Below are 116454 nucleotides of genomic sequence, written 5' to 3'. Positions count from 1 at the left end.
ATATGGGTGTATCTTAAAATTGGTTATAGCAATCAGCCAATAGGAAATTCAAGCAGGCTGATTGAACAGAGGCAGCCACAGGAGGAGCAAAGGGGGCTGGATTAAGGAAATATAAGTGCTGGCCATAATGGCAGGAGGCCAGGCCAGAGCTTGGTAACCATATACCACTGTGCCTCTCATTTATTTGTCTGACAAATAAATTATTATTTTAATTTCTCTGTTGCTGCGTTGAATATTTCATTCCAGCTAAGTGTTAACCACAAGCAGGGTGCTACATTTTATGGTGCCGTGACTCGGATCAGTGGTCTGCTGGAACGCAGCCCCTTCGCCTTACTGGACGGGGTACAAGAGAGAAGACAACTGATTGCCTACCCAAGCGCGCACTGGAAAAATTTTTTCCAGGGGAACGCAGCAGTCTCGTCTGTCTGATACCCTGCCCACCGACGGTGACGGACCGGGGGGGACCAGAGAAATAAACAGGGAACCAGCTAAGGGTAAGTGCACTAAGGGGTTTTGGCCCTCCAATTAATTGGGAGGAAGAGAAGTCCTGATCAAACTTCTGCGTCTCAGTAAAGGGGAACTGAGTACGCTAGGTGGCTGGGTATATCAGATGATGGTCTGGTGGGGGAAAAGGGAAGAATGGGAGGTAGTGTGTGGTGAAGTATCTAGCGCATTGCATGTGTGAGAAAGTACAATGTGTAGCTGACCTAAGGGTGGAGTGAGTACTACTTCGTTTCCCAGTAAGGTGTGTGTGTGAGTGACTGAGTGGATACTTCACAGGGCCATACAATGGGAGTTGGGGGTTCAAAGGGGGGAAGTACACCTTTTGAATGTATGTTAAATAATTTTAAGAAAGCCTTCTCAGAGGCATTGGAGTCCTATAATGAAGCCCAAGCAGAAGTGGTTATTCCACCTGTGAGTCCCAGTAGAACTCCATCTACAGTCTCCTTTAGTGGAACAACTAATTGCCCACCCCAAACCCCTGTACATCCAAGTCCTAGAGAATTATTACAGAAGTTACAGGGAGACCTTGATCGGTCAGCAAGCAATACAGCCAGGCGTATAAAGCTGCTAAAAGAACGCCTTGGGACAAATACCATCCCCTATGATTTGAGGCCCCTAGAGCAAAGCGAAGAGAAAGATCACGTAGTAGCCCCTCTCAGAAGAGTATTTGATGCACTTGAGGAGCCTGTGCTGGTTAATGGGCCACCGGACCACGGCCACCTCGAACTTCGATCCTCCAGTACATTCTATTCACAACTACGGATCTGATGAATTGGAAAACACCCCATCTTCCGCAGAAAAACCTCAGGCTATGATGGACTTGGTGACTTCAATAGTAAATACTCATAGTCCTACTTAGACAGATTGTCGCCAGCTCCTGAATACTCTCTTCACCACTGAGGAAAGGAGAGACATAATTGAAAAGGCACAGATATATTTGCGTGAGCAGGCCAGAGTGGGAAATATTTATAATATTGACCGTCATCTCCAGGACAACTTTCCCTTGGAAGATCCTAATTGGGATCCAAACAATGCAATTCACCTGGCCAGGCTTACCACCTACCGCCAGACGCTTGTGCAAGGTATCTGCAGGGCATGCCAGAAGCCCACTAATATGTCTAAAGTCTCAGGAGGGTAGACGTGTTACCCATAACACTGTTTCGTGTTCGGTGCGCACCCACAAAAAGACTTAAGTTGTCACCTTTTGAGCTCCTGTATGGGAGGCCGCCCTCCTTTGTTCAGGATATTCCAACTGACCTCAAACAAATAGGAGACCATGCGACACAGGGACAAGTGCAATCTCTCTCCCGTGTTTTTGTCTCTCTCCCGTGTTTGTTTGTTTTTTTTATCTTAACAGGTGGGCCCTCGAGCGCACGCCGTGCAGCATTGCCGTGCCGATTCATCAGCTCCAGGCTGGCATAGCATATGGGTGAAAGAGTGGAAACGTGATCCACTTGCACCTAAGTGGCGTGGACCTTACACCGTCTTGCTCTCTACTCCAACAGCGGTGAAGGTAGCTGAGGTGACCCCCCTGGATTCATCACTCCCGTTTGAAGAAGTCCGAAGGCAGTTGGACGTGCAAAGGTGACCCCTCTAATCCTCTTAAACTGACTCTCTCCAAAAACCCCTGTATCTAGCCCTACCGGGAACGGGCTAGGTCACGGGCAACATTAGACGACCGGCCTGCTGCAGCCACACCCTGGAAGCTGGCTGACTTGCGCACGCCTGAAGCTTGAGGAGCGTCTGAACCAGCGACTGTGAAAGGGAAGATTCTCTTATACAATTGATTGACTGCCCCCTTGTGGAACAATTATCAGAGATATTACACATTGGGGATCCTTGGGATATATGTTTTGGTCTTGGTGGTTCCCCATTTCTGTCACTGGGGGAATTATATAGGGGCTAATATTTTTATGCTATCACAATAAGGTAATCTTTTGTGGAAGGAATGCATATGCTAGACATCAACATGATTTTATTATTAATCCTGACCCCTTGGGAAGGGGAAGGGTCCTTGAATCTGACCAAATTTGCTAAATATGGATTCCGCTATGACCACAATATGTGGGTAGGTTTAGCTGAAATGGTAGGCAATGTTGCAAATAGGACCAATTGCCTTGTTTGCTCTCTTGGGCCAGATGATTCAGAGGGAGGTATGCCCTTATTACCGATACCATTAGATGCCATTGGTATGGTAAGCGAAATGCCACACCAAGCAGAAGTACAGAATTTCCTCGGATGGAACTCAACTAAACATTACGAGTTATACCTGTACAAGGGGAATTCTGTGTACATAAATCATCAGATGCAGCTGATTCTACCATGATAGGCTCTTCTCATTGTCACTATACTTGGGATTATATTAAGAATAGTCATACCTGGGCAAACGGTACTACCTATCGAACTCGGAATACCTTGCCCTGTGCACCTCCTTTTATTCATGCATGGAAAGTGGTATGGAACATAACTGTGACAGAGAAAGGCAATCTAACATACTGCACTGTGAACTCTATACCCCTTTTGATATTTCGCCTTATGCACTCCACATACCAAAACCCTCAGACCCGATGGTTGTGGTGGATATGTGGAGAATGGGCATAAAAGAAACTCCCTTCCAAATGGAGTGGGACTTGTTTCCTGGGATGGGTATTACCACCAATGTGGATTATGCCCACTAGTTCAGCTAAGCGAACACGAAGAAACGCTGATATTTCTCATATAGCAGGAGGAAGTACCCAAAGTTGGAGCGGTACTGATGATTGGCCACCAGAGCGCATTATAGCCTATTATGATCCTGCCTCCTGGAATCCTGGTGAGCTCATACAAGGGGCACGGGATCCTATTTATAATCTAAACAGAATAATTCGATTGCAAGCAGTAGTGGAACTTGTAACCAATGTAACGGCCCAGAGTTTGAGACGTATTGCATAACAGCTGGATGAAAGTAGAGCCACCATTTTGCAGCTGAAAATGGGAATGGATTATGTATTTGCCAAGCAGGGAGGCCTATGTGGAGTCTTGAACTTGACAGGGAATGCCTGTTGCTTTAACATTTCTGATAATGGTGAGGCAATCCGTGTGTTGGCCACAAAGATGGAGAATATAGCACATGTCCCAGTACAAGCATGGGAAGGATGGGATATGGGATGGTTACCTAATGTCACAGGACTCAAAGGGATACTATTGTCTTGCTTGTTTTTCTTGACAGTAGTAGTGATGGTTTTATGTATGATGCCATGTATCATTTCATGTTTTAGAAGTACAATTAGCAAGATGATTTCGAATGAAACTCTACCTCATATCATGGCCCTATACACAGCTTTAACTCAGGAATATGATGCAGATCAAGCTATCAAGGACGCTTGGTAGCAAGGTCCTTGAGCTTGAAAGGGGGGAATGTGGCATCTGAATATAGACTGCATTTTTAATCAAGGCATATATTGGCTTATATCTTGATCAGGTTCCTAAATTAAATGGGCTTAGATTTTCAAAAGTTTCATGCCAGGCAGACCAGCTGTTCAGAGAGCCTTGACAGTGTTTTCCTCCTAGACAAGGGGCCCCTTGATTTATAGCAGAAAACAATTCTCAAAGTCGTAAAAAGAAACCGTTAAACTTGAGCCACAGGACAAAAGGCCAAGAGCACGGAGAAGGGGGGGAAGTGTAAACAGGGGAAGAGGTTTTTTTCCCCTATTTTATTTTGAGGCTGTAAACTGGTCCATCCTTTCCTTTGAGAAGGCTTATTCTTCTTAAAAGGCTACCTATGTTATGTACTAAATATATTTGCTTAAATGTAATTATACAAAGGATCTAGAAAGAAAGAAATGTTAAATTCTTATTTCATAGAGTCATATTGCTGTAGGAGACCAGGGGGGCAGATGAGCCTAGCCCCCCTGCCAGAAATGAGACGCCATCTGAGCTATCCTGATATATTAGTTGTCAGACATTTGTTTAGAAACCTTCAAATGAAGGAGATCTTTCAATGTTGATGTGAAACTCAAGATCCTTGACATATGTTTAAGATAAAAATTTAAGATTAACCATTTGTTTTAGAAGGCAATAGGGCAAGGAAGGCAAGAGGTGAGCTGGTAATTAAGATTCCTTGTTGAGACACATGTAAGATATATTACTACTTATTTGTCATTTATAGATGTAACAATATATAGCTCTTTGTGTTCCATATAAGGACAGGAGGATATGGGTGTATCTTTTAGGATTGGTTATAGCAATCAGCCAATAGGAAATCCAACCAGGCTGATTGGACAGAGGCAGCCACAGGAGGAGCAAAGGGGGCTGGATTAAGGGAATATAAGTGCTGGCCATAATGGCAGGAGGCAGGCCAGAGCTTGGTAACCATATACCACTGTGCCTCTCATTTATTTGTCTGACAAATAAATTATTATTTTAATTTCTCTGTTGCTGCGTTGAATATTTCATTCCAGCTAAGTGTTAACCACAAGCAGGGTGCTACAAGAATAGGTGGGAAACATTTTCTCTTTGGGGAAAATGGGCTGATGAATCCGTGCCTTAAATCAACTGATTGGGGAAGTGATGAATTCCTCCCCTTTCCTGATCTGTGGGAAGTACACACCCTCCCATCAGCTGCAAGCTGGCAATATTTGTAATTCAAACCTCTGTTAACTACTTTGCCCTGGAGCACTAAGTGTCTCAGAACACCCTGCATTGTCAGAGGACTTTAAAGACTTCTGAACAGCACCCTTAGCCAGTGATCATGTTTTTAACCAAACCCTAAAGGTACAAGGTTCCACCAGATCTGGAGGGACTCAGAGCAGAATGGAATGGCAAACATGAGCATCCAGTTCATAGGAGGCAATAGAGCAAAACATTGGCCTCGGTCATGCTGCTTTTGACAGACATTAGAATGTTTTTGCTACTATAAAATTATGTCCAGAGTTTATTTGACTCCATAATGCCTTTTGGGGGGGAGGGAATTATCTAGCACCCTAAATACAAGGCCCAGGGTTCATCTACACTTCCCATGTCCCATGGCTAGAAAGGTCCAAGATCTTTTCTGCTTTCTAGGCATGGGTCCAAGAGATTTTTCCTTTGCCCCGCTCCTTTCTTGGGGAAAATCCACTCTTTAATGCTAAATCAGAGCAAGCGTCAATCCGGAGAAAACCCTCGTTGCTGTTTGCGCTGATTGAGTGCTAAAAAGTGCTTTTCCCTGGGGGGAAGCAGTGGGACAGGAGGAAGAGTGGATAGCAAATAGAAGACAAGAATGCACAATCTCGGATACCAGCATATAAAATGATATGGGTAACGTAACTCCCCACCCCCCCTTTCCTCTTTATCTATACAGTATGGATCATCTGCCAAACCCCCCCCCCCCGAGCCTATTAGTTATTCTTAACATGGATATATTTTACTTAGTCTCAAACTTAGAGCCTTGCCTGTATCTGTCTTACGTGACACTTAGAATCATAGAATGGTAGAGTTGGAAGGGGGCATGAGGGTCATCTAGTCTAACCCCTTGCAAAGCAGGAATCTTTCACACCCTATGGGGCTCGAACCCACAACCCTGAGATTATGAATCTCATGCTCTGCCAACTGAGCTATCCAGCCTCAACTGGATTGTTCATTTTACTTACCTGTTTTATGCCTCTTTCTTGGTACGTAAGGTATACTGCATTTCATTTATAGTATAGTTGCCTTTTGTTTTTATTCTGTTGTTATGCCATTTTAAGGAAATATATTCTGTGACGGGCGGTCTTCTATTTGTGCCCACAGTATTCTTTTGTAAGAAAGAAAGAAAGAAAGAAAGAAAGAAAGAAAGAAAGAAAGAAAGAAAGAAAGAAAGAAAGAAAGAAAGAAAGAAAGAATACTGACTTAACTAGCATTCATAAGCAAAAGCTGGGTTGCAACAATCTGTTTGCTGGCATTTGAACACCAGGATACTGTTCCAACCAGTGAGAGTGGTGTGAGGAAGAGCCGTGCTTCTGCAACTCACCCTTAGGTGCTGGTGTGCCACTGCAGCATGAGCATAAAGGTCACTGCCCAAAACTGTGAACCCATTTGCATTCATCTGCCTGTGTGTTCAGACCTCACAAATGCCCATCCTTCTCTAGTGACTATAAAAGGGGGGGTGCGCACGCACACGCACACACACGGCAGTTTGGTGATCAGTGAATGAGAAGGTAGCCCTCTGGGTTTGCTTCCCCCGCAAAGGGTGTCCTGCTTAACACCAGAATGTCCCTGGTCCTCTCCTGCCTTGTGTATGTGGCACCTTTGAAATATTTAGGATTCTGATTGTGCCATTAAAGATTAAGTCAGTGCGCAGCAAGTCACATTCTGCCTTCTGGAATCAGCACAATAAATTCCAACTGTGGAGCTGCAGAGAGATGTATCTGCAGGCAAGATGTGGTCCTACATTTCCAGTGTTAGTTGAGGTGGCTACTGAAGCAGAATTCTGATCTGACACACAGCGATGTAAATCCAGAGCAATTTTTATGATTCCACTGGGGCTGCTTTCTTGTGGCATGGAAGTATCGCAGACCTGAATCTGTTTTCCCAGAAAAGGTGCTTAATTTTGCATTTCAGGTCTCTCAGATCTTAATCTTTGTAGTAAAACATAGAATCATCGATTCAATAATTGTGCCAGATGTACTGACTGCTGCTTGAAAATCTACACAGCCTGGTAATTGTTTGCCCTGGATGGCTGTCACTCTGCTGCTGAGTATTCTATCCATTTCCTATACAGGGCAAAAAGAGCATCTATCCATGTGCTAGTCTTAGAGGATTAGAGCGTAAAATCAAATGTTGAGATATATAATTTATTTAGCTAAGCCAGCAGTTCTCAACCTGTGGTTCCTCAGATATTGGACTACAATTCCCATCATCCCTGAGCTCTGTTCTTGCTAGCTAGGAGTGATGGGAGTTGTAGTTCAACAACATTTGGCGGCCCACAGGTTGAGAAAGGCTGATCTAAGCAATCAGCAGAAACATGTATCACTCAAGAGAGATACTAGCCAGATTTACACACCTGGATATGCCACAACATGGTTTATCATGACCATGCAGTTGTTCTGGATCCTAGAAAGGAGCTTGCCCAAACTTTGCTGCTCCCCAGGTTTCTTTTGGGCAGTGTAGGGTAGCAGCTTAGGGTGGTTTAGTACAGCATCCATCCAAACCCAGGGTGGTGGTTAAGGTCTCTTCTCCTTAATCACAACCTGTAACCATAGGACAAACATTGACTACAGATTGTAGCTAAGGAGGAGAAACCTTAACCATGATGCTGGATTCAGAAGACATGAATGTGGCAAACCTTGGTTTAGTTGCTGTGCCTCACTGGCCAGAAAAACTCAGCAGCTGCAATCTCCTCCTTGGGAGCCAGCACATCCTTGCTAAGCCATGGTTTAGCTTAGCATGACATGCAAGCAGTTAGAAAGGTCCTTCTGCAGTAGATGGAGAGAGTGGACCTCACCATTATCATCAAAAAGGAAATGATAATACATTTTGGATGGGGCTAGCTTTAAATTTAGCTTTCAGAATTTGTCCCCTAAGTATATTCAGCTATAAACTGGTGTGAGGTATAGGGGAGCAGGGGCAGGTTAAATTTAAATTAAGGGAAATTGTCTTCTCTTCCTGGTTAGAAATAATGGTGCAGTTCACAAAGTCTTGAGTCTTCCAGCTGTGTCCTGTGCTTCTATAATAATACAACAAGTGTGATTTAATGATTGTATTGTTTAAATTGGACCGCTGGGTTTCACTGTTGCATGTTGCCTAAGGTGACTTTGAGCAAAGAGATAACTCATGCATTTTGTTTTTAAAAAAGGTAGATTAAAGTGAAAACAATGTAATGTGAGACACCTACAAGGGAAAGGTGATTTCTGCCATAAGCCATGAACCAGGCAGGTGGTTCTTGTACAGCAAACAAGGCACAAGCAAGCAAGGCAAGAATCACGTTCCAATAAAGGGCCCCTTCAGATGATTTGTTTATTCAGCATTCATCCTGATTTCCTCACCCAAATTTTTGTAGTTGTTAGATAATTTATGGTCTTTAGTTGAGCCTTAATTCTGATTTGTTTATGGGACTATCATAAAACAAAATGAGCATTCATCCTGATTTGTTTGCAGGTATTTACCTGTCTTCGTATTAATTGCCCTTCCATCCCAGATTTCAGGGCATTTCCTATCACTTTCCTAACTGCAAAAAGTCTTTGTTACACTAGGGCGACAGAACACTTTAATCCACTTCAATTGCGCAAACCTAAATTTGCGGTGTGCGATTGATTCCCTTCCACAAATAGTGATAGTCTAGGGGTACCCAATGCAAGTCTGGCAAAGCAGAGACCATGAAAGGGCATTTATTGGGGTTGTTACATGCAAAAGGGAATCTCCTGACATCCTTTCAGTTGAGCATTTACCATCATTTACTGGGGTGGTTACATGCAATTCTGCTTTCAAGACCTTTGCCATCTGTAAAAGTTTCAGGGCGGTGACACTGCTTGGTTTGCAATAGGTGCATGCCCTATCATTTCCTGCTAAAATCCTGCAAACCTTCCATACCACAAATGTTTCATGGGAGGTGTGTTGTTCTGCTTTTATTGTGCCCCTCCAGGTGGCATTTGGAGGCATCGCAGAACAACTAGCATTACACCATGATGTGTGGACAGTTCAGTATAAACCCATCAATAATGTACTTTTATTGCATTAACAACAGGCTGCAGATTATACCCCCCACCGCCAAAAAACAACAACCTTGTCTGGAGGGGCCCTGGCAAAGCAATAGCATCCTAGATAGCTCCATATGGCCCGCTCAGGCAGAAGCATCCAATAATGTTGCTTCAACAGCAAGCAAAACCAGACTGAGCCTTAAATATAGTTGCAGCACCATCTGGGTGGCTCCATCCATCACCGCCATCCCATAAGCCGAGCCTCTTTGTTCGGAGGGCCTGAGCTGCTGTCTCAGTCATTGGCTGCAACATTAGCATGATGGCACTGGGACTTCTGAGCTGGAGTCCCCAGGGTTGAAGGACAGCTACTCAACTTTCTCCGGTCAGAGAGGTTCAAGCCAAATGGACTTCTTTTGTACTGAGGTTTCCAGGGCAAAGGAGAAAACTTTTAGGAGAAATCTCCTTTTGCCCTCTGATTCCTGGCCTGGCCACACTGTGTACGGGTGTGGGTGAAACTTGCCAGGCCATGCAAGTAAGAAACTGCCCTCCTACAAGGCTTGTTTTGCTGCAGCTCTAGGATGGGCTTGTGGCCCGTTTACACAGTCAGAACAGAAACAAGGCTTTCCCCAGAACTTTACCACATTAAGCTTTAGGTTGTAAGGAAGAGAATGCGGGTTGGGCTGTCTTGCGTACGCACACACTTTTCCTGCACATAAACGAACAGCATACAAGGAGAAGGTGAGGCTGACCCCTTCACCCTGACATGCTAAGTTTCTGTTTGCAGGGAGAGCTACCTCAACAACAGGGAAACTTGCAAACACACTCCTGTCACTCTGAAGCCTGGATGTGGGCAATATGTAAGAAAAATCTTACTCCCTGACTACTTGTACAAACTGAGGGCTCTTCTGGGCATAACTTGTTTTCTTTGTGATAGAAATGAAAAGCTATGCCAGGCACAAGCCAGCAATGCCATGGCAATGTCTCCACAGCACTGGTGAGAGCATGAGAGCCTCAGGAAGCCTCCCTTCTTGGGACGGGTCTAAACTGCAGGGGGGTTGCGCTGCGTTGGGGGAGGGAGGGTGAATTCTGCTCCTGCACACGGCAAACTGCTCTTTGTCTCTTTTGTACTTCACCCTCTTGTGAGCTTGCTATCTGCTTTTTCTGAATTGGCCTATGATGATGGGTTTTGCCTTAAAATATTGACTTCTTATAATACACTATTTGATAAATGAATGTTAATGTTCCTTTTAACAGCTGCCGACATTCAACTGAATTGGCAATTCACTTGCAGGAGTGGGGTTTAGTATAAGCGCTTGGCAGTGTGTGTGTGTGTGTGTGTGTGTGTGTGTGTGTGTGTGTGTGTTTGCGTGTCTGCACTTTTACTCAGCACTTTTCAGTGTCTAAAATATTGTTGGAATGGGAGACAAAGGATGAGCAAGTAAAATCCTCAATGACACGTTGGGCAATAGATCTTGGGCATAATGTAGAGATGAAAGCATGGGAACGATTGTGGAATATGGATATAAAACTTACAGCCTGTTATGGTCTAAGAGAAAATTATATGAAACTGATATATTGATGGTATCTAACACTGAGTAAATTGGCAAAAATGTTTAAATCTAAATCAAATAAGTGTTGGAAATGTTAAAAAAATAGATGGTTCTTTTCATCATATGTGGTGGTCTTGTAATAGGGTTAAAGCTTACTGGGAAATGATATATAATGAATTGAAAAGGGTGTATGTGTAAAAACTACTGTTTACAGTTGGAATTGAGGGTGTAATGAGAGATCTGGTTTTTATTTCTAATTAGCTTAAACTGGGAGGCGGCAGCCTGCCCAGGGTGTTCTAGACTCCAAGAGCTCTCCAGCTCATAGTGGGGGCGGGGCATATATTATTCCCTGTTTTCGCTCTGCTTGCAAACAGGGAAAATATTGCCAAGACACCATTAAGTCTCCAAGGTTATGTCAACCAAAATCTTTTGTGTTGCTCTTGGAATTTCTCACTTGTTTGGGGAAGTGGAGACTGTAACAACACAGTCTCTGCTGATATTCCTTCTCTCCTTTTCCCCATCTCATGTAAGAAAAAGAGGGGGTGCTTATTTATTTTGGGGGCTGCCAGGAAAAGGGGTATCTCAAAGGCATGCTATGTTGTCTTCTGTTGTTGATTTGTGTTCCTCAGCACAGCGGTGGCCCCCGGCCATTAAGTTGATGGTTGAAACAGGGACTCCTTGAGAGGTAGAAAAAGAGGGAGCAGTACCAGGTTCATAGCACTTGAGACACGCTGCACCATCTGACATGTGAGGATTCAATTCTGTTGCTTCCCCACTCTTTTCTGCTCACAAACATGGGCTGAGTGGAGAATTGAGGAGCAGATTTCAAATTCTCCTGCCAGATTATGGATAATTCATCACTTTTTGCTGGGGCTCCTAGGCATTCCTCTCCACATATCTGTGTAATATTCGACTTGGAAAATAGAGCTGCGAGTCAGGGACACAGAGCTATGCCAGCAGTCTTTGGAGAAGCCTTCTGGTTGTTCAGTCACTTGAGCTTGCAGCCCCAAGCGCCCATCTCCTCAGCACTATGATACTTCCGTGGCTGCTTCTTAGACCTTCCTGGAATTTTTGCTCCTCCCAAATGTCCAAGGGATGTGAGGTCTCTTGGGATCACCAGGAGATTCCACAACCATTGCAACCACTGAAAGAAGATTCTTTGTTCACCATGACAAACCATGGTTAGGAAGGAGCAAGTACTGTATTGGTACAGGTATGTCCTAGTAAGCAAGGAGGAGGAATACCAAAGGAGAACACCTCTCAGCAAGACATCAGAATAGATGGCCGGAGAGAACTCTTTAATTTTGGATTCAACAGTCAAATAAGATTTTCCTCAAAAAGTGGGGAAACCATTAAGTTAAGCATGGTGTCATGTAGACATTCCCCTAAACTTGCACATGTAAAGGCCACAGGCAAATAACTCTTAATAAAATATCTTATCGCTTAGAGGGCGAGTGGTACTGATGAGCAGGCTTTGAAAAGGGTTATCTCAAGGAAGAAGCCACTCTGGAGTTCAGAAGCTGGACAGTTCCCTTGTTAGGAAATCTGCCGCAGTTTTAGATTTGAAATTTTGCTGTCAAATGTGCTTCCCAGGTGCTGAATATTTGTTCACTCGGTCACTTCAGTTTAGGCTAGTTCTTTGATATTGATTTCTGTTATCCCCTGGGGAGGAAGGTGGATGGTGCCTGCTGCAGTCTCTTGAAGAACGGAAAATATTATCAAACCCTACATTTATGAAATCATTGAATTTTAATAAGCCGCCTTTGTTGGAAGGAGCCCAAGGCAATTTGCGGTTTTGAACGGTGAAAGCAATCAATGAAAAATATAGAACAGAGGGCAAACCATGGCTCCTTCATGAGCTAATGGCCTGTGTTTCTTCCTTCCAGGTATGTGGGTATGGGTGTACACACACACACACACACACACACACACACACACACCTTCCTTAAATGGCTCCAGGGGAGATTAGGGAAGTGACTGTCTCAACAGTTTTCTCAGCCTGATCCTACTCCTTGCCCTGGGTTCCTTCTTTTCGTTAAAAGGTAATGTGATATTACCACTAAAGTGAGTATTTTGCAAGCAGTCAGTCAATCTGGCTTCTCTTCCACGATAAAGAGGTTGTTTAGGGGGCATTTTCGCAGTTAAGCTTCCCACTGACGAAAAACAAGTGGAATTATTTTTAGCTGCATATTTTAACACTAGCTAAGGGCCTGTCAGTGTGACAGGCCAGGAGTGTAATTGAACCTCCCTCCTGATGGTCCTGCGTGCCTTTCCTAGAGCCATCACAACATCTTGTGGCAATTAATTGTGTAAGTTAATTATTTGTTGTGCGAATAAGTGTTTTCATCTTGTTTGCCCCGAGCCTTTGTTCCTGGTTCTAACTTGTCCTTCATTTTGTATGCAGGCACAGCTTCCTTTCTAAAATTAATAGGCAGTCTTGCCAAAATAAGTATGACAGTACAAAGCCCTGGACATTTCTCCTCAGACTTGGTTTATTTTTCTCTCAAGTGTCCTGGAAAAAGTTCTCTGGCTGAAAGAGAATAAGAGTAAGGATTAGCCTGTGCCCTTTCAGAAATACGATGAGCTTCTCCATGTATGTTTTTCTAGATTTGGACACCTCGAATCATTCCCTAAAGGCACAGAGGGGCTAGAATTTTCATCTCCCAATCTGAAAGAGTAGCTTTAATGCTGCTTTGAAGTTGGAAAAGTGGCCTAGAAATAATTTAAATTCATAGCTAAATGCTTTGGGGGAAAATTCAATAAAAGCAGCTCCTCCTGTCACAACATCAGCCTCTGCCACAGAGCTTTCCTATTTAAAAGCTGTACGCATAAACAGGTGGGGACTTGCATAAAGTTCACAAATGGAGAGGGGAGGGTGTGCCTGTCTCTGTGTGCATGTGATAACTTCTCTTTGTCCCTTCCCCTTTCGCTCTTTCACATATGTATTCATGCCGCTCATATCCATATACGCCCTTCTCTCGCACACCATTCAGCATAGCTCTCATAAACAAGTAGTATTTTGCACCGTCTGCTTACCAACACTTCGTTCTTGTTGCCTACACTCTTTTTCTGCCGAAACCCTTCCCACAAACAGCGCAGTGCCCCATCTGTCTCTAGACTCTGTGGGCTGACCAAGTAAACACATGAGTCGTGCGAATGTTCATAAACATTCCGTGACACTTCAGCCGCTGAGCCAATGACTAAGACTGGGGACTCATTTCAAGAACAGAAGCCAATGTCCTTACAGCCAATCACTGTAGAGGTTCTGCAGGCTGCAGCTTGTGTTTAGCTTTCTTTTGTCAGATTTGAAGGGGGGCAGAAAATTAGTAAAACAGCTATGTTTTCTGCAAGTGTTCATATTCTGTACCTCATTAGTCTCTTTGCCCCCCACCCAACCATAGCATGTGTCTTTAAAAGATATCCCAAGCTATGTTTGACCTCAAACAGATATCTAGACTGGGGCTGGTAGTAGCTGTAGTTGCTCTTGTTGTTGCTGTTGTTTTTACACAGCAGCAACAGCAACAACAATGCTCTATGACCATCATTTCACAGTCGTGCTCTCAAACATAACATTGCAGTTGTAATACTGCCAGACTGAAGTTATATCTGTCTGTGTGTGTTTGCTAAGAAGCAGCTCTAGTTCTCTGCAGAGCTGCACATGTGAAAAAGGAGAGCAAATAATCCAGCGCACATCCAATTTCCTCCTCTTCCTTGCAAGTAGCATGCTTGTTTCCCTCATGCCACTTGTGCAGGCGGCCCTGTGGACATGGTCAATAAGGAGCTGCTGGTGTCCTCTTGCATCCCCTCTGGCCTAATGACAACCTCTGGCAGCGAGCCAGGACTTTGCACAGAGGACACGGAGAGCGCATTGGAGGAGTTGGCGAAGCTTCTTCTCTGGTCTGCTTTGGAAACTGTCAGGCAATTGTGGATCTGGCTTTAAGAAGAAATAAGGACCACTCTCACTCCTCCTATGCTCCCTCTCCCTCCCTCCCCTTTTCTTTCTTTCCCTCCTGACAATCCCTCCCTTTCTCAGTGGTGCAAAGGATTTCTTTTTTTTTTTTCCAGAAAGCAGTGTCTCTGAGGAAGAGGGAGCGAAAGCGAGAGAGGGACAGGCTGCTTCCAGGATTCTGCTCGAGCCAAGATGGGAATGTAGTCTGTGGTATTTCACAGCGCAGCTTCTCAGACGAAACTAGAAGCGTAGAATATTTGCTACGAAAGAAGAAGAAAGAAGAGAATTGTACATCTCCCCACCTCCTGGGATCGCACAGGAAATTGTGAGGTTGTCTTTTCACTTAGTCAGTGCTGCACATTGTTTTGATATTTCTCCTTAGCCTCATCCCCCTCTCTCCCTCCCTTCTTTTAACTTCCAACTCCCATCTTTATTTCCACCCATCCCACACCCTTCTCTGGGCTAGAGGGTTTTGCTTTGACTGTGGGGTTTGCGCCGGAGAAAACTAGTGAGGAGGGGCTGAAGTATCTCTTCTCTGCTGGAAGTGGTAGACGACGATTTGTGCTGGTTACTTGAGCTTTTAACTGGGAATTTTTGAATTCCCTTCTTTGGATTGTCTGTCTGGACAAAAGAAGATTTTTCTCCTTTGGGGAAGTCAGTCAGAGAATAAGAGAGACGAGACCGTTTCCATGATGAGCTGGGGTGGATTGCAGATGGAACGGGGTTATATTTTTGGATTCTGTTGCCTAGTTCTTTTGGATCCAGGACAGGTTTGGACTGGGAATCCCAGTACCCAGAAACCTGAGCCAGAAGCGCAAATTGAAGTCAACAGCAACACCAGCTTTGGCCCCACTTTGGAGGACACTGCTGTGGCCACCACTGAGGCCATACTTGGGGGCGATCGGTGCCTTGGTTATTACGATGTCATGGGTCAGTGGGACCCACCCTTTAACTGCAATTCTGGGATCTACAAGTTTTGTTGCGGGACCTGTGGGTATCGCTTTTGTTGCCAGTTCACAACTGGGCGACTGGACCAAAGTGGCTGTACCAATTATGACAGGCCAGAATGGATCAACACAGGCCAACCACCACCTCAGGTGGACGAGACCCCCGAGAACCCCACACGGGACAAGACCAACATGATTGTATACATCATCTGTGGTGTGGTGGCCATCATGGTGCTGGTAGGCATCTTTACAAAGTTGGGACTGGAGAAATCACAGAGCCCTCAGGCAGAGATGACCATGTCCAGGTAAGACACCCCCAAAAAAAACACACCATATCTCTGTCTTTTATCCCTTCTGTGTCTCCTTTTGACTTTTTCTTTGCAGTGAATTTCGATAAAGAACATGTCCAACTGCCTCCTGTAGCTCTGTCACCTCCTTTGAGGCTGACACTGAGGTCTACAAAGTCAACCAACATCTTTTCCTCTTCTCATCTCCTCACTCTACAACCTTCTTTGTCTTTAGGTCTAAGTCCTCAGAAGACAAAGAGGGAATGATATGGCTCTGGTGAATCTTAAAGGAATTGTGCAAATGGGTGGGAATGAGAAGTTCAAGTAGGTGAAGCTTAGCAAAGAATGTTTCTTGAGAGTGGGAACTGTTAATTTTACTTAAGAGGCTGAAACCTAAGAGGCTAATTTCAAAAGAAAATGTAAGTTGTTATAAAATGTGGAGAGTGGGAGGGAGGGAGAGAGATATACTGTGAAGAGAATAATAAGAGTGTTAAGATTAGCCCGGGCAGGCAGGTACACTTCATGCTTGGCTGAAGCAAGGCTGAAAGTAAAGTTGGTGATATCTTCATGTGTTGAGAGAGAAAGAAAGAGAGGGCATAATGGACCCCAATACCTCAGAATATATTATTTCTTTTCCCCAGCGACCCTGTTTTTAAAGCAAGGCTGTGGAACTTTGTGGAACTTTATATGCAGTTTTCTGTTTGTGTTTGTGCGTGCGTTTGAGGAGGGGGTGATGAACACTGGTGCCTAGCAAGCAGACACATGCTTGCAGCTGCCCCTTGCACCCCTTGCCAGCACAGTGCAGAGGGATTAAAAGGCAAGTGGCGCGCAACACTGTAAAAAGCTAGGATATTCAAAGGCGACACCTCTCCAACTTTGCTACTGCTCAAGGAAAAGCAGCCCGGAATGCTGCTGCTGCTGCGGTATGTGCGATGAAAACAAGTTCAAAGCCATGCGGGGCGGGGGGGGGGAGGGGGGTCGGTGGAGATTGGAAGCGGGTATTGGCGGTTAAGCGTCTCCTGCTGGGACCAACCCTTTGCCTCCTCTCACTTTGCAGCTGCCATCTCTAAAGCAAAGCAACTGAACTCGGCAATTAATTGTAGGTTGTCTGGTGGCGTTTCCTATCTGCATCTCTTGCGCGCGCACACAAGCATTCTCCCATAGTGTGCATTCCATTGTTTTGCTCTCCTTCGCTTCTTTCTTTCGTTGAGCTTCCCTTCCTCCGGGTTCATTCTCTCCCTGTGTTACAAGCCCAGTTGTGAACTGTCCTCTTTTCCGTTCCCCTCAACTTCTGTGCCTCCCCGCTCCCTTGATTTCCCTGTCAGCCCTTTCTGCCAGGGGCCTCTCTCTCTCTCTCTCTCTCTCTCTCTCCCACCCACCCGTCCCCCAGAAGCAATAGGGGAAGAAGGATTAAGTCTCTTGTCAGAGGCGAAGTTGTTCCTCCCAAGGCTATGTAGCACTTGTAGGTCACGAGTCATGGCTCCTACAACACACATAGCAACATGCACGGTCGTTTTGTCAGTTGTTGTGGGAAGGGAATGTGGGGGCTCAGGGATGATGACATACAGCGTGGAAGAGCCGGGGAGGGGAGGAAGGGGGCAGGCAAGCAGTGCCACGCTGGGTGCCAGCTCTTTGTAATGCTAGCGCTTGATCTGCTTCTGTGCCAGGACTGCAATCTTTTTGCCTGATGTGTAGCAACAGGAAAGAAGATGGGCAGCCAAAGGGGCTATCTGCCCAGTCAGCGACTCTCTGCTTGTGCTTGGGATCGAGGGAGGTGTCGAGGCAACAGTGTGTCCCCTTCTCATGGGCATAATAAGCATCCCGGACAAATGGCCCTGGAGCATCTCTCTCAGCCCAAATCCACTGATCAGCTGCTCCTCTGACTCCCACTGGGCAGCAAGGAAGGCAAAGTCCAAGGCTGAGCACCGCACCAGAATCAAGGATCTGATGAAGGTCTCCACCTCTGTGTATGGGAGGCTGCCAGGGATGAATGCCCATCCAGTGTAGTGCCACAGAAACGGTCTCAGTTCAGGGGCACCCAACAGCCTGCATGAGGCACGATCACAAAAGTAGCCAAATGGACTTTTCTAATTGCCATGCTGTGAACTATTTCCAGGCAGCTATGTGACTCTGGTGGCAAGATCCCCCACCTGCTGTAGCCCATGGAAAGGATCAAGTTCTAGAATGATGTAGTCAAGGATCCAGGAAGCTGAACTTTGGGTTTCATGCCAGATTTGCAGAGCAGGGTGGGGATACCAAATTCTGTCACACAAATGTCATTTCCCCAGGCTTCTCTTTGTTTCTGGAAGTGCAAAATATTGAAGTGTTTCTAATGACACCAGAAGTATGTAAACAACCTAACAGGCCGACGGAATCAGACCCAAGTCTATCTGTTCTGTTTCCAGCAGTGGACAGCCAGACATTTCTGGGAAGCTTACAAGCAACTCCCCAAGGCAATGGCCTGCCCCCTTCTGTCCCTAGATTTTAGTATTGCCTCTGACCATGGAGGCTCCACCATACAATGTCTAACAGCCATAGAGAGATAGTTCCCTCCCTATTAACGTAGGGGTGTCCACATCCTCCTTATCTTTTCCATCACATATCACGTTTGAAACCATGGATGCCTTAACTTGCTATAACTTCAGCAAGACTGAAATTTGGTAATGCCGTCCCAAAGTTCAAGTGTTTCATAGGATGGTTATGTGACACATTTTATAGATCTAAAAAGAAGAAATAGGGGAGAGATTAAATTCTTCCCTGTTCTAACAATTTGACCCTTTAAATAAATATGGTTGTATGTGTGCGTGAACACATCCAAATACTTTATGCCCACTTTAAATCATCCCATCAATGCTCTTCTCTATGACAGCACAGTGACGTGGTTCCAAGTGGCATCATATACATGGCTGATCGGGCATAGCTGTGTTGTGATGCCTGTCAACTGCAATGCCAGCATAATGGCTTGCTTCAATAGGGTCTGGGGTTTTGCTAGCAGTGGTTGGTTCTGTGGTGGCCAAAGTGCCTTTATGGTTGTAAGTGTGTTGTCTCCCCGATTCACCTCCCTCTGACCACTGCCATGCTCCTCTCCTATTGCTACGCTGCGCAACAGCTTTGAAACTCACCAACATACCACATCTGGTAATGACGCACATTACTGGCACAATAGCACAAACCCATCTGCTACATGAATAAGCAGCTTTGGGAAATGTGGTTAATAAAGCAGTACTAAGTAAATAAAAGAAAATAAAATTTCATTAAGAAAATAAAATAAAAACAGGATCTGCAATGCAGGGTACAACTGCAGCATCCTTGTGAATTTGGCTGTTCGGCCTCTGCTTAAACATCTTCTGCCCACCACCTCCCAAGGCATTCTGTTCCACTGTCCTCCTTGCAAGGAAGTGTCTTCTAACGTTTAGCCAAAATCTGCTTCCCTGCAAATTTTCACCTATTTTTTCTAGCCTTCCTCTTGCGAGCAACAAATGATTGTTTGGGAGCAAGGGAGAATAGAACTAAAATAGGGCTCATCCAGACTTCCCTTTGCCCCACCACTTTCCCTCAGAGGGAAACCTGATCTTTAGTAATTGAGTTTTCTCCAGATTGGTGTTTGCTAAAGAGAGGGTTTTCCATTGGAAAGGAGTAGAGCAAGGGGAAAGCTGCTTGTCCCTGTGCCTAGAAATCATGGGTCAAGGGGGAAACCGCTGAGACCAAGGCTTTCTAAGCATGGGGCAAGCAGAAGGGTGGACGAGCCTGTAGTGTTAAACTAGAAGGGCCACAATGCAAACTTCTAGCATATACAGTAGACCACCAAAAGCAACTGGTTTTTCATTTTCTTAGGACAAAACAAACACAGTGAATTACAATTTACTAGTCCAGCTCCGTTTGGCTATATAAGTTTTTGCGGTGGTGGGCCTATATAGTTATTGCAAACAGGCCTTGATTTCAATAGTTTAAATTAGCATGTGTAACTTAATGTTAAATTATAGCCAAAGTCAAGTTAGTTCTGCTTTGGATGAACAGCCAAACTTGGGAATTAAAAAGAAAAAAGAAATCTTTCTATGCTTGGCAAAATTATTGCGTCTTGAGGCAATTGTTCCGCTGTGCCCTTGATAGCAAATAAAAAGCATTGATTTTGGATATGGTTCCTCTATTTTGCATGCAGGTAAATATGACTGAAAATTGGGATCTTTGCTGAGCAGCCACTGCTGTGCAAATTTCTGTTTGTTCGGCTGACAAGAGGAACTTTAGATTAAAGGGGTCAGCCAACCTGTGCCCAAGAAGCAATTGCTTTGCTCAAACGTCTCTTGTGCTTTTCCTCTTTTTAGCTGCACCTCCTTCTCTGCCCCATGGCTAGAACCAGGGTGATCTTCTCCTGACCATGGGTGCTTTGGGATGCAACTCATCCGTGTCCCTCACTTTTATTAACATGATACTTACTGTATTTTTATTTTAAGATTATTGTAAGCCAATGTATTTGCAGGGTGGGTTATAAATCTAAGTCATACGTAAATGCATGCATAAGTTCATCAATCACTAATGAGGCAGGTGACCCTGCAACTCACTCTGGAGTAAGGGAAACAGAACAAGGGATGTTTAAATGGGCACTTGTCCTCTAGCCCAAAGGAAACTATGGATGCTCCCATCAAGCTGCTTCTGGAATCTACGGAGGTCATTGCAGGAACTGTGAACTGGAACAAAATGTGTTGCCAAAACTAGGGAAGTCATAATCAGAAGAGGAAGAGACAGATTTTGGTATCTATAGAGACAGATGCTAGGGATGAAGTCTGCCTAGAGGCCAGGTGTGCTGGCAGAGGTGGCAGGAGAAAAGAGCACAGAAATAGCACCATCACAGTCAACACAGGTGTCACTGTTTCATCTTGCTTAAGTTAATGCTCTTGTTTTACTATTTCATCAAGTCAAATGTGTGCACGGCAATATTTCCTGGAGCAAGGTGTTAATAATTCCCGCTAGAGAGAGAACGTTTGGAAATCAGTCCTATGCAACCTTCCTAAATATCCAGCCCCCGTTTTGCATCTTTCCTGACCTTTGATAATCAGTCTATCCTCCATAGTACAGCGATTGTACAGGCAGCACTTTATCACTTGACTAACTTTGCTTGATGGGTACCTGGGAGCAACACTGGTCCTAAAGGATCTACACTGGCTCCCATTGCACTTCTGAGCACAATTCAAAGTGTTGGCCCTGACCTTTAGAGCCCTAAATGGCCTTGGCCCTGTATACCTGAAGGAGTGTCTCCACCCCCCATCATTCAGCCTGGACACTGAGGTCCTAGTCCATGGGTCTTCTGGTGGTTCCTCACTGTGAGAAGTAAAGCTACAGGGAACCAGGCAGAGGGCCTTCTCAGCAGTGGCACCCACCCTGTGGAATACCCTCCCATCAGATGACAAGGAGATTAGTAGCTATACAACTTTTACACCTGAAGGCAGCCCTGGAGAGGCCACAGAGAGGCAACAGGAAGCTCCCTCACAGCTGCTCAGGACAGGCACTGGCTCATCCTCCTCCCCAAGCTTGGCAGCAGCTGCACTAGGAGAGGAAATAAGGATGTTCCCCATGCCCTCCAAGTGCACCAATTTTCCAGGGACATTCACAAAATTATGAAAGCCACCCCAGCTTCTGATATGATCTCAGGCAGTGAACAGCTCTCCAGGGCCTAAAGCAGGCATCTTTTCATCACCTGCCATCTGATCATTTCCTCTGGCAATGCCAAAGACTGAACCTGAGACCTCCTTCATACAAGACAGGGGAAAGGAGTCTTTTTCACCTTGAGAGCCACATTCCCTTCTGGGAGCCACAGGCCAAAGTGGGTGGAGCAATGTGTGTAAATTTTAGCTTTGTACAGTAGGTTAGTTTCTACAGTCACTCACTCACACACAATTCTCTCTGTCCTCCCTGCAGACAAACAAGAGGCATTATCAGAGTTCATGGGCACATTCCAGCCAGGCTAAAACACTCAAGGCTGGTACAAAGCCAGGTGGTGAGGGTGTGGCCTGGTAAGAGGAAGTGTAGCTTGAGGAGAGTTTTGAGGGGGAGATGGAGAAGTCCAGAGGGCCCCAACTTGGCCCTTGAGCCTGAGGTTCCCTGCCCCAGAAAAATTGCTCTGCCCCTGAGTCCCTCCCCAGCAGCTCTCAAAGAAACTAATAAGGCTGTTGGAATGGACAGGAAATGTAAAAGCTCTGGAAATTTGGTAACTTATTGCCTCTGTGAGTGTCTGATCAGTGAGGTGCCTGCTCTAGTCTGCAGATTGTCTGCTAGGGAAACAAGTTTGGCAATAAATCCATGTTATATTTGTGGGTGAGTAGGGACTTGAGGGTGAATTGAATGAAATAAAAAAGCTACAAGAAATTGTTTATTAGGGCAAAGAGACTGATCTAGGAAACTGCCGCAAATTACAGCATGGACAACTTAAATTTATGTTTGGGGCTTGGCCTCCACATGCTTGGACACAGTTTATGAAACTGAGTGGTGGATATATTCCCTGGGAGTAAAGCCCACTAAACTCGATAGGATTTACTTATGAGTAGACATGGCTAGTATGTACTGTGAGTCACACAGCCAATATATGGCATGAAGAAAAGAAGTGGGGCTTGTGCATATGAATCGGCTCTTATTTAGTGCCTAAACCTATATAGTATAAGTGAGCAAACAATTACATGAGACAATATTCATACTAATTTTAAACATGGCGTTCTGGTTTATTTAATTTTGTGAGCTGCTTTGGGCCCATCTTTGATGGAGAAAAGTGGAATAAGCTGTTAAAATAATTGAAATGCATTAAAATAAAATAATAAGATGTTGAATTCCACCCACAGCAAACTGAAAAGAGGTCAGCCATGCTCATTCCAGCCTGTTCCCTGGACCATCAGCAAGAATAATTCTGCATAATTATTGGAAATAACTTAGGGTGAAATCCAAAGGCGTCTATCCTGCCCATCACCCATCAGCAGAATGGGCACAAATGGTGGAACTGATTACTATTCCCCTAATCCCTTGTTCCCCCAAAATCTGCTCTGGCAGGTTGGAGATTCCTCCAGATCAGATGGGGGAGGTGGGAGAGGGCTGCAGGGGGAGAAATGGAAAGGGAGGTCCTCTCTGCTTGCACAGCATGGGGTGTCACCCTATAACACAAAGATGTATATATGTATTGGGCCATTGCAATAACTAATGTATGTAGGAAATATAGACCAAGAATAAAGATTTTTAAAAAGTATTCTTTGTTTGATAAGAGTACAACCAGGGGCTATTAGAAATAATTAAATGGGAAGGAAGGGAGTTTTTGGTAGTATCAGACAAGGGCACAAAAAGCAAGAGGAGGAAGTGAAGAAAATGTGAACAAAGGGATTTCTATTTATTTTCTTAAAAAGAGGCAGGCAAAGTACTGGCTCTGGGAAAGCATTTTAAAATAACCCGTTGATTACAGTAATTGCAAAAAGGACCATATGCTGAGGAAACAGGTTGTGTGAATTGGCCCCAGTGGACATGTAACACTTCTCTGGTGCTGTTCGTGCAATTTCTGGTGTTAAGACTAGAAGCGGCACTTCATTAAGAAGTTTATCAATTAACTGAGATCTCAATTTACACTTAAGGCTCAGTGTAGAAATGTTGGCTCGCAAAATGTACATCCTGCCCAAGAAGTCTATATTTTGATGTTATGTCAACGACAGAAAAGTGCCATTTTGGAATGCCAGTGAGCATGGGCAGAGGTTTACCAGCACCGAATAACTGAAACACACTCTTCTAAATTTAGAACTCCTGAACCAGGTGTAGTGGCGGAGCTTCATGCTCTGGCACCGGGAGGCGGGGAGCAAGTGAGGATGGGGCTGACGCGCATCTCGGGGGCGTGGTGCACTGCCCACAGGGGCGTGGTGCCCAGCGCGGGCAGGGGGCAGCCGCAATGGCACCCCGCCGGAATTGCACTGCTGTAGGCGGTGCACTCCCCCCGCACGCCTCTGCCTCTGCCAGTGGCCAGGTGTGGACAACCTCTGGCCCTCCAGATGTTGCTGAACTACAACTCCCATCATCCCTTGCCATTGACCAGGCTTGTGGGGCTGACAGGAGTAACAGCTGGAGGGCCAAAGGTTCCCCACAGGTCTCATTTTAGAAATTAATCACTGAACATTAACAAATGGGTTGTTTTGTTAAGATTCCTCCTTCAGATATGGAGGAAAGAAACCTTTTAAAACAGGCTAGTGTCAGGGAGCAGACATTGTGCCCTCACCTGGAAATGTGCTGGATTCTGGTGCTGAGAGGCAGAAGTGGGGGGTGGCTCATAACAATGTTCTCATAAGGACAGAGAAGCTGTAATGCAGCCAGGATTAAGCCAGATGGTCTCATACCGCATGCCAGGAGCCCCAGCAGCAGAAGGTGGCATGGATAATAACCTGTTCCCAAAAAGATGGCAGGGCTATGAAGTCGACTGTAATATATTTGAACAGTGGGTGACAGCACATTTGTGGTTTGGGCTGGGTGAGGAATAGCAGCTTTTGAGTACTGATTATGAAGACCATGAAGAATAGAGATGGGGAACTGGATCCATCTCCTTATTTTGGTCCATGGCCTCATCCGATGCAACCCACTGCTCCCTCCAGGTTCTCCGATGTCCTGGGCCTCTCAGGCTTCAGAAAGAGCTATGAGGTCAAACAAGCATAGGCCAAACTGGAGCTGAATCTACAGAGTTTGTGGAAGGAGGAGGAGAAGTGTTGGAAAACATATTCTGGCCAGAGCTGCCTGCCTATTGTAGTTGTGAATTATGGGCAGTGGCGGTTCTGGGGTGTGTGTGTGTGTGTGTGCAGGAGATGACAGCTTCCCCATGGAAGCAGTTTAGAATAACCCCTGACAGTTATATTGGCTTGAATTTGTTATGCGGACAAAATACTATCACTGCAGAGATTCTGATAGTGGATTTCGGGCCGATATATCAGTGCAAATGTCTTGGACTGGAGGAAGGATGAAAGGGTAGAAGTCTACTTGTGTTTTTGTTGGTTTTTTGTGTGTGCACTGAAAAAAATCATGATTCTGAATGTATTTACTTGGAGTTGGAAGCAAGTGTGTCTGATTTGAGTGGAACTTACTAGCACTGAAATAGCTTCGTTGGCAGAGCACGAGACTCTTAATCTCAAGGTTGCGGGTTCAAGCCCCACGTTGGGCAAAAAGATCCCTGCATTGCAGGGGGTTGGATTGAGATAACCCTTGTGGTCCCTTCCAAAACTCTACAATTCTATGAAGCACGTTGAATGTTAATACTCTATGTGATTGACTAGCATTTTGATCCTTAACTCATTTCTGTGGAGGCACTACCCATAGCAGGTACGTGCATGCTTAAAATGAATGTACAGTGGTACCTCGGGTTAAGAACTTAATTCATTCTGGAGGTCTGTTCTTAACCTGAAACTGTTCTTAACCTGAGGTACCACTTTAGCTAATGGGCCCCCCTGCTGCCACTGCGCCTCTGCCATGTGATTACTGTTCTCATCCTGAAGCAAAGTTCTTAACCCAAGATAATATTTCTGGGTTAGCGGAGTCTGTAACCTGAAGTGTCTGTAAACTGAAGTGTCTGTAACCCGAGGTACCACTGTACTCTTATCACCCACAGTGGGAATGAAGATAACAGTGCTACGCTTGAGAAAGGAACCTGCGAGGGAGCACGAAGTGCCCTTCCCCCAGCTCACTAATGAGAGCTAATTTTCATCTTGTCTCCTTTTATCTGTCCTAATGTCTTGCTTGCATGTAAGTTGAACATACAGTTGCCCCAGGGAACAGGCCTGATTGGCTGGTGGAGTGATGTCTATTAGAAAAGAGCTGGCTCTCCTAAGAAGAGGTTCCCAGCCTGTTGGGAGGGCCACAGGTTGGGAAACAAGGTTCCACATAAGGGGACACCGTAAATATTTAAAGCCCCATAGAGCTGAGGTAGGAGAAAGCAACCCATCAGGCTTGGTGCTGTAAAGATGCAGAAAATAATTGTCTTTCCCCACAGAAAAGAATTCAGCCTTTAAAAGGTATAATTGGGTAAATGCATAGGGAAAGCAGGTCAGTTTGGTGATCTGATCAGGAGCGCGGGAAATGGTTGTGCTAAAGCAGGACTAGGTACTTGTGGGACTCGAGATGTTGTGGGGCACGCAGCTCCCATTTTAGCCCCTTTTTGTGCAGCCGATGGTCTGGGGAGCTGTAGTCCAGCAACATCTGCAGGGTCATTTCCTCATGCCTGCCCTAAAGAATCCACACAAAGTCTACAAGCAGATCACACTTGAATTAGTCAAAACTGCATATGAATGTGTGTTTATTAGCAGACATTTGCCCTGAAATGTTGATGAATTTTGATGAGGTAACAAACCCGCAAATGGCTGCAAAGTGCAGAGAACTGAATTTAAGATTGGGAAAATGAGAAATGGGGAGAACCAAAACTGAGAGCTCCTTCCATCCCCGGCTGCTGCCAAACTTACTCCTTCCGACTGTGGTGCTGGCTCAAACCAGAGGGGAGGAAGCGGTTGCCCTTCTACAAACAGAACCAAAGGTGCACTAAACACCAGGAACAAATCCAGAACTGCACACACCCCTCCAAAGGCCAGCAAGGTTATTTTGGCAACCTGAGGGAGAAAGTCTCACAAGTGCATTTCCTGGTAGTAAAGATGGAATAATTAAATAACTGACAATTTGTTGCCTTTTCGTGTCGGCCAAAACGTTCTGCCAGAAGTGGCTGCCTCACTCTGGCTAATGACTCATGGCATCGTTCAGCTGTACAGACAGTGGGCACTTCCACACAGCAGTTTGTGGAGGACTCAGGGCTGCTCACACATGCATGTTTTGTGTGGCATCCGCATGAGATCATCCTTGCCATATCCCTCCCCCCGCCCCATTTCATCCAAATTTCTTATTTGTGCACGAAATTCAGCAAGTTTAGAAAAATCCACAGAAACAGCAAGTCTGTGTTCAATAGGGAAATAATGTGTGGTGTCATTTTGATGAGGACTTTGTTGTGTGAATGCTATGAAAAACTTGCAGACAAGAGCAACCCCGACAATAAACTGCAGTGTGGAAGCATCTGGTGTCATAGAATAATAGAATTGTAGAGTTGGAAGGCACCCAGTGGGTAATCTAGTCCAATTCCCTGCAATGCAGAAATAACTGTCAGTCCTGAATTTTTCTGCATGTTTTCTTTACACCTCTTTCCATCTCACCCTTACTTTATGGTCACTTGCAGACAGCCTGTTTATTGAGCATTCATCCTGATTTGCTTGTGGGAAGGTTATATGACTTCAGTTATCACGTACTGTCTGGTGCACTTCCCCATTGCTTTCCTGACCAAGAAATCTGTGGGGGGCTTTAAACCCTAAAACAGGTTTCTTTGTGCAAGAGTGCCAAATCCAGCGTTCACTGTGCAACCTTGGCTGGATCTAGACATGTCAAAGAAGCAATTCAGTTAAATGCATTGTAAATTCATACAGGGAAATCCAGTAGGGAAAGTTGGGACTCCACAGCACCATCTGGTGTCACAGTGTTATATCGCATATAAAACACTTTTTCTTTACCAATCTAGCTGAATCGCTGAATTTGCTGCTTGGTGATTGAATACCACCTGCAAAGTAACCACAGCCTGGAAGCAGCAGCCCTCTCCCTCTCACTCCATCATTCTGTCGTGGGAACCCCAACCATTGCTTCTCTTTCTCACTGGCTCACATCCCAAAAGTAGTTTGTTCGGTGTGACCAGACGAACGTGTTGCGAGTAGTCTTGGCAGTTAAAACTGGGACTGAGTGTAAATGTTGGTGGGGCAAACAAGAATTTTGTGACACTTGTTTTAGTAGACACTGATTAGCTAAATATTATTAGCTCAGGGCTAGAAAAGCAGTGATGTATAAGGATTTTGAAATGTAAAATTATTCAGCCTTGTGGTAGGGCTGGTGCCGTAACAAATTAAGATGGTTCTGAAAAGATGTTGACTGGCACCTCGGAATTTGGTGCTGTGGTTTTTTTCCACCCTCTCTAGTCCTCCACACCACACTCCTACATTCAACATACTATCAAAGTCAACAATCGAAATGCCATTGTGTGAGAAACCCCAATATGGGTTGTGTACTACGTTGTTACAGCCCTGACTGTGCCCTTCATTGTTCCCTTCCCTACCAACAGCCCCTCCACTCCTCTGGCAAGGATTTCTCGGCAGCCTATGACCAGCTTCACCTCTAAACATGAAGTCACATGATTCCTGCTCAGGAGAATGCCACCCCCTGCTGTTACTTATGGACTGGTCTTTTCCCTTGCAAAGCCACACTGTGGACCCTATTTATCCTCACCCAGTTTCTGTCATTCTTTCCAGCGATACATCTGAGCTGATCGGACACATGTTGGGCTCTAAATCAACATGGTCTGGACTAGCTGGGATTGCAGCTCATCACTCTGCCCAGAAATCCAGCATGGAGGCCAAACTCCCCTCCAGAGCTGATCTGACCCACTGAGCAAAATGAAGCAGATATGCTCTTCAGAATGCCAGTGTGTGTGTGTGATCATTATTGATTATGCAACTGGTACATAGAATTGCTCTTTTTTCCTTCCAGTTCTCCTTTTGCATCCCGACACTTTGCTTGTCCTGTGTCTAGAAAGCGGGGGTCCAAGAGGTGTTCTGCTTGCTTCCCTGCTTTTCCTGGGACACCGAATTTACCAGTGAATTAGAGCAAATGTCAGTCTGCGGAAACGCAGTTGATGTTAGTCCAATTCAGTGAATTTTCCTGGGGGGAAGCAGTGGGACAAGCAGATGTGTTGGAGTGCTTTTTTGTGTGTGTAAACAGCAAGCCACCTTAACTGCATTGGCAGAAAGGCAGTATATGGAGGAAAAAATAAATACTTTGAATACTCCTCCACTTTTTGTCAGCAGCCCTTGTGTGTGGCGTAGTAAAACAATATATCTAAAGGAGAGCAGTGCCCGGTATCAGTTACGCTTATTTACCACATGCTGTAGGGGAGGAAAGAGTATGATTGGGAAGCTTTCAAAGTGTGCCCTCTCAGTCTCTCACCTGCATATTTCTATGTCACCTTCATTCCATGTAACACATATAGATCAGCTCTCAGCTGAGGTGTAGGTGAGTGAACCCCTCCCTGAAACCAAGAAGTTTTCTTTTCAACAGATGGCACAGCAAAAGCAGATGCCCTGTCTGCATGCCCTCCACTTGCCCTCTAAAACCCACTTCCCGTCTCCTTCCTCTTCCCTCCTTGCATGTGAAAGGAGAAGCCCCCTCTACTCCTGTCGGGTCAGAACAGGGAGGCAAGAACCTTGTAGCACAAATCACTGAGAGGGCTTTTTTCCATCCAGAACTCACCAGAACTCAGCTCTGGCACCTATTAGTATGGCAAGGGAAGGAGGGAAGCGAGGGAAGCAGAGTTTATATTACAGACACAAACACACACACACACTGTGAAGAGTAAGCTTTAGCTGGCCCTTTTGCTTGCATGTACAGTGGTACCTCGGGTTAAGAACTTAATTTGTTCTGGAGGTCCATTCTTAACCTGAAACTGTTCTTAACCTGAGATACCACTTTAGCTAATGGGGCCTCCCACTGCCACCGCGCCGCCGGAGCACGATTTCTGTTCTCATCCTGAAGCAAAGTTCTTAACCCAAGGTACTATTTCTGGGTTAGCGGAGTCTGTAACCTGAAGCGTCTGTAACCCAAGGTAAAAAGGTAAAGGTAAAGGGACCCCTGACCATTAGGTCCAGTCATGACCGACTCTGGGGTTGCGGTGCTCATCTCGCTTTATTGGCTGAGGGAGCCGGCGTACAGCTTCCGGGTCATGTGGCCAGCATGACTAAGTCGCTTCTGGCGAACCAGAGCAGCGCATGGAAACGCCGTTTACCTTCCCGCCAGAGCGGTACCTATTTATCTACTTGCACTTTGACGTGCTTTCAAACTGCTAGGTTAGCAGGAGCAGGAACCGAGCAATGGGAGCTCACCCCGTCGAGGGGATTCGAACCGCCGACCTTCTGATCGGCACTGTACAATTGAAAAATAGGCATATGGACACACAGAGAGAGAGAGAGAGAAAGGACTTTCTCTTTCTTTCTTTCTTTCTTTCTCTCTCTCTCTCTCTCTCTCTCTCTCTCTCTCTCTCTCCTTGACTTTAAAATTTACTGAGCATTGGCAACACTGGTGCGAAAACGCCAGCTTGCCCTGAAACGCAGCAGCAGGATTACAGGCTATGGGGGGTGGGCTCCCTTTGGCTCTTCAGGTTCCCTTAAGTATAATCCTTCTTGACTAACATCATGGGTCCCTTCTTTCGCCTTTGCTCCTGGGCTTCAGGCCCGTGACTGCGACTGCCAGGCTGCATTTTCTCTGCGGGGCCCTGTACAAGCATTGAGCTGTACACGTCCTGGCTTGCTTTCCCGGGCTTGTAAACCAGCACCGGAATGCTCACACCAGCTTCCCCTTGAAGAGATGCTTGAAAGCGTTTGGCCCTTCGCCGGTACTCACTGGCTCGTTTATGGTTTTTTCCAGAGCTCCTAACGAGGAGCTTAATCTGTCCACGATGACGAGCCTTTGCTGATGTTGGCTGGAGTACCTACTTGCGGGTAATAAGCTGGCATCAACTGAGTTTTAGGAAAGCTTCTGTTTCATTTTAGGAGGTCAGTTGGTATCAATATTTCTATCAACGTCTAGGGTTGGCATACATCTGGAATTTCCCAGACATACCTAGAATACTGCAAAATGTCCAGGAAAATCCGTAGGTATGGCAACCTATGTCGGCATTTTTTGTGATTTTGCCAAAAAGAGCTCAACAACTTTTGTGTCTGGATTTTCACTTTTTGAAATATGGCAACCCTAATCACGTCCTCCTAATGCACGTGGGCCACTAAGGGTGGCTTACAACAATTTAAAATCACAATGCAATAAGTGGACTGAAATGCAAAGAATGTAATGAAAGAAATAACAAATAAAAAACATAACATTAAATATCCTTTGAAAAGCAACCAGAAGAGTGAACGGAAGATTATTTTTGTAAAACTACCTTAACAAGCAAAAATCTTTATCAGCGGGCAAAAGACAACTGGGGGGAGGGGGTTGCTCAAGCTGCTTTTAACAGGAAAATATTCCATATAAAAACAAGAGTGTCAATGTGCAAATCTTGGTTGTAACTGTAGGGTCTGAAAGCTCTTGTTGTACCAATAGGACTCCTAGACATTATCTTGATGGCTCTGTCAATGTGATGAAGAACTTTTCATATTCATATGAATATGAACTTTTCATATTCATATTCATATTTTGCACCAACCAAAAAATAGCCAATATCCTCAGAAACCCCAAAGATAAAATCCAGTTGGAAAACCAAGGGGTCTATGAAATACCCTGCAAAGTCTGCCCAGCCACGTACATTGGACAAACAAACAGACGAATAAATGCACGTATCGCAGAACACAAGAATGCCGTCAAAAAAGAAGAAAAAACCTCCTCTCTTTTCCAACACATGAAAGAAACAGGACACGAAATTAATTTTGCAGATTCCAAATTGCTCTTTAACATGGAACATCACCACAAGAGAATAATCATGGAAGCCATCGAGATAGAGAAACACCCTCACAACATGAACAAGCGTGACGACACGTCCCGCCTGCCAGACATCTGGAAATTAGCCCTCCCCACAAAAACCGACACCAGGACCAGAGGCACACAGAACGCCATCACCTATCAACCACACCAGACCCAAACCCAGACCCTCTCCACAGATAAATTACAGACTCCATCCGGTAGCCAAACCATAGTGGCACCTCCGGATGCTGCACCCCCCTGCAATCCCTACACAGATCTGGCTGGCACAGGGCACAAAACCACAGCTCGCCCCTATACACGAAGCCAAGCCAGAGCACAACTCAGTGCAGTACAGCCATCTTCTCAGAAAAATCTCTTCACAAGCTCAAAAGGTCAAGACACGAAAGCTATAGCAACTAATCCACACTTAATGACCCACCTAAGTGGTACTCAGAATATCACTCAAGATATCACTCAAGATATCCCCCAAGTAATTAAGGAACAAAAGAAGAAAAGGCACAATAACCTGGGAACTTCTTCTCTGCACCACACCCCCTCAACAGTATTTATAGGAACTCAAACACTGAGATCCTGCTCTGTTCCAGTAACAAGAAGCCGAAAGCACCAGCCTGAAGATGACGAGTGAGACCTCGTCGAAACGTCGCCTAGACACCCCAACTCTTACACGGGAAGACACCCGAAGACACCAAAACCTACATTCCTGTACCCGTGAAAATCTACGAAAGCATATATATATATATATATATATCTCACACCTTCCTTTGTGGGCGCCCTTTGCGGGACCGTGCACAGCACCTTGGGCCACGTGGGACTCACCAACTGGTTGGGCTGTCCCGCCAAACCCCAGTTACCGGTAAACTATCAGCACTGTTGGGAGGCGGGGCCAGTTTCATAAATAGGATGAAGAACTTTTCTTTTAGAACTGGATATGGAACAACTGACTGGTTCAAAATTGGGAAAGGAGTACGGCAAGGCTGTATATTGTCTCCCTGCTTATTTAACTTATATGCAGAAATCATCATGCGAGAGGCAGGGCTGGATGAATCCCAAGCCGGAATTAAGATCGCCGGAAGAAATATCAACAACCTCAGATATGCAGATGACACAACCTTGATGGCAGAAAGTGAGGAGGAATTAAAGAACCTTTTAATGAGGGTGAAAGAGGAGAGCGCAAAATATGGTCTGAAGCTCAACATCAAAAAAACGAAGATCATGGCCACTGGGCCCATCACCTCCTGGCAAATAGAAGGGGAAGAAATGGAGGCAGTGAGAGATTTTACTTTCTTGGGCTCCATGATCACTGCAGATGGTGACAGCAGTCACGAAATTAAAAGACGCCTGCTTCTTGGGACAAAGGCGATGGCAAACCTAGACATCTTAAAAAGCAGAGACATCACCTTACCAACAAAGGTCCGTATAGTTAAAGCCATGGTTTTCCCAGTAGTGATGTATGGAAGTGAGAGCTGGACCATAAAGAAGGCTGATCGCCAAAGAATTGATGCTTTTGAATTATGGTGCTGGAGGAGACTCTTGAGAGTCCCATGGACTGCAAGAAGATCAAACATATCCATTCTTAAGGAAATCAGCCCTGAGTGCCCACTAGAAGGACAGATCGTGAAGCTGAGGCTCCAATACTTTGGCCACCTCATGAGAAGAGAAGACTCCCTGGAAAAGATCCTGATGTTGGAAAAGATGGAGGGCACAAGGAGAAGGGGACGACAGAGGACGAGATGGTTGGACAGTGTTCTCGAAGCTACAAACATGAGTCTGACCAAACTGCGGGAGGCAGTGGAAGACAGGAGTGCCTGGCATGCTCTGGTCCATGGGGTCACGAAGAGTCGGACACGACTAAATGACTAAACAACAACATATATATGTATATCCTGCTTAATGCCAGAATAGGCTTCAAAACCATTTACAAGTATAAAAACCAATTACACAAGCATTAAAATATAAACATCTATAATTAAAATGCACAGTGACACAATCTCATTAAAACATGAAAATATAAACACTTCTGGAAGTGGAGAGCCTTCCGGGAAGAGGGCATGCTTACCTTTCCCTTTCTCTAGCTAAGAATGTGCTAATTTGGTCTGTGCAAAGAAAGTCATTGGGAGGGAACTCAGACACAAGTCAGGCTGCAGGTCAGAGAGTAAAAATCAAGCCCTAGAAGCATCTTGGGCTGGGGAATCAGTATCTGCCGAGGTGTTCATGCTGTGAATTTCCACCTATATTCAACCTGTATTATGTGTGTAAATTGGGGTGGGAAATAGCTCCTTCCCATTTGCCCCCATGTGCCCTGCATCTTCCCTCCATCACATCACTCCTCCTGCAGTTAGTTTGGGGGAAAGCCTAATTGCAGTGTGATGATGCTTTGTGGTTGGGGTGTCACAGCTTGGAAAAGGGGGGGTTAACTCTCCCTGCCCCATGCACTGCAAACACCATCCCGCAAATGTAGGATAACCAGCATGCTTAAGTCTTATTAATGCATGAAGGAGTTAATACCATAGACTAAGCTGTCCTGCCAGGCTTAGCTATGTCACTTCCCTTACCTTAGGAGGAAATAGGTAATCAAGTCTATTGTCCGTCCCCCCCCCCCCCCAATCTACCTTTGAATTCATTGTGTGAATAAGGTTTGAGCTGGTTGCTCCAGCTCAACTGCATGGCTCTCACCAGCCACTCTTGTGGTCCTGTACCAATAATTTAGGAACTTTACCACTTTGTAACTAAACTAAGTTTTACTAGCTGTGCAAATTTTCTGCTGGTGTATGGAAAAGCACATAAAACAAAACTTTGAAGAGTTTTTTAACTTACCAAACATGTGGTTTTTTCCTGTGCTGGGGTGGAAGAGCGAAATTTTGGAACTCACTTGGAAGGGCATATTTTAAAGGTCTAACAGTCTATATTTCCACACTTTACTGCATATTTTGTGACTTTAAATCTCTGCTAGGGTTATCTCACCAAAGAGTTTTTGCCCCAAACTTGGATCCTGGCATACAGGATTTCATATATATAGCCAGCTGCTATCTCCAGGAACTCCATCCCCCCTCTAGCATTTATGTTTGAAATCCCCTCCCGCTGGCAATGAGGTTTCTGTTGTGTATGACATTTGGGGTTAGAATCATGGAATTGTAGAGTTGGAAGGGTTCACAAGGGTCATCTAGTCCAACTCCCTGCAGTTCGGCAATATTTTTGCCTGATGTGGGGCTCCAACAAACAACCTTGAGATTAATAGTCTCCTGCTCTACTGACTGAGCTATCGCACAGGGGTTGCAAGATTCCAACCCCAAACTGCATGGATCAATGCACCACAATCCTTTTTAACACTTTGCCATACTGATCCTCCATTATATCAATGAAAAGAATAGCTTTGATTATTCCCATAATAAATAATACAACTGTTGTTGCTGCTGCTATTCTACTACAAAGTACCTTAGTGGTCAGTGTCAGATCTTGTTCCTAAATCAGATGCAGGAAATCTTTACAAAATATATAGGTTTCTGAGGAACGGGCCACTGTAAGCATCCTTTAATTCCAGAATGGAAAACCCATAGTCCTCCTGAGGTCCTCCTCTCAGCATGTGCTTTAGCCCATCAAGGTGAAGTTTGTTTTAAGCAAAGGCTCAGTGGAACTTGGTAGCAAGAGCTCATGGCTTTTTAGGAAAGCATATCAGAAGCATATCACCTAGCATGAGAATGAGAACTATTCTTCAGCCAGAACCAAAGAATACCACAGAAAGGTTATCCATTAACCATCATTTTGTTTGAAATGGCAGATAAACGAGTCCTTGATTGCTCTAGCTTCACATTTCACAGTAATCTGTGTCAAGAAAAATGCATGCAGTTGCGATCTTCACTTAAGAATCTCCTGCCAGGAATCTGTTGCCACCCAGTTTGCTTCTGTGTCAATTTGCATGAAGAAAGAACCATTTGGTATAACGGACTCTGGAGCCGCACTATCGTAAGTGCACATGCCTCGGCCCAGGAGCCCCTGGGAATTGCAGGAAAGGCTCCTAGTGTTTCAAATGCAAATGTGACACAAATTATAGATGTTCCTTACGTGAAGTAATTTGGCACTTCATGCTGAAGTTATAAAAGCCATTGTGAAAAGGTATGAGAATGCAAGAACTGCTGGGTTTGGGCTATTCTCTAGGGCTTTTGTCTTATTATTATTTTAAAAGTTATCATGCAAGTTGCCATAATTTTTCTGGGGAGGTTTTTGTGGGGTTTTTGCAGCTGATTATATTTTCCTGTTAAGAAAGCAGATGTGCTTTTACATGTATAATAGGCTGCATTCGGGAACCTCAGGCCTGGGGTCCAAACTTCTGGAGAACCAAAGTTGTAGCCTCTAGGCCTCTCTCACTAGCCCTCATGACTCTTATAAGCTACACTCCCTGCCCCTGCCATATCCCCTCTCTCCAGGCCATGGCCCTCTCCTCCTGTCTTGCTGTGCACCCTTCCTCAAAGTGCGCCTGTCCATCTGGAGTGTGCCCTTGAACCACCCCCCACAAACGTCCCTGAAAAAACAGGACATCCTGTTTTTCCCTGCGAGAGCACAGCAGCCATTTTGGGCTCCGTGACCTTACACGGGTCATGTGACTCACACAAGAGCATGAGCAGTAAGACATGCGCCCTGGTTTTGGGACTCAACATGTTGGAGTGTATGTTGAACTGTCATAATGCCTCTTGCTTACCTGGATACAAAGAATTATACCTCTTGCACTGCCCACATTTGGACCCACCTACATTTTCCCTCTCAGCCTAGGGTTGCAATACATCCGGGATCTCCTGTACATATCCGGACCACTGCAGCCGGCAGCAGTGTCTGCTTGGAAATTGGTGAAAATTCGGACATATGGCAGCCCATGGCAGCAGTGCCGTTTTGACTAACTTCACATAGAAATACCTCGAAAACGTCATTTTTACTTTTTTTGCAATTTAGCCAGAAAAGCTCAACAGCTTTGTCCCCTCCTACTCTCACCCTGCCCACCATTGCTGCAGGGATCCTGTAAAACTATCCAGGACGAAATGCGGCCCCCAAGTGAAAAAAAGGCTTGCCACCCTTGGCAGCTAAGGCCTCAGGCCCAGTCACTGATATCCCCAATTAAAGTAGTGAGGCTGGAGGAGAGTTGACGCCAGTCACAGTGTCCCACTCTGAAACAGATGGGCCAGTCGCCTGCCTTGGTGCAAGGCAAGTTTTAAATCCACACCCAGAGGATATGTCCACAAAGAGCCTGGCAAGCCCTGGATCAGTTCTCATAAGGAAAGATTATACGTTGTGCAATGGAGAACAACAGATAAATTCCCCATAGGTCAGTTATGTGGGAAATGAATACATAAAAAAGAAATACCCTGGAAGCCCAGAAAAACGGAAATAATAGCAACAGTGCCATGTTGGCAACAGCCCAGATGCCAACACAGTAGCCCACACAGTAGCCCACTTATAATATGGCTTAATTGTTTCTCCATTGCCAATAGTTATGTATCTATTGTTGGTTTTGAGTTTCAGTTGTGTTTCAATGGGCTTTTACCTAAAAAGTGGGATAGATGTTTTTTCCAAATATGAAATGAAATGAAATGAAATGAAGGGCAGCTGACAAGAAGCATGATCCAGACTACCAAAACACATCCACATTGTACGTTTTGGTGGACAGCCCCCAAAATTCTGATTCGAAAACAAATGATAAGATATTCTCTTTGCCCTCTCCCCCCCCCCCCTTTATAGAACGTGAATAAATTCTTCTTGTTGGTTTGGTTTCCTGTTGGTGCTAGACCAAAGCCCCTTATCAGGTTCAGCAAAGCTGCAAGTCCAACTGAGATTTTTTAAAAATGATGTTGGGGACACCAGAGCTGGTCCCCAACACTGGTGTTCATGACGCAACTCACAGACTATATAACCATGAAAATTGTTCAGCCCCATTCAAGAAAAACTGAGCTCTGTCAGCAGATGAAAGAACAAAGCTGTTTCCCCTTGCAGTTTTAAGCGCTGAGAAAAGGAGGCACGCATCAAACAGAAGCCTGTTCCATTCTGAGCAGGGAGGCTTATGCAACAAATGAACAGCAAGGGCACATACCTTACTGTGAGTGTCTGGAAAGGCAAGCAGGTGCAAAGGGTAAGCAACGGGTGAACCGAAACGACACATGAAAAAAGTGTCAGAATTATACTCACAGTAACAACTGCTTAGGATCTTTACTTATGATGGCGCTGCTTAATTTCCCTCCATACCTTTTCTAGGACGCTCACAGATCTCCTGAAACAGCCAGGAGGACATGGACCATCTGACATCTTGCCAGAGAGCCACATTGGCAGTGTGCAGGTCCAGATTAGCGATGGGTATTCTCGATCTCCCAGGAATAGCACAGGTAAGATAATCACAAAGTCCTCAACTGTGTGCATATTAACAGCTTAAAACACAGCTAGACCGTTCTCCTTCTCCCAGCCAAAAATCCAGGAACTGCAATTTGTTAAGGGCACAGTAGAGTGGGGGCAAACTACAGTTCCCATGATTCTTTGGGGGGAGGCATGTGCTTTAAATGTGTGGTATTGTATGCAGCCTGTGTAGGAGAAAACTTTCTTTGTATACAGAATATCCCAGGTTCACAAGTTGCTCATCCAGTGCAGTGTAGTGGTTAAGAGTGGTAGACTCATAATCTGGTGAACCGGGTTCGTGTCTCCGCTCCTCCGTCACACTTCTCTGAAGTCTCCCAGCCTCACTCACCTCACAGAGTGTTTGTTGTGGGGGTGGAAGGGAAAGGAGATTGTTAGCCGCTTTGAGACTCCTTAGGGTAGTGATAAAGCGGGATATCAAATCCAAACTCCTCCTCCTCCTCCTCCTCCTCCTCCTCCTCCTCCTCCTCCTCCTCCTCTTCTTCTTCTAGAGGGTTTGGTGACAATTCACACAACCAGTTTGGGGGGGGCATCACCTGGGTGAAACAACCCAAAAGAGGACTTCTACGCACTGGATGTCCAAGGAAACACCTAAGGCTTCTTCCCTTTCAACATGGCAGGGATAGATACCTAGAGTACATAGAAACCTAGAGACAGCCCCCCCCCCCACCTCACGTCCTTGCATGACCTATATAATGCCTATCCTCAACCCTCAATATGCCAAGCTGCCCTCAGAAAACCTTTAGTCTAAGCACTACTTGGTATCAGCAAAAAAGAAAATATATTCTCCCTCTCTTTTTGTTGAATGTTGCATGCCATTCCATATTTATAGCCTACCTTTCCTCCCCAAAGGCAGCCCAAGGCACCTAAGGGGGGGGGGGGACAACACAAATGCAATCCATTCATCCACATCAGTATCAACTGTATAACAAACTTACCAAGCCCATAAATGCCTACATAATGTATGCAAATGTATACAAACAGTAATCCAGTACTGCTGCCCCATTAAATGTTTCCAGCAGAGCATATGTGTAAGAGGCAGAAACTTAAAGCGTTTCTGCTACGCTGCCTCCATGGGTGGGGGGGGGGGAGAAGCTGTACTTGTTGGACTTCTACCTGTTCCACTTATTTTTGGAAGCACCTAGGAACCCTGGGCAGGGATGGATGATAATGATGACGACAATAGTTTTATTTTTTATACTCCGCCCAACTAGCTGGGTTTCCCCAGCCACTCTGGGCGGCTCACAGCATATATCAGAACATACTAAAACATCAAACATGGCTGCCTTCAGATGTCTTCTAAAAGTCAGATAGTTGCTTATTTCCTTGACATCTGATGGGAAGGTGTTCCACAGGGCAGGCACCACTACCAAGAAGGCCCTCTGCCTGGCTCCCTGTAATCTCGTTTCTCGCAGTGAGGGAACCAGCAGAAGATTCTTGGAGGACCTCAGTGTCCGGGCAAAGCGATGGGGGAGGAGACGCTCCTTCAGGTCTATGGGGCCAAGGCCATTTAGGGCTTTAAAGGTCAGCACCAACACTTTGAATTGTGCTCGGAAACACACTAGGAGCCAATGAAGATCCTTTAGGACCGGTGTTACATGGTCCCAGTGGCCACTCCCAGTCACCAGTCTAGCTTCTGCATTCTGAATTAGTTGTAGTTTCTGGGTCACCTTCAAAGGTAGCGCCACATAGAGTGCATTGCAGTAGTCCAAGCAGGAGATAACTAGAGCATGCACCACTCTGGCGAGACAGTCTGTGGGTCTCAGCCTATGTACCAGATGGAGCTGATAGACAGCTGCCCTGGACACAGAATTGACCTGTGCCTCCAAAATGTCCAAAAGTCCAAAATGACTCCCAGGCTGTGCACCTGGTCCTTCAGGGGCACAGTTGCCCCATTCAGGACCAGGGAGTCCCCCACACCCGCCCGCCCCCTGTCCCCCCAAAATAGTACTTCTGTCTTGTCAGGATTCAACCTCAATTTGTTAGCTGCCATCCATCCTCCAACCGCCTCCAGACACTCACACAGGACCTTCACTGACTTCACTGGTTGAGATAGATAATAGTTACTGGCCAGTATAGAAATATTGTTAAATAATAAGAATAAGAATACTAATATTGGAACAGATAGCTTTCTGACTTAAATGCTCATGAGCATTTTGTAAAGGGAACAATTGGCAGTAATCCTTTCCCTGTATCTTTTCAGCCTCTGCTGCTCTTGAGCGGGGGGTGGGGGGTGCGATACCCCTGCGGAGAAATGCAGCTGGTCATCATGGGGGGGGGATGTGTGACCTCTGGCAATGTCAGCCCCCACATTTTGCAAGGTGAACAGTCGCCAGGGTGAAAACCATCTGAGCGCACCAGTGACTAGATGAGGGCAGGATTCCCCCACATGCACACTTCCCCCAAACATTTTACACATACAATCTCTTCCTTGCTAATTCTTGCAGTGGGGGGGGGGGCTGGCAGACAAGGGGCTATCTCTGCTCCGATTTACATCCAGCTGATGGAGGGGGGTGGTTTGCTGCTGCTTCTCTTTGTGTTGTGACTCAGTTCTGCCTGGGGCCGAGAGAGCACTCTGTCTCCTCCTCTCTTGTTTGCCCATGACACTTGTCCCAGTTTAAATACAGATTTCCTCCCTCCTCTCCCTGCCTCCCTCCCTATCACCTTTGAACATTGGTTAACTGAAGTGAGAACTGACGAGTGTCACTCGCTTGAGGCCCTGAAGAATGAAATCTGAGCGATAACCACATTGGCAGCCACTGCCAGGGGTATCATTCAGATCGTCGTCATAATCGCCATCGCCTAATACTGCCGGGCCCCCAAATCCTTAATTAAGGCTGGGATCCATTATCCCCAACATGCTTTGCAAAAGGCACAAACTCTGCCCGAAAGGTTTTGCTGTCACAAGATTAACCGGCAGCAGGTGGTGAGGTGAGAAAAGAATTACAGAACGCAAGCAAATCAATAGGCTATGGAAAGCCTCCTCCTGTGTTTCAAAGGCTGTTTGTTGTGTTACTGTTCTGCTCATGCCAATCTCTGAGTGGCAAGAGGCTTCAGAGATTCCTGTGCTTACCCAGGGTTCAGTTTCCTTGGATTGAAGGCCAATTGAGTCTGTGGCTTCTTTAGCATATATAGTCTTATTTACACATGTATACAGCCTAAGCATAAGATGGAGGGGTTCACAGCATTAACCCTTCCAACAGATCTTGCTTCCCCACTAGGTTTCCAGGGAAGCCCCTAGCCTAGGTTGCCACCTTTGGGACAAGTCGTGGGGGGGGAGGGGGATTGGGGGGCTAAAAAATACTTTACCTGGTGCAGAATGAAATGACCACAAAGCAATCCATTACAATGGGTTGTTTCCAATGCTGGTCATACTCATAGAGTAGACCCAATGAAATTTATGGATATAAGTTAGTGATGCACATTAATTCCAATGACTCACATCTTCCCCACCTGCTGAATTTCTGCCTGTCAGAAGAATGGTAAAGGTAGAAACCCAGCCAAAGAAAGAAAGAGGTGGAGAGAGCAACAAATTCTGTTTCTCTTCCTAACAGAGCTTTGCCTTCAGCCTCCCTTGCCATATAGCTACTAATGCCAATTCATTCACACAGACATAGTCAGACAACTTCATCCAGCCACTAGGGTTTACATCTTTTCTTGTCACATATTTGAGGCGTTTTAAAAAGAATTCATCTGTTGAATTGTTGAACTGTAGAGTTTGAAGGGACCCTAAGGGTAATCTACTCCAACCTCCTGCGATGAAATTTCTAGGTGGTGACCTGGCATTGGAGGTGGGTTGTAGGTCTTTGTCCTTCTCCATCAACTGCTGTTACCTCCAGAAGTCTGTCTGCTGTGCCTCACCGTCTCTCTGCCTGGCACGAGGTCCACTTTCTTGGGAAACAGAATTTGCATTTCTTCTAGCACTTGGGAGGGCCTAGGACACTGAGCGGATTGTGCTGAAGCCTTACCTTGCCACCTCCTTCTGCTTCCAGACAAGAACCACTTGAACAACGCTGTGGTTAACCCCTCCAGCATCTCACAGATTGGGCTGTCGCATTCACACAACAACCGGCTGCAAATGGCAAGCACGCTGCCACACCAAGCGCCCGACTATGCCAAGTATGCAACTCTCAAGGCTGTAGGTGGGTATTGCGGCACTGCGTCTCCTGCCGGGCAAAGTAAGGCTGGCATTTGCTGGAGGAAAGCTGTGAGAGCTGGTTGCCCCAGTGTGGTATGATATATCTCCATGTACTCATGCCTATCTGCCCATTGCTGTGTATGGGGTGACATCATCATTGTGGCTTTGTTGACTAGGGGTGGGGAACCTCAGGCCTGGGAGCCAAAACATGGGTCAGGCTTTTCTGTCTGGCCATAGTCCAGACCATGCCCCTTCCCTAGGCAGGCTTCACACCCTCCTCAGGTGTTTTTGCCCAGCTGCAATGTGTTCTTGAACTGTTGCAATGTCTCTCGCTTGCCTTGATGGAGAGGTGTTTGCATGGGGTGTGCCTAGGAACCTCTGACAGAATGTAGCCTTCTGTGCAGAGGTTAGATGGCCTCTGACATGTATGAAGCAGGGGGGGGGGGAGTTTGTAAGGTCCACAAGGAAGTGGGACCATTGGGCTGGACCAAGTTTTCCCCACCATGTTGCTGGCCTTCCATTTTGCTGGATAGTAGCTGGAGAATGGGGAGAAACTGGATTCAGGTCGCATTTAAAGATAAACCTCATTCCACTTTCCAAAACAACACATGAACTGGAATGCTGCCATCTTTTGAAACTCATGCTTTTTCCAATTTTGCAGTGCAGTTTTCCAGCTGTGCAATGTGACAAAAGTTCATATACAAGGGGGACATATGCATAAAAAGCATATATTAGTGGATAAAATTATGCATTATATTATGGGAAATTCTGTTGTGAAAAATGTGTTTAGGCAAGATTGCATACGAAAACGTGCATATTAGCAGTTCATATGTAAATACTGATGCATATTAACGAGGACTATGGTTATTGTTGTTGTTGCTTTAAAAATACAAGCCGCTGTGAAAATGTGGAGAAGTGAAACATGAGAAACTGAGAGAAACCAAAATTCACAGATTCGCCCATCGCTAGTAGTAAATGCTGGATTTCACAAATGCCGGAGGAAGATTGAATGAGGTGGGAAAGAAAGGAAAGTGATTGCAGGGGAAGAAAAACATGAGCTAAGACAGAAAAGGGAGCTGTTTTGGAGAGATGAATAAGTCATGAGCTGAGGGCAAACAGAGTGAGTCTCATGGCCCAACTACAGTGGGGGTGTTGAATACAGAGCAGATGACTAAGAGCTGATGACAAAAATAATTTAACGTGGATTAGTTGCCCTTTAACAAATATTAATCACCCCTTCATACAATTATTATTCCTCACACTTTGGAAGAGTTTTTAAGGCCTTAAGACAGCCTTTGATGGCATGGTGCCCTCCAGGTGTTTTGTTCTACAGCAGCTTCAGTCAGCATAGCTGTGTAACGCTAGGGGTGGATGGGAACGGTAGTTCAAAACATTTGGGGGACACCAGGTTGGCAAAGGCTGGATAAAGGCATGGCGATGGATTCTACCAACAGGCAACAGCTGGAGAGCCTCCATGGACCACCCTATGACATAGAGAAGGGGTGAGCACCTCAAATCACTCCCAGCCATTTCTTCAGCCTTTAACCTATTCAAGAAGGCCTCGTTGTTATGGGAACCACAAACAAAGTTATTTAAAATAAAGGCCTATGCAGAAAGCCAAAGCCTATCTAGCTGTACTCACAGCTGCTCAAAACAATGATGGCTTTTCCTGCCAATATCAAAATACCTGCATGTTTGCTCTTTGATGTAATTTTATATTAGACTTTGTATCATTCTTATCTAAATTGTTGAAATCTACCATTTTGTTGACTATGGTTTGGCTTGCCTGTCATGTTAAGCCAAACCATCGCTTTGCACAAACCTCTGAGCTCTAGGAGAGGAGGTAGTGACTGCTTTGCTCCTCCTTGTTCATTCTGCTGCTGTGCTATGCCATGGGTTGGCTTAGCATATCCTTTGAATCTGGGCTCACGGTTCAGCCGTCTCTAGACTAACCACAATTTGTAACCAAGGTTTGTCCTATGGTTCACAGCTTGTGGCTTGTTCAGCAGAGATAAACTACAAACTTGGATTCAGACAACTTGCCAAGCCAAACCATGGCTTAGCTGAGCACAGCAGAATGACTCTGGGAACCTGCACAATCCTGCATTAATGTGTGGTTTGGCTTAGCCTGACACACAAACCAAGACTGCGTGTGTCTAAAGCTTTCGGCAGACCTGACATTAACCTTCTCCTGCTTATGTACAGATGGAATTAGTTAACATTTAACATCCCTAACCCTCTAGTGATACTCACAAGCAGGATGGTTAGATGGTTACAGAGCTGTCAGGAGAGCCATCACAACCTTAAGAACGTTTTGCCCTTCGTTTTCTGCTCTGTTCCATATATTCCCTTCCAGAAAGTGCTCCTGAGGAATTCTACAAGCGGTTTCCTGTGGTGGACATGCCGCCATCAGCCACGCTGTCCTTCCCTCCCTTGACGCTACACCAGAAAGACGTTTCTCCCTTTCAGGACGGCTGTGCTCTGATTGGCTTGGCAACACCAGGACAGAAGGCCAAAGTGATGAAAGCCAGTGCCCACACACTGGCAGGCAGCCCGGCCTTCAAACCAGGGTGGGATCCCAACCACCCTGACCTTCGACGGCAGGCCTACACCACCAAGCGCCAGTTCAGCATCGAGAAGCTCCCAGAGGTCTTCAGCCAGACGCCCACCCACTATGCCCAGCAGCAGCGGCCCTTCTCCACCAACAGCAAGACGGAAGTCACTGTCTAGAGCAGACCTCCTCCTCAATCTCCCCTCCCTTTGAAATATTCAAGCAGCCTGTGAGGTACGGCCTGCCTTGTCAAGCTGGAGCACCTAGTGTTGACTTGGCAGAGCAACCCCCTCCTCTCGGCTGGCACTGCTGGGTTCTGTGAGAGAGCGAGGGAATTAGGAAGGAAGCTTGGCCACCGGAGCTGAGGGATCGTCTGCAGCTCCTGACAGAACTTGCCCATTTGCTGTGGCCCTCTGTTTTCTGCATCCTGACAGAACTCGGCCAGCATGCGTGGTGAAACCGGCATGCATGTCACTCCACAATTCGATGCACGACTCTTGTTTGTAGCTCACGTCTTCATCACATCGCACATCCCAGAATGGTCAGCATCCACCGGAAACCTGAGGACTCCACTACTGTTCTGCATGGAGATGCATCAAAGGGAAAGTTGGCGGGGTGGTAAATAAAATATATCATTCTTTTCCCCTCGCCAGGAAAGGCCAAGTCAAAGGACAAGACAAACTGCTGCAATAATTAACCAGAACATTGTGTTTGAACATTTGCCCAATATAACATTCCTCTTCTGCCTTTCCCGGTGGTTAAACAAATGCAAAAAAAATAAATAAATGGGAATACAACAATGAAAGCAGTAATAAACTGTTCAAAAAGGGAACTGCCAAGGGCTGGAAGAAATTTTTACACAGTTCCCTTTGTTCTTCACTTGATTCTTGTCCTTCTCTAGCAAACCTTTCGGTTTAAGGCCATTTGTTAATATTTCTTGTCGCATATAAAACCTATATACTGCTGACACTTTTTTTGCCTGCCACTCGTCAGAGACTCACTATCATGGATCCTTAACGGGGATTGAAAAAGGGGGGGCATTGCTTTCTAGGGGATATTTCCCACCAAACTCTGAGAAAGGGTGTGCTGCCTATCATGAAGGTACAGGAAGAACTGTGCTGTGAAGAGTGTGGAAGAGTGTGATTATGTGTCAGGGGAGAGTGTGACTTGTGCACCTTCTTAGTGGCATTGCCCATGGAGCCTTGTAGAAATGTCAGCCATAGGTTGGAAAATCAGCTTTCTTATTTAAAGTTTGATCTAGCAAACCAAAAAGGAACCAGTGTGACTGGAGTTGGTGGTTCACCACAATAGCAAGAGATGGCTTTCATTTCACAACACTGAGTAGGAAATATGTGTATAGACTCATAACATAAGCCAGACTTTCTGATTTGTCATGGTTTACAGTCAGCAAGCAGCATGTTGTCCTTCTCTATCAAACCAGTTTGCTGTGCCACCATTTCTCTCTCCCTCTTTGCTCCTCTCCAGCGCAAGGGGAACAAACAAGCCAGGAAACCTTGGTTTCCTATTACACCCAAACTAGGGATTGCGATGTGTTGCTCCCTAATAAGTCATAGCCAGCAAGCCAACAACAAATCACCTGGCAATCATGTCTTGTTAAGGAGCTTGTGTTCCAAATTCAGTCATACTGTTAGAAACTGGGGGATGCCCTCTGCTGACAAGGGCCTGGTGGCCAGCCTTCAAATATTGGCATAAGTTCAGTGTTTTTAAATTGGGCACAGGGTTACTCCTTCATTTTTCTCAGGATTAGTACTTAAGCTGTTGGTCCAAGCTCGTTGCCCAAAAAAGCTGCTTCAATTGGTTTGTCTTCAGACCTTCTCTTACATATGGGTTATGACACTGCCCTAAAATCAGTAAAACAAAGACTGTGGGGTTTTGCCTTCTGTGATCTGTGGGCCCCCTCATTCTCATCCTGCTCACCAAGTGCTGTGAATATACAGTATGCCAGGTCATTTTACACAGTTGAATATTTAAAGAATTTGCCAGCCACCAATTATGGTAGACTTTTTACTAAGGCCAGACTTAATGCGTTTCCCTCTGAAATGTTCCGAGATAGATTTGCTGGTGTCCCTTATTTCACATGATTATGTCCTTGTACTAACCAGGAAGTAGAATGCCTGAAGCACATTCTCCTGTCCTGTAGAATATATAAGCAGGTCCAACAACATTTGATTAATCCACTAATGGCAAATCTACCCGGAAAACCTGCCAATTCTATGCCAAGTTCCTACAAGACATTAAAATTCCCAGTGTGACTTTGGCCATTGTCAAATTTCTTTCTGAGGTGGTCAGGATCAGAGATAAATTTGCATTAGACAAAAGTCTGAAAAAGCATAGTCTTAATTATTTGTCCAGGTAGTTTGTGTACTTTTTAATGTATTTTATATGCACTGAATTTTGTCTATTGGGTCTTTGGGGCAGCAATAAAGAATTGATCGATGGATTGAACAAGCCACAATTCCTGATTCAAAGAAATTGGGAAGTCAAATCTTCCTGGCTTGTCTACCCCAACTCACACAAAGGGAAAAGCAAAGTGGGAGAGATTAGAGAGTGTGCACCAGCCTGTTGCTCATTCATTAATAAACTACAATAAGTCTGACTTGTTGTTACGTGCAAATGCAGCTTATGATGCTTTGATCCAACAAAGACTGGACACAACATGTTCCTCTGCTTGGTATGACTGGAATTGGAGTCAACCTCTGGTGCATGGATCTCACAATGGACCAAAATCTCCCTTTTTTGGTACAAACCTAGCCCTAGCTGTTTACCATTCCCAAGTTGGCCTCCTCCAGCTGTTTTGGATGACAACCCACAGCCAGCAAAGGGAGATGTTGTCCAGGACATCTGGAGGGTGCAAGGTTGGGGAAGGCTGGCATATACAAATGCTGATTTTTCATATGGTGCTACCACAGAAGCAACCAGGAAGGTGCTTACTTCAGAGGCAAACTGGAGGAAGCACCAGGTTGTGAATTTGAACTGGGCCACTGTTTGTTCTCTGTTCTGCACAGCCTGATGCCGTTCCTGATACTCCCATAACAAACAGGCTCCGCTGTTGCTAGGCTTCTCGCTTCAACCCTCGCAGCAGGAGATTGCCCAACACAGAAATTTATCATCACGCATCCCCACTCTTGTTTCCAAACAAAACACAACCTTACAAGTGCATAGATAATGACACAGGAATTAACAAAGCCAGGTTCACACAGCGTGTGGCTTTGTAGGGGAATGAATGGATCCCATCCAGGAAATCAGCGAGTTCTCTTTTGGGAGTGCATGGCAGCAAGGCCCTGGGGGACCTGTTGTCAAATAATTTAACCTGCAGAAGTGGTGGCGGTGGCTGGATCACAGAGCAAGCTCTTTACCTCATCTGAAGGATTGTGGGTGGTGCAATTATGGGGCAAGAGAGGAGGTGGGACCAGCATTCAGCTGCAGAGACAGCTGAAGTATTTTAGAGGATAGGACCTGAGCCAATGGATTCAAATGGCAAGAAAGGAGCTTCTGACTAAACATTAGGAAGAACTTTCTGACAGTAAGAGCTGTTCTAAAGCGGAACTGGCTCCCTCAGAAGGTGGTAGACTCTTCTTCACTGGTTTTTAAAAAGAGGTTAGATGGTCATCTGCCAGGGATTCCTGCAGTGCAAGGGCTGGATTAAATGACCCCTGGGATCCTTTCCAACTCTACAGTTCTATGATTTCCCTCTGGACCTTTCACAGGAGATTGTATCCAGTGAAGTAATTGCACGTGTTGCTTCTTTCCGCTGCCACCAGGTGAAATAATTCCCCCCCCCCCCCGGTTGTCTCTCACCAAACAGCCTAAAATGCCCTCAAGGACACTTCAAAGCATTGTGGAACTAGGCTTAAGCATGAAGTGGTGAAAAGAATTGAGACTACAAAGTTATGAATTTAGATTAACAGTTTACTAAGATATTTTTTTTAATGTACGTACTAGGAAAAAGATTTAATATAGGAACAGCATACACAGCTTGCCTCCCACTTGGAGCAGAAGACCAAATAAACAAAGGATTAAATACAAATCTACTTTTCCTATCTTGATATAGGCCCTAAGATTACAAAATTGTGTGATAATCATGCATACAGCCTCCAGGCTGACTATATGTTATTTATTCTTCCATTCTCAGATGCCACCTTGATCTAACTCTCAAAGCATGTCACTGGCAGATACAGCCTAGAGCTACATTAATTCCTGCCTATCCCAATCCATGAAACCTCAAAAAAGTACTGCACCTTCTTCCCAACAACAAAGCACTACATTCTCAATGATTATTTTCCTTCCAATTGGATTTCTGGACAGTTTAGGCTTAACAAGTTAACCTCCTAATCCTCAAATCAAGATTTTGTATTATTGTACAATACAACAGAGCAGTTCATTTCCTTTACACACCTTAAAAGTCTAAAAAGTCTTTAAGTCTTTGCTTTCCTGGATTAGCCTCCTCCCCTCACACTTCAGTTGTGTCAGGAATTGGCCAGATTTATTTTAGATAGATAGGCACATCTGTTCTATAAAATGTTGCTTTTGTTTCATTTGGGCTTGAGAAATCTGAAGTGAATTTTAGTACCAGGAAAGCAAATGCCACAATAAACTGTTTCATCTTTAAGATGCTACAAGAACGCTTCATTGTTTTGGACTGCAGCAAACAAAGATGGCTGCCCTTCTGGAAATATGGTTGGTACCTTTATTGGGTTCCTGCTATAACAACTGTGTTCAGGCATAAATTTATTAGGTTGGGGATTATACAGGTGAAAGAGGTGTAGGCCTTACGAGAACATGGGATGCACATGCCTAAGGAACCCCAAGTGCATTTGGTCTGTACTTTTTTGTCCTTCGTTAAATAATAAAATTTCCTAGGAGATCTCATTGTCTGGGTATATGCGTGTCTGAGGACCTATGTGTTCATGAAGCCTCCTCTCCACAGAATTCAACCTCGGAGGAATTGGCATTTTCATTTTTAATAGATAGGCACATACATTTTGAAAAACTTCACTTTTATTCAAATCTGGGCTATGGAAATTTATATAATAAAACACCAGGTGTCCCAACATGAATGGAGCTTGGCAAAATGCCGCTCTTGGCATATACAAAACACGCTGTATTTCGTTCCTCACATTTCAAGCTCTTTTGAGGCTGCTTTCATAGAACTCTCTTTGAAGGCACATCGTAATATGATTCACATCACCCAACAAGAGGTGAAGGACACACAATGACCTATGAATAAATATGTATGCTTTAGCAGATTCCAAAACTCTTTGTCCACGTTAAACTGGCAAGACCTAGAACAGCACTGCAGGGAAGACCAGTGCAAATGGTGAGGGAATGTCATCTACTGAGGCTTCAATGGGGATATTCAGTGACCAAGTGGACAGCCATCCCTGAGCTAGTTCAGTTAAAGGCAAACTGTAAGTACAAATATTTAAAAATAAAATAAATATGAGTTGGCAACAGGTCACAATCACATTAATTCTTATTTCATCTTGTTTATTGTTAGTCACCATGGATGGCAAACTCTTATGATATAAAAGGCAAGCTATAAGTTCCAAATAAATAACATTATTTGTCGCTAAATCACATGTGCTTTTACCTATCCAGTTTTGCAACTGAATGCCTTAGCTTTTCACCTATAGCATAGATTGCTACCCACTCCCATTCACCCATTTCCCCCTTACCAGGAGTTAAGTTTATTTGCAAATGATTCTGCAATGCAGTCTTCAGACAGAACCAGACGGGTTTCAAAAGAGGGTACCACCCCAAACCAAGGCACCGGTGAAGCAATATATGTGAAATGCTGCCAGCAGCATCAACTGGATGATACTAGGCGTGCTCACCAACTGAGAGGTCTCATTTTGGGGTTCTCCTTTGATAGCCTGGACCATTTGTCAGCTTCTTCGAAAGGCAGGTCTGTTCTGTGGTGACTTGTAATAAATGGAGCACACACAGCTAGAAGGCATCTTGATCCATTTTAATCACACTTGCCAGCAAGCTCTTTACAGACTGTTGGGCAAATAGTTGGGGAGATGGTAGCCAAGGGAGGGGGGGGGGACAGCTTCAGCCAGTTTAATATTAACTCGAGTTGTCCCTTCCCCACTTATCCAGTCTTCCTGTTCAAGATGGAAGTAAAATGTTGCGTCAGCCTAGGCATCGCTCAAGGACATAGGATGCTCTATGCAATGAAAACTTGAGGTGTTGTGCCCATCAAGAAAAGTGATCCCTGCTAACCTGCCCCCTGCAAACTGTCTATTTTGTTTCCTCTCTTGGGATTCCCCAGCAGTGTTTCAGAAACAAAAAAGAGGGGTTGCCTCCACCAGCTGAGTATAAGTGACTGAGTTCTGTTCTGACGTGTTTTTCATGCAGAAGGTTCCATGTTCAATCCCTGGTGTGTCCAGGTTGGGAACAACCCCATCAGAAACCCTGCCCAGAAGAGCAATCAGGAGCCCAATGAACCTGACCATCACATCCACACCATGCACTTAAGCAAATGGCTTCCCCCATAGAATCCTGGGAGGTGTAGTTTACTCCTCAGAGCCACAATTCTCTCAGCACCCTTAACAAGCTACAGTTCCCAGGATTCTTTCAGGGAAACGATGTGCTTTAAATGTGGGGTGTGGCTCGCACCACGTAGGTCTCCAATGACAGTCCCATGAATTTGTCTAAACCCTCTTTAAAACCATCCAAGTTGGAAGACATCACTGGATCTTCTTTCCCTCATGAGATGTGCAGCTTCTGCCCCTTGTTCATAGAATCATAGAATTATAGAGTCGGAAGTCGATACTCATAGTTTAAGTAGGAATTGTGGGAAGGAGCAGCACCTTTCGTCTTTCCTGAATCTCCCAATATTCAGTGCTTTATTGGATTCTGGCATGATGTTATGAGACGGACCACCCTACACTTTGCCCACACCATACATAATTTTATACACCTCGGCTGGAAGGTTCACTCACATGCCTCACACAGAGGTTTCCAGTGCCTGGCAGGGGCGGCAATGTCTGCCTTCTGCTGCTAGGGCAAATGTGGAAAACTTCCTGCCACATTTGTGAAAAGAGAATTTCTTGGGCCCAACTTACAGAGGAGCTAAGGAAAGTGAAAGCAATTTGGCTTGAGAAAATAGTGGCGGCGTAACAATTTTTTCAATCAGAGTCCCGAAGACATTTTGTAGCAAGTTCCTCGTATCTTTTAATCTAGTACTGCCAGGCACTGCCCAGATAAGTCAGATGTACTGACACATCACTCCATTGGCAGAGCTCTGATCTTCATTTTCTTGCTCACCCCCTACACACACACACACACACACACACACACACACACACACACTTAGCATCAGTAGCAGCAGAGGTTGCCTTAAAGGCAGTATCAGTTCCTTGTTCCACTTTGTTCCTCAGAAGTGCTCCCTTTGTTGCCACTTTCCGAGACTCGGAAGGAGCAAAACGATTCCTGCCTTCACATAAAACACAGGCACCATGAGAAGAGAAAGCTACTGCCCAGAGCACAATGGCCTCATTCTAAAATCTTATGTTGGAAATCCCACAGGAGGATTAATCTTTAATAGCTGAACCGAAACAGGTCCGCCAAACAGTGTGAGTCTCTGTCAACCTGCCTTTGCTTTTAGGGAGGTGTGTGGAAAGGCAGGAAAAAAGAGAGGTGGAGAGGCAGGACAGTTCAAAGTGTGTTTCACTCCAGAACCTTTTGTGGAGAACACACATATCCTGGGTATGTCTTTGTGTTTTCATTAATCTATCCAAAGAACATATTGAGGGAGGAGAAAAATGCATATATATATGGGGAATGGAAGAAAGAGAGTACCAGGAGATGGAAGAAAATGAAAAATAGAAACTGCAGCCAGGGTTGTAATCTGTGCAGAAATGCAAGCCTGCACAAAGTAGAGTTCTGTATTCCATACAGGAGGATTTTCAGACTACAAATTAGTGGCACATATTCAAATTGAGGTGTTATGAAAACCCAACCTACCTACCTCCAAGGACTCCAGAATGCTGAAATAAGGGTCAGCAGAGTTGTTAGAATAAAAAAATTCCTTCCAGTAGCACCTTAAAGACCAACTAAGTTAGTTCTTGGTATGAGCTTTCGTGTGCATGCAAAGAATCAGCTTGCTCTGATCTGTTCTGCACTCGAGTTGTTAGAATTACTCCTTTACTAAGTTACTTCTGCCCTCTGCTGGACAATAGAAAAATAAAAGGCCAAACAGCCTGTCTCTGCTGTTAAGTGCAGAAATTTGGACTCGCCTGTTGATTTGTCTCTTCAGCGATGTTGGGGTGCAACAGGCTCTTATGACAGGGAGCCACCTACCTCCTGGACATGTCGTAGAAGGGCACCAAGAGGAGAAAAGGCTTCTTCTTAGCTTCCAGGGTATATTCAGCAAGCCCAGGGATAGCCGCAAATTCCACTATCCATGTCAAGAAAACTAGAGCTTGGTCTCAAACACAGTAACAGAAATATGAGCCAGCAATGAGAAAGCTAAAGTAATAGGAAAGATTTATGGGACTCATCTATCTAGAGATGTGGAACTTGTGGCCTTCAAATGTTGTTAGACTGTGGATTCTCCCTAAAAGAGATATGTTATCGATTATATACACCCTTCCTCATAGCTCTTTCAAACCTGTGGCATATGTATCATCAGTGTAGGTTTTCTGTTCCAAGTCCTACAGATTGCTGGGAAGATTGGCAGATTAATCCTAATACTTAACAGCTTGCTCTGATCTGTTCTGCACTCCTCGTGAATTATATTTATGGACCTTGTGTGACAGAGGAAACGCTGGTGATTTAACTTTAACAAAACCTAATCAATTCAATTAGGCCACTGAACACTGCAGCATTCTGACAATCCTATTTAGCCACTACCATTATCAGTTATTATTATTGTACTACCACTGGTGTGCAAGCACACTTTGCGGAAGAACGTTTTAAACATTTTCCATACACCCCCACCCAACAAAACACACTCTTCTTAATGAAGCTTCTTTTGAGTATCAGACTTTGCGTACAATTTGATTTTTATTAGACAAGTCGCGCAATGAACCCAGGAGAGGGTCACAATCAGGACATATACCAGAAACGCTCACCCACTCACATCATTGCCAGCTACGTTTTCTTATAGCAAAGAATCCTTATTCCTAATTTCATTGGGATAAATACACTTTTCACATCATATATAAAAGCACAAAAAAGTTACATTATATACACAAAAATAATATAGAGATAGCCTGGGTGACAACAAACCCATAAATAAATGAGGCGTCTTCTTTAAAAAAAATGGTTGATGTACATGGAAAGACAGGGCGATTCCCTTGTGGAGGTCCCATCTACACAAGCATAATTCCACAAGCTAGCAGTACCACCCTCAATGCCTCTTCCTGCTGTACAACATGAGGCTTCTACCCTCGACTGCAATGCCCATTCTCAGCCGTAGTATTCCCTCCTGCTTGACAGTATAAATGGCTTTCACAGCCTCAAATCCATAGAACTGTGAGATGTCCTGCGGTACACAGTGTCAATAGGAGATGATATTCTGATGCACATCAACTAATCCAGACACTTCAAAACTTAACTGCGCAGAATTATTTGCTATGAGAGCTTCTAGATGGGAAAGGTTTCTTTCTAAGCGTCGGGCATGCTAAATCACTTCGCCGAACACTCACAATTCACGCAGGTCCTTGTGCTAATCCCAGATGGATGGCTGCTAACTCCAAGCAGACTGGAACAATCTGCGCGAGTGGCAGAACAACTGTGGAAGGAAACCAGCAATGGTAGCACCAAACACCCCAGGCATCCTGCTAGAATGTACCTTTTCGTTGAGGTAGTTTGTTACCCTTTCTGTTTTGTCGCTACCATCACTGGGAAAACGGCTGTCGGGAAGCACCCTTAAGAGAACAGGACGGTCCTCGCCTTCAGCCTGCCTTATTGAAACAACTGCCCACGGATCTGCAGTGCTAAATCCAAGGCACGAGTATAGACTATGGTTGCTACCCATGTTTGTAAGATAAGCAACCAAGATCATCCATGTGATGTGAGATATGGAACTAAACAAACTAGTCCTGGCAAAGCAACTTCCAAGGTTCACTTTCACTGTGTATTTTGATACCTTTCGCAAGTGCAACCTTTCAGACACATCCACTCACGTATACCAATGGGAAATTTGGAATGTTCATGAAATTACACCTCTTGTTAGTTCCAATATATTCAGGAAGATTGAGAATTGGTCTTCAAAATAACCAAAGTTAGCCAAAGCTTTATTGTGGGATCGTCTTTTGGTTTACTCTATGGAAAGTTTTAAAAATTTGATATCAATGTGATATGAATCTCTTAACTGTGCGATTCAGACCACGTTCCTTTAATTATGTAATTGTTTCAGTGTTTGGAAAGGCCCTCCCCCAGGATTTCATGTGTTTTGGGACACACAGAGCTTCATTTGAATTGAAAATTGTCAATGAGAGGCTTAAGGTGGAAATTCTTTTCTTTTTTTAATGGAGGGTCTTCGTTCTGCAGCAGTGTTCAGCTGTTACGCATGGAAGGCACACTAGCTGCAAGAACCACTGCAATGTACAGTTGTGTGGGCCTCCCCAAAGAATTATGTGCCCCCCAAATTCATTTGTTTGGTGCTTGTGTGTTTGATTCGGACAGATTTGGAAGATGAAATAAGAGAGGATAAGCAAGAACAGAGATGGTGCACAGGCAACGGGAGAAGGCAAAAGTGATCTGTGAGACTCTGAGCTCTATGAAATATAAAATCTCTTTTCTTAGAACCTATTATTCCAACAAGGAGGCCTAGTTGCAACCACTCCTCTTTCTCCAAGTTCTAGAACTACATCTACACTACATATGTAAACCATTTTATAAACCTGTTTGACCGTCAAAGCTACTCCAAAGGAGACAGCTGTTGGTAGTGTGGACAAGTCCTAAGACTGTTATCCTAAACATACTCATCTAGATGCAGCTACCAAAGAAATCAAACATCAGAAAAAAGGATTCCTAGGGTTGTATCCAACGTAGCGCAAAGTTAAAGTCACTTAGCGGTAAACTTGTTGCACTGGCAAAACACTTCTGTGCAAAAAAGCACAAATGCATTGCCTAAAATTGTTGCACAACAAGCTTTGGCTAGCACAACTGTTGCATTGGATTTCTTTGTGGCCCAAAACTTTAAGCTCTGGTCTCGCACTAGCGGACAGAGAACAATGAATTCAGCCCCTAGTTTGCTTTTTTGTTAAGGTAAAACTCAATGCTGACTTTAAGCGTGTGATTCAAAAAATGCACTTAGACTTACGGTGTCTCTTTATTTACAAAAGAAACAGTAGGAGCGCTGATCAGGAGGGGTTTTTAACCTTTCCTCTCTGTGCTATTTTTCCTGCTGAAAATCTTCCCCAAGCTGTAGTTTGTCTTGGGGTTCCCCCCCCCAAAAAAACCAGCAGCAACAAACTTCTAAAAGTAATGCGCAATCCCCTCTCTGTGATCCTAATCCAGATCTTGGGGAGGAGTGGGGGGTCTGCAGGTATTTTTTTTTAAAAAAAAACATAAACAAAGAGCAGTGGTTTGTCTATGCATGCTTTTTAAATCACAAGCTTAAATCTGCTTCTGGTTCACCACTAAGTCCATCCTTGTCCCCTCTTTTAGGGCATGGAAATACAACTCCAAAGATAACGACAGTATGGCTCCATCGGCTGCCAGGTGGCAGATACATGAGTAAGAAGTGGAAGGGAGGACACAGAAGATGGAAGAGAAACCTAGATGTTGTCCATAGTGCTTATAAAGCCATAAAATTCTATAAAAACCCCAAATTGCATTAAAAACTGTGATGCCCTTCCTTAGGAGAACCTCCAAAGGCTCTCAGAGAATGCAGAATCTATAGAAAAGCTTCTATGCAACCCACTGAGGACCAAGGAGCCAGATCTCCTCTCTGGGTCTGCCAAAAGCATATGGCACCTGATGTGCAGATCAAGGGCCACCGCAGATGCCAGGAAAAGGGCTGAGGGCCGCTCTTCTTACTTTCTAGAAAACCCCTCCTCAAAAGATAGATTGTTTTGTAAAGAGGTGGGGGACCAACCTTTCAGAACCCACCCTTCTTCATCACTATTCCAAATTCTTCTCTCAGTGTGCGAAAATGCGAACACTCTCTAGCTCCAGTGTGGGACCCTTTGTACTAGAAGGCATATACTAGCAACAAAAGCTGGTTTACAAGAAGACCCTACCCTGGCTAGCGTATCACAACTTTCATGGTCCTAACCTGGAACAGTGTTCAAAAAGGGAGGAGGAGGAGGAGGAGGAGGAGGAGGAAGAGGAGGGTAGGAAGGGGCAAGAATCCCGTTCAATGAGCGACGAGGCTGCAATCCTCCACGGTTAGGAAGCCGCAATTGCTGTGCCGCCACTCAGCTTCACAATCATCTGCTGACAATCATTGCAGGAACGCTTGTCTCCAACTTTCTCCAGTGTGCGGGCTGCTTCCGCCAGCAGGACGGCTCGCTGGCCCGGGGACGACAGGAAGGAGAGGGGAAGGTGGCGGCAGGCTAAGAGAATTGCTGTAGCTCTCTCTCTCTGCCCAGGAAGGGCGTCCAGTTCACCTAGGTATGGGGAAAAAGAGTCATCACAAGGAATGCCACGCTTGCGGGGGCAATAAGTGCACCACGGGAGTCAATTTGTTTAAGACTACACTGGGGTGAGCAAAAGATTGCTTCACAATGGGTGCTACCCAACAGAGTGCAAGAAGCAGTCAACCAACTCCCACTGAAACTCTAGGCAGTAATTTATTCTAGAGGCTCGGATGCCCCAAGCTGAGTCCTGGCCGGCAGCCCAGACTTAGCAGCCTTGTCCTGGTAACAGAGATGACACTTGCACAGGTGGGCGAGGCCCACCCTCTCCGTGACAGGCCTTTCTTTTGCTCAAATTAGCAGCCTCAGATGTCAGCTAGCGAACATCTTTGTGCCACCGCTTCTTAAAACATTTTAAACACTCTGGCTTGGATCCTACAATTTATGAAGAAAAAAGCGGCTCACCGAAGGGGGGGGAGGAAACGTTTCCCCTCTCCCTCCCAATTCTAGGCAATTCCTCATCACAGCAAAACCACGTTTGTCACCGTTTCTGGTTAATTAGGGTTCCAAAGGTCTCTAGAACTGCACACCAGGGGACTAAACTAACTGTGGCATTTGTCATATATGGTTTGGCATTGCTTGCAAGCATTTTATAGATAGATAGTGCAGGGCGGGGGGGGGGTGACCCAGTTCAGGGAAGAGATGGACAAGAAAGGGCACAAGAGCTTCCTGACCTTGCTTGGTACTCTGGGGTGTCCGACGCCTGAGACTGTGCTCCAGCAGCTGATGAGTGCGTGTGGGACTGGCCCCTGCCATCAAACGCACGGTGGCCTCATGCAGGAACACCTGGAAGGAGGGGGAAAGCAGAAGGCAATGGGTAGCGTCTACATTTTAGCAACCTTCCATCACCTTGTGGTGCTGTAGATTTGGGCATGCGCCTTTATCAGATAAGCTTGCACCTTCTGGTGCTAATCCTCTCAGCCACTTTTCCTTCCCTAACTCCTTTCTGCTGAGCAAGAGTGTACAGGGAATGTGCCCTTTAAAAGAGGGGCATGCTACCCAACTATTTCTGACCAGCAGTGGTCCACACTCTACCACAGAACCATCTGTGCTGTTTGTGCGTACAAACCAGTGGAGAGCAGTGATTAAGCCTGCCAGGCTAGAAATCCCCAGTTCAAATCTCGCAGCCACCATAAAAGCTACCTGGCATTAGGCAACCCCGTATTCTCTCATCCTCACAGCTCACATGGGTGACATGTGGATAATAGGAATGGCAAACATCACAGGGCTGTTTTGAGGATTATTGAGATAATTTACATAGAGTTTTGAACATTCAGGAAGTGTCACATTAGTTTACATCCAGGGGAAACCGCAACACACACCCACACCCAATGAATGCTACTTAAGGGCAAAGTCTACAACAGTAAGGACATATCCAGCAGGAAGCCACCACTGCAAACACACTGCTGGAAATTCAAAGCAAAACCAGTCCTGGCCTAGTTCGTGGACCATTTGCCCCTTTGGCTTATAACAGCATGCAGGAACTCAAGGGACAGGTCATCATCTCCTCACTCATTACAAGTGGCAGGATCTTACCTTTCGATAAGCAGGTCTGAAACTATGGGCCAGTTTTCTCAGGCTGCCGAGGTCGCGCTGGAATCCTGTCAGCTCAGAAGCAGAAGCATGGTAGGCCTCTCCCAAGGCCTGGCTGGAGTTCATCTGTTTCTGCCACAAAGTGGTGCGGAGGGACAGCAGTAGGTCGCAAGCTAGCAGCTGGATCATCTGCAAGGAGACAGAGCCATTCAGTGACAGGAGTATCAAGACATTCCAGCATCATCAGCTGGATGCAGCAGCCTTCAGAGGGACAAAAGCTTCTCGCACATATCTAAAAATACTAGCAGAATGATACATAGTGTTTTTATCTCAAAGATGAGATGGTATCAACTGACAGCTCTCTGGCCAAATTCCCTTTCTTCTCAAAAAGTGATCCAGCATGAGCATTCTGAATTTTTTGTTGTCCAAATATTATCATCAAAGGACATGACCACAAGATAACATGGAGGAAGCAACCAGGTTATCCAAAGGTAGCCAATGTGGTACCCTTCAGATGTTGTTAGACCACAATTCCCATCATACTTGACCAAGAGCAATGCTGCTGAGGCTGATGGGAGCAGTGGTCCAATAACATGTGGAAGGTACAGGGCTGGCTACCCCTGAAGTATCCTGTGCCCCTTTGTAGGCCAAAATCAGCACCTATAACTGCGTTCTGAAAACATGTCAACACAAAATCAGGGTGCAGTGGGATCCCAGCACAAATCATTGTTCCCACAGCATCCATCACAGTAAATATTCAAAGAATTACCTAACAAAAATTGGTTAACCGTACAAATGCTTTATTTGTTTTTTGTTTCCTGTGTGTTTTATGTGAATTCTACCTACCACCAAAAGATGAAAGATTAAGCCAAATGAAGAAATACTGAGACCACCACACTGTTTTAATGTGGAACTGAAGATCCACTGACAGAAGACTGTCCAAAAGATGGGCAGTGGGGGTGTACATTCATTTTTATTTTAGCCACCATGACTGATATGATCTCCGGCTTTAGGACCTTTCGGAGAGTGGTGACAGATGAATGAGCTTAAGGCTCAAACGACTTCTGGGAGACGATTAGTACCTTATTCAGCTATCTCCCACAGCCCTGCCACCATCTATGGACTCGGAGAACGTGTCCCCTGCAATATTCCCATCTCTCTAGCCTTGCAGGAGTCACAAGATAGAAAAATCATGACTTTGCCTTGACTGGACTTTACCTGCTTAACCTGACCTTGCACACTAACAATTTGCCGGCCACGACCGGATGCTACCTGCTTTTCCTGCAAATCTCAACACTCCTGTGGAACAGGACGAACAGTGGGATTCTAAGAAAGTGTCCTTGAAAATGTGTCCCAAAGGTTCCAACAATTAGCCAGAAGTAAAATGAAGCAGTATGATCTTGAGAAGATACCCTTGGGACAAAAAAACTGCAAAACAAATCAACATCTTCTACAGAATAGTATTTTGGTACGCCCTCCGGTGGCAAAAAAAGTATCTTTAATATCAGTTCGAACTGCATTTTGAAGGACTCATTTTGGTTCATTCAAAAATACCTAAGGAAAACAGAAGTGTTGTTTTTACCGGGTTTTCAAAACAAGCTTTATTGCAGAGGCTTTGGGAGGCGGCCAGGGAGCTTCTAGTCCTTCTGGGCTGCTGCTTTCCTCATTGTTTCCAGGGTACTGTTCAGTTCCTCCTGCTTCTTCTTGGCTTGGATGAAGTCCCCACCCTTTTCTTGTTGAACTGCACAGCTCATTTGTCTTTGGAGATCTTGAACAGCACCATCACACATATCTTTTTGGAGACGAGGCAGCATGCCTCCTGGATCGTGTCTTACACAAACTTGGTGTGCTTGGTCAGGTGTCCATGGCATTGGCATGACTTTGCCCCATTCTTAGTCACCTTGTGGCCCTTGTTCAGGCGAAGGGCCACTGGGCAGCAGATTGTCATGGCTGCCACAGCTGCTGCTTCATCTAGGCCATGCCCAAAAAATAAATCAGCTACGTAAAATAGAGGTCACGATGGGCACTTCATTTGCCTTTTCACTGCCACATATACCTTTTCTCGGCCTTTTCAACCCATGTGCTCCACTTTCCTCTCTCATGCTTTCTTTCTGCTTGCAGTACAATGCAGTCTGGATTGTACAGATGGCCTCTTGGCCCCTTCCAATTCAGATGTAAAGTTCCTAGGAAGTTTCTACCACATCACTTAAATCACTGAATCGGAAAGAACAGCATTCAATCCAGGCAAGCTGAGGAGATTCCCACCTGCAGAGGAGAAATGGGTGCACCTCTGTGCTGCACTGCGGAAACATTGCACGAGTACTGCCAGAACATGCAATGCAACTACAATGCACGACAGCTGCCACCCAGCAGTGATGAACAGCTCCGATTCTTGTACAGTGCCAAAAGTTGGAAAGCCCAGCTTCTCAGAGAAACAAGGAAATGAAGGTGAAGCTGACACCCTGATACAAGGACTTCACACTGTTCTTGCCCACAGGAGACTAGACATGTAGTGCCTTCTGTGGGAACAATTCACCCAGGAGGCATAATTAAAAGCAACAAGGACAGGACCAAACAAGAGCTCAGCCTGCTAATTCTGGCAGTGCACTGGAAGCCAACACACTGGAAACAAATGCACTCCTCAAGCACTACTGTGGGAAAGGGAACACGGCAGCTCTAGTCAACACACACAAAAGGGCAAGAGGAGAGGGAACGTTCTCTGTCTCTCCAATCATGAAGAAAAAAATGTTAGCTGCTGCTTCTTCGGCTCCAGGATATTTGACCTCAGAGACACATGGAATGATGACTAAACATTTGCCCACAAGCCTTGGCTCAGGAAAGGATGGAGAAGGCAGTTGTACATGTACAGCCAGTTGTAAATGATTGTGATGAGGATGAGGATACTTACGTTATTGAGACCCGTGCTTGAGACCCCACTGCTCATGTTGAGGCTGTTCCAAAGGTGAGTGCTGGCTCTTTCACAGTGGCCAAAGGAGCTCTGCTGCCCATCTGCCTTGCTTGACAAGGAGGCGTTCATGGCTTTGCACACATGAAAGACAGCTTTCACAAGGGCATTCCTAGAAAGGAGGGAAGAGAGAAGAGAAAGATCCCAAGCCAGGAACAAGGTCAGTGCCTTTAAGGTATTGTGGTCGTGGACCAACCACCTCCATAAGCTTCATAAGCCTCTCACTTACTAAGTTCCCATAATAAATAATAACAATGTTATTAAATTTCTATACCACTCATCATAAAATAATAACAAACAAAAACAACCTCCCCAACACACACAGTTTTAAAGGCCATAGATTGCTTAGATTAGCCAAGGGCCTAGGAGAAGAGGAATGATTTTGTCTGGCACCTAAATAATGAAGGTGCCAGGTGAACCTCTCTGGGGAGAGCATTCCACAAACAGGGAGCCAACACAGAAAAGGCTCATCCTCATGTTGCCCCTTCTCTGGACTTCTTGAGGTGGCACATGAAGAAAGCCCTCTCCAGCAGAATGGGAATCCTCAACACCACCTCCAAGACCAGATCTGCCAGCTCAGGCAGAAAGACTGCTGGGCAGTGAGGTGGGCAGTAAACCAGCAGAATCTCTAATCTGTTCTGATTCCCAGTGCCAGGAACACACACTCCAGATCCTCCACCCAACTGGATAGAGAGCCTGAAGGGAGAGAGAGAGAGAATCTCTCTATAGACCAGAGCAACTCCCCCTCCCCGACCCTCAAGTCTGGCCTGATGCTGCACCGAGTACCCAGATGGCCACAGCTGGATGAGACCAACTCCCCCCTGCATCTAACACTTAGAAAAGTCTTTGCATCCACCACCCCAGTGCCTGATAGCTGGTATTTTCAGTTAATACAATCTCAAAATACTGCAGCTTAGTTTGGAAACTATTTAAAGTGACAAAAGGCAATTGTGAGAGTAATGCAAAAAGGCCACACACTCCATCATCTCCAAACATTTAGGAATTCGCTCCACGTTGGTAAACTGGGATCTCACGGCTGCATCATCACCCCTGAGCCAGCTGATTGTCATTGTGATTGCGGATGACCACCACCTGCACACCACATCAGGGCCTAGGTATGCAGAGACAAAATAACAATAAATATGAGACACTCTCACCAATGCAAATCCCAACAGGTTTTGTTTTAATGAAAAATGGCTTCAGGAGACGGGAATCTTTTCCCCATCCACTGTTTCCTTACTTCAAGCCCCTTCCCCCTGTAAACCTACGAAAGTGCATTCAAACACACTGAAACCCTTGCTCCTGGGAAGGGGAACCAGCCATGGGAGGAAGGCAATTTGGAGTAAGAAAATGGTAGGCAGGGAAAAGTCACACCCATACCCCCACACTTCTCTGTTCTAAATTTCCATCTTGGATCTGCTTTTCATTTTGAAGAATGGCATCGGGTCCCAGTTACACATATTTCTGTGTAATGAAAATGAACTTACCAGGAACTAGAATAGTGTGAGGTTGCTTGCTGGTAGGAGGACCCTTACAAGGAGGACAATGCTGAAAAGGTCAGTTTCTGGCAAGACCTGCACAGATCTCATTTAAGCAGCTGCTTTGAAATGCCCAGGGCCTGATTTGGGAAAGCGGGCAGGGACAAGGGGTTAGCAGCATGATACCATCACAGTAATGCTTCTGGGTGAGCCCTTCCTTGAACTAAACCTTCCCAGGGTCCCAAAAAACTTCCAGATTGTGATGTTGAACATGTACAAGAGCAGGTCACTAGGATAAATTGTGGGGAGAGAGCCAAAATGGACATTTGGGGCAGGCAAGGTGTGCTAGGCTTGGGACAAGAAAACTGATTCAACTCCCTTTGTTGCTGAAGTCAGGGCACATTAGTGAATGCCATCCTGCAGAGTAGGGTACCATCCACCTGCTGCTGCTGCTGCCACTGACACACAGGCTGGTGCAAAGCCAAGCATCTTGCCAGACATTCCCCCCTTCATCTTACTGCTTCAGCAGAAGGGAACAACAACAGCAACCAGAGACAAGCTGCTCGGTACCGCCCTGCCAACATATGCATCTCATTTAAAATGCTTCTGCCTTGGGAATGGAGTCACTAACCAGAATTTACAAGACTCATTAACCTCTTGGGCTGAGTTACCAGCTCTCATAGTGTGTTCCACAAAACCATTAAGTGGTCAAAAGTATTTAGTTTCAGATCTCAGCTGAGAAGGCCGTAAGTACTGATCTCTGCAGAAAAAAATTAGATCTACATATTTACTGAACTCTCCTCTAGAGGTCTCCACTCAGCTGCTGATCAAATCTCACCATGATCAATGTAGAATACTATCACTGACATGTGACTGGACACTTGCTTGTCTTAAAAAGCAGAAACTGCACTACATCTAAAACAAATTTATCATGGGATATCAGGAAAATTCTACCTGCTCAATTTCATATTTCTTTGAATCAGCAGGTGTCTTCCTCATATATGAGGAATGGTTGAGAGAACTGGCTATGAGATAGGATAGCCATATTCAAATATTTAAAGAGCTGTCACATGGAAGATTGAAGATATGGTCATTCCATATCAAGGGGTCCAATTTTTTACCTCATGCCATCCAATTTTCTTAATATTTTGTACACTTCTTGAATTATCAAAACTAAGTTTAAATCTAAAGTTTATCTCACCCCAGGTTATTTAGTTATGAGAGTTTGAAATTTCAAAAAAATGACAATTTTGGCCTTTATGGATTTAAAGGAAATATCATTGACTTAAGATACACTTTTGATCAACTGGGCAACATTAATTAATGCTGCAGCTGAATCAAGTTTAGAACACTAACTCAGCAGCGAATGCTTGCAGATCTCCAGCATGAAGCTGAGAAATATGGGACACTGAGCAACCTGGGCATCCTTCACACTTACCCAGTGCAGACCTCAACACAGAATTTCCAGTGAAAGGTGGTGTTCCAATTCCCAAAGAGTCCACAAAAGAATTGAGTAACTTCAGGTATTCCAAAGCATTAGAGAATTCACTACAAGCACAAGCAGAAATCAGACTTTTACCAGTAAAGACAATGCAACACATTTCTACAGTGCATCAGTTTAACGTGTGCAACTTAGTATACTTAGTAAGGTAAGGTAAAGGACCTCTGGACGGGTACGTCCAGTCAAAGGTGACTATGGGCTTGCAGTGCCCATCTAGCTTGCAGGTCAAAGGAGCCGGCATTTGTCCACACACAGCTTTCTGGGTCATGTTGCCAGCGTGACTAAACCGCTTCTGGTGCAACAGAACACTGTGACAGAAACCAGAGCGCATGAAAACACCATTTACCTTCTACGTTTATCAACTTACACTGGCATGCTTTCAAACTGCTAGGTTGGCAGGAGCTGGGACAGAGCAATGGGAGCTCACCCCATCGTGGGGATTCAAACCCCCAACCTTCTGATCGGCAAAGCCCAAGAGACTCAGTGGTTTAGACCACAGCACCACCCGCGTCCTGGCTATTCTTAGTAAGAATGCCTGGTTACCAGCTCTCTCCGTGCTCTGCAAATTGCTATTATTCAAGTTCTGCTGGGGAACTTTCTTTTATCACGGAACTCTCAACAATCCAGCAGCATACTATGCATTTCTCTGTGCTTCTGTCTCCAAAACAGAAATAATTTACTGATGAACCTTGTTGAGCTTGAGTGTTGCCCTGAAAACTGCATGCTCCACTAATCCATTATCTGCAATTCAGTTACAAATTGCTAGGAGAAACTGCCCTTTGCCACACAGGCAATAGATATGGCAGGTGAATTTGATTCAAGTTTCTGCATTATGTCAGGAATGTTATTCTGTTGGCCCTGCCACATTGCTCCTAACCAAAGAGATGAAATCTGTGCTCCTACCCTTCATCCCACCTGCTGGGCTACAGGAACTAATAGAGCAGGCAGTCAGAATTGGCTACTCAACCTGAGAAAAAATGCCAATAGGGTAGGGACAGAACTGCAGCTTACCAGGGCTCTTCATCATCATGTCCTGCAGCCCCCTTTGGAATCTGAGGTTTCACAAGGGATTCAACAGCTCTCTCCAGGAGGTTCTCACAGAATGCCTGGTGCACCTGTGCAATGGGATCAGCTGTAGATGAAAAAACAATCAGCTTTATTTCCTTTTCTCAATAATTTACAAAAGATTCAGGGCTGCTACCCTAGTAATACGCAGGTATCCCTCAAAAATAATCAGGTGCAAACCCTTGCCATGTTACGCAGGATTTGAAATATTGTACTAGGACCTGGGATCAAAACCCCACTTGGTCATGAAGCTCACTGGGCGACCTTAGGCCAGTCACCAGCTCTCAGCTTAACAAACCTCACAGGGTTGCTGTGAGAATACCACCTTGAGCTGGTTGGAGTGATGCTGGGATATAAATGAAATAATAAATAAAAATCTGTTTGGGCAGAGAAATTATTTGCAGAAAGAACTCCATCATTTGGGAAACTGTCCATTTGATTGCTCAGTCCATGTTCCACAATTTCTTACAGCACCAAAAGCTTTCAAGCAAGAATTGGCTAGAGAGAGTGAGCATACACATGCATAACACTGTCCCATAACTTGGATGGCAGACTTAGGGCAACGCATTCACAAGCCTGCTGGGTCTCACCTGGGTTCCTCTGAGTGCAATATAGACTCTCCTTGGCAGCTGTTTTCACTGTCCAGTTCCGCTCCACAAAAAACTTTTGCCCCAATGGGTGACACAACCAACGCAAAGAGTCAGGGATGGCACTGCGCTCAGAACTACACAAGCTCTGGGCTTGACTTAAGAAATAACTCTGGTAAGAAAGAAAAAGTGCCATGGTAAGATATGGTGCTGAAGGAAAGCTATGCATGCCTCTGACTCAAGGATAGTAATTCTGCGTAAAGTTAATTATACAGATCAACTTAAAAGCCACTTCCATTCACATGCAAAACCGTGGTCAGTTGAAATATGCCACAATACATACTTGTTCTAAATTCTGTTGGGAGGCTGTTGGGATTTACTCACCGCCAGGAAGCCCAGCTTGCCACCACAGCGGGTCTTCAAGCCAACTGCAGCAGTCAGATGAATTTCTGCCAGTGTGCTTGGTGAAATCTTCTCTTCTGCACATTCAGCCAGATTCACAGCACACAGAGCCATGTGCAATCCTGAGTAGGCAGAGCTGGATGGTAGCTTACCTGCATCAGAAACCAAAGGAGAAAGAGTCATCTCCTTTAAAATAATTTACAGAGGGGCAGCCAAGATAGACTCTTGCACCAAAGACAGTCATGCAGAAGCTCAACTATAGCTGTATGAAGGGGTATTTCCTTGGAATATTTTCTTCCTGAATCTTCTAACATTCAGCATCACTGGACAAATTAATTATGTCACAAGGTTCTGTGGGCTGCAGTCTACTTCACCAGATGCATCGAGTACTACCCTGAGTTGCAGGTACATATACACATCACTTTTTTAAACTCACGCAATGTGAGACTTTCCCAGTACAATTAGTGCCTCACATGGTTTGATTTGGGAAAGCCCTTTGAGCTACTGAGATTCTGTTGCATTCAAACCTTAAGGCGTAGTAATGTCCTGCCTTGCAAAGCCTTGGTTTATATCTATCTACAATCTTATCTTTGTAAGATTGTAACTTTGGGAATCAACCAAACAAAACCCAAGCTATGTATATCAAGCTCTTTCATACAGGCCAAATAGAAGACCATCCTTCATTTCACTGCCTGAATCATCTCAGCTGGTTATACTATTGATTTTCAGGTAAGAATAAATCTAGCAAGACACACACCTGCAAAAGAAGAGTACGGCACTACTTGTATCATCAAGCTAGAATGAAGCACTCTCTGCAGACTTAGGTTTTTTAAATGTTCTATTGAACACAGTCAAAGTATGTAGATAAGTCTAGGTCATCACACTAGACACTCACAGAAGCGTCCACCTTCTCCCTTTCCCACTTACCTGTGATATGGAGCTGATGGAGCTTATGATAGGCTAGAGCTGCATCACGCGCACTAGTTTTGGCTTCATCCTCAAAACCTGCAGGGGCTTCTGTTGCTCGTCTCTGCCGAGATGTCCTCTTTAGCAACCAACGCACCAACCCCAATTTTTGGAGACTGTAGCGGATAACGTTCCAGGACAGGCCGCAGGCCAAGTCTAAACGAGAGGCAGGCAGTGCTCGGCCCAGGGCAGACAGACAAGTCTGTAAGTTTGATGCAGCAGCAGTAAAATCTTCCTGCAGGCACAGAACAAAAACAGAAAAGCTGGAGGTGCAGCAAAGACTTGTGAGAGTCCAGTGACTTCAGAGACTCTCTGAGATGGCATGTGGAAACTTGCACAATCAAGCATAATCACCTTTAGCCTAGCCTTGAAAGATGCAGCATCTTTGACCCTAAGGCTGCATTTTTTGTCTCTTCTATTTATCTCCACTTAAATCTATTTCTACATTTATTTATGTAACAAAATGTATATACTGCTTGATGAGAAAATCTCTAAGTGGTTTACAAAAAAGCAGTTTTGCCAACCAATAGTAACTTTCAAACTGCCTTTTTTCTCTATCTTATTCAAATATGCTAACAGTATATAAAGAAAGATTGAAATAGTAACTGGTGTTCTGTAATACTTTTATTGGAGATACTACCTTAAACCTTCAGGCATATTAAGCAAATCTGTGACAATCTGGCCACTTTTACAATTGGCTTCAGTTGCAAAATTCAAATTTACCCCAGGCCCATGGCAAAAACAAAGATTGCTTTACACAGCTAAAGCTGAGGGTGGCAATTCAAAAATATTTTGGGGGGCTTTCTGAAAGGAGAAAAGTGGAGAACTAAAGAGCTCCAAAGTGTTTCAGAAGTAGGACAAATGCTTGCAATCCCAAGTGCAAAAGCCTCTCTGGAGAGTTGATCTGCACTTTGAGGTGCTGCCTGTTCAGTACTGCTCCAGAAGACAAACTGGGAAAGAAACAAAATTTGTTTTCTGAAGCAAGAACTTGACCTACCTTAGCTAAATCCAGGTCTGCTTGTTTCCGATGCCGCCAGAAAGTAACCGATGACCGGGAGTGCAGTCGGGTCACAGGCTCTCCATGTACTAGGAGTTTTATGAACACACTCAGGACAATAACACCATTTACAAGCCACAGGATCAGAGTGGGCATCATCCAGCCAAACCAGCCACCAGAGCCTGCAAGGAAAGAGAACAGAAGAGATATGAAGGGGGGCCAGAGGGGAGATGGATGAGGTAACATATTAAAATAACAAGTCTGGGATGAATTTTAATTATGTAAAAAAGCTGTGCATATAAGGAGGTGGGGGCTCAGGCAATAGGGTTTATTAGCTCTGAGTCCCAAATAAACTGCATTGCTAAAGTTGGGATTACAGATTTGTGTGTGTGTGTGTGTGTTACATATATATAAATATGTTCAAAATGTGCAACACAATCCGTATTGGCTCTACAAATGCTGAATTTTACTCAAACAGATAAAAATTATTTCACAGTGTAACTAGATGATGTGATTCTTGTAAGAATCTTATTTAATAACTCCCATGTCTTGCAGAAGTGCTATGAGGATGGGGTTTTAAAATGAACTAGTAAAACTCAGAACAGATGAAGGCTGCAACCCTATACAAGTTTCCCTGAACACAATGCAGCTTACTTCTCAGTAAACATGCAAAGGAGTGCCATGCACAATTCTTTACAGAATATTGTAGCAAGGGTCAAATCATTACTTTAATATACAATGCAGGGGTTTCTCAATATCCAAGCAATGAAGTGGCCAGTGCTGATATATTAATGAATGGTGTACATGTTTTGATGTAAACAACCTTGAGTATGGTTTAACTATGGAAAGGGGGCATATAAATAAATAACATCCTTTAATATATATATTTTTAAAAGCAAATAAATAACACCCCATTTCCCCAGTGTTACTACTACTGTCTGTGTTCAGCTACTGTATATGTGATCCTTAAAGAACTCCAAACACCAAACAAGCAGCATGGAGATGTATACTGAAGTATACTGAAAGACTGGATTTCTGACAGTACCTGAATTTATTGACAGAATACTCCTCCCTGAGCTATGATGTACAGAACCATCAGAGTCAGCTGTCCTTTGGCCCTCCAGGAGGGATGTTAGAGGGTTGAAGGAGAGACAGAGGAACGTAAGAGCACAAAGCAGCATCCGTGAGCGGTCAACCATTCCAAGAGCGGCAGCTGGAGAGTCAGGTTCATCTTTAACCTAGACCATAGTGGTAGAGGATGATTTGTTAGAGAGCAAGAGAATTGTGAAACAGTGAAGATAATTAATTGTTCCCGGCCTACTGAGAATGTGTAAGAATTGACTGATGTTCACAATTTATCATAGCATTTCAAACATGGCTATAAGAACAATCTCCGCTATCATGCCTCAACACGTTTCTGAGTGTGCTGAATCAGAAGGAGAGCTAGTGTTATTGTTGCAGCCAATCAATTTATATCTATAAATTGTGCACAACATTTCTTCTTCCTATTCTCACTCCTGTTAAGAGGCAAGAGAAGAAGGGGAGACAGCAGAGTTACGTCAACCTTTTTATTAAAAGGTCTGTGGGACGAAATATTGTATTATTAGGCTTTGGGTACAGGACTTCACACAATGACAGCCTAAACTAGCCAGGGATGATAATGTCATGGAACTGATTAACCTTTGTATTCTGAGTCACATCTTCCTCTAGAACCATAGTTCATTACAGCCAAGCACAAGATCTCCAGCTCATCCAGCACACATCACCCATGTCTACAAGTAACAGGCAACCCTTATGCACGCTTCCCTCTGTAGAATGTTTTAGGATGTTAACTACCTTTGCATCATCCAGCAGTGGGCTTCCTGGTTCTGAATCAATAGAATAAGGGGAAAAGCCTGCTTGTGACCCTGTGTCAGAGGCTGGAGGAGACATCAACAGAGCATTTTGGTTGAAGTCATCCATCTTCAGATCCACATCATTGTCCACCAAACTGCTTAGGTCAAACCCCTTCAACAGCTCTGAAAAGACCAGAGATTGCAAAGATTAACTACTCAAATTCACAATTCAGTTTTCTTTCCCCTTCATGCTTTCCCTTGCTTCCCTTGCTTAACCTGCCCACACAAATAATATACGTCATCAAACAGTGAAGTAGGAGGTCAAAGGCACATAAATAGCCACCCAACACTTACTGTTTTTCTGATTAGCAAGCTTCAGGACCATGTTCTCTTGACGCAGCTTATGGTTAACCTGCTGTAGGTACTTAATGTAGTCAATGGCCTTTCTCAGTACCCCTGACTTGTGCATCTGCAAATAATGTGCATACATTAAAGAGAATGAACAGTAATTTTTAGCAATAATGCCACCAAATGCTCTTTCAGCACAAGCTTCTACACTAAAACTGCAATGACTTTCCCAATCACAGGGAAGAATACGAAATGGATTCAAATCAAATACATTTAGCATCTATCATGGGAGACCAAAACTCCATATTGACTGAGCAAACACTGATAATCACAGTAAGAAGCAGAGAATCTAGGCGTATTAATACCGCAAGATATCTTTTTATCTCTTTTATTTATGTCTCACCATATTTAGTGCACATATAATTATGTATTTTTCTAACTTTCAAATGAAAAAAATAAAAAAGGAGCAGAGAATATGACTTGCAAGCATATTGTCAACTGGGTTTGAAATCACAGCAGCCTTTTTGCTTTCAGCCACAAAGCAACTCATACCTTTGCATCTGTTCCCATGACTAGGTCCTTCAATTCTATGATCTTGTCATTTATAGATGATCGGTACCGCTTCTCAATTATATTATGGGTTGTCCGCCTCTCTCCTTCCTTTGGTGGTTCTGGTTGCTTGGCACCACCAGGCACCTGCTTGATGGGCATCTTCTCCTGCCCTCCCATCACCATGGGCATTGTGGTCAAGATGGTACCATTGCCACCAACTAAAGTCTTTAAAAAAGACAACAGTGACCCAGTTAAAGATTAATTTGTTCGGTGGGTTGGGAGCTGGGGCCTCTGTGTTATAGTGGCTCTGCTCCTACTTGCGGTTGCTACATGAGATCAGCTCTGGGGGACTCCTGCTTGGCCCCTTGGCATTTGGTCCATTCTGTCCCTCATGCTGTTCACTATCTATAGGAAGCCCCTGGGAGCTGTCATCCAGGGATTTGGGACATAGTGCTGTCAGTATGCCGACGAGAGTCAGTTCATACCTCTCCATCCATCTGAATCAGAAGAGATTGTGCAGATGCTGGATAGATGCTTGAAGGTACTATGGGTGTTTCCCAAGTCCAGGAAATAGGGAGGCATGCTCTGGATGGGTATGCAGCTAAGGGGTTCTCCTCAATTTGAAGCTGCCACTAGAGATACAGGTGATCTGAGTGTGCTCTCAGTGGTGAGGGTAGCCTATGCCCAATTCCAGCCTGTTTTCCAGCAGCAGCCATTACTGGGCCAGGATAGCCTAAGCTCAAGTGTCCACGCTCTAATAACTTCATGACCTGATTACAGCAAAGAACTCCACATGGAGTTACTCTTGAAGAAGCTGCAGCTGGTACAGGCTTTAGATGCCCAGTTGTTAAATGATCCCCTTCTGCCTGTCCCACTTAACAGATTCTTAAAACACTATACTGGCTGGCAAGAGGGAGAAGGTGCATATTTGGGAAGGGAAAGCAAGATGCCCTACAGTACCTGCAAGGCTGTTGTCTGAATAGGCGTGGTCAGTGCTGTGAGGGCTGGATTCTGAACAGCAGTCATAACAGGGCTGCCATCAGCTTTCAGTGTTGTTAAGACAAGAGACTCAGTCTTGATTATCTGTGGCTGGACAAGGACCTAGAAGGAGAAGAGGCAGTTAAAAGGTTTAGCACAACAACACAAAGCTCAATACTGCAAACACTGCAGAAGCTGGGCAACCTTTTTTGTAACAGATTTCTGTGTGACTGCATGGAGTTCAAGTATGCAAGTTTCAATATATATCTGCTTCATTGTATGTTCACCCCATGCTCCTTCCTGCAAATGCCAAAGGCCAATAAGAACTTGCCAATGAGCCAACCTGTTGGGTGTATGGAAGACCCTCAATATAGTAAGAACTGTGCTGTCAGTATGGAGTCTGACTGCCATTGAAGACAATTTGATCCTTCTGTACGAAGAACAAGTTCTAACCCTTTGTGGTTATGAAGGCAGTTCTAAAACGTGTTGTATCCAACTGCTAAAAGCTTTCAGCAGTGAAACAAGGAATACTCTATTGTCTCTGATTATTTTCCCTTCCATTTAACAATACTGCAGCTGGCACGTTACTAAATATTAAACCCCAATATGCTATATATAGAGCTCTACATTTAGTAGTTTGGAAAAGTTGGCTCTCCCTCTCCCCCACAAAAAACCCTCTCCAAAGTCTCTACTGACCTTCTTCTGATATTGGACCACTGCTGTCCATTTTTCTATGGCTAAGCTATCCTACAATTCAGTCCATCAGTGATCTAAGCCTAAGGAACTTCACTGCTGAGGATAGTTTGGTCTCCAAGCAGTGAAGCCACTTCCTGACTTTGAACAGAAAGGAAACCACCTGCATAAATATACATGCCTCGGAAGTGCAGAAAACTAAACCTTCCCGCATAATATTACAACATAAAACTACTCACTGGAACCTGCTGGACTTGAGGGGCAGCTACTGCCTGGACTGTGGCCGGAGTCAGTGTCTGGATGGTGCCGTTGGCTGTTTGTGTCAAAACCCTCTGAGCTTGCATCGTTTGCACTTGCTGCTGGATAGTGACTGGTTGAACTTGCGAGGAAGTCACCAGGCTCTGAACCTGGGGTTGCAGCACTAAAAGGAAAACAAGAGCAATCTGAGAAACTGCCTGAATGAGCTGATGCTGACAGAAGACTACAGCTTTCATTACGATGCTAAGATGCAATCCATGACCTCTCAGGAATGGCCAGTGTTCAGTCAGCTATTGGGGGGAGGGGTGGTTCTCCTGATTCCTCTTCCTAGCAGCGTTAGACCCAGCAAAGCAATCTATGAAGAATTTAAAAACCAGCAGCAAATATTGAAGTCAGGAAAACAGATAAAGAAAGATTGTCTAGCTCTAGTCACATTTATCTGGACCATCTCCCTTTTTAAAAAACCCAAAAAAACCAACAATGCTGCCATGAGCAAGTCCACATGGCTCAGAGGGGCTTCTCATATTCCTAGCATGTGTTTCCTAGTTGTTGTTTTTTCTAAGGGTAGTTTCAGAGAATGTCTCTTGTACAAGCTTTCCCATGTATTGGGGAGATCAGACATACCCCTACTAAAAGCACAGGCATTGCTTTAAATAAGGCTGAGTGGCACAAGAGTCAGAGCATTTCTGAGGGTGTTGGTCTTCGAGAAGTTAGTAAAGATGATTCTGTTACAGAGACTAGACAGAAGTCTTACTGAATATTTTCTCACTGAAGATTTCTACAGCTGCTAGGAGTTTAAGTTTTTCTATTCTATTTTGTGATGTTTTAAACATACAGTATAGACTTAGATCAAGACATGCCCTTCTGTGGCTACTGCTGAGAAAGGGGGAGGAAGGGAGAGTCAATATTTGCCAGTTCCCCTCCCCCCCCCATCCTCTGCTGTACCAGGGGTCCCCCCAACCCTCCAGAGAATATTTCCATGGGACACAAGGGTCTGCAAGGGAAAGGAGGAACTGGCAAAAACTACCACAAAGCATCCCTCAAGCTGAGTTCTACATATGTAAAGTCTGAACCCAACACATCATTAAAAAAGGTTAGAAAACAGTAGATTCTATACAATCAGAAGTAGTGGAAGATTCGGATACTGGAGAGACAGCCAAGAATGAGAAACTGTCATGCTCTTACAGAAGAGTACAGGGACCATTTATAAGCCTTCTTCAGTTGTTATAAATCTAGGAAAGTAAACAGTGGGGACAAGAGCCCTACTTCCCCCTTGACCTCCTCATAGTTTGTCAACCTCCAACTCACAGGTGACTATCTGAAGCACAGAGACCTTTTATATTCATTGAGACCCCCCCCCCCACTTTATTTTAGAACCCTGAAATATGAGTGGGGCCCTGATGGTGGAGCTAGCCCACTTGCCCCTACTGCCTCCCCCATATGTTAGCTTTCTTTATTTCCAACACCTGAGGAGAGTTAGAGTGATAAAGCTGCATGAAGTATTGTGTAATTGTATGTTACTTGCAGTGATACCATTCACAGAGTTACTTTTGAGTGCTAACTATGCTTTACTGCACAATATTTAAGGCCACTCCCCAACTCCCTGGTCTTGGTCTCCAATGCCCTTCTTCACCCCAAATGCCAAGCTTCTCTAATTTGCCTGTGAGATCCTAGAAAACGTGCACCGATTTAGAAACATTTCAAGCAATACTAGAAACTTCTCACAGATATGAAATCAGGAATGGTGGCTGTAAATGCTGCTCTGATACCTTTTGCTCTGCTGGAAGATTAGGGCAAGACATTTAAGAGCTACCTACAACATAGGACTACTTGTTACTACAAAGACTTTGCAAGTTACCTTGAAAACTTGTGGCTGCATTTTGGTATATTACAGGCTGCTGAATGAACCGGGTCTGGGGAGCAGAGCTGAAAGCTGGAGTAATCATCACAGTCTGCTGCTGGAGCTGAGGCTGAACCTGGGGACGAGGCTGAAGAGCAGGTGCTGTCCGCTGTGGAACAGGTGTTGCAGCGGTTGTCTGAGACACCTTCACTTGCACGGTCTGAAGCTGGGGAGAAGCTGCACTAGGCGAGAAGGTCTGTAGCTGCCCCTGGCTGTAGGGCCTCTGTGACGAGGGATCCGAGGTTCCACCACCATTACATACGCTGTTGCTCTGGAAGGAGCCACACAACTGTTCAGAAAACAGATCTGGAAATTCTCCAGCTTGGTTGCTGACGAATTGGAGCATCTCTGTAAAAATATAAATTAAAAAGAAAGGAAAACAGTGAAATGATATGATGGACTATTGATACCAAGGAGACTGATGAAAGCGTCACCAGATGTAATCCCAGGAACAAAATATATACTATGCACATTTGTCTGTTTGAGATGGGAACAAATTCCCTCCTGAATAAATCAGGTCCTTGGCTTGGGGATACTTTTACTTCGAGTCTTATAGCTGGACACCCAAATGATGCCTGTGGCCCAAAGCGTATTTTGTTAGCTTTGGTTGTCGGCCAGCGTCAGCTGTTCCTGACCAAACCAAACCTTCCCATAATGCTTTGGTCACATTCCCATTATTACTGCAATGAGCTATATGTTTGGCTGTATTTTACAATTGCTTGCAAACTTCAATGGGCTCAAAACATGGCTGTCTGGTTGTTAACCTGGGCTTGAAAATTTGATCATATTCAATCCAGTACTTAAAAGCAGATGCCAAAACTACAAGTGACATCAGCAGAAGTGGCCAGATAAGGATGCCCTACCCTGCATGAGACTGCTAAAAAAACCAATTTCCTCCAAGATAGCCCAGAGATTTAGAAGCAGAGTAACAGCTGGAACATCTGAAAGCAAAACCTTAGGAAATCTTTGCTCTTCCATTGTAACTCTTTGTATTTTAAATATATAGCTTTAAGCTTTAGTTAGCAGGCAGAGCATAAATATGCCAAATAACCAAGACCTCCACCAGCTACTATCCAAACACAATGCAAAGTGCTTATTTTAAACTTTATAGCCTCAGGCAGTCTGAGGTCACAGTACTTGAAGCTCCTATAACATGGGTAGGCAAACTAAGGCCCGAGGGCTGGATCCGTCCCAATTGCCTTCTAAATCTGGCCTGCGGATGGTCTGGGAATCAGTGTGTTTTTACATGAGTAAAATGTGTCCTTTTATTTAAAATGCATCTCTGGGTTATTTGTGGGCCATAGGAATTCGTTCTTTTTCCCCCCTTCAAAATATTGTCCGGCCCCCCACAAGGTCTGAGGGACAGTGGACCGGCCCCCTGCTGAAAAAGTTTGCTGACCCCTGTCCTATATGAACAGAGGTCCCACTTCAGGATTCCCCCTAAATAAGTGACATGGCTGGTTACTTGAAACAGAGCCTTGTCTGCTGTGACATACCCATACTTTGAAACTCTTCAATCACTCCAACCTACATTTACCACGTGGTTTTTACATTTACATTTTTGCCTTTTACTTTCAGTCAAGCATTTGCCACCCAGTGATTAAGATTTGAAATATATTGGGTTGTGTTCAGCTACGTTTTACTCAGAGTTGACCCACTTAAACTAATGGACTGAACTCAGCCATTGATGCTAATTTCCATGAGCCTACTCTGAGTAGGACTAGTACTGTATGCAACCCATAATGTTATTTGTTCTTGATGCCTGGGTGGTATTTCTTGTTTTTGCTGCTATTTGAATTCTTCAGTTGTTTGCATTCTATGTGTGCTGCTTTTATAACATTGTTTGTTTTGTTATCTTGTATGCTGCCTTGAGAACCTGACAGGGTCAATAAATATAAATATTTTAAAGACAAATATTTGGTCAACATGCCAGAGCCCATATAACAGTGGTATTTTAGCCTCAATAAAGCATAAGCCAGAGATATATTAAGTAATGATCTTACACATATGTATTTGGAAATAAACCTCACGGAACTAAGGACTAAACTACATGCTCCACAGGACATCAGTATTTTCCTTTTTTAATGAAATGCAGTCATGATGGGGAGAGCACTGCTACAATTTGATCACAGCAGTTGAACCCTTTCCCCCTCCCACCCCACCTTCTGCTATAAAACACACACACACCCCTGGTATTATTTGCTTCATGGTGGGAAGAAAAATGTGGTTAACTGTATTCTTTTCCTTCAATGGGCAGACGGTAGCTTGCGGGGCAGGAGGGGGGAGGTGTTTATTGGGACAACAGCATTAGGGGTGGGCTCAACATCTGCTCTCCCCAGGAGGGCTGATCAACTGAGATTTCAATACAAAATAAGAATGTTGGACAACCTTGTGTAGCATGTGTAACAGAAGGGGAAAGCTAGGAGAGGGCTGTTTATGCCCTTCCTTGTGCAACTGCTGCACAACAGCCTTGTAAGGTAAGCCAGTTGCAGCTTAACTATCCAGTAATCACTGCTGCCACCACTCCTTCTTGTCACAGCCCCCAGATGGGACAGAATTCTGGGGTGCTCAAGAAAATATCCAGGATTCTAAGACAAGGTGTCCTGTGCCTCCCAGCAATATCTCTTCTGGACAATGGGACTAGTATCAAACTGATTCTGCCAGCCTTAGATTTGGCATAGGCTGCTCTTTTCCCCATGAAACCAACTCTTTCACCCTAGCAGCATATGAATTATAGCCAGGCAAGTTTACCCGAACCTGAAGATCGGCAAACACACACTTCAGACTCCAACAGCCAAATTAGATTTTAATTACGAGTAGAAGGGAGAGAACTTACTTGCAAACCAACATAGCATAGGTGGTTAGTTGCAGCATTTTCTGATGGTGAATGATAGACCCAAAGGGAAGGGACAAAGGAACAATTTCCCCAGACCCTTTTACGGGGTTTTTCCCACCCATGTGTGTCTGAATGACATTTGGCTCTTTTCAAAGAATGTCACTTTTGGCAGATAACTAGTGTGGCACTTGGATACAGTTGGAGAGATAGAGACACCCACTGGGGCAGGCAAAGATGGTTACAGTGGTACCTCTGGATGTGAACGGGATCCGTTCCGAAGCCCCATTCGCATCCTGAGTAGAGCATAACACGCGACTGTGCGTCTGCGCATGCACAGGTTGCGTTTCGCCGCTTCTGCTCATGCACGTGATGTCATTTTGAGCGTCTGCGCATGCACGAGCGGCGAAACCTGGAAGTAACATGTTCTGTTACTTCCGGGTCGCTGTGGAGCGTAACCTGAAAACGCTCAACCGGAAGCATATTTAACCCGAGGTATGACTATATTGCTCGGAGGAAATGGCCACTGGGATTGCTCACTCTTAGTGCCAGACAGAACCTTTCCTAGGCTTCTGGATTCGGAACTGGGTTAGAGTATGTGCTTGCCTTGCTCAGGCTTAATGGATGATAGGATAGCAATGTTTTTTTCTGCACGGCATGCAGTTTGATCCTGAACAACAGCACCAAGTAAACAAGCACAGGATCAGGCTGCAAAGGTTCCACAGGAGGAGTCTGCTTCAGCGTCTCCTTGCATCACTATCATTTATAACCAGTTCTACCATTCATATCAGAAATGTGGATTAGCTAAATAAATTAGCTAAGGAAACAAAAATCAGCAATCTGGATAGAAACTCGGTAAGCACGTTCGGTTACCAGCTGCAAAGTGGTGGCATTAAAACATTAAGAATGGAAGCAGTAATAAAGCTGCAACTTTGCCAACGGCTACATGTACTTACTAGCATTCCCTCCTACAGATTTAACAAGTGCCCAGAACATGTACACATGGCCTAATGGCACACAATGTATGTGCAACCTTTCAGACATTACTAGTGCAAGTTTAGAGCAAGGCACATTCAAAGTATGCTGGTAATTTCATTCTAAGATTTAAGAGAGGAAGCCACGGTTCACTTCATTAACAGCAGAGAGTTCTGTTTATTAGGGGGAACCTGCTACTATGTTTGTTTGTTTTTAGAACCATAGAGCTGTAGAGTTGGAAGGGACCCTGGAAGCCATCTAGTCCAACCCCCTGCAATGCGGGAATTTCAACAAGCAATCCCCCATCCAATTTGAAACCTTACTGGACCCTGCTTAGCTTTGCAAATGTGCTAGCAGTTTTATTACTGCAGCAATAGGACAATTTAGGTGACAGTTTAGGTGACCCCAATAAAGGATATTGTCATGCTGTCACTTTTAGATTGCTTCTAAAGGACCTGCATTCATTCACTAAGTAGTAAACTGTGACTTGGTGCTGGAGTGTCCTTCTGCCAAGCTCCATATACTAATTGTGTTTCATAGTCAATTGAATCAGCTGAAGTGGAAGTTGCCATTACAATACAAGTCTTCGGTGGATACATTTGTCTTGGCTGACAAGTGTTGCTTTCAAGGAAAGCTGTAGCCAGGATAACATTACAGTTGCTGTTATGTTATTGAAGTAGCTGAGAACAGGTCCTTAGAACAGAACAGAGTCAGACAACGTGTGCAATTTATGAGCAGGCTGCTGTTCTCCCAGCACATACAGGCATGTCAGCCAAAGTGTACCCACACCACATCTTGGCAACCACATACTGTTAATGAGGGCACCATTCTTAACATGTGCAAAGATCTCTTCCCAGATTGGGAGCAGGTCAGCCTGCCAAAAATTGTGGATCGAATGTCCCTAATTGTACAGAGATCACAAAAACTAGACAAAGCTACCTGCCAATTTCCCAAGTAGGAAGCTTAGAAAGCAGATCTTGTAACTGCAGAAGTCACTAAGTAATCAAACCCAGAAGCCTGTGGAAGCAACTAAGAACAACCATTCAGAGTACAAATAAGCAGTTCTGTTCATGCCACAACCTCCTTTGTTTCCTCTTTATTCTGCAAGCTCCGCCAAGTTAGTAGCAAATGAGCCACTCCCAGGATCTGGGCTATTGTGGGTAGTAATTGATCAGCACTGGGAAACAGGACTTGATACATATGGAAACCTGTTAGGCAAGGAATATTGGTCAGGCTTACAAAGAAGCAAGGGAAGACTATTCACCTGACAGAGTTCAGCTGAGAGGTGAAGGGATAAAAGGAAAGGAAAGGGAGCCAAGACCGCATATACCCACCCACATGCTTTAGTGATTCTTTTGGAGAACAAAAAGGGTGCAAGTTTAGGAAAGTGAAGATATGAACCCTCATTTATAATCTATGGTGCAATCAGGAATGCAATTCCAGCAGGGAGAAAGTAGCAATGGGTTGAAACGCTCCCAAAATAAAAGTTATCACTAGAAGAGATCAACAAAAAGTTTGTGTCTTCCCTGACAGCTTCCTATGCCTCTTACGGAGATCCATCTGACTATGTAACCCAGGCATAGGCAAACTCAGCCCTCCAAATGTTTTGGGACTACAACTCCCATCATCCCTAGCTAACAGGACCAGTGGTCAGGGATGATGGAAATTGTAGTCTCAAAACATCTGGAGGGCTGAGTTTGCCTATGCCTGATGCAACCAATCTCCATTAAGAAAAACCTCTACAACAACCTTCATTAGCCTCCAGATATTTTGGACAGCAATTCTGATCACCCCCAGTCAGCACAGCCACTGTCTCTGCCAGTCTATCATATATAATTGACAATGTTGTTCAAATAACGCCACAGATTTTCTGGTCCAACCAATTTTTCAAACTCCAGCAAGAGCAAATATAGCATAATGATCTCAGAGCTACTAAGCTACCTTGCTGGGAGATGTAACTAGCCCAGGCATGGAAGCCCTACAGAGGCAGGTGCCTAAGGGAGGCCATATGACAGGTTACAATTTCTACCACACAGCCCTTGGGCCACAATTAAGCCCTAATTGTTGCTACTCTCTCTATCCCCAAGCCATTTTCTTTTGACTACACGAGGCAGACATGATGATATCAGCCTATGATCCCTTTATTTGTCAGAACTATTCTGCAAAGTGCAAATGGGAACTCATCAACCAACTTTAGAAATATCCAGTAACTGGCATTTATAACAAGTAGAAGGTAAAGGTAAAAAAGGTAAGGTAAAGGACCCGTGGATGGTTAAGTCCAGTCAAAGGTGACTATGGGGTGCGGCTCTCATATCGCTTTTCTGGCCGAGGGAGCCGGTGTTTGTCCACAAACAGCTTTCCGGGTCATGTGGCCAGCAGGACTAAACCACTTCTGGCGCAACAGGACACCGTGACAGGAGCCAGAATGCACGGAAATGGCGTTTACCTTCCTGCTGCAACAGTACCTATTTATCTACTTGCACTGGTGTGCTTTTGAACTGCTAGGTTGGCAAGAGCTTGGACAGAGCAACGGGAGCTCACCCTGTCATGTGGATTCGAACCACCGACTTTTCAATCAGCGAGCCCAAGAAGCTCAGTGGTTTAGACCACTGCGCCACCCGCATCCCTTGAATAACAAGTAGAATACAAATCTGAAAAGTTACCCCATTGAAGTTGATAGTATAAATGGCTAACATTTCAACCCTACCCCAGAACTCCTACTCTTGATATTGGACCTCCTGTCTAAAAAGAAAGCTGCAGGTATATTATTTTAAAATTACACACAATAATTATAACGTGGTATCTAAATGCTTAATTTGGCTTTTTCTATTGAGGGGGGAGAGAGACATGGGACCCTTGTTTTGGAATGTTATTTGATTAGGGATTCAGAAAACACTTGGATTTTCTGCTGAAAATTGTCACCCCTTTGGTTGTCTTCCTCACATGCATGAAAGAAGCCAAGTATGTAATGTTTTTCAGCAGTATGAGCCCCTGCTCTGGTCAATAGCCTATTTCCTATTGGGGTGCCATGACTGCTCCCCCCCCAACAATAAAATTGGCTAGGTGAAACACACTTATTTAAACATGTGCAGTTTGGCCCTGAGGCCCTTGGAAAATTAAACAATCACAACATTTTGCTACTGTATATATTGCAGGGGTCATGCATATGCTTAGCATAGAAAGACCCACATGAAATTACTGGCATGGAAAATATGTGTGCCTGTAACCTTAGTGAGCCATTGCCCTTCCTGATGGACAGAATGGGGCTACAAAATGAGATAGGAGACTTCCTCATATTTCATCACATCTCCTTCCCTTTTAGAAAGAAATCAACCTATTCACAACCCCCTGCTATACTTCTTCCTGTTACTACTACTGTGAAACCACTATACAGCTGATAAACAGAGACTGGTGACACAGATAGGAAGCCAAAATATTTACAACTGGAAATACTTGTTTTAAACTAAGAGAGAGAGAAATCTTAACATACAACCATAGCCAAGAGATAGTCAAATGTATCCTGAATTTCAAACTATCCTATGTTTTTTAAAAGTCAGGACTTTGGGGTAGTTGCCATGTAATGCCAAACCAGGTGTTGCATATATTTGTCATAAGCTACCACACTCACTCTCCCACTTCTTCTACACATGCTGCTTTACTGACTTCCTTTTGCTTTTGTGGAAATAATAGTTTTCCATCATGTGCAAACCAGCAAGCTATGGTTTGCACAAGCCCTACAAATTAAGATGTATATGCTTGAATTCTGGTTTGCAATCCTGATTTGAGAGGTTTGTGCAAGCCCTAGTTTGGATGAAACAGAAAACAATGTTTTCTATTAAAGAAATTCATTAAAGCACAGCACACAAGAAAAAGGCAAGGCGAGACTATGCAATCACTGGGCTCATAATATTACATCAAACCACGGTTTGGCATCTCATGTGAACCAACCATAAAAGAAAAATGGGGGGAAGAACAGACACGTTTAAACATTCATGTCTGGCTGTGAGCATTCATATTTTGAACACTGATAAATTGCAACCTGCTCTGTCAAATTTATGATGTCAAGGTCCCCCCCCTTCCATTTATTTACATAGAAAAAACAGGCTTAAACTTATGTATGAGAGAGATGGGTATATACTAGAGTTATCTCTTAAATGTGCTTGTTTGTATTACATTCTGATACTATTTCAAGCAAAACTGTTTCACGGGATATACAGCTGATTTCTTAATTGAGCAGATAAAACCAATAGTGGGTCCAACAGTCAAGAAGGCTGTTTCTGCACATGCTGTGTAGAGGGAAGTGAGGGGCAGATGGGGCTCATCTACCTGGGAAGGTAGCCCATCTAGGAGAAGGAAAACTCTGATCCTAAACCTCCACTGCCTTGTGGGATATTCTTTGGGAGACAAAAAGGCTAAGGAGTAAACCCTACACAAAGGGGAATCCCTAAGACAGTTGAATGGTGCCTTGTATGCCTCCTTCCAGCAACTCCTGCAGCCAAGCTGATGCCAAATTTCTGGCTCTGCTTTCCTTTGGACCACGTCAGCGAGGCCAAGGGGGGTTCCTGTTGTCTGGGCAGCTCAGGACACCCCCCCCCACACACACACACAAACACACCGCCCAAGCTTGTGCTCCAGCAGGTCACTTTGGTAGGCTAACACAGCTGTAAATGCCAACAACAGCACTTCCCTGAGAAGCTGTGGACAGCAATTATCTCTTAAACATCTCTCTTCATTTCCAAGGGCTATACCAGAGTTGAAAGCATCTCGGGCACAAGAAAGGACAAGTATCAATTATCAACATCTAGGAATTTACAAGAACAGAGGTTAGCACCTAAAAATGTGAAGTGGTATGCTAGGAATTTGATTTTTTTTCTAGAACAGGTTTCTTCGTACATCTCTCTTCTGAATCCTCTTGTTTTTCCATGTCTTTCCTCAAAGGTTTCCCCAGAGGCTGACTGCTACTGTGTGGATAAGACAGCCCATGACTGCCTTGCAGAAGCAGTAACCAGATTGCTTACAGTTGTTGCTGGAACACGGCTGCACAAGAAGCATTATGTGCAAAGGGAGAGAGAAACTTGCCAGTAAGATAACAGGACTAAAGGGCAGTTCATACTTTATGTAGCAAATATGGTTTCTGCCAGTACACCAGAGTTACATAAGTGTGAAAGAAAAATACCCACATGCATCTTTAAACATCCAGATTCACAGACGTGGCAATCTTGGCCCAATCAGAGTTCCCACATGGACATGTATAAGAGCATGCACACAACGGTATATGTTCAACTAATTGTGTTTTTACACTTGTAGATTGTGTATTTACACTTGTAAATTACACTTGTAAATACACAACAATGTTTGCCGTGTAAAGCATTAAGCTACTCTCACACTACCTAAGCAAGGCAAAAGTAACAATTATGGGTTGGTTGTAACAGAATACAATGGTACCAGACAATAATGAAAAATCTGCTTCTTCGGTCAAATTGTCTTGTACAACCAAAACCATCTCAATTTAAATACCTGATACAAAGCTTTACAAGAAAACAGTAATGAAACCAATTTGTCACCCTTGTTGTTTAATAACCTATAATTTACAAATTCTTTCCTGATCTCAGCAGCTTGTAGAACACATTGTGCAATGTTAAGAGTAACGTCTGATGTTATCTGCTACTGAAAATATCAGGTTTCTATTTCCCACTTGTTATAAGAATTCTAGGGTTTTTTTCTTTAACACACTTCTTTTCAGATAGTTATTTCAAGCACTCTGATTCTTAAGAGCTACACCTCAAGTCAAGCAATTTTTTCCTGGCAAACAAAATATTTTCCCAATCTGGATAAATACATGAAGTTAGGAGTGCCGGAAATGTGCAAAGGTGAATCAAGTGGGTACATGTAATTTAAAACACTGAGAAATGTTTCCCAATAGTGAGGTACTATACAAAGTAACCTTACAAGGAATATGTTGAAAGGCTAATTATTTTGAGTCATGCTAAAAATAGAGAGGAAAAAGAAACCATATTGACTTTTAAAAGGTGGGGCAGGAAGGACTTTGCAGTAAGTTCCCCAACTTTTAAGACAGCTATTTTTAGTATGCATTAAATCGAGAACGTTGCTGGAAAAAAACGTCAGGTATAAAAAGTAGAAACCTAGCAGGCAAATACATTGACAGTCAAATTCAAATGAGATGCCTGAATAAGCACCCTTAATCACAGGCCAAAGACATTTCCATCTGGTTCTCATTCCAGGAAGCTACATTCCAATCAACAGTCTTTATATTCAGGATGCTTCCACACACACAAAGTCCTTGCCAGTCAGAAGAGGTGGCAGAACCAGCATGAGAGACCACCTGAGGGCTATGCAGTCCATTTTCCAATTGCAGTGCTTCCTAAGGTGAAAGTTACCTACTTTCCTACAGGACACTTGAAAATAACACTGCCATACTGTCTCAAACCACTATTCCAAATAGCAGCAAGTCTCCAAGGTCTCAGGCAAGGGGTTCTCCTAGCAATACTTTGGGGGAGTAAATAAATGACCTTCTGCATGCAAAGCATGTATTCTCCTCTGAACTGTGCCCCCTTCTTATGCTTCCAACTGTGCACTACAACAGCAAAGCAGGAGAAGTGGAACCTAATATTTTGATAAGCCTGGATGCAGTATTACTTAGAATAATGGTTACTATTCCTCAGTGTCATATTGCAATGAAGAAGAGTACAGTATCCTTTGCGGGTAAATATTTAGGATTTTTTTCACACATGCCAACACAGCTACTTCTACTTTTTGTATCTCTTAAGCAGCTGTAAATAGTACAAATAGCAGAATACTTTTGATGCAGACATTCTGCAAATCTGTAGTGTCCAGTAGCTTTTAAATAACATCCCTTTATTTACATTTTAGGGAAGTACTAGACTACTCAGCTGAAAAATACCTGCAGAACACTAGCTTCTCACTATTGCAGACAGTAGGTTCATGATTCATGGAAAACTATGGTCATTTGACTCAATAAACCTGTCTTCACACCAACTACCTACTCCACTATTACTCCCCTCTTTCTTGACAAGATACTTGAGCAGATGGTCATTCTTCTATCATTTTGCTGTGTCCTTGCCAGTTCAGTTTCTGACCTGGATATAGCACCCAGAGGGCATAAGGGTGCTGACAATCTTCTGACAACAAGAATTGTACTATCAGAACTTTCTGCAGCTTTCATAGTTGCTGAACATACAGTAAATTCCTGTGAATCTGGCTACAGAATATTTTTAAATTTCTTCCTCTTCCATGAGGTGGATAATTAAGTTTTAATGGGTTTTTGTCAGGACCAGCCCCCATATATTTTGGCACCTGAGCAGGACCCCTAAATGATGTAGATTTTCCCTGGCAGGAAGGGGGACATCAGGAACATGGGGAGAAGACTGGCATAGGGATCTGCTGACCCTGTGGATCCTGCCGCCTAAAGCAGTCACCTCATCTTGCCTCATGGGTGAGGTAAGTAAATGGCAAATGCCATCATCATACACTGAGCTATAAACTCAAAACATTACAGATAGCAACTACCAAGTGAAACCAAGAGACAGAAACTGCTTCCTATTTGTCACACACCTCCTATACCAAATTAAGGCAAGCTTCACCATGATCCAGCTCACACTGCAAAGTGTTTGTCTCCAAAATGACAAACCTACAGGGGGGGAAATGATGCCTCCGTATAACTTCCTTTTCCTTAACACTCTCCAGCCCCAGGCACCTACACACAATCTTTTGCCACATATCCACTGGCTACACTGATAATTTACATAGATGTGAAAACCACCGGCCAAGTAAGGCACATGAATGAACTTAAATCAGCACCTTTCAGATTTCAGTGAAATGTATGAATAGTGGCAGGGGCTTCAGATCAGGGGCATCCAGACACTGCGATGAGGGACGGGCGGTCTTCAGACTTGCTGGGTCCACTTTGTTGTTGTTTTTACTACAGCCCCAAGTCCCAACCAACTAGAGCCAGATACAAAAGAATTCTGAGACCTGGGATTTGTTCCAATCGCTGAGAGAACCTACCAGTTAGAACCATATCTATCTTCTGCCCAGCCCTGACCCGGACCACACCTTAAGTATAATGAATTCCAATATGCAGGTAACACTCACTCAATTCACTCTGCTGGCACAGGCTGGGTAACTGTACTCAGAAATAAGCCCCCCTCCCCACCCCCTAAACTCAAGGATGCTTAGGATCCCAGGTAGCTGTGCACACTGGGCTGCAATCCCGAACTTAGCAGCGCTTGCATAGCGGGCCTTGCTCGCGAGGAAGCACCGCACGGGGGGGGGGGGAGGGGTGTCCCACGGGAATCCTGTCAAAAGTCTACAGCGCGCGCATCCCTCTAAGGAACCTTTCGCCCTCTCTTGAACAGTGAATTTGGGGAGGAGGGAGGAGAGCCATAGGGGGCTGAGGAGCTTGAAAACAACCATGGCTGTCGCCACGCATCTTGTGCGACACCTGCCAGCCCATCCTGCCAGGCTTATCCTGTCCTCCAGGGGCACTTCGCGGTGAAGGGGTGGCGACAGACCCTCTTTCCCCGCGGCAAGGGGGCATCTACGGGCGGCGGCGGTGGCGGCGCCTCGGCCGCAGCGCAGGCCGAGCGCGCCTTCCTTCCCCTCCCCGCGCGCACTCACCGTCGATGTCGCCCAGCGTCAGCTCGTCGCCGAGCTCCGTCAGGGTCTCCATGGTCTCCATGCTGCTCAGCTCGCCGCTCTCCATCGCCGGCGAGGCGCAACCGGCTCCTCCGACGCCGCCGCCCGCGAGTCAGCAGCCCGTCCCAGGGAGCGGCCGGGGTGACACCCAGCGCGTTAACCCCTTCCCGGCCGGGCGGCGCTGCCTCAGCTCAGGCTCCCGAGGCTCCCGGCCCCGCGCGGCGGCGCCATCTTGGCCCAGCCTCCGCCTACTCCGCCCATCCACCTGCGAGGAGCCACCGCTGCGGCCTGGGCTTGTTGTCAATGAGACCAGGTCCCCGCCGGCCAATCAGCGGGCAGAGCGGCTCGTGGTGTGATGGCGCGTCAGCGATCAGCAGCTTTCGTTAGCGTGCGGCCGGGCAATCCCCTCCCGGGCGGCCCGCCTCGCTGGATTTGAATATGCATAAGGGGGCGGAGATCTAACCCGTGTTCGGGTTTGAACTTGAAAGTGACAGGGCGCCCCTCCGTCCCTCCAGCAGAGGAACGGGATCGCCGCCGTACTAGACTGTGACACCGTGCGCCGCACGAGCAAACCAAAAACGAAGTGTGTTGGTCCCGTAGCGGGAAGTCCTAACATCCAGAGTCAGGCAATACCTCTATAATGAACGGTCAAAATGCCAAAATAAGGAGCAAGCTTTCGAGTTATCCTGGTCTCTTCGTCGGTCTGGGTGTAGTGGGGCGGGAAGTCTGCATTTGATCATTGCAGTTCGAAATGAATGATTTACTTACCTCCTTTGCACAAACCTTTTGAACAAATCGCGGCAGTCAAAACTCAACCCTCAGGATTGAGCATTGACAGGTTTGGTCAAGTGGCTCTAGGCTTACTTTTCCAAATAGAATTATGCATAAGTAATAAAATCAACTTCACCACAGGTTTCAGCTTGAGAAGAGAAGTCAAGTCTTTCTAGACCATGATGGGTCTTTATGGGGATGCAATTCCATACTGGGTGCTCTATTTGTTAGATATGACAAATTGCTTGCTACTATAGCTGATGCTATTAGACACTGTGCCTTTACCAAAGATGTCAAGGACTTTGAAGAAGCACGAACTCAGGACGCAAGGGAGAAATGAGCTAAGAGGAAGGCACATTTGGCAAACCCTCACCGTGATCAACTCCTGCCCAGAAACCCATGTCCCCACTGTGGAAGGACGTGTGGATCCAGAATTGGTCTCCACAGTCACTTACGGACTCACTGTTAAGACTGTGTTCATGGAAGGCAATCTTACTTGGCTACGAGTGATCGCCAAATCTTTATATGTGCACTTTCCCAGCCCATTTTTAAAAAAGGAGCATCTTGAGCAAGGTATTTCGTATGGAACCTAATATTTTCATCTCGTTTTTTCCTCAGTATTCTAAGGATTTAAATCTTATTTAAGCCTCCATTCAAAGACACTTCACATGTTATATTTGTCAATGGCATGGTCTCTTTCAGTTGTTTATATATGCATATCAGAGTTATAGCTTTCTGTGCCAAGACCAGGAATACAGTGTTCTTCCTATGCAAACACTTTTAAAACAACATCACAAAATACATGCATTATCCAGAAATGATCCATGATTGCGTGTTTCTCCAAGGTTACAGGAAGCAGCTGAGGAGTGTCACTGTGAAAACAGCTCCTGACCTTTCCCGTCAGCAGTGATAGGAGGGGATTGCCTGTTTTTTCTAGAACTCAAAGATAAGTGTTAAGTCCTACAATGCATGAAATCTTATTCTGTGGTCCAGCATCTGTTGCTTCTCTCCCACTTCCACCATTGCTTTTCAATCAATTATCCAAATAAATAGTGCCATACTTTCACTGGATTATTCAAGAGGTGGCAGTGCAGGTTTAAATAGGGATTGAAAGTAATAAATGGGGCATGTTCACATTCTCAGATGTGCTTCAAGAAGAAAAGTTGATGCCAACACTTTGCCAAGCACCAGTGGATTAAGTTTCTTCTTGTATCTGGTTAGCACTGCTGCATCAGTTTTACAGAGTCAACAGGATACAAAAAGTTGTGTTTGATGTAAGGAGCAGCGGCAGAGAGCCATACTGAAGATAAAAAACCAAGGATACTGGCCATATCTAATACCCTTGAATGATTAATTCATGGATGTTCCATCCCCATATATTACACAACATTAAAGCTCATGTGTTTTGGATGGCATCCTTGGCCTTTCAGATTAAAGGAAGTGGGCAAGATGGAATTCAAGAACACTTACTACAAGTTTTGAGTGTTCAGTTAATATATTAGTGAGCAAAGATAAAAACAAAAAGGTGACTAACTGAAGAAAGTTTCCCTAAATTAGAAGTTCTGTCACTATTCTATGTCCTAGGGTAAATTTCCATGCAAAATATCTTTAGTTTCCTCCTTGTTTCATATGATGTAAAGTTTACCGTGTAATCCGAGGGCATTTTTGGTGGACACGGGGACACACACACACCTTATATTCTTATGTTCTGTGTTCAATCCACAGCATCTTCAGGCAGGACTGGGAGAGACTCCCTGCCTGAAATCCTACAAAGCTGTTTCCAGTCAGTGTAATCAATACTGAGCTAGATGGTATAAAGCAGCTTTCTGTAAACTTTAGGACTGGGCACTGTTAGAGAGAAATGATCAGCTTTGGGTATTTGTTGCAGGTGTTTGATGTTGCAAACTGATTAGAAAACCATCTCTAAAAATGCTACATGTATTTGGAACTGAAAAACCTGCTGCTTCATCTCCAGCCAAGAAAACAACATTGAAACAGTCCTACTTTTACGTCACACATTAAAGAGAGTCTGTCTTTTCTTCTCTGGCGATCACTCATAGCCGAGTAAGATTGTCTTCCATAAACACGGTTTTAACAATGAGTTCGTAAGTGACTGTGGAGGCCAGTTCTGGATCCACACGTCTTTCCACAGTGGGGACATTGGTTTCTGGGAGGGAGTTGATCATGGTGTGGATTTGCCAAGCGTGCCTTCCTCTTAGCACGTTTCTCCCTTGCATCCTGAGTTTGAATGTCTTCATTGACAATCGTAAAAAGTATTTCCCATGCTATCAAGAACCATGCCTCACAAGCCAGTGACAAATGTTTGCATTTTTTTTTTACAATTTTCTTTTTTATTCAAGAAAAGCAAAGTCCATTTAAATACATATCCAAAACCAAAGCAAATGTAATTTTGATAATAAAAGTCGTCACCATCTCTAACCTTGTAAAACAGCCCAAATGCAGCAAGTCAAACTGAAATGTCCCCTAAAAACCCTCCTTTCCCACAAAACAATCTGCCACTGGCAAGACTGGTCCAAACCAACCTTGACAAGTAGTGTGCCAAGTTATAGCGCTACTCATGACAGTGAGGGGCCATCACACTTAGGGGAAATACAATACTCCAGTTAATCAGTGTTTGGAGATAATCTTGCTGGTGTAAATCTATCCCAGTCTTGAACAAGAGCTACCCATTGTGGCAAACTGCACAGTGGCTTCATGCTGAATGCCTGCAGTATACAGGCCTACAAGTCAGCAGGCTAGGGAGAAATCGGTAGCAGAAATTAAAAGGGAACACTGACCATACTGTGGGCAAGGCTGGCTGGCCTTTACTATGAGAGCAAGTACAGTACAGCTGGAATCCAAAACGAACTTAGCTCCAGGTCCAAACCTAAATGGAATGCTTGAAAAAGTCAAGAGAAAAGGCAGCTTGTTCCTGTGGAGCAATAAGGCAGTAGACTGGGTGGGAAGGACAATTCCCTCAGAATTTCACTGACCATGTAATAAAGACACAATCGATAGGCAAGCAGAGAAGAACTGAGAGAACAAAATCTACACTGTCAGACTGTCTGCTTTTCCGCGGAGTAAGAACAGTGGCAAGTGAGTATCTCATCTTGACATTTCAAATTAAAGGTCATCACCAAGATTGCGACGGCACCGTTAACTGAGGGATGGGGATGTACTGAAACAGTCAAGAGTCAGCAATTATGGACACAGCAGTTCCACTCTGTACCCACTGGACAATAGAAGCTGAAGAAATTTACATAATCACTTCTCTCTAGCTCTTCTAGTGCCTCACAAAGATGAGCAGATAAGTTCCCTTCACCATAAAGAAGGGGAATGAAATCTCCCATCTCCTTGAATGTTTCAGTAATTTCCCATTGTGCAGTAGTGGCACCGTTGATGACAAATAATAAATGTGTTAAGTCTTGAAAGTGCCACAAAAGTCTTTGTGCTTTTTGTTACAACAGACCAGTACAATATGGCAAAACTGTCAAGTGCAAATGCTCGTTGATGACGACCCGACCGTGCTGTTCATCTTCTCAAGCCAAAATTAACCACATTAATTCCCGTCCTCCTCCTCTTTTATGAGAAAAAATGGTTTAACAGCCTTGTGGAAAAAAGAGGAAGACTTTGACACCATAGAACCAGAAATGAGTGTGGATTATTACGGCATTTTAATAACAGCACCTCTTTGACGTATCCTAGGTACATTCAAAAGGAGTACTCTGTCAGTGTGTAAATAATCCCAAGGAATCTATGTCCTTAACCCATAACTCTTAGAACCCTTAACTTTTTGAAGGTGATTCTGCTGCCCGCTCAAGTTAATCTTGCAACTCTGTGTTACCTTACCATTCTGACTGCACAACAATTCACAACCTCTGGTGTTATGAACTGCAGAGGTGGCATGAGCCAGAGAACTTCCCTTTTGCCGCCCCTCTCCCTAAGCGTTACAAACTGGCAAAAGCCACATGAAACAAAAATACACAGAGACATAAGGAACAGCCTCTGACAAACTCTGTACATTCCAGTTACTCGAAAAAGCCTTCCCATAAGGGAAGATGTGCTCAAAGACCGCAATCTCTGCCTGAAGCGCTTCCCACAGCTCAATCCAGTCGTTAGCCAACGTCTTGCTGAAAGAAGAAACAAACTTCCAAAACCTTACAAAACAAAACCGCAACATCCTGGCGTTTTCCTGAGGTCACCAAGGGACTGGGATGCGCCTTTCCCAGCAGCTTCCATCTCCCACCCAGGGCAAGTCACGGTGACAGGAGCAGGTGGCGGCATTACAACTCCGACTGTGAGCGGGAGATGCGAGGCCCCTTGCGGATCTCCTTCCGCTTCTCCTCTTTCTTCCTTCGCTTCTCTTCCTCCCGGAGAGCCTTCTGGAATGTGTCCGCACTGGGGAAAAACTGACAGGGAACAGGATGAGCTCAGCCACGTGGGAACAAAGAGACAGTTCTGCGCACAAGCCTCACAGTTAGCCAATTACACCTCCTCCTGCCACTTGCACCTGTTTTTCATATCTGTAGTTTCAATGACTTGGATTCAGGAGATATGAATTTGGCTTTAGATTATATAATCCCATCCACAAATAATGGATTGGGGATAGTCTTCTTGGATCTGCACTACTGCTGGGCGTTGGAAATGGCATCTCTATGGAAAAGGGGGGTCCCAATAATCACCGGAACAGAGAACTTATTAGGATTCCAAAGTCAACTCTTGATTATGTCATGGAGCTACCTGTAGAACCCTAGTCAAGTGCCTCAGTCACTTCTGTGAATAAAAGAAAGATAAAGAGGCTTTGTGCTGTAGTGTTGGACTAGGACCTGGGAGATCAGGGTTCACTGGGTGACCATAAACCAGTCTCTCATTCACAACTTAACTGACCTAACAGGGCTTTTGTGAGGATGACATGAGGTTGGGGGGGCGGGGCGGGGAAACCATGTACAATACTCTGAGATCCTTGGAGGAAAAGTGGAATATAAAATAAAATGAATAAATTCTGGCACTCTAAAAAACAACAACACAACTATGTCACACATATCTATGTCAGCAAACACTTTTGTTAGCTAATAGCATGTATGGCATTATTTGCAAATCTGCGTTAGTAGGAACAAAAAACTAGGAAAGGTCTCAATAGGTGCAGCTCCCATGTCCTGAGCTATGATAATGATTCTACTCAAAAACCTATTTCCAGGGGCAATCTGCTTTGCAAAGCAGCTAAATCGGTCCAGATATGAAAGAGACAGAGGAAAGAAATAGGCATCTGCAGCTGCCTTTGATGCAACATGCATCAAGTACCAAATGCAACTGAGCATGGCCACTGTGGGCAGCTCCAGATGAGATTTCCGTGTGGCAAGCTGAGCGCATGGTCAGTGCCTGCATCCAGCTGCAGTGCTGGCTTGTCACATCAGAAGGGGAACTTCTACAGGTTGTGCAGATGCGCTGGCTTCCTTTTTCAATTTCCCTTTGGAGGTAACAATATGAACTGTCAGCCAAACATGCAACCAAGTGTGCATTTTGCTGGCTGAACAAGATTTCCACACTGGAAGTTGCTGCGGAGAACAGAGTCACTATTACCAGCTAGTCGTGCCTAGGGATTACCACATATCCATCATGAAGCAGTGCTGCCCATTTCTTCCCTTGCCAAGCCCCAGAAAGGTGTCAGCAACCCAATGGCCAGGATAGGTAAAAACAGGCAAGGTGCACTAATGGCTTTATTATCTTACTTCAGAATTGTCTGTTTTAAAGGGGTTCCGGTATTCTGGAGATTTCTCACTTATTCCAAGCTCTTGAGCCATCTGCAGAAGAAAAATAGTGGAGATCAGCTTCATTCACATGTCTTGTAATCTTCTCACTCTGCTGCCTGCTTCTCAGTTCCTGCAACTACATCACCCGCCATTGAAGCTTCCCAGCCTCATTTGGTAGTTCAGTGCAAATTCCCTCAAATGTGAAAAAACTATCCCTCCCAAATTAAGGGTACTGCAAATGCAAGAGGTTTTGATGCCCCTTATGGGCTGAACCACTGATCTTGCAATTCATTCACTTGCTGTGTAAATTATCAGGAAACCGCATAGGCTGCACACAAAGGTAGCATGGCTTAAAGGGTTGCTGTGAGCTAAAGCAGCCTATCAGAGACCAAGATGCAGAAATGTGCAGCCATACGGTTGAATGCACCACCAAGGAAATACAACAAGTGACTCTAACCCTAACCCCACACAAAGTAGAAGAATAGAAGTATAACCACCCCACCCCACTCCACTCATCATTCCCCCATCCCCCTCTTTTCTTCCTAATTGTTTAAAGCAGATATAGGCAAACTTGGCCCTCCAGGTGTTTTGGGACTACAATTCCCATCATCCCTGACCACTGGTCCTGTTAGCCAGGTATCATGGGAGTTGTAGTCCCAAAACATCTGGAGGGCCAAGTTTGCCTATGGCTGGTTTAAACCAATTCATGAATCAATAACTTATCTACTGACCTCTAATAATGAAACATGTAGATATTTTTCCACATTTATTATGCTGTTATTGTGATATACAAGTGGCATGAGAAAACTTGGTATACTTATTTGTATACCATTATTCTTGTTTATAAAACCCAATAAAGAAAGAAAGAAAGAAACAACAACACATGTATGAATGGATTATACCAGTGGGGTAGCGTGGGTTGTCAGCACCCGGGGCAAGGCAAGTAATTTGCGCCCCCTAACCCGTGGATTTTAGCACTTGAGTCTCTTCCACTAGATTAGCGCGCCCCCCCTCAGATGTTGCGCCTGGTGCGGCCGGCCCCCCCTGCACCCCCCACGCTATGCCACTGGATTATACTATTGCTGAGAAGCAAAAGTCATTACTACTCAGTGTGCACACATAGTGTGAAATGCGCATATAAGTTGCATATTACCATCTTTATGCAAGCTTCATGCTAGTTCCTACACAAAAGCACCCTCCATATACAGATACTGAAATGACTGAAGTAACCCTTAGATTATTGGTTTTCCGTCAACTCATATTCCTTTATCCCACATTGCCAACCCATTGTTGGCCATTATCAGAGGCCAACAACATCAGAGCAGAAGTCAAACCAGAAGTCTTACCAATCCGAGGACTTGTGAGTGCGGACCTTGGTCAAATACACCTGTCTGATTGCAGAAGCCAATTCCCCAGCGAATCAGGTTGTTCCAGTTGGAGTTGCGGTCAAAGTAATGGTGTACTATCTTGGGAAAACGCAGGACTACATCACCAAAAAATGCAGTGTTCTCCACCACATGGGAATATGCTAGAGGTAAAGAGCCACAAATGAGAAATCAGGAGTTTTACCGCTGGTAGAGATCAGACAAGTTCCATGAGAATAAACATAGAATCCAAATGCAGGGTGCGTACCACCTCAACACACTCTAACCATTCCTATTGCTTATGTGAGTGAGGAGAAGGGAGGGGAGAATAGAATAGACTAGAATAGAATAGAATAGAATAGAATAGAATAGAATAGAATAGAATAGAATAGAATAGAACTACAGAGCCTAGGGCTTGCCAAACGGAAGGTTGGCGGTTCGAATCCCTGCGATGGGGTGAACTCCAATTGTTCGGTCCCTGCTCCTGCCAACCTAGCAGTTCAAAAGCACGTCAAAAGTGCAAGTAGATAAATAGGTACCGCTCTGGCGGGAAGGTAAACAGTGTTTCCGTGCGCTGCTCTGGTTCGCCAGAAGCAGCTTAGTCATGCTGGCCGCATGACCCGGAAGCTGTCTGCGGACAAATGCCGGCTCCCTTGGCCTATAGAGCGAGATGAGCGCTGCCACCCCAGAGTCGTCCGCGATTGGACCTAACGGTCAGGGGTACCTTTACATTTAATCTATGTTAGTGACTGTACAGAAAAGGGTTTATATTTTATTCCAAGTTTATGAATACAGAAAAAGAGGGCTCAACCTTACGTACACAGCATTTGAAAATAAAATATTGGTGGGACAGATTAATATGCTCACATCCAAATCTGTGAACTTCAGAAATCCAGAAAGCAAGCTAGCAGCCTACAAATCTGGCAAGGAACCCAAAGTAGTGTGTCATTCAATCTGACATAATTTTTCCTACAGCTATTCAAAGGAAACAGAAGTCGCATAGTATTTTCAAAATTATAATAAGAGAATGAATTCCAGGTGGGTTCAGGCTACCTGTGATCAGTGCAAAGGAAAACTATTAAAACTATATCCTTCCCTTCATTACAGATATTGATGGCAGTAGCACTGTTGGGGGGAGGCTACTGCTGCTCATTGTCTAGGTGGCTGGCATCAACAGTTTAAATGAGGATTTAATTCTGGAAATCTGCATGGCCAAAAAACACCAGCCAAAAGCACAAGGTAGGATACCTTAATATACTAAATCAGTACCTTGGACAAAAGAACTGGAATTTCTGCTTCTCTACAAGCACCTACCATTTTCATGCTGCAATAGCTTAAATTCTGGCTCATTGAATCATAGGTTCAATTGCCCTTCCTTTTCCACTCTCTTAATTTTTCTTTGCTCAACAAACATTTTTTAAAAGTGACCGGAAACATAACCAGCCAGTCTCAAATTGTAAATTCATGTACCTCTCTGTAGACAATGCAAATCTGCATACATTTAGTCCAGTCACAAAACCAAGGGTTCCAGTTGCAGAATCCGACCGGGGGTGGGGAGAAACTGGCTATCAATCTGAATGAAGCCACACATCCCTGTTTAATGATACTGACCAGCCTTACGAGTGTTAACTTTCCATTATATGCACAGGCGAAATAATAAGATTCTGTTCTGCTTCATGTACCATATGCTATGTAGCCTCATTTGGCTCTGTTCCCATCCCAGGACCTTTGCAAATGTCAGAAATGATGACACACAAGAGCAGAAGTGACAGGGGTGGCTAAGCAAGAGTCGCCAAAATGGCAACGAGAGCTGTATTGCCAGAACAGCTCATTGTTACAAACTTAATGGCTACAGAATGATGGATGGAGAAATCGGGATTATAAAGCAAAGAACTCCCACCATCCTTTAGCTTCTCATCCTGAGGGAACGGCCCATCTGGAGGGACATCTGCTGCTATAAGTACAGCCCGCGAGTCTTCAAGAACCTGCACATCACAACAGAAAGCGGACATGGTTGATATCAGCTCCTGCCAAAAACATCTCTTTCCCACACCTGTGCTGCCAGCAACAGCCTCTTCTCAGCCGCACACCCCCAGCTTTTCTGCTCTGCTACAAATGCCCATCTGACACAGCCCTGACAGACGAGGAAACTTGGGGAAAATAACAACCTCAAAAGCCAGGAAACCAAATTATGAGAATGAATATCCCAGCCCTTCAAAACACCTCACATTATTTGCAGAGGAAGCAACAGCTGCAGTTCCTGGACCGAGTCTGGTTTCAACAGGCTTGGCGGTAGCAAGCACAAAACACACAGGAACATTTGTGCTGCGACACTGTTACATCACACAGCACAAAATGGAGCTTGTTGGCCAAGCAGGTGGGGGCCACAGACAAACAGCAACTGTATGAAGCCACAACCGCCTTCTCCATGCGATGTGATGCTACCATCGATAAGCTGCAAATCACTTCTCAAGTACCTAGTCTAATATAATACCTCAGCTATTCATTTAAACCCAACCAAATACCAGCCCAGAAGAACACCTAAGATCTCATGCTGGTCCTGAATGTGCAGACCCATGCATTGGGCAAATCTCCAGTGTAAGGCAATCTATTTTTATGGAGCAGGTGCTGAAAGTGCTCTTCTACATACATACAGGCGGTGACCATTTTGCATGGGGTTCCATTCCTCGCTGCCATGCACATCAGCAGAGGTGCACATAAGCCCGTTCTGCCTCCATTCCATCCTTTTCTGGGTCGAAAAGGGCCCATGCATCGGCAGTTGTGCATCAATTGGACACACCTAAAATGGTCACTACCTGCCTAGGACCCTCGTACCTACGGGAACGCATCTCCTGGTATGCCCCAAGGAGGAGCTTAAGGTCCATAAATAGCAACACCCTAGAGGTCCCAGGCCCTAAGGAAGTTAGATTAGCCTCAACCAGAGCCAGGACCTTTTCAACACTGGCTCCAGCCTGGTGGAACGCCCTCATGAGACCAGGGCCCTGCAGGATCTGATTTCTTTCCGCAGGGCCTGTAAGACAGAGTTGTTCCGCCTGGCCTTTGGCTTAGAATCAATTTGATTCCCTCTCCTTCTTTCTTTTTTCCTTTCTCCTCCTGTGAAGAGGCTGCATCTTAATGTTTTAATGTTGTATTTAAATCTTGTTTTTAAGTTGTATTTTAATCAACTTGTTTTTATTATTGGTTGTTAGCCGCCCTGAGCCTGGTCTTGGCTGGGGAGGGCAGAGTATAAATAAAATTATTATTATTATTATTACTCTGCAGATGGAAGTGTAAGAAAGCACTTGGTGAGGGTGCCTAAGGTAAGGCCTAGACCATCCTAGGCTATCTTCCCACAGTAGATTTAAAACCAGCAGACCCTAAGAGGTACCATCTCCCCTCCCCTCACAACCAACTATGTCTGGAATGAGTGGCTACCATCTCCCCTCCCCTCACAACCAACTGTGTCTGGAATGAGTGGCAGCCACTACATTCACCAGCAATTCACTGGAATTGTGAGGTGGTCATAGTGCCAAGTCTCTTCCCCACCACCACCTCAACCTTTTCCAGTAAAGAAGCATTGTTGACGAAGACACTACACTCTTCTTCTTAGGCCCCACACACTGCTTTTAAGATTATCTAACATTCCATAACTAAAAATAAATAAATCCTGCGCTCTGTTAGGCAAGGCTCACTTTGAAAAGACCCTTGAGCATGATGTCTATGATCTTGTATTGTTGGTTCACATCGTTGAGCTCAATCAGGTTCTTCAACGCATTCATCTGGTCTTTGCGTTTCACTTCGAACAGCTTCTTATCTGTAACTTGGTCAAGGATACCATGCGCTACAGAACATCCAAACTCTCGCCCCATGTTCCCCTTCCCACAACCCACAGCACAATCCCAGAGTCTTTTTTGCCCTTCACCCTGGGGCATTGTTAGGTATATAAAAAGACTTGGGGACTTTGCATAAAATGTGTATATGCTAATTTCTATGTATGGATGATGGCTCTGAACCATTTTTTAAAATGTTTTAAGTTTAAGAACAGAGAGGGAAGGCAATAGGAGATCTGGGGCCCACTCCATCAAAGTAGCCCTTACAAGGGATCAGGCTTCTTTTAACTACTGCATCCAGTTTCTTTCAGGGAAAGCCAATGACAATAAATAAAGTTTACGGAGACTGCAAAGAACATCTGCTCTCGGTGGCCTGGCAGCTGTAAACTAGAATCTATGGAGGATGACAGCATAAATCCTGGGAAATACAAATGACAAGGGTTCACATTATCAATTAAAAGCAAGGGAGAGTCAAGGAGAGAGAGAAATACAACCCCTCCTGAAACAGAAAGAGCAGAGAAACGTTTTGCCCAGAGGAAGAACCATGTGACATGCCATGCTGCAATCACCGTGTCAGCATAAAGAATCCATCTATTTCACAGTGGTGTTTTCCAACTTGATGAAGATCATGTGAAGAATGGCTTTCATATGGAGAGTATGGAGGGAAAAGTTGAGTGAGCTAGGAAGGAAGTGAAGCCTATTTGACATTACTGAGCCAGGATAAGATCTCTCTCTCTCTCTCTCTCTTTTTAAGAGTGTTGGTATTGGGGTACATAGCTTATTTGGGAAGGACAAGGTTGTTATACTTCTCACACAGTACAACACTGCATATCTGAGAAAAATACACCAGGCCCAAGGGCGAAATGGTTGGTAATTCCTTTAAGAGTATTTGGGCAAGACGGGACATTTAGAATAAAAGGCATGCCTGACTTGTGGCCTCTTTGGCTCTGTCTTTGGAGACTTCACTAGCAAAATGAAGGTGCCAGACACACCTCTTTGGGGTAGGAGTTCCACAACTTAGGGGCTGCCACAGAGAATGTCTTATCCGCCATGCCACCCCCACCCCCAAGTCTCTGAAGGTGGAGGAACTACCAAGAGGGTCCCCTCTGCCTATCTTAGCAGCTGAAAGGGTCTGGAAGTTAGACAGCTGTGGATGCAAGAGAGGACTTTGCAGCGGTGGAGCGTCAACATTGGAATGCTCTTCCCAGGAGGTTCACCTGGCAGTGACTGATGTCCTTTTGGCACCAGGCAGAGACATTTTAATTCACATGGGCCTTTCAGATGAGCTTTCCCCAGCCTAGTGCTTCAGAATGCCCCTTGTGGTATGTATGCGTACCCTTTTGCAGTTTATATACTTTTACATGCACATGTACAAATCTACATGTTTTCCCAAGGCTTACAAATCCACTCCCTTTCTCCACCCTTGCTAAGCACAAAAGGGCCCCCTAACAAGCAACACTCTCTCAGTTACACCCCACTTTCACAGACAAAAATCAAGGCAATGAAAGAAGGATACAGATTTCTAATCCTGAATCAGGGGTTTTCTTCTCTGTGTCTGCCGTGACGCCTCTGGATAATATCAGCATAAAGAGAAAAGTGAAGGCTCGAAAATAATCCATCCTTAAAATCCTGGAATGGAAAGAAGAGGGGAAAGGGGAGGGAGAATACTTTAATCATTCTAATGATTGAGGTTAAAGCACAGAAACCTCTCCACTCTCACTACCTAATTTATATTCATTAACATAAGCAACTCCCCATGTGTAGGAGAAGACAACAAAGAAATAAAGCAACAGACACCACTGGCAGTAAATGGACAGTAAACCTCTCTCTCATAGGCAAAGTTTCAAGACTGAGCTTCAGCATACAGGTGGGCGCCCAACTACATTGAGTGGGCACCACATTGGCTACCTCTGTACTCATTTCACAGGCCACATCCTGACTTTAGCTGCATGATCCAATCCACCCACTTCTTTACCAGCCTTGCAGCCAATCTGGACGTTACTGTTTTCCCTGGCAATGAGGATATTTACTTGTGCTTCAGCATCGCCACAAACATCATTGTGTGCAAATCCAAACCACAGGTCTCACATCCACAATCTGATCAATATACAAAAACAGGCTTGAAATTTCCAGTCCAGGAGTGGCTCAATATAGTAAAACAGAAATTGTGATTACCGGTAACTGCTGTTCTTTGGCCAAATCCCATACGAACACAGGCCAAATTTCAGAGACGCCTAGAACTTTGAGCATGAGGCTCTCCCATCCCTCCCTTTAACTGGCATTTTGTCCCCCAAGCTCGCCTGCCAAAAAACCTGTTCAGCTTCTTCCTAATGCTGCAGGTGTGCATCAATGGTATCTGCAGCCTTTAAACCAGGAGGGTGGGCTGGCTAAGTGACTGCACAACAGCAGTTTCCCAGTAAGCGTGCAATCCCACAAATGGGGGGACTATAGCATTCCCTACTGAGCAGAGGGAATAGAAGTCCATCACCCTGCAACACTGCTCTTCCAACCCTGGTTTAATTTCTGCCCTCAATGGCCATTGCATTCTGCTACTTCCACTTTGCTGGCATCCAGACAGCTGCAACTGAGACACATGTCTGCAGTGCTGAAGATGGCTGAGCTTCTTGTGGAGGATGTGTGAATCTCCAGAAATAATAAACCTAGCAAGGGTCTGGGAAGAAGCTCAAAAAGCTCTACTCCTTCTTGAACAGTCAATGAAATTTAGCACCTCTTTTTCTAAACTCACAAGTGCAATGCAAGTAAAAATCAAATGGCCGTATGGACATCTAATGAATGCAATTCACACTTCTGCTCATCTGAAGGATTTGAAAAGATGATTGACAAAACTGTGGTTTGCTTAATGTGAAATGAATATGGTAGTAATTCCAAAATAGGCCTTAATGCAAGGCAGTCCTTATGCACCATCAAGAATCGCAGACCACAATGAAGCACAATCATTTCCATACACTTTTCTCACTGAAATGATTGTCTTCAAAACCGCAACCTTGATGGTGAGATAATCCATTAAACGTGTTGCTACTGGTTCAGACTGTTTAGTCATCAGCGGTGACAGAACATGAAGCATCCTCTTAGGCCAGGAAGTCTGAACAGGAGGAAGCCTGAGTCAATTCTGTAAGAAGTTGTTTCATGCAGTAAGAGAAACCTGATTAGCTTTCAACGGGAACAAAGTGAGCAGGAATTGCTGCCAGATGAATGTTAATGGAAGACTAGGCTATGAGAGTGCAATGCTATTCCCTAACTGAAAAGATAATCCAGTACATAATGTACATTACAGAAATGTGCCGCATTGTGTCTAGACGGTTCCATGACATGTTGAATGTTGTGACGAACGCAAATCAAAGTGGTCTGAAATGAAGTCAAAAAATGGTGCAATGACTCCATCTCTAACCACCTTTTTAAATCTTTGATGGTTCCTACATTCAGATTAAAATAACACACCAAAACATGGTTGAGGGGTTATCTCAGAAACATTTAGTCAGAACAGAAAAGGACAAAAAATATGATATATAAGATATCAATAGGATTTATTTCCTAATGTGAATTGGCCCCACTTGAAGTAGGGCCGTATGTTTCCACATTACTGCCTAAGTACTAAACTTGCTACCAAGTGTTGTGATCTACATGACTCTGCTGGGGGCAGGGTGTGATTGGCAGAGTGTGTCAAGAGGAGGAAGAAGATGATGACCCCAGGATGGGAGGTAGCAGCAGTTTGGGCCATGGTGTAAAGGAGGAGCCTGACATACTGCCACTGGGCCCCAGTCTCAATTTGAGGGTTGAGAACAGTCCAAGCAGTGATTCTGAAGAGGGTCCCCACCCAAAGCCGCTCTGGGGCCACCTGACCTCACAGAGAGGGAGGGGGTGTCAAGGATGTCCTGACCCCATCCCTGGGGAAGGAGATTCCCCTAGGAGCAGAGGTGGTGGCTGGCAAATCAGGAGAGCAAGCCAGACAGGAAGGAGGTGGGCAAGGAAGGGGAATTGGAGGGGTGGGTGGCAGGCACAAAGAGACCCAGTTAAAACACACTTCCAGTACTCTCACCCTCCCCTTCCGGGCTTATGAATTTGGCCACCCCTGCCCAATAACATTAAGGAAAATGGTTCCTACATGTAGATACCAGCAAGGCAATATGCCTTTATTGCTTAAAAAATGGCAAGATTTCCAATTACATGGAATGCTACAGTTTCATCAGTTATATGGGGATCACAGTTACCTATTCATGGAAATAAATCCAAATAGGCTTTGACTTGTCCACAAAACAGTTGCCTCCTGCATTGACAAAGAGGGAATTATAGACTGCAGTAAGAATCCTAATTAAGTTGTGTGTTTTGAACACAACATGCTTTGGAGTATAAAGAGCTTATACCTCAGGAGACAGGTGTGCCTACAACAGAGAACATGTTTTCATTATCTGTAGACATTTTTCCTATGTAAATTTATTCAAGACATTTAAGATTGGTTCCACCCATGCAATTACTATTGAGAAAATTATATTAGGTATACCCTACCATTATACAGAAAGAGTGTTTGCCCAGAGTAATATAGACTTATAGTTATCTTTTTAAAAGATTTACTATAAAAGAAACTGGGAGTATGACAACAGCAGACTTTTATTACTGGTTATAAATCTACTTTAGCTACAAGCACATCTCAGAGCACAGCTTAATTTAAGGACAAAAACAAAACAAAGACCTCTACCTGGTAATTCAAATAAAGGAATGTAGAACAACTTGTTCTGGCTATTGTGATGCTCACTAAACCACATCAGGCAAAGCCGTCAGTCAATGATCATCCAGAAATTTTTTCTATGAATCTTCTTCAGCAACATCACAATTGTGTTCTTCTCAGTTGAGTTTATCTGCAACAAAAATTAAAATTGTTGAGGAAAAGCCCACCTATCAATACCAATGTTTTCCCTAAAGGCAAACTTTACCACACACAAGCTCAAATATATTAAAACCTGTGAGGCCCACCTAAATTTAGTGACATGGGATCCCTTCACTTCCACATCCCAAAAACTGAAACTTTGGGTAACAGTTTCTGCTTCAGCAATAAAAATCTACATTGATGGATTTCACGAGAAAGTCCAGTCTCATCAACCTTTTACAGTAGACATATTCTAGAATATTCTAGAAAATATACTCTGCTAGAAAATTCTCTGGAGAATATTCTCCACAAACTGTAAATTCTAATGTTAGAACTAGTTTTAAAACCCACATTTAAACAATTTTGTGAGGATAAAATAGGAATGAGGAAAGGTACGTACACCACCCTGAGCTCCTTGGAGGGAAGATGGGATATACAGTGGTGCCTCGCAAGATGAAATTAATTAGTCTCTTCGTCTAGCGGTTTTTTCGTCTTGCGAAGCAACCCTATTAGCGGTTTAGCGGCTATTAAAGGCTTAGCGGATTAGCGGCTAAAAGGCTATTAGTGGCTTAGCGGCTTAGAAAAAGGGGGGGAAAGCGAAAAAAAATTGGAACACTTGCAAGACATTTTCGTCTTGCAAAGCAAGCCCATAAGGAAAATCGTCTTGCGAAGCAGCTCAAAAACGGAAAACCCTTTCGTCTAGCGGGTTTTCCGTCTTGCAAGGCATTCGTCTTGCGGGGCACCACTGTAAATGCAATAAAGACATAAAGAAATGCAAGAAACAGGTATTATGCAAGCAAAGAGGCAAATGCAGATGAAAACCATTCAGACTGGAACTGTAAACATCTGGTCATTTAGATACTTAAACAGTTGGTGCTAGAATTTGGAAAAGCTCTTGATTTATAAAGTTATATTAAATGTGGCTCCCAGGAATTTGAGATATTTTCCCAAGTAAGCACCCGCAGTGGTGGAAGACGCCTCCTGTCTGTTCCTGGGATTCCAAAACAAATTTGGAAACAGATGGAGCTGGCTAGTGAGAGATCGGTTGGTCCACTGGGAGCTTACAGTCCAGACTGTGAAGTGAATGTTAAGTACCAATTACACTGTGCATAAAAGGACTTTCACAATGAGAAAATAATAGGTTTTATTCCATGAGCAATATCAAAGCAAGTTGTAGTGGCTGAAAGCTACACACACGGATGGGGCGAAAAATCCATTAAGCGGCATTAAATACTGTAAAGAGCATTCTGTGGCACAAGCTTATCTCAGGTACTTGACATAGATAAGAGCATGCTCCTGTTTTTATTTTGTTTTTACCTCCAAGAAAGCATGTTTGGTAAAGTAATGCAAAGACGCACCAGTATTCTTGACATTGTCAGGAATTTAGGATAGCCTTACGGCAACCAATGGCTACTAGGCTTGATGGCTATGTTCTGTCTCAGCTGTCAGAGGCAATATTTCCAAGGAAGAAGAAGATGATGATCAACGAAGTTTTCAGGGCAGTACACAACAGCATAAGAAGAGCTTCCTGGATCAGGGCAATTGGCCCAGTTAATCCAGTATCCTGTCCTCACAGTGGCTGGCCTATGGGAATCCCACAAATGGGACATGAGCACAAGAGAACTCTACCCCAGGGACGCGGACTTAGAAAAAATATTGGGGGGGCCCGGGAAAGCTCATGAATAATAAATAAGCTCATGAATATGCAAATAAAGTGGCTCCGGCCCTAAAAAGGGCAAGCCACGCCCCCCCAGCCAGCCGATTGGCTGGCTGGGAGGTGTGGCCAGTCGGGATTCCCCTGTTCTCGCGGGATTTCCGGCAGTGCCTCCGATTAGGGCGCGCGGCTGGCTGGCTGGCGAAGGAGCAGGTGAGGAGGAGGCGGGGGACGGCGGCGGCGCTCTGCTGAAAGGGCGCCCGCCCGAGATTATTGGGGGGGCTGAGCCCCCCCAATAATTTTTTTGAGGGGGCTCGAGCCCCCTCAAGCCCCATGGAGTCGGCGCCTATGCTCTACCCTCTTGTGGTTTCCAGCAACTGGAACTCAAAAGCACTACTGCCTCCAACCACAGAGGCGGAACATAGTCATCATAGCTAATAGCCATCACCAATAGCCCTCTCCTCCATAAATTTGTATTTTGCAAGTTGGTGGCCATCATCTCCTCCGGTGGGAGCACATTCCAAAGTTCAGCTATGAAGTAGTATTAGTTGTAGTAGTGCCTTCATTTATCGTTCCTGAATCTTCCAACGTTCAGCTTTATCGGATGGCCACGAGTTCGAGTGTTGGGAACAGAGGGAGAAAAGCTTTTCTCCGTGCCACACATTTTATAAACTTTATTTCTGGTTTACTAAAACAATTTACATACCATTTAGCTACAACAGACTAAGTTGTTTACAAAGATACAATACAACTGATGAGAATCAGTGAAGAAAGCTATAAAATTAAACTACCATTAAAAGGCCTTCTGGAATAAAGCAAGTCCTGTCCAACTCTACCATTCTCTGAATTGCATTTGCTATTATCTCCCACTTCACTCAGTTTGACAAGGTCATTTTGGAGTTCTTCACAATCTCTCTTTGTTTCAGTGACCCTGAATAGTATATACAGAATACAGTAAGATGCAATACCAAAATAAAAATAAAAAATCAACAATTGAAGTCATACAATTATTCAACTAACAGAAAATAATAGAAAGTGCACTCCTATAAATACTTTCCCAGGAGCAAGGGCTACTGAACACAAAAGGACTTGGTTCCAAGGAAGCAAGCTCTTAAAATGTTTTTGTTATCCAGTTTTGTTTTCCAGATGTTATGATTACTGATTGCTATTTCCTTTTCTGCTCTCCCCACACCCCGATATTTACTTTGGTTCAGTACTTCTGTTTCAGAAATCCAACCTATTTCAGTCTATCACAGCACAGCTGCGGCCCATTCACAGATATTTTCCAGTCATGTTATCTGTGCAAAGCTGATGTTGATCAGATACCTTTCGAATTTGGGGTGGGACTGTGGCATTTACCAGCAGGGCTATTTTCCTTTATGACAGCAGAAACTGAAAATGTTGTATACAGCGACAGATGTACATGCCACCAGTAGCTTCCATGAGACAGAAGGAAAGGTGATATAATAGAAGATATCTGCCAAGACTTAAACCATGAGGAAAATGAAGTGGTGGCAATTGACAGTACTACTTCGACCACCACAACCACCACTATATCATCTTTACTCTGCAGCACAGGTTAAATGTGACACATAAATATTCCACTAGAGAGCCATGCTCAGTCCTGCCTCAGCTAACAAGACAGCAAATGACTACATACAGAGAAGTTAGACCCGCTCCACGAGAGGGGCTAATGGAAATCAGAGCAGCTTGCTGCTCTTAATTGGAGGGTTAGAGGAATTGCAGTTTGCTGCCAGGCTTTCTGGTTCACCAATTTTCCTATGGCTTCCTAACCATTATCCGTACAAAATAAAACAGGGCTGAAAGAGAAAGACACACCAGCCTTTCATCTTGAAGCTTTCAACATTTATATATAACCCTGCTCCAATAAAGCCTTTTCCTTTTTTCCACTTCTCGTAATTCCACATACAGGGACGGCGGCAGAAGGGGGGCTCCTCCAAGAACATTGGCTTCTCTTAGCCGGTTTTAACAAATAAAGGAGAATAAAACCTAATTCCAATATAATTTAAACTTCTTAAGAAGAACTGAAAATACTTTTAAAGGAGGCAGGTGAACTATAGCTGCATCATTAAGAGCAGAAAATTGAATTACCAGCCCAGTGTCATCATGCATTGACCCAAATGTTGCGGAGAAAATGCATATGTGTTTAAATCTTAAGCATTCCAATAATTCCTCTGACTGTAATGGATTCAAGTGTGTAATACAAGGTAAAAGGTAAAGGTACCGCTGACCATTAGGTCCAGTCGCGGACAACTCTGGGGTTGCGCGCACATCTCGCTCTATAGGCTGAGGGAGCCAGTGTTTGTCCGCAGACAGTTTTTCCGGGTCATGTGGCCAGCATGACTAAGCCGCTTCTGGCGAACCAGAGCAGCGCATGGAAATGCTGTTTACCAGTGTACATGTTCATACAAAACTGACAAAATGGGCAACCATCAGGTACTAGACCTCTCCATTCAGCATCTTAGCCAAAAAACCTTTTGTTCAATTGACCTCTTCAAGTTCTGCCTGCACAATGAACAAGATGCCATCAAGGATGCCAGGAACAATGAACGAGATATTCAAGTCTATTTGCTTTGCTTGGCGTTCGCAATTTCCATCGCGCAATGCAAACAGTGCTTCAGAATCCTGACTGTTAATCATGATCCTATGAATATTTACTCAGAACTGAGTCCCGCCCTATTCAGTGGGACAAGTCTGAACCCAGCAACCTAAATATTAAGGCTATGTATTGTGCTAAGGCTAGGCCATGCCAATGTTTTATAAGGCTTATACACCTTCATTTTGAAAGCTCAAAAGCCAGCATTAGCAAGTTCTGGTGGCCATTATGCCTCCCACCTAAGCTCCCTGCTGCAATCCATGTCTTCGCCTACTCGCTTCTCCTGTGCACTGCAGGACAATACTAGAATTCCATTTGCTGCAGCAGGCAGGCGACCTGATGCTCAAAGTAACTTGTGGAGCAGCAGAGGCTCTCTTGGCACTGCTGAGGTTTTCCCAGGAGGCAAGCTGGATCTCAGGTGGAGATTGACTCAGCAACCCCTACCAGGTTTGGATCTGGGGAGATATAGGTTCAAATGCCCACTTCGCCATGAAGCTTATTGGGCAGCCTTGGGCATAAGCACTTTCTCTGAGGCTAAAAAATGATAGCAAAGAGTTGTTCTGAAGATAAATTAAGAATTTGCGGGGCACTCTGTGCACCTGAAGGTTTCCACAGAACCTTTTACAAGTTGGGTTGGGCAGAGCTAGAAGAGAAAAGCTTCTATTTCAACAATCTGGGGGTGGAGGAGAGAAGAGTCACCGCTTCCTAGTTCTCAGAGGGTAAACATCCAATTTATTTGCGTTTATCCCCGGGGCATTCTCAAAAGCTCAGCTATCGGACTGTCATCTGCACACTGCTATTCTATCAATTAGGAAGCGATGAGCAACACAAAAGTAGGACATAAACCTGTCAGAATATAGGTTACGAAGGATTTGAGAAAGCACCATCAAGTGCCCTTATCTTTTGCAGCCTCCTTTCCCAACACAAATGCAAAGAACACAAGAGAAGCAAAGATGAGCACCATGGGGGTATCCTTTTGGGGTGCATTAAATGCTCAGTGTTCCTTGCAGATCTGGAAAGGGTGCCCTGGGAGGGGAATATATGTGAGGAGGAGATCAAGACACAGCAATTGTATACAAGATTTAATATCCACTACAGAAGCAGCAGCATGTTTTATAAGAACAATCTGCTTCACACACTGAAAAATATGTCTGAGAATTCATTCACTGGAGCAAATCCAGAATCATATCTGTAACAAAATATCTTGTCATTTGCAAACATTAAACTGAAGCACTGTAAAAAAATCACTTTGGCTTCTGCTTCTTTCTGCAGTATTCAGCAGGCAACCACTGGTAGGATCCAGGCATGCTATTCTATATTAGCAGCATACCACATATCCAGGATGAGAGGCAGAATATAATATCATATCATATCATAAGCATATTAGCAACATGGCAGATGCACCTACACACAAAAGCCAAAGAGCAAAACAAAAACCCTCCAAAGGGCTTAGCTACATGAAGGGTAACTAATATGATGCCCTCCAAATATTGTTGGGCTCCAGTCCCCATCATAATTCACCTTTGGCTGTGCTGGCTCTGGCTGATGAGAGCAACAGTCTAAGAAAAGACTGAGCCCACAGTACTGGATATCCCTGGATATACTGCCCAAAATAGGCAGGAAGGTGAATACATCATTATCACATTGCAATCTTGTATATGTCTTCTCATAAGTAATCTCCATTGAGTTTGAATGGGACTTATTCCTAGGTGAGTGTTTATTAGACCACAGCCTTAGTCTAGAGATTGGGATAAGGCAGGCATCGCCAACCTGAGGCCCTCCAGATGTTTTGGCCTACAACTCCCATGATCCCTAGCTAACATGACCAGTGGTCAGGGATGATGGGAATTGTAGTCCAAAACATTCTTCTCTTATAATACTGCGTTCTTATAATATGTAATCAAAGTAGCACCAGATGAAGAAGCTCAGTGTCAGAAGCAAGTTCCATTCGTTGTGCAGCCATGTAGACAAGACATGAAGCAGAAAAGAATAAAGAGTGGAGGCAAATATAACAAGGCAGTAAGAGGTATAGTTTCCTCAACAGAGGGTAGGACAATCCGCTTCCAGGCTTAATTCAAAGAGCTGGGTTTGACCTTTGAAATTCTGCATAGCATAGAACCTTCAGATCTAAATGAATGCCGTTTCCCATACATACAAGCCCATGCCCAAAGATCATTACTGAAGGCCTTTCTACAATCACCAATGCAAACGGAAGTGTGCAAGATTACGATGACGAAAAGAGCCTTCTCAGTGGTGGCCCCCTATTATGAAACACTATGCCTAGAAGAGGCGCATCTGGCACATATGTTGATGGCCTTTCAGTGCCAAGGAAAAACAACTTCTATTCTCCCAGGTCTTTCAACATTCTCTCATTCTTAATTAATATTATTAGTATACATCTACATTCATTGGGGCTGTCTTGCTCTTTGCTCTTACGTTTTTAGCTCTTACGAGGTGGTTTCTGCTCTCCATGTGACAAGGTCAATTTGAGTGTACTGGTTATTAGATATAAACAATCTGTGCAGTTTGGGAATGTGTTGCATTTATATTGAATTATTTGTATTTTATTATTTTGTAACTTTTTGTTGCACATTGTCCAGAGATCAGTGTTACGGGGTGATTATCAAATGCTAAATAATAGTAAATCCAGTAGTTAATCTGTAAGAGGATCCACATGGAATCACTGGTGTTGGCTTCAAGAGTCAAATGACATACCTACAAGTAATAAAGAGAGTTGCAAAGGTCACGTTCAAGTTCAACAGTAAAGAATAGCAAGAGTGCCTTGAACATAAATTTCATGGGAAGTAAATGTTTAATGGCGTTACAAGTATAATTAAGGGTTTAAGGCTGCAATCCTACAAACCCTGGAAGCCAGCTCCATTGCAAGTAAATAACAGGATCAAAACAAATGCCACACTATAGTCACTATCAGAGAACTAAAAGAGACACTATGGTTTAAGTTGGCAAATTTGGAAAAAAACTAGTTCAATGCAATATGCCATAGGAAAAGTCATTAATGTAGTGCAAGGAGGTGTGTGTGAGAGAGCACAGCAGTTACAGCAACCGATTCAGGGGCTTTGCAGATTCATCCACCCCAAAAACTTAATCTGCAGGCAACCTCATGTTCCAAAATCATCTAACACAGTATCAAACAAGGCCCCTAACCTTGGAGCTTGTCATAGTGATGGCAGTAGTAACTGAGCTTCTTCATGCCTCAATTTACTTCTGTAGAAAGATATGTTTTTAAACATGCATGCTAACGAAGCTGTCGAAACCAACCTCAACCCTTTATTACTTATTGTCCATGCAAGTGACTTGCTTTCAAAAACAACATCCAGATATTCCCCCTCTGGCATCTGTGATAAATGGTATTGGATTCCAGAGAGAAACAAGGGTATGTCTAGATTCAGGGCCTTTCTATTCTAGGCCCTCCTAGGGTATTGTTTGTTATATGCTCAACTTGACCAAAAAAAACCCCCAACAACCTAAATTTGCAACTACTGGGGTTGGTATTCAGCTAACTTGGACTCAGAGTAGATCCACTAAAATGAACCTTAGTTAATTAATTTCAGTGGGTCAGCTCTTGAGTAAAATTTAGGTGCATACTATTCCAGTTTCCCCAAATATCTGCAAACAGAGCTTTTCAGAATGTGTGACAAATATGTGTAGAGCTCTTAAACTTTTTTAAAAAAATTGTTTCAGATAATCCCAAAAAATAATATATAAAATGTTGCAGGACTGAACTTGTATAGCAGCTACTAGATAACATGAGAAGAGTTTGTGGTGCTAACTAAAAAACGGGCAAAATATTTTTTCTCTCTCTTACCAACACAGAAAATAATTCATTTTGCATTTTGTGCGTCTATATAAAATCAAGATCAAGGTGAAAACCCTTTTGCTGCTTAGTCCTGGGACTCAGGATGCGATGGGTACTAGGTACCCGACCTCAAGAACCCTTTTATAAAGCTGGACGAAATGCGGGCCTGCTGATCAGGGAAGACGAAAAGTGCAAAAGACCCGAACAGACACCGCGCGGAGGAGAGCTTTGCACCTTAATTCACCACCAAAATCATCATTACTACGGTGTAGACCAGAGCACCTTCCTCCATTAGTTTAGAATGACTGCTGTGACAGGATCCTCTTTCTTTGTGGCATCGATCATGATCATTCCGCAGCTATTTCTTGGGAGGGGCGTCTCACCAGCGGACAGCATGAGCTACGTAGTGATTAAATACATCTCCGTAGCCTAGTTTAACACGCCGGAGGACCTCGCTCCCCCAAGGGCGCGACGCCGGCAACCCCCCGCGCGATCCCCCAAGTTTGCAGAGACAAGTTCTCGGCCGCCTCGCTCAGCCTGCCTACGCGAGCAGCGAAGAAAGCGAGGGCGATCCGCACTCGCTCCCCGCAGCCGCGCGGTCCTTCCTTCCCGATTTCAGGCAGCGGACCGCCCAAGCGCGCGCTCCGATCCCCGCCACCTGCTGCCGCCGCCCCCCTCCCTGGTCGATGCACTAGGGCTCCCGGGACCTCCCGCTTCCTCGGGGCCTGGCTCTCCCGAAGGGCTTCGGCGTTTCCATTCTCGCCCTCCTCCTCCTCCTTCTCCCTCGGCTGCATTTGCAGGATCGGAGGCGCTCAGAACTACGGAGCAGTTTGCTGCCAGCCTGGCAGTTTGCAGGCAGCGCGATCTGGGGCTCGGTAAACCCAACCCGCCCGTCGAGAACCAGCTTGGGATCGCACGGGGTGGAAGCTGCCCACTTCCTTGCTCTCGAGCCCCTGGGAAGGAACCTCACCTGCATTGCCCGGAAAAGGGCACGCGGCGTCTCCAGTCGCCCGAGCAGCAGCAGCAGCAGCAGCTCACTCTGGCGAGGCTGTCACGCTGGAGCCGCTCTTCCTTTTCCCGGCAGCTTTCCCCAGCGGACTGGCCTCGCTTGCTAAGCAAACCAGCATGCCCTGCACGGGCGCGTCATTTCCTCCGTGCGCTTCCCAGAGGCCTCTGTGTTGTAGTTCTTCCAGCCTGGTAGATCTCTCCCCATCACCACGTTTACTGAGCTGTAAGCAGGGGAAACAGCCACGTTTACTAATAGGGGGAATGCCAGGTGCTGATTTGCATGGTGGGTGGTGAATTTTAAAAAACCAGAAACCCACACACAGAATTTCGGAAGCAATTACTGTACTGCACATACTGGGAGAAGCAGCGTGTAAATCATAATCAGCATTGAAAGGCAATTAGAGGAGTTCTTTAGACTGCGCGCAAGTTTGGTCCGCGGAAGCGGGGTGAGCGCAGGAAGCAATTAGTGATTAATGAGAACACCTGCTTGCTGTTTAATCAGTTGCAATAATAATTAGCAAGCACAGGTACTCTGTCTCTGTTATAAATATGAAGGACGCTTCTACCAATATCCATCTGGCTAGGCTGGGCCATGAGAGGTGCCTCGCTTTACAAGACCCAACAATTGCATGATCACAGCAGGCAAAAAAAAGTGCATTGCTGGATGTTACTCCCAAAGTAAGACACGTTGAGGTCACTGGGATTTACCCTTAGGTGAGTGAGAATAGGATTTCCAGCCTTTCCAGTCACTTATGAGCAATAAATTATTAAATTTTATTTGTTGCTTTTTTAAATTAGAGACTTGGAAGTGATTATGTTTCACTCAACCACAAGATGAGCACCAAAACCACAATGCCCAATCATAGCTAAGACCAGCTGCCTGAGTGAAGAGGAATGTCCTATTACCAAATGCAAAAAGCAAGCAATGCTTTGCACTAACGGGTCTACCACCCTCTGAGCACTCCTAGGAGCTGCACATGGAAAATGGTCTCAAATGACCATTGTAGGTTTTAGGTAGGTTCATACAAAGAGAGGTAGTCCTTGAGATACTGGAATCTTGAGCGGTGTAAGACTTTAAGAGGTCAAAGCCAGCACTTTGGAAAATGCAATTAGCACACTTACCTAAGTAACTTTCTCAAAGCTTTCTTGACTGTCTCAAGGAAACAAACCAGCAATATCTTGTTCCCAGAGCACTTAGGTCATTTTTGTTCATCTCCAATGCATCCATTGTGCTTCAAATTACTGTGCATTACATGTCTCAGCGCTACATCTTACATGCACCCATTGGGCTAGTGCCTGTGGCATCGCAAGTGATACATAACACAACCCTTTATTCCTTTTATAAACATATTTTATAATTGGTTTAGAACCTGAGCAGAGTGCTAACTACATAGCAGAAAATTGGATCAAACTGTGAAATGTTATCCTACATGCAAATTCCTTATCTCAGTAATTTCTTTAATCAGTAAATTAATCAAGATAATCAGTTTTACTGAATATTTGACAGGGCTTATTTTAATTATTTGGGCATAGAAGTTACAGGCATACTTCATAATTTTTTGAGGCTACTTTTGTTTTGGCGTGCTAATGTAGGGAAGATGATAATGAAAATAAGATGGCCTTTTCCAATAATTAGTGAAGATTTTTGTCTATAGAATCGTACATTATCTAAAACAAGCAAATGCAATTAAATATAAATGATTTAATTAAAATCATTAAGATTTGACAGGATTGTAAAAATACATTAAGGGGCAACCATTCCAGCAAGTAAGTTTATTCAAGTATGAAATCTTGTAGTGTAAATGCTCCCCTTTTTGTATTTGTCACAATGGGCCTTTAATTTATGTGCACTGCTGCAGTAGTCATACACTTCTCTCAATGGATCAACCCCTATTTTTTCAAAAAAACACTTTCTCCTTCTTGATAATGTTGATCATCTCAAGTTCAGAAGCATGGAAGACAAATAACTGTTTGATTCTTTTCAAAATATTTTTTTATGCTAATTTTGCCTTACGTCGTCAGACCATTGGACGATCTAACTCAGCAACCTGATGCCCTCCAGATGCCGCTAGACTCCATTTCCCCTCAGCCCCAGCAAACATAGCCAATAGTGAGGGATGATGGGAATTGTAGTCCAACATATGAGGGGCACCAGACTTTACAACCTTGTCTGCACTGACTTGCAACAGCTGTCCAGGGGCTCAGACAGGTCTCTCCTAGCCCTACCTGAAGATGCCAGAGGTTGAACCTTGGACCTTCGGCATGCAAAGGAGATCCTCTACCAATGAGCTACAGGCCTTTCTTCTATATATTCATGTCCTTCTTGCTGAACTCGCCATTTTCAGTTGATCAGTACAGCTAGGATTCACATTCCTCTACAGTCACCCCCAACATTCTGGTTAATTTTATTTCCTTGATAGACTACTCTTGTATCTTTCTTGTTGGCTTCCTGCTTCTATTCTTAGCCCTCTTCTGCTGTTATCTGTTCTATTTCCCACTTGCCATTCAGATTGTTTCACTCCTTGATACTGCCTAATTCTCTAGTTTTCACTTGACCAGTCTCTTTGTTACACCTAAGATTACCCTTTGAGTTGCACCTGGGGCCTTTCTCTTGCCGCTCTGTGCTGTGAAAGTGCCCTTCCGCTTAGCAGCAGGCATGCCTCTCCTGATCATCCTTTCTTTTATATTACCTCCCTTTCCTTGCAGTGTGTCTTGTCTTTGATTAGGTCGTAAGCCTTTGGTTGTATTGTAAACATATGGGGCAGTGGCTGTTTCACTCCTGCCTTTTTTGTATGGTGGTTTTAGAGATTTTATACATACAGGTAACCTATATAACTCCTGAAGCATCAGGCAATAATATTTTGTTAAATGAAAGGCAGAACATCCTTTCAACATATTAAAAAATGCTACAATGACTACAATTTGAGCAACACTAGTAGTCACATTTGAGAATCAGCCCTTAGAGGGAAGATTTCAGAGAATGTTCAGCTATTGTACCAAAAGGGTTGAGAGCACTGTTACTGTTGCTATTGCCAACCGTGTGTGTGTGTGTGTGTGTGTGTGTGTGTGTAAAAAACAAATGAGTGCTGACTCTGAATTTGGCTAGATATAGTAAA

General features: G+C 44.5%; 3 protein-coding genes and 1 long non-coding RNA gene across 5 annotated transcripts; 1 reads left to right on the top strand and 3 right to left on the bottom strand.

Annotated features, from left to right (window-relative positions):
• The first annotated feature begins 14074 nt into the window (after positions 1–14074).
• On the top strand, positions 14075–45451 carry SHISA8 (shisa family member 8). The gene is made up of 4 exons (XM_081209550.1): positions 14075–15885; positions 37645–37772; positions 41790–41939; positions 44292–45451. The coding sequence occupies exons 1-4, from the start codon at positions 15323–15325 to the stop codon at positions 44663–44665; spliced, it is 1215 nt and encodes a 404-aa protein (XP_081065676.1). The 5' UTR covers positions 14075–15322; the 3' UTR covers positions 44666–45451.
• Positions 45452–48288: 2837 nt separating this feature from the next.
• On the bottom strand, positions 48289–50845 carry LOC308595465. Its single transcript, XR_014012046.1, has 2 exons — positions 50183–50845; positions 48289–49913 (listed from the first exon to the last, which is right to left on the bottom strand). It is a non-coding gene; the product is annotated as an uncharacterized lncRNA (long non-coding RNA).
• A 2655-nt stretch (positions 50846–53500) lies between these two features.
• SREBF2 (sterol regulatory element binding transcription factor 2) lies at positions 53501–87900 on the bottom strand. The gene is made up of 19 exons (XM_081209503.1): positions 87628–87900; positions 75120–75509; positions 73243–73424; positions 72293–72433; positions 71333–71557; positions 70787–70901; positions 70434–70615; positions 69643–69835; positions 68598–68779; positions 67562–67835; positions 66617–66786; positions 66236–66404; positions 65592–65712; positions 64518–64627; positions 62580–62712; positions 61545–61713; positions 58640–58825; positions 57778–57889; positions 53501–57076 (listed from the first exon to the last, which is right to left on the bottom strand). The coding sequence occupies exons 1-19, from the start codon at positions 87710–87712 to the stop codon at positions 56856–56858; spliced, it is 3360 nt and encodes a 1119-aa protein (XP_081065629.1). The 5' UTR covers positions 87713–87900; the 3' UTR covers positions 53501–56855.
• Positions 87901–92071: 4171 nt separating this feature from the next.
• CCDC134 (coiled-coil domain containing 134) lies at positions 92072–113463 on the bottom strand. 2 transcript variants are annotated; one of them, XM_081209584.1, is made up of 8 exons: positions 113301–113463; positions 104075–104234; positions 100877–100989; positions 99223–99344; positions 97431–97515; positions 95513–95694; positions 94146–94217; positions 92072–92825 (listed from the first exon to the last, which is right to left on the bottom strand). In XM_081209584.1, exons 3-8 carry the CDS (start codon positions 100977–100979, stop codon positions 92700–92702), a joined length of 690 nt encoding a protein of 229 aa, XP_081065710.1. In that variant the 5' UTR covers positions 100980–100989; positions 104075–104234; positions 113301–113463; the 3' UTR covers positions 92072–92699. The 2 variants fall into 2 exon arrangements, with proteins under 2 accessions (XP_081065710.1, XP_081065711.1); XM_081209585.1 differs by lacking the exons at positions 104075–104234; positions 113301–113463 and adding an exon at positions 102654–102673.
• Between the last annotated feature and the right edge of the window lie 2991 nt (positions 113464–116454).

Source organism: Podarcis bocagei, assembly GCF_964188305.1.
Source record: "Podarcis bocagei genome assembly, chromosome: 10".
In the NCBI taxonomy this organism is placed as follows: domain Eukaryota; kingdom Metazoa; phylum Chordata; class Lepidosauria; order Squamata; family Lacertidae; genus Podarcis; species Podarcis bocagei.
This window is presented reverse-complemented; position numbering and strand designations above follow the sequence as displayed.

Bases quoted from the DNA above. Each gene is read 5' to 3' on its own strand.
- SHISA8 (XM_081209550.1), top strand. From the start codon at position 15,323: ATGATGAGCTGGGGTGGATTGCAGATGGAACGGGGTTATATTTTTGGA. The intron at 15,886-37,644 runs GTAAGACACCCC...TACCTTTTCTAG, and splicing joins GCAGAGATGACCATGTCCAG to GACGCTCACAGATCTCCTGA. The intron at 41,940-44,291 runs GTGGGTATTGCG...ATTCCCTTCCAG, and splicing joins TGCAACTCTCAAGGCTGTAG to AAAGTGCTCCTGAGGAATTC.
- CCDC134 (XM_081209584.1), bottom strand. From the start codon at position 100,979: ATGGATTATTTTCGAGCCTTCACTTTTCTCTTTATGCTGATATTATCC. The intron at 95,695-97,430 runs GTGGGAGTTCTT...CTTTACCTCTAG, and splicing joins GGATGAGAAGCTAAAGGATG to CATATTCCCATGTGGTGGAG. The intron at 94,218-95,512 runs GTAAGACTTCTG...TTTCTTCTGCAG, and splicing joins ACTCACAAGTCCTCGGATTG to ATGGCTCAAGAGCTTGGAAT.
- SREBF2 (XM_081209503.1), bottom strand. From the start codon at position 87,712: ATGGAGAGCGGCGAGCTGAGCAGCATGGAGACCATGGAGACCCTGACG. The intron at 66,405-66,616 runs GTGAGTAAATCC...CTTTCTTACCAG, and splicing joins GCAAGCTGGGCTTCCTGGCG to AGTTATTTCTTAAGTCAAGC. The intron at 58,826-61,544 runs GTAAGTATCCTC...GTCTCCTTGCAG, and splicing joins CAAGCACGGGTCTCAATAAC to ATGATCCAGCTGCTAGCTTG.